Genomic DNA, 111,457 nt, shown 5'->3' with positions numbered 1-111,457 from the left:
TCCCTCTACAATAACTGTCTTGTTCAACCTAAGCTGAGAATACGTATTTTGGGGGATGGGGAGTTAATTTCCAGCATTGTTGTTGATTAGTTTCTTACAGGTTTGATGTTCCCGTGCTGTGCTTTGGAAGCAGCAGATGTTAGCAGCTGGAAGGCAGTTTGGTGTCTCCGATTTCTTCAGCCAATGGGCCAGAGGGAAGCTGGGGGGCACCGGGTGCCACACGCCTGCACCCACACTCCTTTTATATCCACATGTGCGATTTTTTTTTTTTGTTGTGTTGTGTTTTGTTTTCTCCCAGGATACGAGGTGCAAACCTGACAGCCCCACAGCCATGATTGCTGTCCCTCCCATCCCTCCCAGCCCGCCCCAACAGCGTGACTTTCCTCCCGCCATCCCCATCGCCGGTCCCTGCCCGCCCCAGCTCTACACAAAGCAGCATGCACAGTCAGTCTCTCCCTCTCGCGCGCTCCGTTGCCTTCTCCTCCTTTAGGCTTTCTTACACTTCCCCTTCTTCTCCCGCTGCTGGAACTTCCTGAGCCGCCGAGCCCACGTATCCCGCCACTGTATCACCAGGCTGGTTTTGTCTGCAATGATGCCACTCTGGTCAGGAGAGTCCTCGTTGTTGCCCAGCAGCAAATACTTCTTCATGGGCTTGATTTTGGGGCACTTGCACGCTATGTCCTTGGAGTGGATCCACAGGGTCTGGTCTCCTCGCCGTATCCGGTTGCTCCCTTGTTTGTAGACGGAGATGATGTTGACTGTGAACTTCCACCAGTCGGCATTTTTTTCCGCTTTCAGGATGTGGATCTGGACAGCTGGAAAAAAAAAAAAAAAAAAAAAGAGGAGGCAAGAGAGGAAAAGATGTTACGATTTGAGCTGGCAAGAAGAAAATGAATTTCAAGTCTTACCTAATAGCCTGAGTGAGGAAAAGGGATTTTGTCTCCTGAGCCCAGGCTGGGGGACTGCAACCAAGGGTGGTGGTTGCACAAAAACTACCTCTGTCCCCAGGCCATCTGCCACATGCAAGAGTAGCCAGTGCTGGCAGCAGAGGGTCTCAGCAAACGTACTAAAAGACCACCATAGGCTTAGGAGATGCTCTCCCGCTCTGCTACCACCAAGATGGCCCTCTGTGTCCCCAGTGATCATGGGCATGGTTACCTAAGGACCACAGGGGCTGCAGGACTCCCAGGAGGGGAGGGTGGGAGTAGCTGTACACGAGGAACCATGGCACTCCTTGTGCTAGGAGTCCTGGAAATAACACAGGGCTACCCAGAGTGGTGGTGGAGAACAGGTTGCCTCATTCTCCTACCTGTGTCCTGGGGAGGACCATCATCTCCCAGGACATGGTTGTGAATCAAGCACAGAGAAAATTGACAAACTCTGAGACAGCTTGTGCCTCCAGCCCCAGGTGGTGGCCTGAGCCCACGCACACAAGGCATGAGTTGCAGTGGGCTGGGCAGGGCAGGGAGGTGCCTGTCCCTCTCGGCAGTGCCAAAACCCCAGGCTGCACTGTAGGACCTGGGATGAGCTTTCTTCCTGACCCACGTGTCCAGAGAGCAGCACATGCTTCATCCAGAGGATGGGTTTCTGCATGGGCCAGCCCTCCAGCCCCTCTGCTGTCCCTTCCCTGCTGGATGGGCAACTTGGTGCATCTGCACCAGGACCCTAAGGCAACCCCAGCTTTTAAGAGAAGATGAGCACGAATCTGGAGCAAAACACTGGGACTGGCCCGTATCTCCAAGCACTTGGCATCTGGAGGTAGGAAAGACCTGGCAGGGTCTCCAGCACGTCTGCCTGGGGCCAGTGCAAGGAGACAGCTCTCTGTGAGCACCCAGCCTTGGAGCAGGACACTGAAGGGGTTCAAACCTATGAAAGGATTTGGAAATAGGGAGGTTTGCTGTTCACATGTTTCTAGGAGATGTTCCTGAGTCAAGATGGTTCATTGCTTGCTGTGGAAGAAAATGTTGCTGGTAAAAAGCACAGGTGAAGGACTGAGGGTAGGGCTCAGTGATCTTAAGGAGAGGTCAGTGGCAGCATCCAACCTGACTTCTGGGTGCGGTGGACTCACTTGAACATCTCTGTAAATACTGAATAGCAACATCAGGCTTCAAGGGGGATATCTGTCTTGGTAGGCAGCAGCCTGGCAGGCCAGGTGTCCTGGCAGATAACTGAAAGGTAACAAGCTCCTAACGCAAGACTGAGATGCTTATGTGATCCATAAGCAATATGATGATGTTTTACAAGCCCGTGGCTGATTTTGTGTAGCCCATCTGTAGCCATATGGACTGAGAAAACCTGGTGAGGACTCAGCTCTCCACCACTCCACCCCTTGCTCTTTCCTGAAACACGGTTCAGACATTACATTATCCCTGCATCCACCAGCATCCGTGCAGGAGCAGCAGACCACGGTCCCGTAGGGCCAGAGTGAAGAGGTAGCTTGGCATCATGAGCTGCATGGGAGAGAACCCTCTGCAAGGTTGTCCCCAAAGGTGCTGCAGAGCTGGGATGGTGATGGACACCAGCATGCTCAATGGGAAGGCTCTGCTCACAGCTGATTTCAGAAGCCCTTGGAGCCACCATGGTTTTGTCCTGTGGGGCAGTCCTGGACTGCAGCCCAGGTGGCCCTGAGCAGGCAATGGTGACCACTGCCAGTTGTCCTCCTCCTTCTCCTCCTCCATGCGGCTGCTTCCTTGGGCACCCTGTCCGTGCTGGACCACATCCATGTCTCCTGGCCATCCCTACAGCAGGCGCTGCTGTGCCCTTCCCAGGTGACATCTGTTGGCTTGGGTTCAGACCACAGGGAAGGATGGAGACCCATGTGGGAAAGGGAGTGTTTGGCCCCACAGCATGGAGAGGAAGATGACATACAAGCCTGGAGGCAGCTCCTGCCACACTGGTGAGCTTCTTCCTGACAGCAGTCCATCATGCTGCAGGGATGGCAGAGGAGGACGGGAGCAGCAGTCAGCAGAGATCCTCCAGGGAGCTTGAACACATTCCTCCTCGCTAAAAATCGGCTTCCAGGAAAATATCTCCACCAAGCAGTGACTACCCAGCCCTCCTGGGTTGGTTTGCTGACTGTGGGATGAGGAGTCCCCACCAGCAGAGACAGAGGAAAAAACCCGGGTGGTGAAGCCAGCCCTGTCCGGGAGAGCAGGCAAGGGCTGGTGGCTCCATGCAGGCTGGTCCAGTCCAACCACAAAGTGCTTTTCGACCAAATCTTTGAGCTTTTCCCTTCCCCGGTCCTTCCCCTCCATGCTCTGTGGGCTTTAACCCCCTGCCCGTCCACCTGCCAGTCTCAGCCATCTGGCCAGTCCTCAGCAGGTCCAATCTTGCTTGTATAAATTAACAGAGGGAGAAGAAACCTCAAAAAAAAACCCCAGGCAAAACTCTCCCATTTGCCTTGTAACAACCCGGTTCTAACCCCCAGATTAGTGGTGGAGGAGCATCACCCTCTCTTTAAAACCACAATGTGCAAACTGATTTCAAGCTATGGAAGGAAGCAGGGCTCTGCAGCCCAGTAAGGCTTTTTAACACGTTGCAAAATATATGGTGGTTTGTTTTTTTTTTTTTCTTTCAGAGCATGTCATGGACGCCAGATGCTTTCATTAAAAAAAAAAAAAAAAGAAAAAAAACAACCCTAAGCTCTGACCATGTATTTCCCAGTCTGGTGTGAAGGTAACAAAATGTGAAGATTAGCCAATTTTTATTTTTTGGAAACAAATCTTTCCAAAAAAGCTTAAACCTTTGACCTGCCTGGGTCCACACTGACAAAATGGAGAAAATGAATGAAAAGGAACCGGAGAGAGGTGGTTACAGGAAACTCCGCTCTAAAATACACAGTCTGTATTTTTTTGATGTCAAGGCCCCCGTCTCTTTTTTTTTTTTTTTCCCTTTTATTAATGAAGTGGAAGGAGTGAAAACTTCGGTGAAGGCTTGGCTGGCACAGCCGCAGCTGCCTTCACTGACAGCGAGTTTTCTGCCCATAACTTTGCATCCCGGACACGCGGTTTCCCCTGAGCCTGGTTTCAGAGCCCAAGTTTAGCGATGACTTGCCTGGGTCTGTTGGTGGTGGGGTGGGGTCTCCAGCACCTCCCAAGGGACACGAGACGTGTAGAGAGGTGTCAGGAGGAATTTTTGGAAGCACCTAAGCTGGCTTCCCCGGGTGAATCCCCAGGGATTTACGCACTCATTTCTTGTGGAAGAGAAGGTTTCGGTTCCTTCATGGTTTTGCGTGGGGGGGAGGCTCAGCTGTGCCCCACTACTCCAAAGCTGGTTTTGGTGCTTGATGTTGTCCTTTACCTGCTGTTTCTTAAGGCAAAGCTTGGCTTCGTCTGTGCTGTGGTGAACTACTCTCACTTTGCTGATGCACCCACTGAACCCCTGCACAGAGGCTGAGCTGTGCTCAGGACTGTCCATCACTGCATCCCCGGAAAAACAGCCCTAAAAGTGTCTATGGGGCAACCAGATGAAAGGATGTAATAGGGGATGATGGTTATTCCAGTGAGCAGCAGAGATGATGCTCCCCTGGCTGTGGTCCCCCAGGAGTGGATGGTGACCCGGAGGAGGAGGACAAAATCAAAAGAACTGCAGCTTTCACGGCGCTGCCACTCCAGCCAGGGCCGGTGACACCGGTTTCCAGTGAGGATGGGGCCCAGTCCAGGTGCCGATCCTGGTAGTGCCTTGGGGCTGCCTCTGGCTTGTGCCCACTCCTCCCCGTGCTTTGCAAACAGTGGGCAGCCGAGCCCTGCGGGTAATCTGGGGCTGGCTGCACCCCCCAGGGACCCCCATAGCACTGGGGATTTTTCTCCACGTTCGCTATTCTGTGTCCTGCTCTGCTCGCTGTCAGCCCCAAGGGAGCCCTCAGTCAACCAAATGGGCATGGAGAGCTGTGGGACGGGGGCTCAGGGGACAAGGGAAAGATGCTCAGTCCTGGTGAGTGCATGGGGCTGCCCCATTAACTGCATCCCACCTGACACTGAAGCTGCTGAACCACAAATCCCGCCTGGATAGTGCCTTACAAGTCACACCAGCCCAGGTGATGCATTCAAGTGTCTTGCCATGTAATGCTTCTTTCTAAGGAAAAGGTGGCTGAGTGGTCCCCAGGCTGCAGGAGGGGATGGGGGGGGTCCCTGGTCCCCTCCTGCATCCCCTGGCACAGGGTGCTGGGCAGTGCTACCTCCGGCACTCAGCGCTGGGGCCTGTGATGCTGCCTGGATCCTCGAGGCTTGGCTGGGAGCCTCCAGCCACAAGAAAGACCTGAAGGCTTGATGTTGCAGATGAAAGCAGAGGAGTGGATGATGTGATGTTAATAAAAACAAAAACCAACCCCAAACCCTCAAAACAACATGTTTGAGGGCAGTCGTGTAAAGGCTTAAATAAAAGCAGCGCCTCGCAGCATTCAGAGACCATGAGTCAGGGGCCCAGAAATCATGAGATTGCCATGAAAAGAGTGAGGCTGGAAAAAAAGAAGAAGAAATTTTTTTTATTTACTTTTGGGGTTTGTGATAAATCTCCTGATTTCAAGGTTTCCCCTGCCAAAGCTGACCTAGGAGTGGACTACATGGGCAAACCTATGCATCCTATGTGTTAACCTGACTGTGGGAGCTGGAGCTTTGTGGAGTTTCCAGCAATGGGGAGCATTGCTGCCCTGGCACTGGGGAAAGATCCCACGGGGCCATGGGGGAGGCAGAGGGAGCAGAGCAGTTTGCTGGGAGAGACAAGAGGGTCTTTAATATGGACAGATGGAAAACAAGTCCTTGGGACAGTGGTTGCAGATGCAGGCATCCCAGCCTGAGCCGGGGCTCTCCGAAGGCTTGGGTGTCTTCTTGCACACAAGCAGAGTGGAGCCCGTGTGGATTTTACTCCAGCCAGCAGCAAAAGGTGACCCTGACACCATTAGGGTTTGGGAATGGAAAGGGCTGGCTCCTCGCTGGAGCAAAGGGTTAAAATGGGATTTTCCCCCCGCCTTTTTTTTTTTGGTTTTTTTTTTTTTTAAATTTATTTGGCGGTGGCTTTGCCTGCCTCCGGTTGCCAATTTCCTACCAGTTTAATAGTGGAGATTTATGACCCCTAATCCTGGCCAGCCTAGGTGTGCCCTGTCCGGGCACAGTCTCTCCCCGCGGTGCCGGGGGACACCTCACTGCCCTGGCTGGCTCCCTCAGGACACAGTTACTGGGAGGGATTGCTCAGCACTTCTCCGCTCAGGGAACAGGATTTCTCCACCTTCCAGGGTGGTGGAAGGGGCTGCAAGCCGGGGACAAGCTGGGGATGGCGCTTCCCCTCTGCCTTGGGTTTTTATGTGGATTCAGGGTTTTTTCTAACCCCCCTCCCTCTCTTTTCAAGCTGCCTTTTGAAAACACATTTTGCTTTTTTCCACCAGCCCCTGCCAAAGCTCCTCTCGACAAAGGGGGTGACTAAGTGAAGTCTCAGAAAGGAAGGATTTTTTTTTTTTACTTTTTTTTTCCAAGAAAGGGCAAAGTGAGCAGATGATCTCACCTTTCAGGCGAGGATCCCGCTCCTTGCCCCCATCTCCTCCCCGATGCTGCACCGGGGACACAGGGAGGGCACTGGGGCAATGGCTGGGACCACAGTGCCGGTAGCCTGCAAAATGCTGCGGCATCATCTGTGCAGGATCAGGCCCCACTGCACTGCAGGGAGCTCAGGGTCGGGGGAAAACGAAGATTAAAAAGCTCCGGGTTTCCTTTACAGCAGCCACCCATCCCACTTGGATGAACCACACAGACAGTGGGAAAAGCCCCAAAGATCCGGCTAAAACCATAGCACCAGAGCAAGTGAGGGATGCTCCTGCATCACCTGGACCAGCACCACCTGCTCTAAGAAAATAATCTCCTCTCCTTTTGGGCCATGCAGGAATCTCCATCCTCAGTGGGGCTCAGCAGGGATCCCCCCCCTCTTCTTTCCCCAGGCTAATTTTAACTGCCTCAAACCCAGTGAATCCCCTCTTCTTACCCCTGGTTTTCTAGGAGCCAAGCAACCCCTGCACTCCACCAGGCAGCCAAAATAAACCCAGAAAAAGCTTTTCTGCTTCTGTTCTTGCCTGCCCCTGCCGCCCCCGCCCAAATCTCCCAGCCACCCCTCCCCGCGCCCTGTTTCACTCCAAATATTTGTACCAAAACCCATCTCGCGGGAAAGAGCCCAATTTAAAATAAAAAGAAAAAAACCCCACAAACCCAACAAAAACAAACAGATAAGAAAAATAAATAAGGGAAAATATCCCCTTTGAATCGCTGAATGAAACGGGGAGCTAAAAAGCCCCATTGAGAAGCGTGGGGCGGATGATAGCTTCCCGATTGAGCCCGCGGGAGAAGTAACTCTGTTCAAGCTAATTAGGGCCTTTTAGGACATTCAGCCCAGCGATGCCGGCGCAACGGTGAGGAAAAGAGCCTCCTAATTGGCTTCCTGCTGGGGTGTCAGTCCCAAAGTCTTTATTATCCCTCTCTGCACCTTTTCAACCCTTTCTTCCCTCCCTGGCCTTGTCGAAAGCCTTGGGCTGCCCCGGCACGGCCAGGCTGTGCTGCGGCATTGCTTACCCTGCTGCCTCGCCAGGCTGGTTTGCCCTTGAAAAAGCAGATTTGCCACAGCTGCAGGGCTGGTTGGGGACCCCCCTCCCAGGGCCAGGAGGGCTCGGGTGGGAGCACCCCAGTTCCTATGCTGGGACAGCCTGCACCCGCTCGCCCTGAACCAGCCCTGGTAAACGACTTTAGCTCATTTGTGCTTTTGCAGAAGTGATGCTGCATCATAAAAGTGAAAAGAAAAGCTCTTTCCAGCACCCCTATTTGTTGCTCCAGGGGTATCTCCTGCCCAAGACAGCTCTTGAGCTGCCCTCATCTCCCCAAGGTCTGTTGAAGCCTGCAAGCCCATGTTACAGCCTCAAACAAAACCAAGTGTGAGCTTTCACCCAAACCCCCAAGAAACGTTTCCCGGCGAGATCGGACAAGCCAAGGAGAGAAACCATGCTGGGGCTGCCCTTCGAGCAACGCCCAAGTACTGCCACCACCAAAACGTCACAACCCTTGCCCCAAGAGCTGCAGGGAAAGATAACTCTGCTCAGCTGGAAGTGTGCTTGAAGGGGATGCACGTGACTTTTTTTCCTCCCTACCATCCTCCAGACCCCCAGGGACAATTTGGATCACAACAGGTCCAAGTTTCCTGCAACCAAGTGGCTGCTTTATCCCCTCTTCAGAGGGCAAATGCTCCAGTGTGAGCTCAGCCCTTAGGAGATGCTGGAGAAGCCAGGTGGGAAAATGAAAGGATGCATGTGCTACGTACGGGAAATATGTTTGTACCTTATTAGCCAACAGAGAATCCACCCACAAGAAACCCCATGGCTTTAATAGACTGGTGCTCAGCCCCACACCCATCTTTAATAACCTCATGTTCTAGCAGCGACTTTCTCACATGCAATTAAACCCTTTTCTCTAAGGGAAAAGGCATTCTTTGGACTTTTCCAACATCTGATGAACCTCCAGCAGCTCCTCCAATCATGGCCAGACCTCAGCGCAGCCTTGCTGGATGGGGACCACAAGCGTGCCCTGGCCCTGGCAGCTCATCCTTGCCAAGGGATGCTCTCCACATCCGTTTTGCGACATGGGTAATGGAAGAATAAATGGGAATGCAAATAAAACATTTGCCTGCAAGCCCTCTTCTTTCCTCTGAGTTTGCGGGGAGGTGCCAGAGCCCAAAGCCAGCATGGAGCATCCCTCATCCGACCCTGCCAGGAAGCACCTTGTCCAGGGATGGGCTGTTAAACAGGAGTTCGTTCGGCTCTCGCCAACACTTCCCAGACATGCTGAGCTGCTGCGGTGAGCGTGTTCGAAGGAGGGAGGAGGTATCTCTACTCCTGGCTGCTTTGATGCAAATGGGATGGGAGTTTTTTTCCTTGGTAGTTTGGCAAAAAAATATATACACATATATGTAAACACACACAGAGATACATATATATACATGCATATGCACATATATGTATATATTTTATGTATTCCTCTACTGTGGAGGGGAAGGGCTGGCAGACACCGGGGCAACCGCAGTCCCAGCGGATGCTAAACCCTGTCCCACAGCACCTCATAATTCCCTGGCTGCTCACACGTTTGAAGGCTCAGCTCAAAGCCAGGCTCACCCACACACAGCCCGCTCCCCATCCCTGGGTCAAACCCAAAGGCTCATGTTCGGGCCCTCCTGCAGACACTTCGCATCCCCCCACTACAGTCTAGGGAAGTGAGATAATTTCCAGCCCCTATGTATGTTTAGCAGCATTTCTAAACATTCCCCAGCACAGAGCAAGTGTATTTAACCAGCTCTACGGGATTTTTCAAGGTGGGTCCCATTCCTGACACTCGGCTCATCCCAACAGCATTGGCATGGCTGGCGAAGGAGGGAGAGCCTCTGGGCAGGCAGGACCGAAGCGGAGCCACCCCTCCCCGCCTGCCTGTGCCCGAGCAGCTCAGTGCCAGCAGGCAATGGCCGAGCCAGGGTGGAGAGAGGCTGCTGAGCCCCAGGGAGGGCTTCCAGGGTTTCTTGGTGTGGCCTGAAGAAAAATCCCCTCCTGGGGTCACCCTGGACACCTCCTGCATGGATCCACCGGTGACCATGTTGGGAATGGAGCCACATTAAAGATAATCCCAGGAGCAGAGAGGTTGGATGGGAGCTCGGGATGTGTCTGCTCCAAGCCGGAGCTGCAGAAGGATGCTCCGGCCCTTGAGTACCAGCAAGGATGGGGACCCCACAGCCTCCCTGGCTTGTCCCAGAGCTGCACCACCCTCTGAACTTGCCTGGGAATTACAGGGGGGATGGATCCAGATGATGGGGAACCATCTACTGCTTGTCCTCACAGCAAAGCACAAGTTTTAAAAGCTGCTGCACGTAACAGCACAGTGAGAAGAGAGAGGACGCGGTGTCATTGTAACCCAGAAGACACTGTGGGACGAGGCCACTATGGACCCTGATTTGGGGGTTGTCTCAAGCGTCTGCAGCAGGACCCGTATTTTCCAAGTAACACATTGCATCGCTGCTCCACCAAGCATCGCTACGCAGGGCTTCCTCTCCAAACGTGGCAAAAACCATACCCCAAATTGCACACATCCCAGCACAGGCAGCTGTGCCACGACGAAGAGCCGGGCTGCCTGGTCCCGGCTGTGGTTGAGACCCAGCTGGCAACCTGTCCCTGGGCTGGGTGGGCCTGGGGACACCCCGGGAGGGAGACGCTCCTGCTCTGCATCCCTTTGCAACTGCTCGCTCGTCCCTGGGAAGCAGCGGCCGAGAGGGGCGACTCACCATAGTCTTTCTTACAGTACTTCTTCATGTTGATCTTCAGTTTCCCCTTGGAAGCTTTGCAGTATGAGTCACAATCTGCACAGGAGAGAGGGGGAGGGCAAGAAAACATTAACAAAACAAATTAGCCTTAAAATGAATAAAAGGCTGGGGGAAGGGGGGGACGGCTCAAAGCTGCAGCCTGCCATGAATAAGCAGCGTGCCTGTGATATCCATCTGCCAGGCCCCGATTGGGTCGTCTAAGGGGGCATTCAGAAAAACCTTCCTTTCTAAAGAAAGCTTTTCACAAAGGAAACCATCCTCCCGCCCGCCTCCCCCAGCCCAGCTTCCCTGGGCCGCCTCTGTCTTCCTGGGAGACCCCAGGGGCCTCCCTTATTGTGCCACCCAGAGCTTTTGAGAGCCACACAAATTCCCCCTGTTCTCCAGCTCCCAACTGGAGCCTGCCCGGAGCCCACAGAGGCCCCATTGTCACCCCTAACCCGGGCCGGTGTCAGCCTTTGGCATTCATTGCCGAGAGATTCGGGCTGGGGTCACCCTGCGACAATGCGGGTCAGAGAGGAAATTAGCAGCCCATGAAGCATTAGCAAAGCCTTTTGGTGTCCACTCTACTGAAGTGTGCAAATAAAATACCCCAGTAGGAACATTTCATTTCTAATGGGCCCCCACTGCTGGGACACGCTGGCTTCGCTCGGGCGGCGCAGCGGCCGGCGCGGCGGGCAGGCGGGAGCGCTGGCACCGCAGCCTGGCAGCGCCGGCACGGCAGCCTGGCAGCGCTGCCGGGGCTGGTGCCGGGCCACGGTCCCGGGCGGCTGCGGGGATGCCGAGCCCTGCTCCGGTAGCTGCTGCTCCCCGGGGATCCGCTCCCGTGCGGAATGCAGCTGGATGGCATCACGCGGTCGGATGGTACCGTGCGGTCTGGGAACCGCTGTTCCCGCTGCTGGGAACATGCCAATGGCACCATGGCCGGGCAACGCCACAGTGGCTGGAGATGTGCCACCCCTCACGCCAGCTCCCAGGATTGGGGCTGGCTCGTGGACATGCTGTCCATGCATATCCCATGTCTCCTCACCACCCATGGGCGCTAGAGAGAGGCCCACAGCACCACAGAAACCCCATATTTTAGGGAAAATGGGACACATCTGGCTGGAGCAGGAGGCCTTGGCACAGCGGAAGTCTTTGGACACGTCCCCCTCTCCCAACTGCCCACCCTTCCTCCGCAGTCACCGTTGGAGACCAGGTGTGAAAAACTGCTGAAATGCCACAGCGGGGCCCCAGGGCTCTGCGAGCAGGGTGGGATGCTGGGAAGGTGGGGGACGCTACTGGCACCCCATGGCCATCGGATACGGGGTGCCCATATCCTGCCTCAGGCCACATGGACAGTGCCAGACCAGAACCACACTTGCCCATGGAACACCCTGCTCTCCAGTGGGCCATAACCTGAAACCCTGGGGAGAAGCTGTGCAGCATCCCCCTCTAGTACAGCTGTGTCACACACCAGGGTGGCATGTGCCACAGCTTCGGCAGGGCTTGAGGTTCCATTTCTTATGTACTGAAAGAGCCCTTGCAAGAAGCAGTTCTTTCCTAGAGAAGCTGAGACTAAGCAGGCTGGGAGGGGAAACTGAGGCACAAAGTTGGGAGGTGACTGCACAGCTATAGCAGCTGCAGCATTTCCTAACGATAGCTCTGTTTGCAGCTCTGCTGCGTACACAGGGGCCGTGGTATGAAGTCAGCTTTGGGACAGGGCTGTGCTGGAGGAGGCGGTCTCCAGTGGTGGATGCTCAGAGCCTGGGCAAGGAGGGCACCGAAGTCTGCAGACAAAGTGCACTGGGTGCCCTGCATTCTCTCAGCTCACCAACCTCAGTACAGGAGGTATCCCTGGAATGGGAGGTGGGTTCAGAAACATGGCAAACTTCCTCAGGTGCAGAGGAGATGCTCCAGGAGGTCTCATGGACCCCAAATCCAACCCTCCCCATTGGCAGCAGAGCCAAACCCAGCCTAAGCCAAGCAGCAGCTTGTATTTCAGCTTCAGAAGAGGAACAAACAAGAGAAGGAAACCCAGAGAGCTGAACACCCACACATCCCAAGATCATCAGATACCACCTCAGTGCCAACACCTCTGTTCCATGTGTGCCCCAGCCCCTCTCAACATGGCCAGGCAGAGTCACCTCATCTCAGCACCATCCTCCTGCCCCATTGCTGCCTGCTGCTCCCATTCCTCCGGAGAGCACCCACAGTAATACATGGCTTCACACTCTTCAGTATGACCTAGCCAGAGCCAAAGGCAAAAACTATGATATGAAGTGGGGCACCTTCCCACTCCAAGAGTCCCAGCTGAGATCTCTGCCCAGCTACAACCCAGCCTTAGAAAAACCAGGACCTGAGGGGTTCCAGCAGCCAATGCCTCCCCTTTGCTTTTCTCATCTAACACAACCCTGAACATCAAGTAAAACTTGAAATGCACTGAGAAAAGAGTGGATATTGCATGAAAACTGTAGGTCAGGTGATGGAGATTCGCTAGCAAAGTCCAAGCCATGCCTATGTGACAGGATGCCACCATGCAGAGGGATGTGGCTGCCTGGTGTCACTGAGCCCAGAGAACAGAAATATTCCTGATCCATCTCACTGGTAAGGTGTTCCTGGCCATGAACATTGAAGGAAAAGTCTATAAGGGAAATAAATGTGCATGCAGAAACCTAACAGCCCAGGGATGCTTTCCCTCCCCTTCTCAGTGGAGCAGGGGACTGACAAGAGACAGGCCATTGCACTGCTTCGCCAGGCAGCTGGCATGATTCTGCTCAACTGCAGATTGCTGATGTTTTCTGGACACTAATGTGGTTATGATAAACTTGATGATGGTTCTCTGGCACAAAAATCCTGGAGCTCTATAGATGTTTTTCACTGCTGTTACATCTCAGCCCCTATGCAGTAGCTGATCTGCAGAAGAGACTGACCCAAGGGCAGGCAGGGAGCAAGCAACTGAGCAGGAACAACACTTGGGAGCTCTGGCTGCAGATCTCCCCTCTCCTGGCCAAATCTAAGTCAAGCAGATGCTGGCAAGCAGCTGGCTCCCAGCACTAGTGATGGGCAGGGGTGGACAGCAGCTCCCACCTGCATACCCCATGGCTCAGTCCCAGGATGTACAAGGGGGTCTCCACCAGCCAGGCTGGCAGAGCCCACTGAGAGCAGAAACTCTTCCAGCCCCACAGCACTGCTTCTGGGATCCAGCCCCAAGAAATAGCAATCAGATAGAAACCATCCCTCTGGACTTCAGTCCAGACCACTCACAAGAAAAACCCCAGGTCACTTCAGCAACCTCTCCCCACAGAAACATCCCTAATCACATCTGAGCTTCCCAATCCTTACACTACTGCCATAACATTTCCGCTCTGCCTGAGATTACAGACCTGCTAGAAACCCATCCCACCACTGTACCCCAGCCAGGGAGGCTGGTGGGTGATGAGGCACCACCCAGCTGCCCCCCAAGCCCTGCAGAACAGCACCCCACCCCCACAGTTTCTGCTTGCTCTGAGGGTGCAAACCTAGGACCAGGTTTGCAGCTTAGGATACCCAGCTACAGCCCAGGTCTGACACTACTTTTACTAACACAACCCTTGTTCTGCCTTTGCTTTCTTTTTCTTTTTCTCCCAACCCCACAGGCTGTGCCAGAGCCTCAGCTGGTTTAAATTGAATTTGATGTGGCCAGAGCCAGCTGGTGTAAATCAGTGTAAATCACTAGATGCCAGGGCCGATGTGTATATGGGTGGGGGATTTGCCCCAGTTCATTTCCTTTGTCTCCTATGTGGAGAGCTCTCCTGCCTCCTGGGTAACTTGGAGGTCCTCTGGGGCCTCTTTAGGAGGGCAAATGACATTTTTCGGAGCAAAGCATTGAGTTTGCATTTGCTGGTAAGTAGTGCTGCATATGTGGGGTGATGCTGCAAGATCACCCCTTGCTTAGGGAAAGTGTATGGAGGGGATACTATAGGATATTATTTCAATGCTGCCTTATGCCTGGGAAAGACCCTGCTCTTGTCCATGAAGTGATGTTTCAGCAGTTTAGGTTCTGGGGGAAGGTTTGCTGAGCTGCCAGTCCCCTGATGGAAGGTGATAGCAGAGCCAAGCTCAAAGGCTGGGGAAGGGACGGGAGGAAGGGGCAGCAGGCTGAAATGGAAGGAGGGGATTGATTTGGAGCCTGAGTGCTCTAAATGCTCTTTCAGTGAATCGTCCATACGTACAGGAGATGTTACAAATCTACAGAGTCCCAAGGCATGTGTTGCTTGTCCTGGCTGCATGAGAGGCTCCCTGTCCTGCAGGTCCCTCTTCCCCATCTCCCTGAGGTGACAGAGGATCAGCCTGGGGTAACCTGCCCTTGGAAGGTGATGCCAGAGTCCAACCAAAAGGCCAGGCTGAGAATAAAAGGAGGCTGCCTCTTTGGGATGAGGACCAACCTGGTACCTGAAGCATGGGCTGCTAAGTGTCCAGGTCCTGTCCGTCCAGGTCCTGTCCACCCAGGTCCTACAGGCATGATGGGGTACTTGGCTCTGCCCTACAGGACTGGGGATGGGGTCAGCCCCAGCTCTTTGCCCTGTCCTGTTGTACACAGATGTCCCCTGCACACGGGGGTGCAGAACAAGGGTTAGTCCTCACCTTGGTGCTGTCCTGCCCTGCTCCTCCCAGGCTTAGCCTGCCTGGTCCCGGGCAGGGCTTGCCTGCCCTCAACAGACCCTGAAACCTCTCTGTGTCCCTCCTAGCCTGCATTTGCCCTGGCCATCCCCCTTCTGAAGGACTCAAGCACCCCTGGCTACAGCACCATGGTGTGGGAGAAATCGAGTGGTGATATCCCAACACCCTCCTCCCCCTGCTCCCAGCACTTTCCTCTTCAAGTTTGCTCAGCTGCACAAATATTTCAGTGCAAATCCCCATTTCAGAGATTCAAACCCAAAGTACAACCAGACCCTAGTGCTTTTTTTTTTTTTAAATCACTGCATCCTAACATGCCACGACCCACAGCGGGGACGTCCTACACCTCCCTGCCGGGTCCCCCGGGCTAGGAGCGACCGGCTGCTTCCCTGCGGGAAAGCACAAACTTTCTGCGTTTCCCGGATAAACAGAGCAGGAGGGGATCTGGGAAGAGGCAGTTGGCGCTACTTGTTCGCAGAGGGCTGGGAGCAGGTGGTGGGCGGCTGTTTCGTGTCCATCGCAGCTTAGTAAAATGTGTCAGCATAGCATTCAGCAGCTTTGCAGCTCAGCCCATCCCCTTGATATAACTAATTCTCTGGCTGAGCAAAGAGTTTTCACAGCTAAACACCTTCTTTGTTTTGCTTAATTTTTTTTTTTTTTGCAAAAGTTGCGTTTTAATTTATTTTTTTTGAATTTCTTCATATTGGGGGGTTGTTTGAGCAGGGCTGGGGCTGCTGGCATGAGACTGAAAGCAGTGGGAAGCTGGGGCCCTGGTCACCCCACCCTTTGCTAAGGCACCCCACTGCTGCCAGAGTGCTGATGCTTTTGGGGCTGGGCAGGATGGAGGTGCCAGCAGCCAGAGCTCAGGGGTGCCGAGCAACGTTCCCGAGAAGACGCTACACGAGACAGCGTCTTGCTGCGCTTGCAGTTCCGAAATGAGCTTTAAGCCTCTGCAAAAGCCACATGTCGGTAACGGAAATTAAAGGCCCCTTGATTCTGACATGATAGAACGATTAAAGCCACATTTCTTGGCCTGGGTACCTAACTCGAAATGCAGATATAAGGCTTAGATCCCCAAGGGGATTCAGATTTCTAATCCCAATTTATGCAGCTAAATTCCTATTGATTTCCCCTAGGTAGGGCCCTAAATACCTTTGCGGGCTGAGATCCAACATGAGGTGTCGTGGCTTAGAAGGGGAGACCCAGCCTTGACAGTTTGGCCTCAGCATTTCAGGGGATTGAAGGGTGCTTGCCCGCTTTCTCTCTGTGCTCCTGGGGGTTGCGCTTCTTGCTGGGGCTCTGCAGGTGGGGGCCTGGGTGTCCCCATCTCCTGTTTGCACTGGGTAGGATGTGCAACCAGACTGAGCTGCAAAGTGAAGGTGCAGGTCCAAATGGCAAATCCTAAATCTGTAAGCCCATCACTGGAGAGACTGGGACTGAGAAAATGGGAGTGGGGGTCTGCTTGGGGTCTCAGATATCCCCAGAGCTGACCAGTTCAGATCAATAGGGCTGGTTTTGCTCTAATGCAAGGAGACCATGGTGATGAACAGCTTTCACCTCCCTTCCTTTTTCTCTTCTTCTCCAGCATTACTGGTCGGAAGTCCTCCATCGAGTGCTGCTGGTGGGCTGCAGCATCCCTTCATGGAGCTGGTGCACGAGCTGCCCCTTGCAATGGGGCTGTGGGACTGAGCAGGGGTGATTGTGGGGGAACACAGCAGCATCCAGGTCCCCACAGGCTCTGGGCAAATCTGTGCTTGGAAATGCCAGCTCCTGAGCAGAACAGCTAAACCTCTCCTCTGCAGGCATCTCCAAACCTGTCCTCCAGCATTTGCATTGCTGCTCCTTCTGGCTTTCTAACAGCTCCTGAAATTGCAGGGAGGCCTTTGCCCCCACTCAAGGGATGTGGCTTTTGGCTCGGCGCTGCAAAACCAACATGAGTACCCATGGGGAGGAAGGTGAATGTCTTGCTGCTGCATTTTTGTGAGCTCAGTATTGCAACGATGCTGAAGATGGACCCAAGCAAACCCTCTCTTCACCAGGAGTTGGAGAATCCAGCTCTTGGCTGCAGTCCATGCCCAGACCTCACGGCTGAGCCAACAGTGCTTTCAACCAAAGCCCTGATGTGGGTGCTGTCTACATCGAGATGTTCCCTGAGCCCATCCAACAACCACAGAACTATTCCGGGTGTTCCAAATCTGCTACAGCCTGTAGTCCTGTGGGTTGTACAGGACAATGTGTACAACAGCCTACAACTCCATGGGTCTGCAGAGCTTCATGCTGCCCCATCCCCACAGGACTGAGCACTCCTCCAAACTGTTCAGGCTGTGGAAATAAGTCTTCAACCCCTTTACAGGCAGCCACCCAGCATCTTCAGCTTGTGGCTGGGAGCATGGAGGAAAAGCACATGGAGCAGAAGGGGTGTGCATGGGGGGAGCCAGCCTTTGGGGAGGGCAGGGGCGGAAACAATGGGTGTCTGCTCTGTGGTTGAGCATGGACTCGGCTGGGTGCTTGATGTGCCCAAACTGGGCATTGAAAGAGTTCTGTAAGCCGTCTCAGAACATCCCAAAGGCAGTTGGAAGCCATGCTCCTAGGTGACATGGGATAATATGCAATTTGCCACTGCCCAGCACCAGGACAGGAGATGATGATCCCATGCCAGGGTTGGCCTGCAGCAGTTATGGCAGAGATACCTTTGTCTCTTGGACTTCCAGACATTTCTCCAGATGACCACGAAATCCTGTTTTGCTTCCAACAGCACTGAAGCTGCCCCTTGCTTCCATCCTGAAGAATTATTTTAACATCTCCTTCATTGGTCTCAGTGGATAACTGTTAGAGTCATTTTGGAGAGTGCCAGCTCTGCTGGCCAAACGTGCTTGCTCCAAGCTCCTAGCTCTTGGCCTTTGCTGACCATGTGTCCTGAGGAAGGGGATGCTCTGGAGTAGCCCTCTCCTTGCAGAGGGAGCATGGATGGGCTGTGGGATGAGCAGCAGGGGCTGCAAATGTATCTGGCTTGCAGAGTGCGCATTGACTATGAAGGATTGATGCTGTAATTTAATTTGGGCCGGACACCAGTGGGACTCTTGGTCTTGGAGCAGGCGTCTTCAGTATAAAAGCAAACTTAAGGCAGGCAGTCCCTCCCAGATCATTCACTTTAGCAGTGGGATTGCTTCTCCTGTGCTCTGCTGCACCCTCAGCAAGCCCCCCTTCCCTGGCCTGGCCACTGAACAGAGCAGGGGAGTCTGTTACAGCTAAATTGGCTCTTCTTCCCCACGCCTGGCAATGACCCAGCTATCATGCACGATGCCCTTTGCAAATATAATGTGCAAATTAGTGCTCTTCATTTTGGAGCCAGCTGCAGGACAGCTGGTGCCTCTGGCTGGGTGGCCTTGGCCATCTCTTGAGCGCGGCCGGGAGCTGGTATGAGGAGGCACATAATTTGCAAGCCTTGGACCTGGGGTGAGCTGGGACTGGGCTGCTCAAGTCATGCACATTATGTGATCTGCAAAATGGTCCCCAGGCTTGAAACAGTCCCTTCCTTAGCCTCAGGATGGGGATCCTGAGGGCCTGAGTCTGTTCTCCGAGCATCTGTGCAAAGTCCTGGTACAAAGCAAGCCTCTGGCATGGGGTTGCATTTAACCATGTGGCTGTGTGACTTTGTTGTCTGTCCTTGGTCACCTCCTAAGCTGTTGGCCTCAGAGCAACAGTCCCCACAGCATGCCCCAGAAAAAGGACCTGGTGGGGATTTCTTCCATCAGCGACTGGGGCAGTCTCAGAGAGGGTCTGTGGCCAGTCTGTGCTACGTGTAAAGGCAGAGGCACCTGCTCAGGCACTGGAGCCTCTTCTGGTCTCCAAAGCGGGCTCAGGAGCACTTTGCACCAGCACACGTGTGTGTGGGGTGCTGAGGCCAGCCCTGCCTGCAAGGAGCACAACCCCTGCGACAGCCAGCTGCACCAGCCCCGTCTGGGCAGGGAAAGTGTGGTGGTGTTTCCACTTTTTTTGATGATTTGTAGACCCTAACATTTCCCTGGGACCTTATTGAAACCCCTGGCACTAGAAACACAAAGTCTTTCCTGCAGGAGGGCGCCGGGGCTCCCTGGGACCACCTGGCAGGAGTCTCCTGACCCCCGCCTGCAGCCCTGCCTGCCCCCCGTGTTGCACGTCACGGCCTGGGCCACCGGCAGCTCTCCGGCTGCAGAGGATCCTCACGAGACAGCGTGTTTCAAAGACATCCTCAGGCAGCGACCAGGCTGCTCTGTGCCTGAACTGGGGACTTGTTGCGTGGTGCTGAGGGAAAAGATGGCTAAAGCTGGGCTGTGCACCGGGCCAGGCAGTCCCCTGCGAAGGGAGAGCCGGGTCTGCGGACCCGCAGGCATCTCCAGGGAGGATAACTGCCGTTAACCTCTCCCTTGGAACAAGAAGGTGCAAATGAGTCCACAGTAGCCTCCTTTCTTCTGGCTGAACAAGATTGATTGAAAAACAAATTGGCGCAAATAAAGCATGTAATTAGATTAAAGCCCCTTGCCTGGAGCGGGTGGAAAGCGGTGGCCAGCGCTTTGCAGGAGCCTGCAGCCCCCTTCCCACCTCCGCAGCATCCAGCATGGCTGGGGGGGGGTGGTTTGGCTGGCACCGACCCCTCCGGTGGGACCACCAGCACCCTGCAGGATGCAGCCGGGGCTGCCCACCACCTCTGGGGAGCAGCCCTTGCCAGGGCCGGTCATGGTCGGCCACCTCGTTTCAAGCTGTGGCCTGATGCAGCACACCGGCGGCTGGGTCTGGGCACGGTTCGGATGCTGCCAGGGCACACGTGTAGCCCTGCCTGTTTGGTCTGGCCCTGGGACCCCGGCTGCTGCTTTCAGAGGGGGAAACCACCCCCAGACGCCATCTGAGCCCTGCTGTGGGTCAGAGTGAGTTTGCTCCCTGCTTCTTTAGCTGTCTGCTGCCAGTTTCGGGATGGGACGGAATGATCCTGAGCAATTTTTGGTATTTTGGGCCATGGGTGCCCATAGCAGCTGTGGCCTCATCAGCATCCCAATTTTTCCCAGGTATAAAGGGAGCGAGTAGACACACCGGTGACATCCCAGCTGTGCCAGACGCACTGGAAAACACCACACAAACACAGGAGCATCGTGGCTCATCCAGCCCTGCCTCTGCACCCACCTTGCCCCTCTCCTGGGAGCAGCCAGCAGCATGTTTCCTACCACCTCCCTGCAGGAGCAAACCCAGCGCTGAACCCCAGGATACATGGGGGACGTGGGGTGCCGGCCCTGACAGTGCTTCATCCCCACCCGGCACTTCTCCGCTGCAAACGTGTCCCCAGCCGCTGACCGCTGATGAACTCCAGGGCTGCCGCTCCCAGTGCCCCTGGGGACACAGCCCTGCCGAGAGCCGCAGTCGACATGATTAAATACATTAATAGGAAACCATCTGTCTTCGGGAGTGTTGGCCACCCTATAAATTCCCGGCCTGACAGCAGCTCCCTGGCTGAGTGGGTGCTGTGCGGGATGCGAGGGCAGGATGTAACCAGAACCAGGGCAAATCAGACTTTCCGCTCTGGGGAAAACACGGCAACAGAGAGCTGGTGCTGGGGACAAGTGCTTTGTTTCACCAAGGGGAATCAGCATCTGGAAATGTCCCAGAATGGGGAGAGAATCAGTTCATTTCACTTCAGAATTTTTTTTTTTTTTTTTTTTTTTTTTTTTTTTTTTAGATGGAAGCCCAGTGATGCTGGGCTTGCAAGTTCTTGTGCTGAAGCTCGAGGCTTGGCGATGGTGCCCAGGACTTGTGGGCACCCAGGTCCCCTCAATGTCAGAAGGATGGTCCCTCAGGTGGCAGTGTCCCAGAGCTGGGGATGTGGGGATGGAGGGATGCAGGGATGGAGGAACAGAGGGATGGAGGAACAGAGGGATGTGGGGATGGAGGGATGCAGGGTTGCAAAGATGTGGGGATGGAGGAATGGAGGGATTTGTGGATGGAGGGATGCAGGGATGAAGAAATGTGGGGACACAGAAAGCCCCGCAATGGGATTATAAGAGCACGATGGAGCTGTGCATGAAGCTTTTCTGCATTTCAGCAGATGTTTTGTGGTGGTTTGTTTTGTGGGGGTTTTTTCCACAGTCTTTCTGAAATATTTTGAAGTGACCAGAAGTTTCCTCACTGGAAGCCCCTCACCCCTATTGTGCTCACAGCCATTCACTGCAGATCACCATGAGAAACCTCTTTTCAGGAGGGAGCTGGATGCTGTGGCCGATCAATCAGTCAATCAATCACGCAGTCAATCCATCACCTTGCTTACAGCCTGAGACAAGTGAGAGAATACCCATGCAGGGCTGAATTAATTACTCGTTTGGATGGGTACAAAGCTGGAGACCCCCACACTGAGCCCAGTGATTTACACCAGGGTGACTGAAATGAGGATTTCGCCTCCTGATTGTACTGCAGGCAGCTGTGCAGACCTTTATTCCTAGCCTATGGGATGCTCCCGGCTCTCTGCAGAACTCCTGCTCACTGTTAGTGCTTTCTTGGAGCGAAGAGCTGTGATTTTTTTCTCTACCAGTGCAAAGTCCTACCCTGGCCATACCCCATCCCCAGATCTGGGAGCATCCTCACCCAGACTCAGCAGGTATGGGCTGTGCCTGCAGCCTGGCAGCTCCTCCCCAGCCTGGCCGGCAGCTGGGAACCCTTTGGGCAGGAGGCAGTGGTGCTGAGCCCTGCACCCAGCTCTGGCTGGTCCCTTGTGCTGCTGATCCCCTCCAGATGTACAAGCATTAACATGAGTGCACACATTCATAAAACCCCTCCTTTTCGTTGGATATCAGTGCCCAGTGATAACGAAGACATGTCGTTACTTCAAATCCGAAGAAAACTAAGGCTAGCCAGTACACTGCTTGCAATTCTGCAGAGTTAAGACTTTGTGATTTCCTTTGTTGGTCTGCAGACAAAACCTCCTCAGGCTTTTCCTTCTCAATACATGTCAACACCATGTCTTTTGATAGTCCCTTTCGCGTTAAATTTACAAAGTGCTACGTAAGTTGTTTTTTTATGGTCTGTTTTTTTCAATTTGCATCTGATAAAGATATCCCCAGGGATCAGCCTCCCACAGGAGCCTGTGCTCCCTCTGCTCGGTGGAGAGCATCCCTCCTTCCACCGGCCAGGGTGCCTATGGCAGTGCAACTCCCTGGGGAGCACAGCACCCGGACGGACCAGCAACCCCAGGGGTTGGCAGGAGGCTGGAGGAGGTTGGGTGGCTGTGCTGTGCCCAGCAGCTGAGGCTCGTAGCCAGCCAGCCCAGCCTGAGCAGAGACCTGGACCTGCTGAGGTGACTGTGCTTGGGGCTGCCCATGTGAGATTTGGGAGGGTTGCAATGTTCAACACAGGTTGGCAGTGTTCATTTGAGGCCACCTCTGAGGCAAAACCATGGCACAGGGAGAGACTCCAACCCAACTATCACCCCATGGGGGGCCAAGACCATGGGAGAGGCAGGGAGAGATGGAGTTCAAGGGACATCTCCCCAGCCCCTCTGACACAGCTTTTGAGCCTATGTCGGTGAGATGCCATGGGCAAGTGCCACTATCCAAACACAATGACTGTGGTGCAACCCTGCCCCAAGGACGGAAGACGTGAACTTCAGCGTGGTGTGGGACTTGCTTCCTCCAGCTCTCCAAGAGCCCACCCAAGAGCTGTGTTCACATGCCAGTGCCCAAGCACAGAGTGATGAGCCAGGTCCTCTCTTGCTGAGCCACCAGCACCCATTGCATTTGCCCCTGTGGGTACAACACCAGGGAGAGATTTGCCACTGACTTCACCCTGGGATGGAACTGGTCCAGCGGTTTAGATAAGGATTTGGGAAGGAGTTGGGGAGCAGCAGTTTGGCCTCATGTCCCATCCCAACCGGAGATGCTGCGCAATGCCAGTGGCCCGTCCCCACGCTGTCATTTTCCAAGCAAGCCTCGCACCCCACACAGATGTTGTGGAGGCAGCTGGCGGCTCACATGGCGTTGACTCCTTGTTTCCAGCTGCTGCAGCTCATTAAAACAAGCTACGGCACATTTAATCCTTTCCTAATGTCACTTTTCCCTTGAAGCTGTTGCTGCAGTGATGATCACAGTGTTTATGTGACCGTGAGCAGGGGGAACAGTGGTCCACAGCCTCTGCTTGGGAATGGAGCTGTTGAGCCAAAAAGACCACGTTCCCATGGGGATGCATGGCTACAAGCTGGCCGAGAAGAAATAGGGAGGTGGCTGCCCAAGCCATGAAAATCAAGCACAGACACCATAGTAGCAGTGGGAGCAAGTGATTTAACTCATCTTCTAACAGTGCCTGGTGAGGTTTTGCTGGGGTGATGCAAGTGGCAGTGGCAGCAGACCTGAGGGACCCCATTTCCTCTACGTCCATCTATGAAGATGGCTGTGAACCTGTGGCCACCCTCTGAAATCTCCATTTTGCCCTTCTACTGTGGGACGGATGAGCCCTGCTCCTGCTGCTCACCGCCATGATTGGCCCAGGGGAGATGGCATGTGGGAGCAGGGGACTCTCCGAGGGTGGCCTTGCAACACCTCAATTCGTGAGGGACATGGGCAGGCAAAAATTAAAGTGTTTGACCTTCAGACAAAGAAAAACAACCCTTGTTTAGGGCACGACTACTTGGACTACCAGCAAATGATGCTGAAACAGGAGTACCAACTCATCAGAGAGGCAAATTTCCCCCATTCCTGGCTCTTGGTGGAGGATTCTGGCTAAAATTTGGAAATTTCATCCCAAAACCTAAGCCTGTAAGTAGTGAAAAGCCAGCTGCAGCCTAAGAAGGATGCGGGGCCTCCAGCTCTGCCACGGGATGGGATGGGAAGGCATCAGGGGGTCCCAAATCTGGGACGTAGGTACAGGGTGGTGAGGGGTCCAGAGAGCCCCATGGAGGTTGCAGGGGGAGGTTAGCGTGGGGTATGAGTATGCAGGTACACACATGGTACAAAAGGAAGGAGTGGGTGGCATGGGGGCAGTGGCTTGTCCCAAACACTCCTGACGATGCGTGGCACGCCAGTGGGGGCTCGGCACTGTGACGGCACGGGGGACTGCCCAGCTGTGCAAGATGGAGAGTTCTTCCCCAGGGAGCAATTGCTTTCAAGTGAATGTTTTCTACTATTTCCTACAAAGTTTCTATTTTCCCGGACTGAAGCCATAACCTTTGCGTGTGTTTTTTCTAAGTGAGACACACAGGAACAGTCTTGAAAGGCTCAGAGAGCTTGTGGGATTTGGTTTTTTTGGGGTGGGGGTGGGGTGGTTTTTTTTTGTTTTTCTTTAGTACTATTCCAGATTGTTCCAGATCAGGGACCTGACTGCCCATCTCCCTTCTCCGAGCTGCTTCCGGAAGGTATTAATCATCCTCTCATACCACAGCATTCATCCACCTCTGTGCTGGGTTGCCTCTGCACTCTGGGAAAGCTGCAACCTGCAGCCAAGCTGCTTCTGGTCTGTGCACATCTGAGGGAACTCCAGGGATCACTGTGAGTGGGATTTTTTCCCTTTTCTGCACTTAAATCCAGCCTCTTCCTCACCAGCCAGGAACAAAAGGGCCCAGGCAACACCTTGAGCCCAAATGACTTTTGGAAAGTCCAGATCTGGTTTTGAAACTGCAGAGGCTGAATTCCAGGGGAAAACCATGCGAAGTTGCACCAATCCAATCACCTGGTTTTATTTAAGCTCACTAGCTGAAATCATCTACCTAAGATAATCATTTCCAAGCCAATCTGGATTCGATTCAGATAAGACAATGACTGACTGGGAGGTTTGTAAACCTTTTTCCCCCCACCAGTTTGTTGGGTTTTTTTTTGGCCTTTCACTTTGGCCCCTTCTGCATCTCTGAATAGGACCAGAAAGGGACGGGGTGGTAGCAAGAGCTTTCCTCACCTGGCCACAAAAATGTGAAGCATCCTGTCCTCATGCTCCAATCTCCTGGCATGGGAGAGCATGAATGCATTTCATCTAAACAATTCACTTTTTTCCCCAAATTGATTCGGAACTCTGAGAGCTAAGCAGAGCCAGGCAGGACCCCTCCACATGCCAAAGTCGACATTGTTCCACCTCTTGTACCAAGGCCAGCTTTGGCCTGTGCTTTTTTGCCATTTACCCCTCACTGACACAGAGTGGTGGTGATGCTAACTCAGCTTTTGGGGAGGAAGGCATTTTCTGTCCTGCATAGCTACAAGCAAAGGAAATAAAGCAGCATCTCTCCCAGAACCAGCTGCACCCAAAGTCTCCCACTAGTTTCTTTCTCCATCTCTATAACCCCTTTGATCCCATACCATGGGAGCTCTGGCTCACAGACACACCAATTTAAGCATTTGTCAAGAAAACACCATGAATTTTGGCAGGATGCATCGGGACGGTGGTGGGGGCTGAGCAATGCTGAGACCCAGGGCTGCCTGCTGCTCCCTGCAGAGGGTAAGGGATGAAATATGGAGGGTTCAAGCTCCCTGGACAAAACGGTGCTTAAAAAGTCCAATAAAAATCACAGCGAGAAGAATTATGATCGGACACTGAGCCCATCAGATTGCTCAGCTTGGCTCAGCCTCTGCTGGGCTTTCACGAGGAGGCAGCGCGAGCAGCTTCTGGCAAGATAGATTGGTCCCCAGTCACCCCTCGGGCAGAGAGCGGGGAGATCCAGCCCTCCAGCAACACGGGGATCCAAGAGACGCTGTCGAGTCATTTCTCATGGCTCGCAGGTTGTCAGGATGCCCAACTCGCTCCCAGCCCGTAGATAATCCTCTCCTAGCCTCCGGTGAGGAGTTCCTTTGCTGAAGGGAGGTCTCTAACCCTGCTGAGATGTTCTCAATTACTGGCTTTATGCAAACTCAGTTGGGCTTGGGCAGATCCCTAAATAACCCTTCTCTCCATGATGAGGATGCAGAGTTATGGGACTCACTCCTTCCCCAACAGGGCTGTTTGCTCCCAGGATCGGCAGGGGCTTGGGACTGGAGGCTGTAACTTTGCCAGCAGCAGCAGGGTGAGATGGTCCCTTCGTAGCAAGGCTGGAAAATGTTGCAGACACCTACCCAAAGCCTCGGTCAGAGGTGAGGGGCACGTCCTGACCGACACACCTCCGGTCCCTACAGCCATCCCTATCGGCACTCACCCAGGGAGATGTATGGGTGGCAGAAAGCACCTATCTCTCCCCACTGGCTGCACAGGGACCTGCTCTTCACCAAAGTGTCCACATTTGGTGCCTAAAATAGGCTGTGCACCCCCTTGTCCTGCTCAAGGGTCCTGTTGCTGCAGGGTCTATGCTTTTTCCTTGCTCACCCTGGCTCTGCTCGCTATCTAGCCAAGGGGCCAAGGGGCAACTGGCCCCAGCCCCAGCCCCAGCCCCAACCCCAGCCCACCCGGCACAGTGCCCAGTGCCGAGCTGGTGGCTGTGACTCGCAGCAGCCCGGGGCTGCTGTGAGTCACACTGCCACAGCACATCAGCTCAGGGCAGGCGCTGATGAGGGCTGTGGCCAATTGAGGTGGCACGTGGAATTTAGGATGGCCGAATGCAGCTGCCCCAGTTGGCATTTGCCCAGGACAGTGCAGGGAGTTCACGGAAAGGACCTGTTTCCCCAGCTGTGTTGCTATCTGCACGGAGCACACAGGTGGGAGATGTGTCACCCCCAAACCAGTCCTCACCCGTGGGGGCAGCAGGACTGGGGCTTTGGCAACTCTTTCCTTTCAAGCCAGGATGTTGGCTGATGGATGTGGATAAACGCTGCTTCCTCCAAGCCCTCGCCTGCATTCAGCCCCTTTTGTGGTCACGCTCTGGAAGGATGTGAGAGGACATGGGGGCTGGCAGGGAAAGACTGTGAAAAATAGAGAATGTCCTCAGAAAGGCCCCTTTGGACTCATGAATAGGAATGTGCCCAGATAAATGAGCTCCTAACAGCAGCAAAAAGACATTGAGAGACCCCTGTGGCCAGTTCAAATTCAGGGACACTGCTCAAGTGTCACTTCTTGACACCGGCTCCAGGACTGATAGAAGGCTTAGCAGGGCAAGCTGCGTGCAAAACTGACCTGAGGGATGCTTCACACCATGGTGATGGGCAAAGCAGTTGTTTACTCGCTCAGAAATGAACCCATACCCTGCAACCTGATCTTGAGCAGGGGAGGGGATGGCATGAGCCAGGTCTTGCCTTAAGAAAGGGCTGGGGCAGCTGCACTGCGTGGAACGTGCCCTGGCCCCTGGAATTAAGGAGCCCAAGGAAAGGAGACTCCACCAAGCATCCAAGGTTCTGGCTGGAAGGTTCCTGGTATGAGTGCTGGGGCTGCTTCTGCTCCCTGGGTCAGCGATGGAGCGAGGAGATCCCAGCATGGAGATGCTATAGCTCCACACACAAGGACTTCATCTCGGAAGCCAAGCTCCTTGCAGAAAGGGCTGTGAGAAGACATCTCTGCATCTCCTCAGCTGCCAAACAGACCCTGTGATAAGCCCCGTGGCATCGTGGTGCAAGAGGTCTGCTCTGCCATCCCTGCAGCAGGGTGGGAACAGAGCAGGTTTGAGAGGCTGTGGGGTGAGAAACCGACAGATCCTGGTGTGGAGCACAAAATCTCAGTGTTCCCAGGCCATGAGACAGAACATTTAGTCTGCAAGTCCCTGCTAAATAGCAGGAGCCTGTGAGAAATCTGGTATTTCATCTGTTGAGCTTTTTGTATTTAAACATTGCTTGGGTTTATTATTACCTGATGGAGGGTGAAAGCACCACCCTGCAGGGCTGCAAGGGCTGAGTAGTGCTCAACTCCCCACTCAACACACTCAGTTTGGAAATTGTGATGTCAGTTGGTCCCACTGGATCCTTAAACCGCTAGCTAATATTCTCTATCTGCCTATAAATCTTCCATATATCAGCAGCACAGTCCCTGTGAATGGGAAAAACCTACCCTCAAGCATCTAAAAGTCTCAGCTAGACCGTGGTCTTCTTTTATAGCAAGGGGTGAAACAGGGAGTTGCAGACATAAATTTCGCTCTCACAGAATGAGATGGAGAGAAGGAAGCCTGCTCTGCTCCATGCGTCCAGCACCTTTAGCTGGCATTGCTGGGATGCACCTACACCATTGCACCGAAGTGCCGTGTTGGGATAAATGAAAGAGTTGCAGAGGCTGCAGGAGCTGCCAGGTCTCACAAAGCTCATGGGAAGACGGGGTGTGCCTGCCAGTCCCAGGGGCTTGGCCAAGGGGGGGACATCCCCACACTGAGTCCTCTTGCAGCCAGGACAAGGTGGAAGGTTTAATGGGAGCTTTGAAGAGGAGCTCTCTGTGGCTGAAAGAAGATGGCGGGATGCACTATGGCATGTTATTAAGCTCCTGAGGAGTTGGGGAAGAATATTTCTCCTGATGGAAGCGGGTAACAGAGGCTGGTATTGTCAGCAAACAGTGCTGTAAGAAAAAGAAGACTTGCTCCTGCTTGGCTTCAGGTTAGGTGGGATGGTCTGTGTTCCCAATAGCCCTATACTTCATTGTGATGGACTCACCAAACCGCACATCTCACGTCCGCACCCAGTTTATAAGGCAAAGAAGCAAAAGGGCTGATCACCAGCACCTGAGCTGGAAGCATGCTGGCTGGGCCAGGTTTTTGGTGCGTCTTCATGCTCCTTTCAGCCCTTCAGGTCAATGGAGACGCTTTAAGCAGCACATGTGAAGCAATAGGCACAAACTCAAGGCTCCAAGATATTTCTTGCTGATACCAGCCTAAGAGAAGACACTGAAACACGGAGTTGCTGCTACTGTGTTTACAGGTGGTAGAACTTGTCCTTTAAATCAGTCCTACAGAAAACCCTGAGCTTTACCTTCCTTTGATGCTGGGGACTGAAGACCTTGTTGTCCCTTTGCTCCCTGGGTTTCCCATCCCTGGAAGAACTCCTGAACATACAGCAACACGCACAGCCTGCATGAAAAGCCCTGCCACGGGACGAGCCTTGGCTCAAAGTTCAATTCAAGGTGACGTCCTTCACTTTTAGTACAAAATCCTTAATTTATGAATCCTCCTACACTGGTGAGACAAAAGTAAACAGCCTTTACACCTTGTGTCCTTCACAGCCGCGGCGCTGTTCAAATACCCCAGGAACCTGCAGGCAGCAGGGTGGGATAAGTCACGCTTTCCCAGGGCTCTCTGGCTCCTGCTGTCATCCCCTGCTCAGACCCGTCTGACGCGAGGGAGCTGGGGACAGGAAAGTCCCCCAGTGCCATGGTGGGGGCAGGTGTCAGCCCCTCTAGGGATGTAAATCAGGAGGGGAGGTTGGTGGGGTGTTGGTGCAGGTGTGGTGGTGGAGATGGGGCATACAAAGAGACGTGTTGAGCCCCGGGTCAGCATTGCATGGGTTGTATTTGGCACAAGGACAAGGGGAGGGGAAACAGGAGGATACACACACTGTGATATGCCAAAGCTTTCTCAGGATGATCCTCTGTATTGCAGCTTGCATAAATATGGTGATCCAAGTCCATTGCTCCAAGCTAAGATGCTTCCCCTGCTCTTACAGTCACCGGCCTTGAGACACCTCTGAGCACAACTGGCCCCAGCAATGCCACTAACCACAGCTGTGTCCCACCCTGAGGACCCACAAAACCGGACAGGAGACACATTGCTATAACATACACAGGTCACATCAGCACCTAAGATCGCTTAGCACAAGAAACACACAGATCTAGGCAAATAAAGGAAATGGTCATATGCAGCAGTAAACAACACTTAGATTTTTGTTCTCTTTTGGTGGATTTTTGGTTCCCTAATCCTTCTCCACCAGAAAAATGTGACAGAACTGTTCTCTGAGCCTCTTGAGAAGGTAACCACTAATCTTTAATAATCAACCAGTGGTGGTCTTGAGTCCTTACCTCTTTTTCATCAAGCATTGCTTCCACATTGGGTAACCTCTGTGTGCTTATAGATTTAGCACCTCTGGGAAAATCTTTCTGCATCTTCCCTACACTCCCACACGCTCCTAGAAACACCCATCTCTCGGGATGCAGCACACTTGTTTCAAACACTCGGACATTTGGGGCATAAAAGGAAACCACTTGTCCCAGTACAAAAAACAGAATTTATGTATTAATTGAATGCAATTTCATCTCAGGCAGACGATTGCTCAAAAGCCATTTACCACCAATATGCTTTAAAAGAAGAGACAACGTACCTGCTGGCTCCTCCGTGCTGCTGGCGGCGGTGGTGGGGGGAGCGGCGGGGATCTCTGTGCAGGACAGCGAGAAGCAGACACGAAAGGTGAGGAGATAAAAGAAGGAGGTATTACTCCAAATCCCAAAGAGCCTGGTCCCTGCACACACTGCATTTTCTGTTCCCACCATGTCTACCAGCAAGGGGTGTTTCCCAACTATGTCCTCCAGCAAGGAGTCTCGCAAGAGCCCCAGAAACCAGCACACCAGGACCATACCCACTGGGAAACTGGACCTCCCAAGAGGGTGTGGGAAAGGATTTTTTAAACAAAAAATTTTGGCTTGTGGCTAAAAATAAAAGATACAGCCAGCCAGATAATTGATAGGGTGCCACTGCCAGCAATTGCTATGCTGCCCAGACACAACCTGCTGCAATTGCTAGGTCCCAGTTTGGATCCCAGGGTGAAGGGTGCTCTTGCAGGGGCTCGAAGAGTGCATAAGCCAGGCAGGGCGGTGTGGCTGCCTGCTGCGTGGTGCCCAGTCCCAGCAGGCAATGGGAGCATTGCTGCTTCTCCCTGTCCCTGGGTTGTTCCTTCCAGCTGCTGGTTCCCTCCATGTCTGAGACAGTGCTACCACTCCTCCTATGTGAGATAAGATACAGGTAAAGCATTCCATCTATCTGCTGGAATTCAAGTGTTATCTCACACATTTAGAGGAAACACAAACATAGCTGGTGCCAATGCAACGGTCCCTGGTTTTGATTTGGGGCTGGCTTTGCACAGCTGAAACCACATAATGTTCTGGATCTTCATGGCCCAAATCTGACTGTGTTTGTTGATGTTAAAAAGGATGGACTGCAGATGGAGCGCATTATATGGTCCCAACTTTGGCAAGATGATCTCTTTTCCCAGTGCACATATGCAGACCTCATTACTGACATCTTTTGTGCATTTAGGGCACAGTGCTGCAATTTCTGTGCATCCCTGGGAATCCCGGTGGGGGAACACCCTACCAGTCCATTTTGAAAGTGGAATTTAGGCATGAGCTAGGGGTCAGCATCTGCCTCATTCTACTTTTGCTCTCGGGAACCTGCCTGGCCACAGAGGGAGGTTTGCTGGGGTCTGTCTGCATTGCAGTGACGGCAGCTCATAGGGGTGCAGCCCAATTAGATGACTTTTTGAATCGTTCACCCTCATGCAATTAAACACAGGCACAAGCCCATGTGAAACACCTGGTGCATAGTCAGGCAGTACATGAACAGCCAGCACAGCCATCCCAAAGCTGGCAGCTGGATGGGTGCTTGTGCCTGCCGGCATGGGCTATGGTGCAGACACACCCCACTGGTGTCTTGTTCATTCCCCACAAGGTGAATTTTGCATGAGTATAAGTCTTTGGGACAAGGAAAATATAAGCAGTGGTAAATCAGAGAGTAACTGTGCTCTTGCAGACAAGGTGGACAGCCCCTTGCTAGCTGCAGTGTTCCTGTGCCCTCCCTGTGCCAGATGGGAGAGCAGTGCGGGTAGGGATGGAGAGCAAGTGCCCTCTGCTACACGTGTATAAAGTATCTGTGAACTACTTACACATACACACACACACTGACATTTTTCAAGGATTAAAATGTGCTGGTTTAAGAGAATTGTGAGTTGCTCATATCCTCACTTTAATTACTTTAGCATCGTATGTGCAGATCAAACTCCCCCAAACTGCACAGCGGCTTGATAGCCAGGCCAGAGTGTTGCTTGTAACACATGTGAACAAAAGTTTTGGCCCCTTGGAAAGGATGTTTTGCAGTGACACAGAAGTAAGGGGCTCTCACGGGTGCCAGGATGGTGGCTGGGTTGCAGGGCCAGGGCAAGGCAGCCCTGCCAGGCTCACGCCAGCAGGCAGCCTTGAGCACACCAGTTCGGCAGCTGGCATGAGCACAGCCCGGCTCCCAACGCCTGGCTGGATCGTGTTGAAATTCTGTGTCTGTCTTTATTTAGTGCAATGAATCCCAAGGGAAGTGATGCAAGGAACAATTTACTCTCTGATTTACCATGGCCCTGGGGAATGATTAATGATAAACCTTTGCGCATACTTGCTGCAAAGCATACTGGAGCCATGACTGTAACGTCTTGGGGAAACAAGCATCTGGTCTGAGCTCTTGCTGTCCCATTGCGACACGGGGAAGAATGAATCTCAAGTGACCAAAAACCACCCTGGAATGTATGTTTTCTTCAGCAGAAGAAGGTGGAGAAAGGGTATCTGCCCCATAATTTGGCAATGGCCGTCCTGAAAGGCAGATGCTGCGAGGGGACAGTGTGGGAGCAGACTGTGGGTTCCCAACAAAGACTTGATTCTTTCAACCCTCACTTTTCTTTTCTCATTGTGCGTTTTTTCCCCTTTTAGCAGCAGGGAGTCAACCTCAAGGGGAGCAGCCCCAGCTTCCCAGCCCATCCCAGGCACCGTAATTTTGATGCTTCATTTCATTAGGGCAGGTGGAGATGCCTCGCGCAAGGTGCATGAGCTACTGAATGATCCAACAACAGCAAAACCAACAGGCAGCAGAGAGGAGCACTGGACTAAAGCACACCTTGTCCGGGCAGCGAGCGCTCGACAGGGACCGAGTGGGGATGTGGATGTTTGCAGAGCAAATGCTGCAACGGAGAGACTTTGGGAGCTGTACCTGGTGCTTGCTGCTGTTGTTTTTGAAGCAGAGGATGAGAGCAGCCTTGGGAAGGCACACTAAAAAACAAACGGTAAAACAGCCCATGTTTCTGGGTGGGTTGTGTGAGTGTAAGAGCCCCTTTAGCAATCCAGGTGCTGTCGGCTTTGTTATGGTGATGGCAACTCCATCAAACCAGCAGCTCCTCTGATTTGAGCTCTGTGCCAGTGCAGCACAGCCGGATTTTGGAGAGAAAAACCAGTTTGTAGCCATCTGCCTTAGCGTCCAGACCTGATGTGGTACCCCAAAACAAATGTGCTCTCAGGGCACCTTTGCCCTGTGAAGCAGTATCAAATTACCAGCAAATTAGGCTGTAGATGCACTCACAAAACCCACCCAACAAGACAGACAAGCTAGTTGGAAGTTAGGGGTGAATTTTGGACTGTATGCTCTACTGTGGGCAGTGTGGCTGGCAGGGGTACCCGAGCACTGCCCTTTGGAATATATGCGGTGGGGTTAGTAGCCACCCAGCCTGGGCAGTGGCTCCTGTGCGTTTATAAAGGTTAATATCTCTAATCTACAGACATCGAAAGAGCGATCCACCTACTTATGCAGGGGGCAATGGGAGACCGGCTTTGCTGGTAGCCTTTGGCGCATCGATTGCACGTGATGCCGGTGACACCGTCTTTACAGGGACATTGGCCCGTGGTTTGGTTACAGGTTTGGCCGGCGGCGCCCACGGGATGGCAATCGCACTCTGTGGGGGGAACACACAACAAGAGGGTCAGGGGGAGAGGGGAGCGGGTCCAGGTGGTGTTGCGGCGTTGGCGGGGAGCAGGGCGAGCGCCGCGGCTCTGCCGGCAGCTCTCGTGGCACGGCTCCACCGTCTCCGCAGCTGGCGCTGGACCTCCGGCCAACGACCCGTCCAGCCAGCCACCACACTGACCTGAAACAGAGGTGGCATTTGGCAGAGAGGGTGCACGTGGCCGTCGCTTGGGGGCAGAGGGCATAGCACCAGAGAAGGGATAGCACCAGAGGCAGCGTGGGGTGTCCCCGCTCAAGGATCCCCACCCGTGGACACTGCAACTGCCTCATCCCATGGGTGCTGAGATCAAGAGTTTTGCAGGACTTGAAGAGGAGGGGAGCAGGCAAGGCAGCACTGCTGGAGGGCTCCAGGGGCCACAGCACCTGCTGCCCCCACCCCAGCCAGCTTCAAACTCCCTTGGGCTCCCCGGAGCAGCAGCAGGGCTTTAAGGAAGAGGTGCAAAATCAAGGAGCATTTTATCACCCCTTCAGCACACCAGATCTCAGGCAGGAAGCAATTGCTTTCAGAGATGTTGGGAATTCATTTCACGTGCGCTACAAAAAAAAAAAAAAAGAAAAAACCCAAACCAAACCACCCGCCTTTCAGTGCTTTTGCTTGAGCCCTTCCCCGCTGAGCAGCATCCCTGGCAGCTGGCACTGCGGGCGCAGGAAGGAAATGCCCTTGTGGGATGCAGGCAGGCTGGAGGACCTGCTGTTCCTGGCCAGATGGATAGAGGCTTGACTGCAGAGCTGGGCAGATGTGAAGGGTTTGGCAGGGGATGTAAATACTGCACTTGAAATCATTCACCATCTCATTTCCCACAGTGGGACTTACCGGCGCAGCTGTTTGTTAAAAAAAAAAAAAAAAAAGGCCAAAAAAAAAAAAAAAGCATCAGGGCTTGTTATCATCACTGCCTCAAAAGGATTATGGCCTCGCACATTTGTTAACAGCCCTGATTTCTAAGAGCTGCAAGCGCTGTGCCAGACTGTGGTCTGCCCCTGCTGAGTGGTGGCAGGGAAAGGCAGGAAAGCTTTCCTTTTCTTGTGCAGCATCCTCGGGAAGGAGCCAGCCAAAACCCTCCCTGGGGAGCACTGATCCTGCTCTCCTTCAGCCCCTCAGGGGAGCTGCCTGCCAAAAAGAGGGTTTGGGGGAAAACCTGCCCTGCTGCCCAAAACCTGGAGGGATCTGCTCTGTGGGTCAGGACCAGTGCAAGTGTCTCCACGGGCTCCAGCAGCTGGGCTTGGCTTTCAAACACCCCCAAATCCCTCAAACTGAGCATATCACTCCCATGAGGGTTTGTGCTGGACCCTACAATGCTTCTTGGTTTGTCTTACACCTCCCTGGCTCTGGGACACACTAAATCTGCCTCGTTTGGGGATGGCAGATCACATCCCGCATCCATTTGTGTTGGGTGTCCAAGTTTTGGTGCTCGGCTGGAGCTTCCCTCCAACCCGCCCCAGCACCATCCTGCTCCTGCTCCCTGCACCAGCAGCCCCCAGTTTGACCTTTACGGGACAGCAGCTCCCAGGCTAGTCCCCTCCCAGCAGGGTTTGCGTGGTGCCTGGAGCCCCCCTGCCCTGGGATGTCCCCTGGTCCCTGCACGGGGCATCCCATCCCCATGCAGCCCACCCCAGAGCACGAGCAAACTGCCACCGTCCCTCGGCTCCACCAGTGTGGACAGGAAGAGACTGAGCCTTGCCAAAACCTGATGATTTTTCACATGGGAGGGAAAAAAACCCAAACAACAAAGCTTTTGCTTCTTTTCTCCTCCTTCCCTAACACTTCCGATTTGGGGTTTTTGATTAAATGCCCTACTCTCCCCCCTTCCCTTGAGCTGCCTCTGGGAACCAGCTGCGTGCCCATAATGGAAAACTTGCTTTTCTATGAAACCCAGTTTTGATTGGAAAAGTTTTAGCATTAAATCAGTGTGGCTGGTGATGAGCGCAGAAAGCAGGGTGACGTTTAGGTGGGAAAACCTGCATGCTGCAGCCCCAAGGGATGGCTTCAATATTGCTGGGGGAGAGGAAATAAAAATACATTAAGCAAGAGCCTAAAGAAGGAACAGGAGAGAAAAGAGTTAAAGAAGAGCAGAGAGGCAGGAGTTAATACAAAAATAAGCAAATCAGGGAAGGGTTACACAAGAAGAGGCAAAGGGCAGGAGGATGGGGAGGAACATGCCTCATGTTTCAGGCGTCCCCTCTGGGGCTGCGAGTGCTGGTTTCAGGCATTGCCTGCAAACCCCCATCCTGTGAGTAATCCTCCCCCATGTGAACGGATTGCACTGATTTCAATGGGACCGCTTGGAAGAGAGAGGGGAAAACAAAAAGACGAAAAAAAAAGGAAAAAAACCCTTCGTGATGAGTAAGATTTACAGAATCAGGCTCTTGGAAGAAGGGCTGCAGAGCACAGAGCGCTCTTTTGGACACCACATAAATAAATAGCGATGCCGCTGCTTCTTTCCCTCATGAGGTAATGCCTCAGCACAACTTGTCCGAAGCTGCCGTGGTTATTTTTACAGCCATATCTGTCTGAGGTTGTCTAGTCTCTCCCCAAGCCGGGCTCCTGTGAGGGCTCTGCCCCACGGGTGTTAGCTGTGTCCCCAGGGACACACAGGATATGCCCAAGGTTACAGAGTAGACAAGTGGCGGAGGTGCTGGGAATCACCAGCCCTCGGTCCAGGACCTCACCAGGAGAAATCCCTGGCTGATAGCTCCCTCTGACACGCTGTGGGGTAAATCCCCTCTGGGTGTAGGGATGTGCTTTCTGCCACTGGTCCCCACCTCTTTGTTGCAGCACAGGACCTCGCGTGTCTGGGACGACTGCCTTGGGCAGCAGGACTCCTGCTCCTTGAATGCCTGACCCCATTTTGACTTTTCTATCTTCCAGAAAACTCTCCGAATCAGCAGCAAGTCAACCCTCCTGGCGCTGGGAGGCAGGAGGTGGTCTAAGCAGTGTCTGCAGATGTACATTTGCAGTCCCTGTCCCAGAGGAACTGAACCAGTGCCAGCAATTAGGAGCAATTAAAGGCAATTTGCAGTTCCCTGGCCAGTGCAAACACTTGCAGCCAGCAATTACAGGCTCTTCTCCTTCCCCAGCCATGAAGTAGCTGGGCTGCTGGTGGTTAATGCTGATTTTTCCAGTACAGTTCAAATTCCTTTGGGTTGTAACCCCAAATTGAGGAAAGATTGCACTGGAGTCGCAAAGGGGGTGCGATTGGTGCAAACACCCCTTTGGCATCCTCACTGCCTTTCTGATTCACAAAACACATTTTCATGCCTGGAGTTCCCTGGGTGCAAGCGTTTGCCCATCCCCTACCGTGATGCAGAATATCAGCAGTCCCCTGCACTGAGCAGAGCAGAGACCATGAGGCACCAGAGCTGAGAAAACCTCACTGATCAGGAAAGGAGGGGGCCTGGGACATCCTTTGAGATAATAAGGGGTATAACAGCTGATTTATCCTCTGTATCCTCATGCCTTGCTTAAAAGGATCACCCCATAAAGGAGGATGCAATGGTGCAGTGAGTGTGATGTAAGAGGAGTAAACAGGAATGATGTTGGTGCAAGAAAACAGTATGTCTTTAGTCTGTTAGTTCACACAGCATCAGGGGGAAGGGAAATAACTGTCATGATTTAGTTCTTTCAGAAAGTCTTTAAGAAAAATCTTTGATAAGTCTCTGTGGCAGAGATAACCTGGAATTACTAATGAAAAATGAAGTTATTTCTTGCTTAAAAACCTGGCTGTGGAGGAGAAAACAAGGAGCAGGAATACATGGTGAGGTTTTAATGGGGAATGAGGGTAGCAATGGGGCTGCCTCTGCCCACAAAAGCTGATTTTTCTTATATAATAACCATCACCTGGAAAGCAGGGAGCTAACAGCATTTCTAGGTGACCCCCTTCAGCTTGGCTAGTCCAGACGTGAGGAGACCACGTAGGTCTTCTGCAAGACCGACCCAAACTGGCCGAATGGGTGAGGGGATAGCAGACAAAAACCAGCATGCAGAAGGAGGCATAATTGGAAGGAGAGAACAGGATGGCTCATACATGCTGAAGGGTCCCAATTAACTGCAACCACTCCAGGAAAAGATCTAGGAGTCAATGAAACATCTGGCTGATTGCAACGGAGCTCAGAAGAGCAACAAGATAGTAGGTTGTATTATGAAAGGGGTAGAGAGTAATGCTGAATATAATATCATGACACTATAGAAATCAATAGTATGTCCTCAGCTGGGAAACTGGAGTGAAAGGCACGGAGAGGCACCCATCTGAGGGTGATGGAAAAGATTAGAAATGCCTTGCCAAGAGACGATGGAGGGATGCCAAGTAATGCACAGCGCCGAGAAGGTCAGACAGGTGCTCCTCTTCACTGGTCCTTAAAATACAGGAACAAAGGGACATTCAATGCATTTAAAAGGCAACCTTTTTCAATGATAAAAGGAAATGCTTCTTTGCACTGCACGTAATTAACTCGTAGAACTCATGCTACGAGACACCATGGCAAAGGCCCAACAGGATTAGATAGGCCTATGAATGAGAACATCTGTAGTTACATTAGCTGGGATTAATATATATACGGATATAAGCACTCCAAGCCAGCTACTAACTGCCTGCAGTTAGGAAGAGATTTCCCCCGGGGGCATGCTATTGCAAAACTGTCTGTCATAGAGTTTTATATCTCTGTCTGAAGCTTCCAAGACAAGCCACTATTATATGCACGAATCTGCTGAGGCAGACCATCGTCCGCTTGAGCATAGGCAACGATGCATTTCTGTGCTTCAGCTGAGATTTGGTTGGTCTGGGACTAAAAAATACCTGAAAGCAAATCTTAGGACCATGCATGAAAGGATGCAAAGTGCCCTGGAAAAGTGGCTGAACTTGCTGGGATGTGTCTGGCCCACCAACGGTTGACAAATAGCATGACAAAAATGCAAATATTTTTCCACCCCTGAATTTTGGTCGGAGGTATTCCCAGCTGTTAATCTACCCACACACTTGTGTTCAAAGGTAAACAGAGGGATAAATCTCCAGGCTTAGCTCTCTTCAAGTGTGACCTTTTTTGAGAAGGTACCTGAAAGGACCTGCATTTTTGGAGAATTATCATCTTGCTGTTTTCAGGGAAGCTGTTTCCTTGGGAGGTTTTCAGAATGATGAAAAATCCATTTGACTGAACAACAGAAAAAGCCTTGATTTCACGGGGTGTCCAGATTTCCTCTTGTCACACTGTATCTGCAATGATAACATACGTCGTAGGCCTTCCAGATTTGAAAGCCCAAAGCGTGACTGCTTTACGTTACACCACGCGCTAAGCAGTAAAACAGCAATTCATTAAACTGGAAAAAGCACCTTAATTTGCAATAGTCATTGATGAAGGTTCCAGTATTGAGAAAGAACCTTCTTCAGGAAATCACACTCAGTTTTAAGTAAGAATTTAAGTCCCACATAGCCAATATGCCTTAGGTACACATTTATATTTAACCATGCTTTTAAATGCTTTTCCAGAATCATGGCCAAAATTGCCTCCCTTTGGTTGCTTGCTTTCATTCCTCCAAAGACTCCAACTGGAGTAAAAAATGTGGCTACAGAAGCTTTCTGCTAGAAGAAAATGCACCAAAATCAAGCTTCTTGTGTGAATGCTTTGATTCTGACAATATTTTAAACAGCAAAATGTCAAAACAACTCAACTTAAATTTGCCTGTTGCTTCAATAAAGCAGCCCGCGTCATCCTGATGCAGTAAACATATTTCACTTAGGCTTATGTTTTAGTATTTAGAGGTATGGTTCAGATATTATTATTACAGTTATTTTTTTCCTGTTCCACTGTCTTTAGTAACTCAGGTGCTTTAAATCCTGGTTCCAATGAACACATCTGCCCTGGAGAATGCAAGGTGTGAGAAACTCCTCGGGTGGGTTCAGTTGTCCCCCGGTAGCTGTAATCCATCTCAAAGGTGACCCCAGCTTTGAAGCTGTCCTAAAGACCTGACCTGAGCAGGCTTTTTTCAGCAGATTTGCTTTGGCTCGTGTCTTTGGGGAAACAAATCAAAACAAGCAGCACTCCTTCCTTTGGAGACCTACCCTGGTTATTTGTCTGTGGGTGAGGAGAGTTAGAATCTGAAATCTGTGCACCTGAGTGATGCGGAAAGGTTTATGCTGGCTCTGGGGACAGGATCCTGTGGTGATGGGTGAGACCATATTTAATGGCAGAGCATCTCCACCATGGGTGGCATGTTCTGCAAATCCCACAGATTTATGTCACGAGGAAAAGAAACTGTGGTATTTAGTGTGCACCCACCCAGTCTGGCCCCAGCTAGTTTGCTAACCAGAAGCAGAGGTTGAAATGTCTCTGTGTTAACTCTGAATACTAATAATGGCTTTAAATATTAACTGTTAACTGCTTTGCAATGAGATCGTCAGCTTGTCTGCGATATTGTGAACTGGATTTAGTTCTCCAAAGGATCATGTTCATGCACAATGTCCCTCAGCACATTCTCTTGGAGATTTAAAGGTTTCTTGCCAGCAGAAAATGAATTCCCCCTTTTATCAGGCAAAGCCAAATAATCTCTTGGCGTTTCACAGTGTCCCTCCTCCTGCGCCGCTTCTCAGGGCTCTCCCATTTCTTCCTCCTGAACTGGCACTCGGGGAAGCCAAGGGCTTTGGCGCCCTGCGGTTTGGGCCAAATTTCACAGATTAGACCTTGTCTTTGTCTTCTCCATAACAAGTAACAGACGGGGCCCACAATGCCTCCACTGAGCAAGAGTCGCCGCTAATCCGGAGGGGGCTTTGAACCACGGTAATAAATCCACTTTTTGGGCAGGCGCACTATGGGCAGGCATTAGTGATACAGACAATAAGACAATTATGGCAGCACTTTCCAAAATGCTCGAAAATCCTCTTGTTGGAAAATTGTTAAAAATTCCCCTGTCGTCTTGGAGCTCCACCTTTTGGGTGATTGCAGCGGAGACGGAGAAGCTGCCAGAGAGAGTGGTGGGGATGCTGAGATGCCCCAGGATGAAGCATGGGGCTTCCTTCTCCCTGCTTTGCTGGCAGGACTTGGGTTTTGTCATGGAGGATGTCATCCCTTTTATTTTTCCATTGAAAAGTGTCAAGTCTTGTCAAAGACCCCTGGGGGCTGCATTGGCCATGCAGAGAGCAGCTTAGTTGGGCACAGTCCCTGGGCATGGTGTCCTCACGGCTCTAAAGCAAAGTAAGGCTCAATCTACTCTCATGGGAGATATTGCATGAGAAAATGTGGGTTGGAAAATACTTATATTGAGGAAAAGAAAAAAAAAAAAGGCAAACATTTTCTCTTCCTGATGTGTTTTTAGCCTGGTTCCTGAGGAAATGAGGTTCCTACAAGTGTATTCTCCCACTAATAATATTTCAATCAAATCTGGCAGCGGAGCAAAAGTCTCAGAGATAATGAGGTTGCCACAAACCTCATTAAATGAGGCAGTTGGGTAGATGAGAGAGAAACTCAAGAAACTCTAGAAAACAGGGGGATCCCTTCAGTGTGCACAGCCCTTATCAGACACTAAAGCATCCACAGTGCCCACTAACACCCCAAGTGCCTGTGAAAAATTGCAATGAGAGCTCCTGGGCCACAAATCCAGGCCACTGATTTGTGATGCTCTGAGAAGTGTATGTTTAACTGAAAAATATCTCTTTTTCTATCAGAAAAAAGCCTTTTCATTTTAATATGCTTAAAATCAGAACAGGGCATGTGGATGAGCAGGACTGACCTTTGTTTTAATGTTCAGGACCCGAGAGCCTGGAGGACTTTTCACTCTTGAGAACTGATCTGAAGCAGGAAATTATCTCAACAGTTTGAAAATATTTATGGGGAAGGCAAATTATTCCTTTTCTTTCCTCTGTCTTGGAGATATGCAAAGGTCTAACTATGCAAATGAATTTAGTAACTTTTGTTCTTAGTCTGAGACTTGTGATGGAGAACTGGGGTTTAGTCTGTTGTTTTTTTTTTAATAGGCTGCAAATTCCCCTCTATTGTGTTGCAGCCTGCCAATTCTGAAAAACCACAGTCCAAACCTGCCCTTCAGGATTGCTTATGGATGTGCTTCTGCTAAAAAACCAAACCCAAAACACAGTTTTGAAGGTGGTCAGTCCCAAATTTAACCATTGCAAGGACGTGATTTTTCAGAAATGCAGAGCTCCTGTCAGGGAAGCAACGCTGTCTAAATTTTCCTAATACACTGGATCATCCATGGATTTGGGACTCAGCTGTGAGCTAGATCTCCCCTCTGAAGGCACTGGTGGGGGCAGGTTTCCACACTGCAATGTAGAGCTCAATGTTCTTCAGAGGGTTTTTGGCTGACCCTCCTCCATCCCATGTCTTTGGCTCCCTGGAGTCAACAGAGCATCTCACCCTGACCTCTGCGAGCCCCACACAGTGCTGGCAGTTTCTGTCATGGCTTTTACCCTTTCTGCATGCTTTTTCAGCTCATCCATTCATGGGGCTGTTCCTCCCTCCTGTGCTAAAAGTGATGAAGATGTCCTGTTGCTGTGGAGACACATCTCTAAACCGGCTCACCTGGTGTTGTCCTTCTGGGAGGTGATGCTTTGGGTCCTGGTTCTACTCATTTGGGTGGAAGAAGCAACTGGTGGGTGCTTTTGTGGGAGAGTGTCTGTGGGAGCGTGACACTTGGGGCACCCCCAGGGCCCTGGGTGCATCTCCCGCCGGAGCAGGTGCTCCTGGCTGGCCTGAGGATGCCAAGCGGACACATCAGAGCCATGATCCGGGGTTTGTACTGCAGGTCAGGCCTCTGCCCGACGAGGTGCTGTCTTATTTATGTCCAGATATCTTCCCAGCCCATCTGAAGATGTGTCAAAAGCCCCTTCCTCACCTCCCCTTCCCTAAACTGGGTCTGCTTCGAATTTGCCTTTAAACGCAAGTTAGTCTCTACCGATTCAGCAAAGTCCAAAAGTTGGTCCTAGAAGAGAGGGGAGCTTTGCCGAAAAGGGCTCTGGGAGTGCTGACGTGTTTTTTTGGAGGAGAGCGGGGGGCGCAGGCTAAGAAGCAGCCCCCCTCCCTCAGCACTGCCGCGGGGCTGGGGTGCACAGCATCTGCCCAGCCCAGTGGCCCCAAGAGTCTGGGTGTGCAGGGGCAGCAAAACGCACCTGGGTGGGAGCAATATGTAAAATTATTGACTTCCCCAGAGCTTGAAGACAGCTGCAGCTTAAGGAAATTTTTGGCATGGAGGTGATTTTGCTGTGATCTTATCACCAGGCACAGACAAACCTCTCTGTCCTTCTTCTTTTTTTCTTTTTTTTTTTTTTGGGGGGGGGGGGGGGGTTGGTGTGGTTAATGATCTTCGAAGCTAACTTCTGGAGACTGTAGCAGACCAGAGACCCCCAGCAAGTGCACTTCATCTGGGATGTGGATGGCAGAACCTCCTTGCCCATGGTGATGCCCCTTCATGCTCCGCCAGCCCCCGGGGCGGGGTGCCCTACCAGTGCTCTGTGCTCTCTCTGAGCATCCAGGTTTCAATTCCAGACTGCCTAAAATATATACCACTGAAAGCAAATATCTGTTTAAATGCTGCTGTATTGTGCGAGGTGGCCCTGATCATAAGCTAGAGAGAGGAGAAAGTCTGCGATGAGTTTCTGGGAAGACCATAAAGCAGGATTTTACACTCGTTCCAGGTAATTTGCACCAAAATGGAGAACCAACCCCAATACTGGAGCACTTCCAGGGGCAGATACATAGAGGAGCAAAAAGTATGACTGCTTCAGATCACCAGTGGCTACAAACATGAAACTGGAACGTGATATCTGTGGTCCCAAAATGTGTGCCCCAGTGCGTGGCATCATCCCCATGCACTGTGTGGAGGTGCTGGAGCTGCCCTGGGCTGGGGGAAAGGGCTGTGCATGGCTCCGACATTTGGGTTTTTCCTTGTTGATGGCTCACATAGATCAGACTTAATTAGAAAGTCCTTGGAACTGGAACGCACGCGTGAAAGGCAGAGCAGGATGAAGGTTGGCACATGGAGCCCCATCTGGCTTGAAACAATTAGAAAGTGTCTCAGTTGCTGGGTTTGCCACAGGAATATTCCACTGCTGCGACGCAGCAAACTTTTCCCGCTCTGGCTCGCACAGAAGCGGCTGCTTAATTTGACGTAGCTGCTCGTATGTCATTAAAATTGTGGATGTTTAAAAGCCGGCATGGCCAGGTAGATGTCTTGTGTTGAGCTCAAGTCTTCATTAAAAAAAAAATCACTTCTTTTCCATGCTTTCACGCTACAAACTCAAAACAGTTTAAGAGTTTCTGTAATAATCATGTCCCTTCTTTGCTTTGGAACCCTTCCAGCTCAAGTGGGTGAATAGTGCAGCTCTACCCTGGGTCCTGGAGGTGCCATGGAGGTGGTGGCACGTGGTGGCAGTGGCTCTCAAGCCTCCTGTGCCGCCCCAGGACACTTCCACGCAGCGACCCCTGTGCATGGAATGGCGTAAAGCTGCATTTCTATAAACTTCCTCTGACTGGTTTGTGTGTGCCTGGGGGTTGCTGATGACAAGTTTTAGATGTAGAAACCGTAAATCAGTGCTCAGCACTTGGAATAATATCGATATAAAGAATTATGGGGCTTTGGGGAAAGGGGTGACTAAGGCATAGCCACTAACAAATGCAGTATAGAAATACAGCTAGAAAATTGTTCCCACAGCAGTGGAAGAGCATGCCCTATGGAGAAAATAAAGTCTGAGCTTGGCAGATCAATGCCTTGGAAGTTTGGACTTTCTCCAGTGATGTGATTTCTCAGAGGTGACCAAGCCTTGATACAAGAACTTGATCCAAGCCCTGCCAGCACTACGAGTTGGATCATCTTTCATCTAAACGGTAGCTCCAGCTGGTCTTCAAAGAGGAAGAAAAGGAGAAAAGGAAGGGAAGGAAGTTTGATAATTAAGGACAACTCCCTTGGGGGAATTCATAGAAAGTATTGCCTTGGACTTTGCCTTGTGAAATCACAAATGAGCTGGACTAGAGATGAGCATCAAAATGAGATTGCTGTGGGGAGAGGAGCATGTCTCTTAGGATGCACTTCACCTCCTCCTAGGGTGGACACCAAGGGTAGTTCTCCTGCACTGATGCTCTGCAGTGACAGGAGGGAGCCTGTGGGAGCTGGTACTCGCTGCAGACAAGGAAAGGCTGGGGACAGGATCTCTGCCAGGAGCCACCACTGGTGGCCCTGCTGCCCTAGAGAGCCCTGGTTGAGGGGTTTCAGCCAGGCCACCCCCATGTCTTTGGGATGTGTTAGCTGTGAGCTTGCCTAGTCCCCACCTAGCTGTGGACTGGGGACTGTGGTGGCAGGGGACATCTCCAAGGCTGAAAGGATGCTGACCACAACTGAAACCTGCAGAGGTGCACCATGGACAGGCTGATCTTCCTGTCCTATACTGGGACATGGCCCGTGGGACACCAGGACACTGGTGGCAGCGAGCCCGTCCTCAGACTCTGCCATCTAAGGTGGGTTTTACCCCAACCGCCTCCTGCACCCCAACTTCTCAGTGGGGCTCCATGCAGCAAGAAGGCGTTACATCTCCCCTGGCTTCAGCCTTGTGGAAATGAGCTCTCTGCTCTAAGCTGGTCACGCAGCTCCCTCTATAGTCAGTGGAGAGAGACAGGGGGAGGGGGGGGACTCGTCCCACTGTCCCTGTCACCAGGGGCTCTGCCTTCCTCTCCAGGCAGCACAAGGAGCCAAAAGAGATCCGCTGCATTAGAGTCCCCCCTCCTAAATGCCTGCAGGTGGGTGGGAAGAAAACCTGCATCAGCATCCGTGAAATCAAGGACCAGAGGCTGAGCCCATGGGGATGGCAAGCACCCTCTCTCTGCTTGAACCGAAACTGTCTCCAAAAAGCAAACATCAAAGTCTTGAGCCTTTGCAGGTACAAACCAGGATGGGCAGGTAGGCTGGGAGTGGTTTTTTTTTGTTGGGTTTTTTTCTTTTTTTCACAAGCCATTAAATAATCCTCCAACGCCGATGGAAAAGTCTGCCAGGCTCAGCACGGGTGTGGGGCTGCAACAGTGCGGGGGAGGCAGGCAATCCCATTTTTTACCAAAACATTGAGTCCTAACGAATGTGACCTCTCCAGGTGCCAAATCCTGCCCTTCCACAAGGGGTTTACACTGGCAGCCTCAGCACAAGTGCATTCATAATGCGTATCATTTGTCATCTTTTCATCAAAAAGTGTGTAAATCCTTTCCCTGAAGTGCAGAGCTGTTTTACAGCCAGGCTATAAAATCCTGCAGAGTCTCTGTTCCAATAGAATTACATTAGTGCCAATAATCTGGCAAATATCAGGAGTGAATTTAATCAAAAGAACTAACACCAGGGCCCTGATTTACAGCGGCCCATGACAGAGTGGAGCAGACGGAGGTTTGCAGGACCCAGATGTGGAATTTCACTTGCAACATCATTTGCAGCAGAGGGAAAGCAGAAGGAATGGGAAACAGGGCTTCAGCATTTTGGGAGCTCTTCATGCTCTCACAAATATTGGTGAGAAAAGAGGAACAATTCGCCTTTGTTCTGAGTTTTAAAAGATGATCATGTGAAATTTCTTATATCTGGGGCTTCGTTGTTTCTCAGGACAGCCCCCACACCTAACGGGTGTGTGCAGGACCAGGGTTTTGATGTATCTGCCAGAGCAAAGGGCATCCTACTCCGGCACCCGCTGGGATGAGCCCATCCATCCCCCATGGCAGAGGACCGGCACTACCACTGGACTGCTCCAGCCTGAGAGTCCCCGTCCGGGGCCACGCAGAGATCAGTTGTGCGGTCTGACCTCAAAACGCCAGGGGAGCCTGAGCCCTTGCTTGAGTAACTGGTGTCCCTGGCTTTGCCTGACCACCCACCCGCAGCAGTCCCAGTCCTCCTTCAGCTCCCAGCTCCAGCCTGGCAGGCTCTGGCACGCGCCCAATGTTGCCACTTCATGCAATATCCCTGCTCCATCTGTCATCAATTCCTTTGCATGTGGTTTGCAGACTTCATGCCATGCTCTGCCTGTTGCGTGGCTCTGTGACAGGGCATCTCTGATCACTGACAATTTTTTTCTTTCTATCATTTTTTGCAAGAAAACAACTGGAAGCAAATGCATAGGCGAGGAACATGGCATGGCTGCATCACTTTTAACCATCAGGGTAAAAGTAATCCTTAAAGCCCAACTCCTTATGCCTTCACCTGTGCTGCTAAGACAAATTCAAATCATTAAAAAACTCTTTTAATTAAAACTTATTATAGGTTTGGCTATTAGAAAACCAACCAGCCCTCCTCCTGGGCAGGAGGGCACTGCCTAGCTCCACTTTCTGCTCACCTTTTGCTGCCTGAGGCTCACACCATGCCCTGCAACATGTGCAAAAGTCTGTGGCATTTTCTTTTTCTCCAAGTTAAAAAAAAGTAGACATTGTTCAAACATTTCTGCAATGTGATATTTTTTGCATAAATACCAAACCCAACCATTTCAAATAATGTAACTCATGCCTCTATAAATTTCTGGAGTTAGATGGTTATGAATTGAGGCACATAACCTAATGCATAGGATGGAGTGAGAGATGAGAAACGCAAGTGAGAGGAAAGGCAGTTTAGCTGGATGTGTCTGTTAGGCTGAATTAATGAAGTTGAATTAATAAAAAAATCTCTTCAGCAGCTCTTTCATGGAACATTTGCTGTGAGTTTGCCCGAGCTCACGCACTCTTGCCAAGGGGGAAAGTGTGCTGCATGCGTCCTTGGCAGGTCTTGATCTGCTCACAAGGCACTGGTGCTCTATTATATGCATTTGTTTAAATGTGTTACATGTAGGACATGAACGGAGCAATGCAATGGTTGAAAGAATCAAGTCTTATAGAGAAAACACAATATACTGGGTGGGATGAGACGTCAGGCAGTTGTGAGTGAGATGGCAGATGCTACAGGATGGTTAATTCCTTAATTCTAAACACATTCGGTCAAGATGAGACTCTGGGAGAGCTTTGCCTCTCGGCAGATGGCTTGGTAAGATGATAAATTAATATTGTTATCAATGGGAAAATGGCTGAAGTTGTTAGATGGTAGGGTCTGTTTTTTAAAAATGCCTGTTTTCAAAAATTATTTCAGAAAAGTCCCTGAATCAGGGAAGAAAAAACAGAGGGGACATAAAATATCCCCTGTGTCATAAACAGAGCTCAGGAAAATGAGTTTTCAAAGGAATGCCTTTGCTGTAGGAAACTTCATTTCGCCTGCTTTTGTATAGGACGATGGATTACGCCAACAATAAACCATTCCAACCACTGTGAAATTGTGCTAATAGCCTGCGAGTCAGGGAGCTGTTCATGCACCAGCATATTTATTACATACCTTTGTATCTGTTAGCTCCAATAGCCACATTTTTGTTACAAACTGTGGGGGGTTGGAGAAGTATTTAAATTTGGAGATCTCAAATTTCAAGAGCAGGAGCGGTTTGACAAGGCAGGGGGATGAGAAAAGGACAATTGCAAAGAGCATTTAATAGAACGAATGACCCAGTGACTGGGAAATTCAGCCTTAAAACATTGTGGAGTGCCTCACGAAGGCCAGTACACATCTTCCCGGGTGCTTACTTGGGGAAACTGAGGCACAGCATGGCTCTGAGGTTTCCCACCTGCAGGTACCAACCACCACCCAGCTGTGCTTTTTGGGTAAAAGACCACTGTGCTATCTGCCACGGAGAGGTTAGCAAGAGTGAGGGGCCAGGGGACAGCAAGGGTAAATGGGCAAGAGAGGGGGAGCAGGCTGCCTGGCCAGGGAGGAGAGCCGGGAAAAGCAGGAGCGAGGAAAGTCCTGGGAAATGCCAGAGTCAATGAGACAAGAGAGGCTTAAGCATGGACATTGCTGCCAACACAGGGCAGGGACTGCCTTTTCCCAGGATGGAAAAGCTGGGGATGGACGGACAGGGGACGGCATCCACCCTACCCTCCAGCCGAGCATCCCCTCCCTGCTCCGTGCTCCCTGTGCTGATGCCAGAGGACTGGAATCCCTATGGATGCACAGTGACCCCGTGTCTGGGAAAGAGCTCTCCTCTCCCACAAATCCCAACATGTCCCCAGGAGTCCCCATGCTGGGGAGGCAGCCGGGATAAACCAGAGCTCTGGGAAGGAGATAACTGTGCTTGGGGAGGGGTGAGAAATCACCCCACCACCCCGGCACCCCAAAACCCTTTCTGAGGAGCAGGAAGGTAAATGAGAATCAGGCTCTGGACATCAGCAAACCCCTCTGCGAGCACGCTGCTGCCTGGGGGTGGTGGATGCCCGCCTGCATCGCTGCCTGGCCCCGCTCGAGGAGAGCCTACGCCTTCACAATTTCCCTTTGTTTGCCTCAACCTAATGCGCTGTTACTTCAGCTGCGACCCGGCCGTGAAAGCAGAAATATGAACTTTATTACGACACATATCCGCTCGGGACCGGGGGGCAAGGCGCGGCCGTGTGCGGCAGGCAGCTCGCTGCTGGAGCAGGGGTCCAGTTGGGGTGCTGGGTGTTGAGGCTGGTGTGGAAGTGACTCAGTCCCCCTGCACCCCTGCCTTCTGGCTCCTCGGACCCCAAAACGGCAGCTCCTCTCCCCCCCCAGAGCCACGGGTTGGGTTCACATCCCACCAGCCCGTGCATTGGCTGAAGCTGTAGCTTGTTAGCAGCCTCAGCGCAGGGCGGGTCGAAAATGTCTCGTTGAAATAGTTTTTACAAGGTGAAAAAAGGGGGAGTAGGGCTGTCTAAAGAAGCAATTTCTTTTTTTTTGCTTTGGCAAAGAGTGTCTGTTTTCAGTGGAAAAAAAAAACCCCAAAAACACATGAAGAAGCGTTTTCATTACAAAAATTGAAAATGCTGAAGACCCAAAGCTTTCCAGCCAAAAATACCCAGCTTGGGCCAAAAAGCTTTCCGTTTCTTGTTGAAATGAGTCTTTAGAGAGAAAAGAGCTGAAACTTTCTGCGGGAAACCCCAGCATCTTCTAATCTGGCTTTTGAATGTTTGCTTGATTCCTTTAGCTGTGTCTCAGGTTCAGGATTTATATCTCTTCCAGCAGAGAGCTGAGAGTTAAAAAAGTTCATTTGCAGGATTTGCTCTTATTGCTGCTCCCACCCCAGCTGAAGCCCCGCTTGCCTTCACGTCCACGGTGGAAGAGGAAACCTCAAAAAACTCTGCTTGCTGAGCTCAAAATAAAATTGTTTCCCATTTTACTGTTCTCACCTCGTCCCGAGGAGTGAAATGTTCTGTGCGTGGGTTAAATATTGCCTGTGCCCCTGGCAGCACTGAGGGTGGGAGCAGGAGACAGGCGTTTGGGGGAGGCTGATTTACAGACGCTACATCCAACCCCATTTTGTGCAACTCTGCCCTTACATGTGTGACGACCAAATTAGCTGTGGCTATTGGAGCAGGTGAAGCATGATTTATAAGTGATAAAACCTGAAATAAAGTCATCCTCAGCAGTGAGGACTTTTTCTACTTCGGTGGCCTCGTCCTCACCAGGAGGCTGGGGAGACCAGGGAGAGGTGATGGCAGGGAATGTGGGGGCAAGAAAAGTTATTTCAAGGGCTTGGTTTGGGAGAAGGAGGAGCAGGAGAGGTATGGTGAGATCAGGAACTGTGGAAGCAGGAGCAGCAGGAAGGCGTCGGAGGAGAAGGAGCCGTGCGGTCCCGGCCACCCCACCCCTGACCCGGTACCTTTGCAGGCCTTGCGGTGGGAGATGGGCTTGCTGAGGTCCCGGTAGAAGCCCTCCTTGCAGTAGTGGCAGTGCCGCCCAGCAGTGTTGTGCCGGCAGTTCAGGCAGACGCCGCCGCTCTTGCGCCCCGACAGCTTGTAGAGCTCCATGTTGAAGCGGCACCGCCGGGCGTGGAGGTTGCAGTTGCAGGCTGCGAGAGGGAAAGAGCGGAGACCGTCAGCATCTGTGCCCGCTCGCGGAGGTGCCAACCTGGAGGGAACCTGTGTGCATGGGGGTGGGCACCCTCGAGGTGCTGCCCAGGGAGCCCTGCCGCAGCGGGGGTGTCACAGGCTGGGATGCTCTGGTGGCACCTCTGGCTATGGGAAACCAACTGCTAACCCACGTTCCTCCTTGACCAGTGCTACGTGGTGAGTCCAGCTTTTTGGAGGGGAAGTTGAGGTCACTAAGACCTCGTTTCACCGTTGTGACTTGCAACAAGTCACAACGCCTTTTGCGTCTCCCCACTCTTAATGTGAATTAAAAGCTGGGTGCAGGCAGGTCTGTGAGGGCAGGCAGCTCACCCGTGGTTAGGAAACGGCAGCGCACAACCCCCCAGCTGCTCCCCCAGCTTTGTCGCAACTGCTTTGCCCCATGCAAGTCTCCTTTCCCATCTGCTCTCGCACTGTGGTGCTTCATATTGTGCCACTGCTCGGTACAAAACCCCCCCAAACTGCTGTGAAACCTCCTGCTTCCCAACACCCTGGGAGCCTTCTCTGTCTGCCCCTGGGAGAAAGGGGGTTTCCAGCATCACCTGCCCGAGCTTCCCAGTATTCCCACTCTCACCAGTCCCAAGATGTGTGTGTTTGAGCTCCAAATATCAAGACCTTCCTAGCTACCTTCTTCCCCGGCTTTCCTTCCCGTGCTTGGAACCCGTAGCACAAGTCTCTGTTCCGCATCTGCAGCCCTGAACGTGCTGGTAAAACCTCACCTCTGCCTCTGCATCTCTCATCCCACTGCTGGGACAGGGCCAGCCTGGCGCCCAGTTAGTCAAATACCAAAAAGTCCCCCTCTGCTTTGATTGCATGTGCTGTGACTGAACCTGCCGGGAGATGTCCAATTTCTCCACCATATGCAGCCTAATGTCAACACAGGGACTATTTTAACAGGGGGCCTTTGCAAAGGACAACTTAAGGACTTCAAAGCTCGACCCCTCGCCTGCCTCTCCCCAGAGCTGTCATGGGAACATCAAGAGGCAGTTGCTGGGGCTCTGTGCTTTGCTGAGAATTTTATAGCTTGTTTTCTTTTCCCTTTGCTTTTATTTGCTCTTCACCCCTGAACAATGCATCTGTGCAATGCCAACCCACAGCTGGGCCTCTCGGCTCGGCACGAAGGTGTCACGGCTCTGGGCTTGTCACCTTCCTTTAGAGCAGAGACATCTTAATCCCTCATTCCTTCCTGTTTACCTTATGGTGCTTGCCCAAGACAAAGACATGCTATATTTGCTTAATTATCAAATTTCAGCCCAGAAAATTACAGTGCAGTTCCGGATTATTTATCAGGAACAATCCCCAGCTAACTCACAACATGAAAGCAAAGTGGAGAGCAAAATCCTCTGGACACGTCCGACCAGCGGGATGGAGACTGCTCTCTCCATGCTTTGCAATCTGAATTCCTCTGGCTGGTGTGGTGAGGCCCAACCTCACGTCCCCACCAAACGCTGGCAGAGCAGGAGAAGCAGCCACCAACGTGCTAGTGGTGAGAAAAGTAGCCCAAGAGCGGTTTGCCAGCCGTGAGAAAGTGAGATTTCTGACACCAAGTGGGGCCACGACTTTGAACTGCGGTTTGCCTCTCCTTAGATGAGCCCACCAGCCTGTGGGTGCATTTGTCATCTCCCAAAACAGGAGACGACCATCAAGGAGACTGGAGAGGCAGCTCCTGCATGCAGAGGGAATTGCTGGTTTTTTAGACCCGGCCAGTCCCACAGACACATTTGCTGATGCTGTAAGCACACTTAAACAGCCTGTTTGCATCTAAAAGAAGCACGGGAGCTCGCACCAGGCACTTTCTGCATCCCCACTTGTAGGTTTTTCCCCTTCTGTCTTAATCTCAGGAGGAGCACTTTGTACTTTGCTAGGAGCACCCCAGCAGCCGCTCAGCTATGGTATTCTCCTTTTCTCATGGCGTGCCGAGCAGCCCCTGCCACCCCGATGGCTCCGCCGCAGTCAGCGCTTGTACAAATAGGGGATTAGAGGTGATTCTTGCCCTGCAGAATGCATGAGCTAAGCTTTCGGGAAGGAGGTGGCATTTTTAAAGTCCCAATCCTTGTTTTACAGAGAGGTGACCGAGGTGGTGAGATTAAACCCTTTTGCCGGGCACGCAGGAGGCACAGGGCTGAGGGCTGGTTCCTCCGCGCAGGGCAGAGCCTTGCCCCAGGCATGGACCGGCTGCAAGGCACACCAGGGTTGCAAGCTGAAGGATGACCTCTTGGCTATAGCTAACCACCAAAGCAACACCTGTATCAATGTCATGGCCTCAGGACTCAGCTCAAGCAGAGAAAAAAAAAGATTTAAGTCCCTCAGTCTGAGAGTCTGTCATCCCTGCTGTAGCCTGTGATGTTGCAGGCACATCTCCATTGTTCAAAGCCTTGAGATGCACTAGCAGCTCTGCCTTTGGTGCTACAAACCACAGGATTTAGTCCCTGTTGACCAACATGAGGAGACATTTCTCCAGGGGGTGGCATGGCCTCACAGAATACCTAGTTCTTCCTTGAATCTGGCAGAAATGTGTGTTTTCCGAAGAGCATGAAAGCTCATCTCCTCCTAAAACTTGTATTTTAGCAGAGCTGGACTTGGTACTTGAGTATTTTGCAAGATTGCATTGGCAAATCCCTTTTTAAAATTCAAAGCTGAGCCCACCCGAAGAGTGAGTAAAAATTTTTGCATTTATTTGGGTTGCTTGATAAGCAGAAATGTTTTTGCAAAGCCAGAAAAGCAGAACTCCTGGGATTTTTCTCAAGATCTTTGCAAATATTTCAGCTGGTCCCACCAGAGCAGAGCTGCACGGGAATGTGGAGGAATAAGTGGAGTCTGCAGAGCTGCTCGCAGCCCTGCTCCTGGGATCAATTTTACATTGATCTTCCAGGAATGGGAAAATCCAGTGTGTGGAGAAGAGAAGAAGCTGAACCTCACAAGAAGCTGCAAGGAGCTCCCAAAAACAGCCATCCCTGTCCTCATACAGAGCAAAGGACTTAAAGACTGTGTATGCCCCAGGGTATAAACCCTCCCAGAAGGGAGTGAATGAGCTGGGAGAAGGTGTGGGCCAGTCAAGCCCCTCTCCATGCCCAGGGTCCCTGCACTTGGCCTCCCTGCGAGCTCCCCGTAAGCACCCTAACAGCCAGGGAGCACCGGCCACCCCTCCACCATGACTTCTCACCTTTTTTTGGCTCCATCGGCTCAGCCTTGGCTCTGTCCCCTCCTTCCACCTGCACTCCCAGGGCACCAAGGACACCCGCTGGGCACTGATTGCCTCCTAACCCCATGCACATAGGTGCTTTTCCATCATCCACCCCCTCCTGATCCACCTGCTTGTGCAGACAGAAGGGACCAAACTGACCCAAGGAGAGTGGTTTTAATTGAAATTACTGTCTTCTGTGCTCACCCTGAGTGCATGGGTCCTGAACGGCCAGTGCTATGCACTGCTGGGCTGGCTGGCAGCTCTGTCTGCAGCCTGATGTGTTTGCAGGTGCCCAATGGGAGAGGCTTGGTCTGACTGAAGGAACAGAGCCATCCTGTTTTTTCCTGACAATAGTGCATAGGGACGAAAGAATTAATGCAATAAATGACCCATCTAGGCATCAGAAAGTCCTTGCTGGGCATGAAGCTGGGACACGTTGTGATGGGATCCATCACGCTGGTGCTACAGCTTCGGAGAAGACTGGTGGTGGGGACCTGGGGATGCTGAGCGAGGGCAATGCCTGGGCACACCGCTCTCACTGGGAGCCGGCCGTTAGGACCGACAGGGACCCAGCAGCAGGTCAGGATGCTTTTGGATCCCAGCTCCGAATCTGTGTGCGGTCCCCGGGTGCCGCAGGCAGGGCGTGCGGCTCGCCTGGCCACATTTTCCCTGGACAGAGGCGTTCAGGAAACACGGCTCCCGCCCACCCTCTCCCTTGGCCCAATGGTTAATCCCCTGCTGTGCTAAAGCATTTTGCCTTGTTCCTAACATGAGTTGGGCTGGCTTTAATTTCCAGCTAGTGCTTCTTGGTTTGAATTTCCCTGCCACAGTAAGTGGCTCTTTAGCAACCCATCTTTTCTTTCTATGAACGCCATCGCCGGTTGTAATAAAAATCACCTCCCAATATTGGCATCACCTACGGCCCCCATGCTTTGCTTTTCACCCAGTGGAGAAGACACCCCTGCACAGGCTGCAGACCCAGCACAGACCCAGCTATGAGCAAAACATGTGCCATGTGCTGAGACCTCTCCAATGAAAGATTTTGGCTCCAGTGGCTGGACTAAGCTCAGTGCTGCTGTCTCCTGCTTTCTTCTTTCTCTTATCTTGCCAAGGACCTCACAAGCCTTTAGTTAGCTGACTTTATTGTGCACAGATGTACAGAGCTTCATCAAATACTTTCTACCTGGGCCACCAGGCTCTGATATGAATAACCAGCTATCACTTAAATGCAGATGTTCAGAAACCTGGAGAAGGTCAGAACAGAAAAGAGGAAAGCTGTGGTTTGGAGCCGGGTACAGAAACTACAGCAGAAGCATCTCTGCATTAAAATCAGTGACTTGGTCAAATGAATCTGTCGAAGAAGGTCAAGGTGGGCAAGATTTTTCATTTGGGAGAATGAAAGGAGATACGTGAATGGGAGGCACAGGCTGGAGCTGTGCGGTGGGAGCTGTGGTTGTGGTCTTTTGTGCTGCCGCCATGTCCCCCAGGCTCCGCGTCCCAGCGCCCTGCGTCTCCCAGGACGCATTCCTCTCCGTGGTTTTCATTCAGCAATGACAATGCTGCCCTTTCAAAAGACCCCACCCTTCCAAAACTTATATTTTGGCAATTTTCAAAATGCAAATTGCTTTTTAAACAAACAAAAACCCCAAAACATTTTGTTTTAATTTTTGCAAACAATAATTCGGGGGAGGGGGGAAGGGAAAGGGGAGGATAGAAGAAGCCAGGGGCTGAAAGTAATCTCTAAATTTGACTTGAACTTATGAATAGTCTCATTCTCCTTAAAATTGTCCTTTTCCCAGATAAGTTTTTTTGCCAGAAAGTTGCTAGCTCAGCCTGAGCCATTATTTCTCTTTTGCAGGAGCAAGCCTCGCGTGCATCGTCCCAGCTGCTGAGAGAGGCACCCTGCCCGTGCCCATCTGGGGAGGGCCTTCGCTCCCAGGGGACCCCTGGAGATATCTTCAGGGATATTATCTTGGTCAAGGAAACAGCCACCCTTAAATCACAGAGAGGGGACAACAGAGTCGGAGCAGCAGCCAGAGTCAGCCGAGACCTGTCTGCTTGCTAGACTGGGAGGTAAAGAGAAAGGCCCTGTGGAGACAGTAGGAGGGTGTCCCTGGTCCCCTACAACACTGCGTCCCTTCAAGCCTGCTGCTGGCTGGTTTGAGGTTTTGGGGCAGCTGGGCACGTACCTGGAGCTGCTGGACAAGTTCCTGCACTGCTGCATGCTGCCAGACCCCTCTGGTCCAGCACAGGCTGCAGTGCATTGGGCTGCCGGGGCTGTGCCTGGTGAGTGATCCCGGGTGGCATGGTCCTGCAGGCTGTCCCCTGAGGGGCACGGACACTGCCCGAGCCGGCGAGGGGCTTTCTGTCCATGCTTGCTGCAGCAAAATGGCAAAGCATGGATGAACACCGGCCGTGGCGGCAAGTGAAGTCCTGCACGGTACAGCCACCGCGCGTGGCCCCGGGAGCTTGGAGCTGTCGGGACTGAGCAGCTGGATCCAGCTCTGCTTGCAGGGCAGGCGGCCCCGCGCCCTCCCGTGTGGCTTGGTGCCACCCACCACAGACCCAGTTGGCCGACACTAAACAAAAATGTTTGCTCGGGAAAATTCATTTGCGTGCTCTGTTAAGTCTGAGTAAGGAGAAGGATCGGAAATTGGTTTGGTTTGCTTGAGCTAATCCACCAGAGGGGAAATCCATTGGGGTGTTGTGGCTGCAAGAGGGAGACGCGGGGTCTGCGCCAGAGCTCAGGTTTTCCTGACAGTCAGAGCAAAAAGACGGAGGAAAGTGTGCGGACTCACCACAAAATATGCAACTGTGGCTGGCATTGCCCACGAAACCGGAGCCACAAACCTGGCTTGCAGAAAAAGCAAGTGTGCACTGGTGGTGGGGGAAGGAAAGCTCCATCCTTGCTGATGCATTCCAGAGACCCCCCCCCACTTGTGGAGCTGAAGCCTTTCTGGGCAGCCCCTTGCACTCCAACCTGCTTGCCATGAGGCCAAATGCCTCTCGCCACTTTCCACCCACGAGAAACACCCCTGAAAGCAAGGAAAGGCCAAACTGCAAATGTAGGTGAAGCAAGAGAGAGGGTTCTGGGGAGAAGCACGCTGAGAAAATCTTCCCGGTGGCACAGAAAGGGGTTGAGGAACAGAAGACTTTTCCATGCACGAAAAACCTGAGGAATGGCAATTCTGCAGAAAAGCTCTAGACAAGATGGCATCAGAGTGACCCAGGACCTCCGTGGGGATGCTGGACACCTCAAGTGCTCTTCAATTCCCACTTTGCCCAGTTCCCAAACCCCTATGTGCCCCAGGGACTGGGAAGCCCTGGAGATGTCCCCCTGTCAATGTTGGTTCTGCTAAGTATAACAACGCTCTACAATACTGAAGTCCAAGCTGGTAACAACGATGTTTATGCCTGCCTGAGATGTCCAATGATAAGACCCTCATTTTCTTTTACATAAAGAAATGCCAAACTCACTGATCGGGCAGAAATGTTTGAGACCGGGTGTCTGACTCAGGCTGAATATTTCTGGAAAAGTTCCTGCTAAAATGATTCAGCTGTTAATGAGAAACAAGGCTAGTGAAAAATACAGTGTTGTGCCAATGCTAACAAATTTGGGGATTTCTTTCCTTAAAGAAAAATCTATTGCCCTTATATTTGAAGCCAAGACTTAAAAAGAAAAACATTGCTCCCTGGTAGGGATGTGTCTTTTGCTGTCTCTAAGGAGAACTGCTCAAGCTTGGCTGAGTTTCTAAGTCACTGAAAAATGAGGGACGTGTTTGGTCGAAGTTGATGGAGTTTTGCAGCTGACGTCCCTGAAGATCTTATTTTCACTGGCCAAACCAAGCTGAAAACCAAGCTTGTAGAGACAGGACAGTAGATGGTTGGTAGACTCTCGGGTGCTGAGCATGGCAGTGCCAACCCACAGTGCTCCCTCCTACCATCAGTACGAGATTTACCTCCGTACATCAGACCTCCCCAACAGCGATGGTCATCAGCAGGCCCATCAGCAGGAAGGGTGAACCTTCAGCAGATGCTAGGGCGTGGGTAGGAGAAGCAAATGCCAAACAGCAGAGCTTACCGGATTTAACCCATGAATGTGTTTTGGGGATTGCCCTCTTCCCAGCAGACAGTAGGGGTAAACTGGCACATCCATGGTACACCAGTTGTTCATCAGCACCTGTAGCCAGATCAAATACTGGCTGTAAAAACTTGTCAGCAGACAGCTTGGTAAAGCCAACAACCAGTATGTGGTCTCTGGCATGTGGTTTTTGGAACAGATACAAGGAGAAAGTCCAGAGGTGCTCATAGATCAAACCCAAAAGAGGAAAGAACACGTCCCATCAGATCAGCTACTGAGGGTTACTTTGTCGATGCTCACAATTACCAACTTTTTGCCAGTGCTGTGAGACCAAAGCTCTTCCCAATAGCACAAGATCCCTTTGGAGAGCATCTGGCAGCTGCTGCAAACAAGGCATGGTAGCTGTCTGTCCACCCCTCCATCTCCCCATGCCATGGGAGCTGGTTCCAACAGCGACAGACACTACTTGCGACTTAACCTGTGACGTGAACCTGTCTGACTGTGGTCTGATACATGTTTTTATTAATTTCAGGGAGGGAGATATTTTCATAACTGCTTCCACATTTATTAGTTCCAGACTAGACTGGAGCACCAAAATCTTACCAGGTATTTCCTGGCTGTCCACATGGTATTTCTGGCCCCACAGGAAGCATCAGGGGAGCAAGAGCAAGACTTATTCCTGGGAGATTTACAGCTCTGAGATGTTCAGGTTATGAGCCAGATTTTAACAATCTCTGAGCAGTGGAGATCTCCTATTACTAGCTGGCACACGTGGCAAACAGCTGCTCACAGCCAGCGAGGTCCCACTGATTTGTGTATTCCTGCCTTGAGCTCTCAGGGACATCTACAGCGACCTGCAGTTGCTCCTTCAAAGCCACCAGGCAGCTGACAGTCTATCAACAGGCAATGAGGATGGATGAGAAACCTGTGGGCCTGTTGTGTTGCACTGAAATGTTGAGATTTGTGGTAGCCTCTCACCCAAGGCATTTTGTCCAAAGACAAAAGCAGTCTTACTCAATACAGGATGCAAATCACAAAGCAAGCCTATCCCTGGTGAAGCACACACGGTTGTACTCAAAGAGCCTGGAAATGGGCTGCAAATTCCCCTTGCTTCCTCCAGTGAGCGTGCTGGGAGGGAACATCTGCTGCTCTTCAACAGAGACTTGACTGGAGTCTTCTTCCATCCGGCACCTCTGAAAGCCGCCTGGAGATTAGGGCTCCAGCCTTGTAGTCTGCATCTTGAGCCTGCCTCAACGAGGACTGGCGGAATCATCTTTGAGGGGTGGGATGAGAGCTCTAGGTGGACCTCACCTGGGAGCTGATCAGTGTCTGGGAAGGACACGGGCAGAGCGTGTGCCAGGCTCTCCTGTCCTGCACTGAGATGTTGCACCCACACTCAGGTCCCAGCACAGCCGGTGAAGTGATGGCACTTGCAGGCACATTCTAGGTGATCTAGCAAGAGCTCCCGTTTCTTCAGTAGCTGTGGGGTTTGAGTAGGAAATTTTCTCTGCAAACGAGGTATTGAGCAGGAAGTTTGCAGATAAGCTTCAGCCTGGAAAGAGCTTAGTTTATTTTTTTGAGAAAGGAAAAATCAAGAAATGAACTCTTTATTTCAATCTGGGAGATGATACCAGGCTGTCATCAGCTTGCTTTATTTAATTGCACCATCCAAACCCAGCCTCCTGAGGTTGTAAATACTTCAAAATGAATTGTTTGCGTCCTGCAATTCATCCAGATGCCATCCAAAGGCAGGAGCTAATGGGAGAGCTCACCCGACAACCTACGGGTTATCAGAGAAAGCACACAGCCAGCAGCCCCCTCTCTGCCCACCGCAGCAGAGCTCCAAGGTGCTCGTTAAGTGTCGATGTTTATTTAGAGTCCAAGGGGAATCCACTTGGGAACAATTTATCCACTTAGGCTCTGGCCTTGTGGTTTTGCTCTTATCTGGTACAGACCTCAGCAGCAGCTTTTCTCCAACTGCTGCGGGGGTTGTGGTGCTTTGGAAGAAGACCTTTCCTCTCTCTCTACGCCATGCCGTGGTGCTTACCTCCTGCCTGTCCAGTCTGCTGACCTCAATGGGCAGTTATGAACTGCTGCAGGTTGAGTGGATGTTTTTCAAGGTGCCAGAATTGACATCCCAGTCCCCAAGTGCTTGGTCTCATCAATACTTTTGTGTTTCTGTAAAATCAGAGCCCTGCAGCTCAAAAGGAGGGCACGTGGTGACGGGGATCTAAGCACTGCAAACCTCAAAGTGATGCTCCAGCCCAGACCAAGGGACAGGAGCCAGCACACCCAGTGCATGGGCCATCACTGCCCCAGCCCCAGACATTTCCCTGTAAGTTTTCCTACATTTCTGTTGCAGGAGTATATCAACCACTTGAAGGTTAACTTCACAGCAGAAACAGATATTGAAAGAATTTGCACATTCGGAGCAAAGGTTGCTCAAAATGCAAAAGGCCTGATAATGCAACCAACCCAGCCAAGAGTCAGAAGATTTTAAAATCTGTATTAAAACTGCTCAGCCTAAAAGGACCAGGGATACAAACAGCCTTAGCTCTGCTTCCATCACCGCCCCAAGGAGCCAGGAAACTTGGCCGTGGTTCCTGGACAGCCAAGGGGTGAAAGCAATACAAAGCAGTTTTAAACTAGCTTGGGCTTTGATTCCTCCAGGGGAGACCCAGCTTAAAATGATGCCACTCATGTGCCCAGTCACTGCCTCTCCAGTTGTGCTAATTCAACCGCCTGTGAGGTTGGGCCGTGCTGGGCTGTAGTTTAAAAACAAACAAAGCGTGTTCAGGAACATGTTGTGTTTTTTTAACCCTAGATCATTTCCCAATCTTGTCTGGAGCAAGGCCAGGGGAATTGTTAAACCAGCCCCAGCCAGAGCCGCTACTGAAGGGACCCTGCGGCTGGGAGCTACGGGCTGCCGACAGCCTGTGACGAAGCCGTGCATAATCTGTGCCTGGTCATCTCCCCTCAAACCCAGCGCCATCCCCTCTGAGGTGACATGGAGTCCGGGTCCCTGTGCCGCTGTACCAGAAACACCTCTCTGAAGACTGGCTTTTGCAGGATTTCCCTCTGGAAGCTGAGTTGGAACCACTTTCTCCTTTGAATGACCCTTTTGTCCTTCCCCAGCCATAAGTTTGATCCTGCCTTCCCTCCTCTCTGCCAGGATCACATTGCCTCGTCACCCCAGGCAGTGCCAGTGGCTGCATCTGTGTGTTTACACCCCTAGAGACCCCCGTACTCCTGTGCCAGCAAGGAAAAGGGGACCCCTGCCCAGAAGACAGCATCCTTCTTGGAGCCTGGAAAGGATGCTACCCTGCAGGCAGCTCCCATGGGTGACTCGTGGAGCTGCTGTCTTACAGCATGGACAAAAGCCCCAGGAGAGGGATTTTCCAAAGGGATGGTCCCCTCTGTTTTGTCCCACATTGTGGGCCTGTTAGGGAGATGGTCCTGCCTGTGCCTGCAGATGCTGCTCCAGCCCTTGTCTTGCGCTGGAAGATGAAGCACGAGGTGGCTTCAGGAGCACTCGCCGTGGCCTCCTCCCCTTCCCCATGAACTACAGACCTCAGCTTGGCCACTTGACGTGCCAGACAGTAACACAAGCTTGACAGATGACGGCTCTTGGGAAGGGTTTTGGTTTCTCTCTGAGGCCGAGCTGGCGCAGGGGAACAGTTGGCAGCTCAGCACATTCGTTTCCATGCAGCAGAGCAAGGCTGAGCATCTGTGCTGCTGCGGAAAGCCTGGCTATGCGAGCTGTCCCTGCTCTGTGCAACACAGCCTGGACTCCGCCACTTTTGCTCGACAGCACTGTCCCTGGCGAGGAGATGGTCCCCAGCACAGTGGTCCTTCCCAACACAGAGGTCAGACCAGGAGGGGCAGAAAAACTCATCTCTGCCTGTGCCATCCACAACCGCAAAGCCCTGACTATGTTAAAAAGGACACACAGGTCCAGACAAGAGACCAAAGCCTTGAGCCACTCTAAGCTGCTGGAGCTGAGATTGAGAGACACCCATTTTTTGAAAATATTTTCCAACCCTGTTATATTTATTAATGCATTTCAAAAGAGATGAGTGCTTTGTAGGACTGGTTTCTTGCATCAGCTGTTGTGCAGTGAAGAACCACTATCTTCAAAAGCAGAGATCAAGCACCACTGGTCGAAAATAACTCTTGATCTTCCCTGCATGGTAGGTGTCTCTCTGTTTTTCTGACAATGAAGTTCCCTTATCACTTTGGGCTGGTTCAGTTCACCAGCAAACAACCCTGAAAAGGGCCTGAACCCCTGGAAATCTGCAAAGTCCTCTGCTGAGGCAGGTGTGTGCATCAGAAACATCATTCCAGGAGCCTAGGGCTAGGCACCAACACAACGCCTCCCTGTTATGCTAATAAAATGCAGTAGATTGCTGCAAATTAATCCCCGTTCAATCAGTCCTACAGTGACTATGAAAACAGGGGCCATCCATCCCCTCATGTGTGGCTGGAGGAAAGTGATCACTGGCACATGTGTTTGTTCCCTCTGCTCTGTCCTTGCTCCTGCTCTACAAACACCCCCAAATTTGGCAGCTGTCTATGCCAAGGGAACCAGCAGAATCACCTCTCCCCTCTTCCAGGCCCACTCCTGCCCACCACTGCCTCTCCCAAGGCACATTCTGATGGTGCATGGGCACACACTTCCCTGGGCCATCACAGCTGGTGACAAACACAGCTGCACCATCCCCTTCCCTGTGCTCTGGCACACGAACAAACTCCACCAGCTGCAGAGAAGGTCCTGCCGTGGCTCTGCCACTGAGCCCAGTGTAATCCCGGCCAAGCCGCCTAACACCGCTGTGCCTCAGTTTCCCTTTCTGGAAGCGGGCACGCACCTCAGAGGAACCCTGGGAGGGTTTTGTTGTGGGAAGGGGTGAGAGCTCTGGGTAACAGGAGCCAGAATTGTCTGTGGATCTGTAGGAAGGTGCTAGATGAGTTACAAAAATTCAGCTCTAGCTGGGAAACCTCAACAGAATTGGATTTTTACTTGGCTTCCAAGTCTTCCAAAACCTCAGCTAATGCTGCAACCACACAGTCCTGAACGTGAATCCCAGCAGTTGATGAGACAAGCATCCACCACCCATCTCACATTAACCTGGACCCTGTAGGGGCTCTGGGCTGGCTTTCAAAACACCATGCAGGTGTGAAGAGCTGGGGATGCCTGTGTTTGCTCAGCGATATTCGCACCTTTGGGGCTGTGGACAAAGCTCTCCTTTGTAGACGTGGCTGAGCCTGGGTAAACAGAGCTATCTTATCACTGGGACGTTATCGGGGGATCTGAGAAAGAAGGAAAACTCCGGCTTATGTGCCTGACCTCCCAATCAGCGTTATCATAGGCAAAGACATGAAAGTATTTCGCAGAGGTGTTGGGACAAGCTTGTCTGCCCTGCTACCCCCACCGCTGTGGGATGGCAGCTTTCTGCTTGGTGCTCCCCAGCCAGGCTGGGCAGTCCTGGGACTCCCCTGCAAGGCACTGGTGTATTTTGTTTTCCTGGAGACAGCGGGTTTATCAAAAGCTGACAGGCTTATCCCACCTTATCAGGGAAGCAGTGCTACTGTTAATGGTTTTCTGTAACAGGCTCTGGGCAAAAATGTTGATTGCTGCCTGGGCTTGAGTAGGTCAGGGAGGATGGGCAGCCAACACAGATGAGTGCAGCATCCTCTGCCCGCTGCAGAGGCCTCTGCAGAAGGCAGCACCGAGGTCCCATGCATGAACAGGACTGTCCTGCACTGCCCTGCAATGTTTAACATCAAGACCCCAGCACCTGTGAACATTAAAAGGTCATATCCCACCCTCTGCAAGGGAACAGCTGTCAGCTCGGGTGTCCCACACACAGGTCCATCTGGAACATGGTATTTCACCTTCTCACTTTCCCTCTGATTGCCATGGGATACGTTATTTTTCCTTTCGCCTGCTTCGCAGCTGACTAGTGACAGGCTGTGCTGGCTGAAAGCTCACCCCAGGGACAGGTCTGGGCTGCTGTAAGTGATGGGCTATTACCTGGTCATTCAGCAGCCCTGGTGCTCCTTAGATGCCTATCATCTCGAAGAGCCTCATGGTCTGCGTGTGCTCATCCTCACAAGCAATTATTATCTACTTTTATAAATAGTGAAACCAAGGCATGGAAAGGTTATAGTGTGGGATCATAGAGGTGTTACGGTCCTTGTAGGAGGGGTCATGGGACCTACTGGGCAAAGTAGGGCAGGGACTTCAAGCCAAGACTCCTCTACCTTAAGCCAGTGCTTAAGCATAGACCTGAGGGCATAGATGGCAAAAATGCTTGGCAGTGCAGGACAAGGGGAATGGGTGCATATGGACACACTCCACTCTGACAGCATCAGAGGACGCCCCGTGAAGGATGCTCAGCTCCCAGCTCTGCCCAGCTCAGCCCAGCCCTGAGGTGGTGTGGGGCTGCGAGTGATCCTACTGACCCAGCATCAACAAGGATGAAGCAGGCAGACATCTACTCAGTCCTGAAGCAAAGCCACAAAATCTGGCCCTACAGTCCACCTCGGGCAAGGATGATGCACCTGGAAGTGCAGGAGCACTTCACTGCCCAGCCCAGAGCCTGCGGCTACCTGCATGCTTTTAAGGGTCACTTAGGGCAAACTTTGATGGTGTAAAGTCAAAACACACGGTCCCAGCCTTGCTGGGGCTGTTCCTCTGTTTCTGTCTGAGGGATTTAATCCAGATCAAAGCTAGGCAAACACAGGGATTTCCCAGCTTTTCTGGTGGGGTGAACCTCCCATGCGTGCCATGGCCCTGGGACACTGCCTTGGTGAACCTGGCCCTCACTGCTCCTTTCACCCAGGCAGCGGGGCCAGGACAGACCAGAACTGTTTGAATAGGATGGTTAATCCCCAGATGTGACAGCATTCATGGCAACTGGGCAGGTCTTTGGAGGAAGAGCTCGACATGAACACCAGGACACATAAAGCTGCACGTGTTTGGGGGCAGAAAAGGCCGTTTTCAGCTGTGGAAACTCTTTGCTTTTCATTTTAGCCAAGACTTGAGGAATGGACATGCCCAGGGGTAGGTTCCCTGGCAGTAGGAGGAGGATGCTGGGATCCCCCTTTCCTAACATCACATCACCTGCATTTTCCAAGCTCCCTGTTCTCCACTGGGCTGTCACTATGAAGCCCCTGCCAGCATCCAGTGCTCACATCTATAACCCCAGGGTCACTGCCAAAAACCACTCCAGGGCAGGGAAGGGACTGAGCAATGACAACGAGACAGCCCAGACCCAAGCAAAGGTGTTGACAACCTCTTGAGGGCAGGGGAGGAGGAGGGGAGTCAGCGCAGGGGGTATAATGGAGCCCTGGGTGTCCCAGCAGCCGCCTTCTCGCCTGGCCTGGTGGAGACTGGGGTCACCACATGCTCCTGCAACTGCCAGGAAGATTTTATCTGAACCCTTTAATTAGCTTATCATGGGCAATTACCTCCACAGCTCAGACTGCCCCTGGCACAGTCTGCAGATCTGGATCGTTTCAAATGAGAGCTGCAGATGTGTAGACATCCCTGGGAAACCATGGGGTGGAGCGGTGACCCTGGCAATGGCAAAGAGGATGCTCTGAGACAGGCTTGTACCACTTGAGCCAAGGGATGGGCCATTTTGGCCATAAAATTGCCCATCCCACCACCTCAAGAAAAGGATTCATTCTGTGCTGGATTCTGCCCTGCGGTCACGGACAGCAAGGAAGGAGCGTGATCAGGTGCTTATGTGGACATGGGGCAGCCTGGCCACAGACAGGAATTGAGTTATGTCCCCATAAATCCTGAAGCCAGCCATTAACATATTCCCATCCAAAAATACCCTGAAATTATGCCTACAGCTTAAACCTAACCTGTCAGAGACGCTTCTCAGCTCATGTCCACACTGCCCTCACTCCTGCCTCCTCTCTATCACAAGTGCCCTGTGGGAAGGGTCTCTGTATGTATGACCCCACATTGTCTCTGGAAACTCGGGGAAAGCTGGTCCAGAACCCTGTGCCAGGGACCGCATCATGCTAATGGTGTGGAAAGCCAGGCTTAGATCTCATGGCAAGAGGGTGGCCACAGTGTGATGGTGCCATGTGATGTGGCTGCTTCTTGGTTCACACCTGGGGTCACATCGTAATCCTGTGGGACAGGGTTGGAAAAGCTGCTTGCTCTGGACTGGAAGATTAACGATGTGGAGGGCAGGGTGACAGACCTAATTCCTTCATCTTGGGGTTTTTTTCCTTCATTTTTTGAAGCGATCCCCACTTTCCTGCAGTCCCAGCTGCTGTGCTAGACTTAGAGCGAGTCTGTCTCAGTGGGAGACCTGCTCCAGGCTTCAGCTGAGGTTCATGAATTTTGCCCAAGTGTTGCAGAGAGGAGACTGCATTTCTTTTAAGGAAACTGCATTTCCTCCAGTTACAGCAACCGGCTGGGAGCAAGGAGTCCTGTATTTTAATCTGGCCTCTGCTTTTGAGTCTTGAGTGTTGCTCTGAGCCAAACCTCTGATCCTGCTGTGGTTCATTTTCAGGCGCGTGTGCCCCAGAAACTTTTTTTTAAATTAATTTTTCATACAGAATTCTTTTGCTTGATGGATGCAGTGAGAAACTATTTCCCAAACAGGAAAGAGGACCTCCCTCCCCCCTCCTCTCTCTCGTGGATGTTTTTATAACAACATCAATTGTCTGCAAAAGACTTATTCCTTTCTGACCTCAAAACAACTCCTGGTTAGTGCATTCCAGCATGGCCACAAAACGAGTCAGAATGACTTCACTGGGCCTGGCAAGAGGCTTTCCATAACAATACATAGTTAGTGAAGGGCCTGATCCTGGCAGATGGGATCTGCCTTGGCTTCCCTAGGGGCTGAGGATGCTGAGTGCCTCAGGAGCAGACCCCAAGCGCTGGGGCCACGGTGCTGCTGTGCCAGTGATTTATCTGGTGTTTCTACTTCAGCTGCTCCTTTTTTCCCCAAAGTCTCCATCCCTGAGGACATCCCTGCTTGTCCTTTGTCCCGAAGCCCCTGTGAGCAGTTTGGGCTGTGGAGCATTTCTGGTGTGGGCGATGGGCTCCTTGTGGCCTCAGCCATCTGTACATGGCATGAGCGGGAGGAGAGACCTCCCAGATGTCTTGCTGATGAACCATGCAGGTCAAGTAGGGTTTACGGTGAGGTGACAAAGGGAAGGGGAGCCTGAAGCCCTCCAGTGCCACCCCCAAGAGTGGATGTGTCCCCCACCACGCAGCAAGCTATGCCACCTGCAGCCCAAGGCTACACGGTAACAGAGGTTTATAAGTACTAGTGCAGATGCAGACCAGCACCTAAACCCAGGCCTGACCCGGGAAGTGGGCATTTTGGGGTTGTCTTCCATTTCCATCCCTGACTTCAACAGAAAGCACCATGTAATGATGATGGGGCCATCACAGCATCAGCTGACTGGGGATGGGTGAGATGATGCATCTCACAGCCACCTCCCGTGGTGGCACATCTGGTCCTGCCCTTGGCTAGGTAAAAAATCTGCCATGCCCCTGGAGTAGCCAGACTTGCTCAGCCCCATCAGCCTCACAAGTGCTCCTGGTTAACAGGCTCCTCAACGGGCATTGGACATTCACAGCTGTTACAGCCCAATTTTCAAATTTGCAGTCCTGCGCAGCTGGACCACAGTGATTGTCACAGGACCCAGACCCACAGGCCCAAGACTGCGGGATCCCAACCCGGCCAGAGGGCGTTTTCCAGCCAAACAAATTATCGATTGATTAAAGCAGCTTGGGACCAGCTGGAGCTGCTCACAAAGTCATGGTGATTGAGCTGTAAAGAAATGCTGATTTTCCTGTTAGGTCATTGGAAATACCCATCTGGGCATTTTTGAAATGCGGCATTTTGGTTTTCCGCTGTGAAAGTGCACTGCAAAGCCAAGGTCACCTCAAGGCAACCCGAGGAGGGAAATCAAGCCACAGACAATCAAACCAAAGGGAGTTTTGGGGTGGGGGGATCAGATAAAACATTTCTATGGCCTGAAATCCTGGAGGGAAGGGGGGGAAGGGAAGTGTGCAGGACAGCAGATGCTTTGGCAAGAAAAAGGAAACAAGCTTGAGCTCAAGCCCACCTCCGGACAGAAAAGCTTTTGCCGTTCCCAGCTTGGCCCGAGCCACAGGCACTCGCCCACTCTCGGCTCCCCTCCCCAGGCGTGCGGGGCTGCACATCTATGCCCTGGGATGGGAGATCCCTCCAGACCGGAGATGACCACCCAAAACCCACCCTTCCCACTCCAGGCAGATGAGCCAGAGCTGCCTGAAGCAAACCACTGCCTCTGCCTTTACTCACCCCAAAGCAAACCTGGAGGTTATGGGGAGAACCAGGCACATATTAGCTCCAAAAAGCCTGACTGCAGCAAGGGCTGATGTGCAAAATCCCTCCTGCAGAGTTTTTTTGGCTGGGTTTCTGGGCCAGCTGCTATATGGACCACCAGCCACCTCCATGGGGAAGACCAGCCACGTCCCCAAGGGTGATGGGTGCCACTGTCCCACTGGCCACAGCCTCAGAGCCAAGCCGGACAACCATCCCCACCCCACATCCAGCCCCAGAGCAGCTCAGGGTGCTCCTGTGCACATCGGTTTCTCTCGCCTTCCTTCGGGTGATTGGTTTCCCAAGCCAAACCTCTGAAGTGTCTGTGGTTTGCCCATTGCTGAACACGAGGCTTTTAAGTGTTTGTTTGCCACGGTTTGTATCTCTGGCACAAAGCTCACCACAGCCCTGGAAATAACCCTGAGCTGAAGCCTGATCCCCACGGCAGGAAATAAACATAATTTTATAAGCGTTAACAGACAGCAGAGTACCGGCAGGAATACGCGGCATTTCCTAGGAACCCAGATGTTTGTAAACCGACGGGCTGTGCCGCGCTCGTGCTGATGTCAGGGAACGCTCAGGGCCTAAAGGGATGTTCCTACATTAGGAAACAATGCCTTCAAAACCCACAAAAACAGGGACTCCGGGGCTGAGACAAGGAAAATGAACCTATGACACCCACCAAAGTATCACCTTGCTGTCAGATTCAGAGGAGCAGGAGCAACCAGGAGCAAATGGCAGCCTAGCAAAGGGGGTACGGCAAGGAGAGGCTGAGATGCAAAGGAGACGTGGCTTTCAGCCCTGCATTAGGGGCTGAAGCTCCTTTAAGTTCTTACGGGCTTGAATTTGGCCCTTAGCATTTTCTGGCTGCCATAAGGGGTGTTGGACTGAAGTCCTGGCAGTTAACAGTGGGATGGTTGCTGACTCCACTTGGAAAACAGATGTGTTTTCACCTGAAAGACCTGGGAACCTCCAATCACAAGCAGAGAAACAAACTTATCTTCACCAGGACAAACATTGCTTCTTTTAAAAATCAGGCTTGCACAGTCAGCCTGATGCTCTCTCTGATGTAACTCCCCAGGAGCTCGAGTCTTCTTCACCTATGGCCAAGCACATTCCCCCCAAGGGAGAAAACCCATCTTCTCCCTTTGAAATCAGCAAAGCAGATTCATTCCAGCTGCACCGTTTCGGGAAGTGCAAGTGCGAGGGATTTATTTATTGCTTTTGTGGACAAGCTAAACTAAACTGACACTTGTAATCTGAAATCGGAGTATCTACTGCAGCCTTGCACTGAGGTGTCTGTGGGTGAGAGCTGAACTGATGCCATCGGCTGGGCTCCGGGTCCAGCTCAGCCTCACTGCATGTCCAGCCCTTCCCGGGATGCTTCTCTGCCTCCCTCCGACTGGCACACAGGGCAAGAAGCACTGGAGCTGGCAGCATGCGTGAGGTCCTTTGAGCTGTGTTTGCCAGCAAAGGGGAGACATAAAAACTGAGTTTTTTTCAAATTATGTTCCAAAGGCAACTTCAGAGCCCTTCCTCAAGAATGGGATGGGGATGTTTCTGCCCAGGGACCAGCAGCGGGTGGCTTGGAGTGCTGCAGCACAGCTACTCACTGCTGACTGCTGCTTGGGCAGGCTCCCAAACTGCTGGTCTCTGGGGCACAATTTTCCCTGGATTAAAACTGATGGCATGCAGCAGACCTCTCCAGCCTCACAGCTCCTCCCAGGAGATGCTCCTGCAGACAGACCAGACATCTGTGGGTGCAGCACGGTGCTAGCACTATAGGCAGAGGGGCTGGAGTACCCTGAGTGTCCTGGGGATAGAGCACCCTCACGGCACACTGGAGACCGGGCAGAAGTCCTGGCCATGCCCCTGACGCCTGGGTGATGGGGAGGGATCTGAGTCCCCTGGTGCTGGAGGCTGTCACTGAAAAGTATTTCGTCAGCAGCAGCATGGACACAGGCAGGTCCTTTCCCCTCTGTTTGGACAGCTGCATGGACAGCACCCCAGCTGAGAAACAAGATTTTAGTTTCTTTTGGGGGGGTCATTTATCACTGGTTTCAGTTCTGGCTCTATTGACTGTGTGGCTGTGGCCGGCAGCACATGGGCAGGAGAAATGGCACCGGGACTGTGGAACCACAGCCTGTGCAGCCCTGGCTAAGGAGGGGAGCACGAGCCTCCTTCTGCTGCAGGCAGATGGCTGCCCTTCATCATCACTCACACAATGCCAGACTTGAGCAAGAGATGTTGCCCCAAACAGGCCATTTTCTTTGGGAGCCCTGTGGAAGGATTGAGGACTAAGGAGCAACAGCCCCAGGGGAGAGGTGGTGTTGCTTGCCCTGCTTCCCATCTCATTTGCCCTCAGCAGCAGAGCTGCAAGGACATTACAAGCGTATCACTCTAAGGAGATAAGATACAGACTTCTAGTGAGGCTTCATCAACAATAAACCCTTGAAAACAATCTTTGAATTTGCTGCCACTCAGCTCATATTTTTAATAAACTAGAAAGCCTACTCTTTCAGGCAAAACAGCCCCAAATAAACATTATTGAAACTGAAGCTCCACCTGGATGGAAAAAACGTTACTTTCAGCATGGCTGGAGGTGAGAAGGATGGCCATGTGTCTGGGATGCTCAGCTGGTCTATGAGAGAGGGGGCTTCAAGCTTCCAGCCTGTGACGGCCCTTCGGGATGCTCTCCATCAGCTTCAGCAACACAGAGAATGGAGGAGCACTGCCTGCCCCCCTCACCCCGAGGTTCTCGGTGTGACTCCATCCTGCCTTGTAGGACACAAAGACACTGCAGCTGGGGACACATCAGCACAGAGAAGAGACACAATCTGTAACACCTGGGCCTACACTGATGCCCTCCAACATTTATCCCTTCAGCCATAATAACACCCACATCAGGAAACGGGTGGAGGGTTTTATTCCCCTGTCCATACAGGTCTTTAACTCGGCTCCATCAACCTTACTTTTTATGCAATTCTCTTTTCCTTAAAAAATTCAAGAGCTGGTTTCCTTTAGAGGGGTCTTAGGCTTGGTTTCATGCCTGCATCCCACTCAGGGCCTCGCTGCAGTGAGTTGCCCCCTTGACTGTCTGCAGCCGACAACTCCAAACCCCTTGCTAACAAACCCGGGCAGTGCTGGCCGGTGTCCCCGCGCGCCCAACACGTCCCCCTGCTCTGGGCGATTGTTCAACCCAGATCCTGCCCGGATCATTTTTAACCTTCTGCAACTTTGGCTCTGGCATAACTAAGGCTGCTCGGTGGGTAGCCTATTCGAACCAGCGCTCCCTTGTATTTGCCTCTCCAGGTGGTAACAGGCTGAAAAGCGTCTGTAATCCCTCTGAATGAACTGCACGGCACAGAAACAAAGTTGAACTCTATTGTATTATGTTCATCTCCTTTTAACACAGGCTGGTTCAGCCACCCAAGATAAAGCAGGCAAGGATCTCACAGCTCGCTGTGCCGGGACCCCAAAGGAAGAGGTAGGAAAGGTCCACCAGACTCCCCCCATGGTCCTGGGGGGTTTGTCTGCAAAGCTGCTGGTGCTCTTGCCACCCTTTTTCAACTACATCAAGAAAAAAGTCTCCTGTCCCATCCCCTCTCACAACTGGTGCCTTTCACCACTTTTTTTGGCAAAGTTCAGTCTGATTTTTTTCTCCAGCCTTAGTTACACTCCCCATTTAACTATAAAAGCTCCCTTTAGGACAGTAGCGCATCTCCGTGGCTATAAATGGGAGCCACCTTGTAGGCTTCCTCTGAAAGATGTTGGTCCGTGGCTCTGAGCTCGACTGACCTGCCGAGACAGCATGTCTCTGCAATTTCAAGGTAAAGGGAGAGCCTTTTGAAATAGTTCGCTCGGCAGTGAATGCAATATATTCTCTATGCCAAGCATCACATTTATGGCTTGTTTCTTCAGTTCAGGTTTCCTACAAAGATTTTAGACAGCAAACTCTCAATAATCCTTCACTGGTCCTTCTGGTTTGTGGATCCGCTGCTTCGCACCTTCCCAAGACCCCTGACATGACCAAAGGCCTCTCAGCAGACAAGACTGCTGCCCTGAGGCTGAGAGGCTGCACTGCTCCCAGTGTGAGCAGAGGATGCAGAGGCAGAACAGGCAGAGGTAAGCCCCAGCCCTGAGAGCTGCACGCCGGCTGCCTTGAAGAAAGGAGATGCTGAGTATAGAAGTGGCCACACACCCACCAAATCCAACTCCTACTGCATTCAGCTGCCCTGCTTGTATAGAAACTGCTCAGCGTGGCAGCCAAAAAAGAGCTATATGTATCTTTCTAGCATGTCTCTGTGTTAGGGGTGATCCTTCTCGCTGTGTTAGGGGTGATCCTTCTTGCTGCCCATGACCCTGGGCAGTGTGGCCCCCTGCCTGTGGCAGCAGCCCTCATGCCTGCTCACCCAGCCATGCTTAGGAGGACTCACCGTGCTGAGCAGCCAAGCCAGGGATGCTCCAACACCTCCATGTCCAGCTCCTGCTCATTTCTAACCCCTTCAACTGGTGAAAGCCTTGATGTAGTAAAACTGGCTTCAGAGCATCCTCTCTGTGCTGGGGCCTGAATTTGGCTCAAACTCATACCAGGGCAGTGCTGGGAATGCTCCAGCTTGGCTTGCCTGCAAGATATCCTTTGAGCTACCAAGCTGGGACTGACTAGGATTGGGAGGGAGAAGATCAGGGCAGCCACTGGACTCAGTGTTGGCTGGGACTGCCCTGCATTGGCCCCGGCTGGACCCTGCATTGGCAGCTTGGGAGCCGGCAAGGGGCCATGCATGCCTACTCACACCAGATGAGTTCCCGACTTCAGCAACATGGACTGCTCTGTCCTGCCCTTTGCATCTCTCCCCTTCCCCTTCTTCCCCCATGGATGGACTGCAGCTTTGACTCCCTGACCCAGAGCTGCTTGGGCCAAAATGAACAAGACCTCACCGAAGAAGAAGCCATGAGCTATGTTCTGTGCATAGCTCTGTTTAAGTGAAAACAACTGCCCTGTGCCAGTTTAAATACAACTCCCCTTTTCTTACTTATATAACATGGTAACCTTCTCTCAACAAATTCACTTTATTCCTGGCCCAACAAAGCATTACAGAGCCCTTATGTTTCTTGGCCACAATGGCCAAGACCCTCTCAGAAAAGCAAAGCTGTTCAGAGTTAGTGCCGGGTACATCTTGCTGGTACATGTCAAGGCTTATGTGAAACACGCAGCACATTAAGGACTGGATGTTTGCTAAGGGCAGGGGAAGCTGGCAGGATGTGAGGGCTTTCTTCTGACAGCTTTCTGCCTTGTGTCACTGTGTAGCTGGGTCCAAGCAGAGAAATGTCAGCACAGCTCAGGCTGTTCGGCATCTCCTGAGCGGGGTCTGCCCTCCATCCAGCACACCTGGGGTGGTCCCAGGCACATCCCCGACCCAGCCCGGGAACATCCCTGGTTCTTGCTTTCTCGAGCTGGACAGGGATCTTGGTTTCCAACAGGAAGGAGAGAATAGGATTTCAGCTTTGCGTCCCCACAACATTAAAACTGAACCTGCAACCCAGGACCTTCACAAGAAGTCAGGTTCAGCTGGTAAGGAAAGCAGTGGAGAAGGGGTTGGGGTAAAGGTAGACCTCTCCATCGCCAAACCCAGGCAAATGACGTGAGATCCAAGAAGATCCACCTCGCTCCCGCTTTCTGGGGTTTGGTGCCTGCTAAGCCAATGGCCAGCTGGTTCGTTAAGTCAGCTGTTGTTTTGGAAAGGCATCTCATTAGCCCGTCATTTTCCAAGAACATCAGAGCTTTGGCAGGGGCCAAGCAGCAGTCTGAGGTTAACAAAACAACCTGGTGTAGACAGGCACTCCAGAGTCTTGGAGAAGTCCTCAGTCAGCAGCTCGGTACGTGCCGTGGGGATCTGTGCAGACGCCAAGGATGTCCATTCCTCATCTTCCCGAGCCCTTCCGGAGGCTGGGAACAGCCTATGTCCGCAGGAGGACAGTCTGCGAGATGCATCTGGAGAACAAAGTCTCCTAGGCCTGCCGGAGAGACAGCAATTGCCTGGCTCCCGCAGGCATTTCTCCACTACAAATGAAGTCTGCAGCCAAGAGCAACCTTTCCGACGTCCAACACACTGTCTCCTTCAGCAGTACTCGGCCTGCAATAGCAGCAGGCGTCTCAGGGGACAAGCCCGGCTGGAAATGTCATTAGCATGTGTCACCTCTGCCTGCTTGGAAGGATTAATCAGAACGAGGAGCTCACTTTTTAATGAGCCTTTTCATGGTGCGTTACTGGGGGAGAAAAAAATACATGCACACCCCGCCCCCCCCAAAGCGAAACAGATTTTCCAATAAAATTTATAGAGCGTGAAAAGGGCTTCTGGTGCTGGGGTTCAGAGGTGGCTGGCCCTGTGTGTGTGGAGGCACCACCCTCCTCCTCCTCGGAGGATGAAAACAAAACAAACAAGCAGAAAAATCCTAGGAGCAGATAAGTAAAGTCATGTCCTTTGCTGGAACTAGTGAGTTGCCGTTGTTGGCAAATGACCCTCAGATGGATAAACTGAGCCCTGTGAGGCATCTCTGCTTTGTGGGGTGGGCACGGGCCCACCACCATAGCCACAGGGGCTCAGCTCCTCCAGGAGCCCCCTGGAATATCCCTACACCAGGAACAGGCCCACAGGCTTTCGTTGCATTGAAGTAGCACTTAGAAACCTCAGCCAAAGCTGGGCCACACTGGGCTAAGCACTGTGCGTATATTGAGAAGGTGGTGCTCATCACGGAGAGCTTACAGACAAAGTGCACTAAGTGGATAAGCAAACTGGGGATGCGCTGAAAGCCCATATGCCTTACAGGCTGTGTTTTGGTAGCTGTGTGGGTTATGTCTGAGCTAGGGACTCTGAATTCCCTTTCAGAGTCACAGGGGAGAAGCAGGCACCTCTGGGGGGGTGCACCTCACGCTTGGGCAGGTCTAAGAGGGTGCAGTGAGCTGCTGTCTGCAGTAGCCGTGTTCCACCATTCAGGGTGAGATGCTTGGACTCGATATCCCACTTTCAGCCCTGGGCAAAGGTACGAGTGTCCCCTGGGTAACGTTTGCTGTGGCCAGCAGCACAAGGGGAAGGGGAATCACCCTGTGTCAGGCATTTCCCGACCCCCTGGCACAGGGAACAGAGCCAGCTCTGGCCAGCCTCGGGGCAACGCTGCAGTGTGCAGGATCTTGGGACCCAGCATCCCCTTGTGGGTGAGGGACAGGAGGCAGGGGGATGAAGGCTAGGGAAGGGGGACCGGGATTTCCACGCCCAATCAAGAGAACAAATTATTCTTGCATAGTCCACCCTTCCCTCCAGTAGCGAGTAATCCTTGCAACCATGACAGCCACTTCTCTTTGCCCCAGAGAACTGTATAAATCAGAGCAGAACAAAAGTCCTTTGCTGGGAGCTGGGCATGTGCACTGCGTTTCAAAGGGTAGGCACATTTCTCTATAGATCTTGCGTTCTCTGGGGACTGCAACTCTGACAGCAGAGAGATTAAGCAAAACAACCCACTCAACCTACCCTTCTCCAAGATCTCTCCATGGGTGGAACAAACCCATCACAGTCAAACCACAGGGCAGAGCCATAATTCACACTTGTTACTTTGCTTCTTAGTTGTTTAATGGCCTATTTTTCCTACTTAATGTTTTCAAAGTTTTGAGTAATAATTACATAGAATACAGGCTCCTTTGGCGTTAGAGCTGGAAAACTTAGAAATAATGAGGAAAAGCAAACCAAATGTACCAATTATTAGCGTCCTCGGGGAACCTGCAGAGCTCTAGTGAGCTGTATCCAAACCTTCAGAGAAGCCATTCAAACTACATTCCTCACTGGACTGGTAAACACGCACACACGAACCCTCGCCCACACACCCCGAGTGAAAAGCTTTAAATCAGCCCGACTATACCAGGCAAACTTTTAAAGTTAAAGCAACCACAGCTTCTTTTGTTATTAGCAACACCGCACATTGCAGATCTCCTGCAGGATAGTGCTGCTGACGGTGTCCATCATTCACAGAAGCAAGAGCCAGATAACAGGAGAGAGCAAGCATTGATTTCCTCCTATGCTTTTATAGACCAAGATGTGTTTTCTTGCAACTTTTCTAAGCAATCAGGGCAGCAAACTCATTTCTTTTCCAGTTGTATTTGCACCAGTGGAGACCTGGGCTTACGCCAGCTGAATGAGGTACTGAAAATGAGAGTCATGGGGAGTTTAAGCCCTTCTCCTCCTCAGGGTTTTCTTGGGAACGGGCTATTTTTCTGTGAGCTCCTAATTATACACCTATTTGCATGGACAAATTTTGGCTTCTGTGTTGTGCCCTGTGTGCCCACTTCAAGGCCTGGATATGGGTGAGGTGTGGGACCGTGACGTCCGCCAGCTGCCATGTCTCTCCGCCTGCCCCAATGCTGGCAGAAGAAGCTCTTGGTGCAGTCTGTGCCTGGTACTCCATCCCTAACCTCCCCCACATCTGCAGAAGCCTGTCCTGGAGCTGGGGACCAGTCCCCACCTTGCTGACATTGCTGGCGAGGAGATGAATATCTCTTAGGTGGCTTCTCTGCGAGGGGACATGGCATTGTGGGTGAGGGACCCTCAAAAGGTCCCTTGAGCCACCCTGGAGCCACCCAGCACTTCTATTACCCTCCAGGCACAGCAGAATCAGGGGCAATAACTGCTCTGCAGACAGACTCTTCCTCCATCCCAGACAAACGTAATTGAAAACCTGGCCTGGAAATGTCTTTGAAGGAAAAGGAAGTTTTAAAGAGTAAAGAATGAACAACAACCACATGTGAACATCATTATTCATACAAAGAAGTGCCATCCCCCAAATCTGTGCCAAGAAATTTACTGCCATGAAGTTCCTCTGCATAGGAAATAACAAGAAATTGTGCAACTGCAGTTGTTGTCAGAGCATACAACCAGAGCTGGGAAGTTGAGTTATAGTTTTTGCCAACCTGCCTGGGTGTCAAACCTAGAACTGATTACACAGTATATGTGCTTCTGACAGAAATCACAGGGGTGATCCTTTTGTTGTAGACTCTTGGAGGATGCATTTTTGTTTTTCCAATGAAAAACATCTAAATGTAGTAGAAACATTTTTGGGGTTATTTCAGATTGAAATGGTTTCATTTGGGGTTTTGAAAGCCAAGCCAAGCCAAAAGTTTGGATTTAAAACAAAAAAGGGAAAAATTTCTGTTTTGAATTGCCTTCCATCAGATAATCAAAAGCTTCGTGGAAAAGGAAGAGTTTCCTCCAAAGATTCACATCCAATTTGAAACAGTAAATTAAAAGAAGTTTAATGTTTTTAAACAGCTCCCTTATTAGCAGCAATGTAACTTCCTTCCCACCAGCACCAGGACACAACCTCCTCTGCTTTGCCTGCTGTAATTCCGCTACTGGGTGGGTTAGTTTTAGGGTGCCCGATTTGAAGCTGGATTGTCTCCAGCAGGTTTCCAGGGGCGCTGAGCACCCCCTTTCCCTGCCCACCCTGCCAGTGGCCTCAGTATTGCTGGGTCAGGGGCACCCAAGCTGGTATTCACCTGGCAGTGCTTTGCTTTCCTTCTCACAGCTGCATCTGATGACCGCTGCCACAGGCACAGGAGCCTGCCTCAGGGTCTGAATCCCCCCTGCCCCCCCCCCCCCCCCCAAATCTGGGTACATATACAGAGAGTAAAATAGACCCTATTCCAAAGTGCCTCCAGTCTGCAAAATAGGGCTAAATACTATTTATTCTCTGCAAGCTCTGCATGAAAAATGATAAAATAAGGCTAAATCTCTGCTTTCTCTTTTTCCCCTCTTTTTAATGTAGGGAAGGTAAGACTCCTGAGCCCTGGGGATTGCCTTTATTTTCTCTTTTATGATATTTACTAAAGACTTAAAGATGGGAAGAGGCAGAAGCCTATGGAGTGTATGGGCTGAGATGAAAAGGTCCTGGATCCCCAGCGGGATAGGAAGGCTTCCAACAGGAGGCACAAGCTGCTCGGCTTTGTTTCTCAATTCAAACATGGTACCATGCACAAAAGGAGGCGAATAATATCGCTCTCCCAGGCGGCAAGCCCACGCCTCGCTGCTGGCCATAATAATAATAATTCAAAACAAAAAAAGGATGCCAGCAAGAAAGATGATTTGGGATTAAGGGTTCCCGTGTCCCACCTGCTGTTTCAGGGTATTCTTCTGCTGAATAGACTTTCAGCTCCCCCAGACCTCGGGCACCCTAGGGCAGGGTCCATCCCTTTCCGGGCCACCGTTGACATGCTGTGGTATCAAAATGCCTATGGAAAGATTCCTGGGGAGCTGATCGTGTGAATAAAAGGGCAACTTGTCAATGACTCCATGCCGGCACAAATGCCGAGGTTATGGGGAAGGGGCAGCTCAGGTTTTCCTGAGGCAGAGGCTGGGGGAAATGGGCAGCACAATGCATGCTAATGCCTGAGCTGACCAAGGCTGGGCAGCTCAATGCCACCCCAGGAACTCCCTGTAATCTGCCATTATATCCCCCCTTTGACATGGCTTTCCTCTGCTTAAAGGTCCTCTTTGGGCTTTGCTCCTGAGGAACAAGGCTGAGCTGGCCAGCCACTTCCCCAATCCCAAGGTATGCGGACAATGCTCAATTTTCTCCTAACAGCACAAATACAATGAGGGAGTCAAGCTAGCCTTAGACGTCAATAGAGCATCTAAACCCACACTTTTCCCCACAGTCTCGTCTTGAGGATACAACACTCCCCCCATCATCCACTGCATCCAACAGTGAGGAACTCTGTAGCTTGTCCACAGTGCTGGAGGAATGATCTCCTTCTGTTTGACTTGGATCAAGATCCTACTGGCTTTATTCATGCCCTCCTGCGTGAAGTCCCACACATTACCACAGAGCATCCTGCCCCATCAGCATCTACCCATCCCTGTGTCCCACTCCAAGTGAAATGAACTTCCCAGCCACACAGACTCTCACTCCCCCATTTGCTGCACGGGTCAGGCTTTGCCAAGTGGGTTCAGGGGCTGTGAAACCCCTGTGAACCACAGCCAGGTTCAAATCCTGCTGCAGGGGCAGGACAAGCAGCTGCTCCTGAGCCTCCACCATAGCTGCCAGAGGAGCATCACCACCTGTGTCGGCCAGGCTGGAGGAGCATCATCACCTGCCTTGGCTGGCTGGAGGAGTATCACCACCTGCGTTGGCTTGGGCTGGAGAAGCGTCACTACCCACATTGGCCGCGCTGGAGGAGCATCACAACCCACTTTGGTCAGGCTGGAAGACTATTGCCACCCTCCTCCGCTTGGCTGGAGGAGCATCACTGTCCTTCCTGGCTGGGCAGGAGGAGCACCACCACCCACCCTGGCTGGGCTGGAGAAGCATCACCGCCCTCCTTGGCTGGCCCCAGAGCACCTTGGCAGGCTCTGAATGAAGGTCCTTGCCGGCCTTGCCAAGCCAGAAGGTTAGCGGTGCTGACAAGGTGCCATGGCGGTACAGAGAGTAAAAGCTAAAACTGAAGCTGGAGGGAACTGAGCTCTGACTGAGGCTTCCTCAGAAAATAAAACCACTCTGTCAAGTCTCTCAGCTGTCTTGGAAACCTCCGTGGGCCACCTGGAGATCCGTGCCCTTTGCAGTTTGTACAGCAGGCACTGCTTGGACACGTCACTCTCTTTATCCTTGGCATGGTGGGAGCAGCGCAGGTAACCCAGTGCTGGCATTTTCCCTTCAGGGCTCTGCCCTGCTCTCACTGTGATCAATGGGGATGATTCAATTAACTCCAGAGAACTCCAGCTCTCCCATCAGCTTTATCCAGCACGGAACAAGCCCTTAGAAGCCCATAAATAAATAACGGCATTTTCATATTGTTTTGTGTCAAAGCTGGTAGGATTTTTAACTCATTAACAACCGATGTGCTGTGCCCTTCATTTGCCCAGCATATTGCATGGGTATCGAGCGCTTAATGGCAAACAACTAAACTGATCCTCCCACAACTTTACACGCTGAGATGCCACTTCTGCATGTGGGAAGGTGTGGGTGACCCCCATAATGAGACCACACAGAGGGGAACCCATCTTTGTCCTTTCAGAGATGAGCCACTGTTTGCAGGGAAGCTTCAGTTCTGTCCAGGGCACAGGCTTATGTGGCACCTATAGAAAAATTCACTCTGAGGCAACTTCAATGCCCAGCTTGGCCCCTCGTGCATGCTGAGGTGTTCAGGATGCAGAGACCCAGGCACCTCTTGGATCCAAGGCTGGCCAGGTGACGAACGGCTATAGGGAGACGTTAGGAATGCCAACATATAGGGTAAGCCTCTATCTGTAAGAATATATATATATATAGCTATAGGGAGCTGTGGGCTCCTGCTGGGGCAAGACCCCACAAAGAGATATAGAGCAGTAAAGAAAAGGGCTGAGGAAACACCCTGTGAAAGGAGCAGTGCTGGGAACAGGAGAGCCTCAAAACAAAGGGAGGGAGGGAGGGAGCTAATGAACAAGAGTCGCTCCTGGCCTCTGCCCAGCGTCTGTGGCACGGACGGAGCTGACAGATGCACTGACAGACACGCTGACAGGTGCTTTCAGCTGCGCTGGAGTTTGCTTCCCTTGGAGGGATGTAGCTATGGGGCTCACCTGTCCAGGCAGGGGTGGGAAACACCACAGCCATATCACCCTTTTATGGACTGACACACAACGATGCTGATGAGATTGCCTCCTCCTGCCCTTGCCACCAGTGCTTTCCTCCAACTCCAGTAGAAACAGTCACCATTTCTCACAGACCAATTATGCCAACCAAACCAACCTCACCAAATACAAATCAAGAACAAACACAGCTAGCAGACCAGAAAAACAGATACCCAAGTGCGGGCAGGAGGAAACAAAGACCCCCAAAAGCCACTGGGAGCTGACAAATACCTTTGGCAGCTTCTTGACCACACCATGCTGGGGTCCTTGAGTGAGTGTCCTTGCTATGACTGCTGATAATTTAGGGGATGCTTTCAGCTTTCTGTGGAAACTCCACGTAACCTGTGCTTTGCACAGGTATTCAGCATACAGAATTATTCCTGTTTCCATTTCTAAACCAAGATATTTGATTCTTCTCTAGCTATTTTAGAGTGAATAATTGAGAATGTTGTATCTGGTGGCAGCACCAAGATACTGCTCTTCTGGCAGCAGCACCAAGATACTGCTCTTCTGGCAGAAACTTCTGAACCAGCTACTAAAACATAGAGTTGGAGCAAGTGCCACACTGGCCTAACCCTGCTAAGTCTTGTCCTTTCTATCTACTGGGGCTTTTTGCAGAGATTCACAGACTGCTAAACACCGAAGTGGACTCTAGGACTAAATCAAAAGGCAGAGTCCCCCACCTCAATTTCTACATCAACCCCACAAGGTCTAATGGAGCCACCACAAAAGTACCAGTCAAAAAACATCACCTGCCTCAGTTTAAAGACTTTGGATGAAGAAGCAGCAGCCTCAACACTAGAGGCACTCTCTACATATTTGCAAAGACTTTCCTGGCCACCACTTCATATGGGAAAGGGCAGGATTTGCCACACTTCTTTGAAGAGGTACATCAAAAGGCATTGCCAAAGAAGACAATTTGGGGGCATTACAGTCACAATGCACCATTGCATCATTCATCAATTATTTGTCAAAGCCCAGCTGAAACACAGCTTTCAGTATGAGACCGTGATGAAGTGACAATCTCACCCACATCTATGAAAAAGGTCTGCACCACATTTATCTCAGTGAGAACTGGGAGCCTCTGGTAATTTTGCTTAATCTTTTATATGAGGTTCTGAATTTACAAGAGATTCAGTCTGGGTATCTGGCCAGAAAGGGAAACTCTGGCATCGTCTGGGTCCTTATGTTCTGCAGTGCTGTGACAATCTCTACAGCATCTCCTTGGACTGGTAATTTCAATGCCCAACAGGGTGTTGAACTTGGAGTTGTCTAGGAGGTTTCAGTTCTCTGTCTAGCATTACTCCCTCCTGCAGGGTTGGGAATTGCTGTGAATTTTATTTTGTTTTGAAAGAGGACTCGTTTTGACTGCCGTTTGCTTCAGCCTCCAGCTGCTTTGCTCATGGCTTATGGCGCATGACTTCTACGGAATTGTGGCACCAAACCCTGGACCTGCTGAGGCCTGATCATGCTTGGTCATTGCAATCCCCAACCTGCCCAAATCCAGCCTTGAAAGGAGAGATCCAGACCAGAGCAGGGTGAGGGGCAGGATGGCCTCTTGCAGTGCACTCCCTGTTCCTGCTCTCCCAGTGTTTCTCCTCTAATAGAGTGCCTGCACTTGAGGTTCTGCACTTCATCTTGTTCATAAAACTGATGCTAGGCAGAATATTTGGCTCAGCTCAAGCGTGACCCACGGCTATAAATCTGCACTGCTCCCCCTACTTACGCCCCCACGGAGCTGCTGTCACTGCCCATTTTGAGTTGAAAAACCAAACATGACATTTCCCAGGTGCAGATGTGTTTGTCTCCCTTCCCTTCCAGACTTCCTTGGCTTCTCTCTCTTTTTGAAGAGAAAGAGATTTAGCAGGCTCTCCTCATGGATGGAAATGTTGAAGCAACAGCCGGGATGGGCCAGAGGGACTGCTCTGAAACCCAGGGTAGATGGCTCTCTGTCGCACTCCAGCCACCCCATCAACTGGCCAGGCCAAAGAGCAGGACTGGAGATCTTGACTTGCCCCAGGAGGGCTCCAGAGAAAATGAGTTTTCCCTATCCCGGCACTGAAGCAGTAGGGAGGATGGGAAAGGTTTCCTGGTGCTCACTGGCTCCAAGAAGAGCTTCATGCAGCAGAGAAACAGGTTGTGAGAGGAAGATAGTGGGGAGAAGATCAGACAAGGTGGAAAGCTGATATTGTGGCAAGACACTAAACTGAGTGCCAGTGCTTCTACCCTTCCTGCATGCACCCTATACAACCACTAATCCAGTCTCTGCTGCACAGCCCTTAAGGGAGATAACTCGTTCTTAAGGGAGATAACATGCTGGGCCCATAGCCTAAATGGAGTGTAGGGGACCTTATAGCCTTCTGACCTTTATGAAAGGGTAGACAAAATGCAGCACAACTGAGGATTAATTTTTTGGAATCTAAATGGTCCCAACCACTCATAAGCACCTATCCAACACCAGTTAATTCATATAAAGAACTTGAAAATGTCCCAGATGTGTGATCTGTAGAAGCAAAAGCCATAGAACTGCTATCACTATTAATATGCTACTAAAACTAATTACAGGAATGCCATCCTTGGTTCAGAAACCCCTAAATTACAGAGAATACACCAGCCAGCTATTGCCACATGGTTGCCCCATACTCGAACACCTTCCAGAGAGTCTGGTGCTGCTCAGGTTGGAAACAGCATCCTACATCAACAGGTCCTTTCTTCTCACCAGTATGGCCAGTCTAAGAGCCAGTTACAGACCCTGAGGCTGGGATTCAACCCCACTTATTGCTGGCATTTTAAATGATGCCCCTTTTAGCCACCTGACTGCTCTGGCCTTCATTAGTAGCCATGAAGGGAGGGAGGATTTCCAAGAAGGAAATTCAGAGTGCAAGGGGAAGTATCTCCCACTTCAACCAACATGTCCATGATTCTGCAACAGCATCACCATAAGCACAGGTCAAGGATGGCAGCAGTCAAGTGAGTGTTACCTGGAGATAGTAAGCCTTGACAATACACCACTACGAGCTTTCTAGAAGAGCATAAGCTAAGTGCTCCCAACTACAACCTGAGGACTACAGGTTCCTGGGTGAAGACAGCAGTACTAAGCAGCCACGTCCTGGAGTAGTGTCCATACAATTGCTCTGGCTGGCCATGTGCCCTCCTAGTCAACTCATGGGGATGGAAATGTTCCCAAACTCTGCTCCTGTGTGACTTTTATAGCTTATTGTCTGCTTGAGCACCAGATTTTCTTCTGCCTCAGTGCTATGTGGAGGTGGGCCTTATTTCTGCAGCTGGTGCCAGAAGACTCCTCTTCAGATTGCACAGTGATAAGAGGTGACTGGGGCTCCTTATGACATTGCTTAATGAGCTGATGACATTTTTATGAATGAACAAAGTCCCAAGATGATTAGACTTGTTGATTCTTCAGAGATGCCAAGACTCTCCCCTGATTAATAAACCCTGTATGCATTCCTCTCAGTAGATGAAATCTTTGAAGGACATTTTCTCTTCCTGCCCTCCACCAAAATTGTCCTCTCCTGACCAGCCTGAAGTCAGATGCAGGAATACTCTTGTTTTCCCTTTGGTGGGAAACTTTGGCTTCTCTCACATAGGATGGGACGCTCCCAGGCTGGGATGGGAGAGCGAGTCTGGATATTGATTGATCTTTTATTAAGGTCAGGAGAGGGATGCAGGATGAGGTGTGCACAAAGGCACTACTGTGTATGGCTTTGCAAGAGCCAATCCAGCCTCCTTAATGGATAAGACAGCTTTGAAAGAGCGAGTTAAGTGTGCCAGGGTATATGAAGATTTTGTGAGGGGCTTTTCTAAAATCCCACACAAGAGGCTGTTAAGGAAACCTGGTAACCAGAGGATAAGAGGCAAATTCCCATCTTAAAACCAGCCTCGGGTAGCAGAGACAAAGAGTTTGAACCCTGCAAGGCTTGGCATGTGGGGAGGTGAACAGTGCCTGGGGCACAGTCATAATTAAAAATAATAACACTGAGCACTTTCAAAGCACTCAGTAAACATGATTAACTAATTAGTCAACTCTTTACTAATTAACCAGTCACAGGACTGGTGTTGCTCAATATGTTTAATGATCCGGAGAGCGGTTGAATAGCTGGGGGCAACGTCTGCAGAGGACGCGGTAGCTGCATAGCGGATTGACGGGGAGCTCACAGCGGGAACTGGGCTTGGACAGGAGGGGACACTCACCCTGGTCATGGGCAGGGGTTGGACCCTTCGATCATGCTGAAGACCAAGCTGTCCTCTACTACTCTTCCCCTGGCAATCCTTTCGCCACCTTTTGCCCTCCTCTCGGGATAAGGGACTTGCTATGCATCTCCCATAGATGCCTGTGGTTAACGTTTATAGCTGCTTAGGCACAGCAGGAGGCAGATGGAATTTTTCAGATACACCTGAAATCAGTCCGGTCTGAGATTAGGCTGAGCTAAATATAAACCCCCAAAATGCCGTGTACCTCAAACTTCACATTAATGCTCCCCGGCACAGTGAGGATGAGTCTCCTCTCTCTTGCCTTCCAGTAAATCAAGAATTGGAGTAACACCAGCACAGGATCGGGGAAAGAAAGAGAGAATTAGGACCAGGGAGCAACCAGCTGATCTGGTTGCCACTGCATTTCTAATTGTCAGTTCACCCACCCGTGCCTCAGTTTCCCCGGGGCAGGTACCCTATGTGCAGTGCAATGTCACACCAGATATCATGCTACCCAGATACCCTAGCATGAATTTGTTTTTTCAATCAGGGCTGCAGTTGGAAGCTTCCTCACAAATTGAGTGACAAACCTCTCCCCAAAAGACACATGGGGCTAGTTTTAACCCTAGTGCTCATGATTGCCCCACACCTTTCTGCCTCTGCATGAGCCCCTGCCTTCTGCCTGTACGCACTAATCCCAGCAGGTTGTTCTCAAAGATGTTTCTGGTGGCACCAGGCTGTCTTTATTGCCTGTGACAGGTATCACACCTGAGGGAAAGCTGCTCCTGCCAGGCAGCTCCAGCACATCCCAGAGCCCTGCAGGGCACCTTCACGCCCCTGCCATGATCCTGCCAGTGAATGCCACCTTTTGGGCCTGAGTTTAAGTATTTCCTAGCTGTAATTTGGGCATTTGCTGTCCAGGAGTCTCCGAATCCAAGTCACCGTGTAGTTAAACATTGCATTTCACAGCATCACAGATGCATCTAGAACAGGTCTGTAAGGCTGTGCCCATAGCTGTTCTTAAAACATCACACAGACCCTTCTTCCCCAGCACCAGGAGGAGTTTATTTCCTACAGGAGGGATCTACTAGGAGTGAAGGAGCACCGTGCAGTCCTAGAGAGTGCTGAGCAGGGCTGAGCCATCAGTCTCCCAGTGCTCTTTTTCCTGGAGTAGCTGGGAAGTGCCGAGTTTTCCATGGGTCCTGCAAACCTGCGGCACCCACACACTTCACCCAGCGCTGACGGGATCACACAACCAGACAGCATTTCAGCCACTGCTACAGCCTTTTACAGGACTCCTGCAAGAAAAAACAAGCTATGGAGAAGGTCTGACCTCAGGGCTGTTCGCTTGGAGGTCCATTGGCTGGATGGGCTTTTTCCATCAGACACCCCCAGCGAGTTGAGGAAGGGCACCCAGTGCTTTGCAGGGAAGACAGAGGACTGCCTGCCCCAGCAGGACCTGGCAGCTCTGCATGACATGATGGTACCTGGTGCTCTGCTCATGGTGATGGAGCATCCCACCTTGCTGGAGTCATCACAGAAGTGCCCGAAAAAAAGCATCCTCTCCATTTTCTCCTCACTGGCCCCTGGACCTTGAGAATGAAGGCCCACCACTGGGCAAGCGGGTCCCAGCTGAATTACCAGCTTGCTGTTGTGGTAGCAAAAGTTTCCAACTGCAAAGATTTGATTCTGCAGTTACCAAGAGAGGAAGAAAGAAAATTCTCCCATGCAGAACAGTGTTTCGAGGTCAATAGAGAAAACCCTGTGGCCTGAATACCCAATCTGGGGAGACTCAGGAGCCTGGCAGGGAGGCTCGGGGTCTGGGTGTCTGTGCTGTCACACTTGTAGCCAGGTTACCATGGCTCATCCGCAGTGCATCCACACCCCGGGGGTCTGCTTCTTCCCTGCATTCAATGGGCTCCGCTCTTCCAGCATTGAGAAGGACAGTTGATTTGCAGAAGAAAAGCAAGTCCTTAGTGGTCCTGTCATGTCATCGCCCCGAGCTTCACAAAGGAGTGTGGGTGCAGCCCAGAAAGGGGCGGCCTGTGCTGTCCCGCAGCTCCCAGCCTGGCCCGGGGACTGGCTGCCTATAGGCACGGTGCCCGGTCCCCTCCCTGGGAAGGGGTGCTGCACCCAGGGGTGGCTGGGCACCCACCTCGCCCTGCTGAGCCAAGCTCGGACACAGCTCAGTCCCCTGGGTGGCCTCTCTGCACGTCCCACAAAGGGCACCTGAAGCATGGCGGCAAGTGGTAAGGACACAGAAATGGTCATTTTGCTTTAAATTCATGGGTTCGGTTAGCATCACCGTGCACACGGGAGCGTTTCGGTGCCTGGTACCTGGGCAATGGGAGCGCTGGGACCTTGGTGCCTTCAGAAACGTGGGTCAAAAGCCACTGAAGCAGCCGGGAGGCACATGGGGATCCTGGTTTTGGGAGGTTTCTTCCCAAACACTCGAGCTGAGACCCAGAGCAGGGTTATCCAGTGAGGATGCTTGGGCTGTCGGTGCTGCTCAGTGTCCACAGGACACCCCGGCCGTCCCGGCTGTCTATCCCGCGGACAGAGACCCTTGGTCAGCTCTCTTTCGGGGCTCCCCTCGACCAAGCCCTGCCGGCATTTGCAATTGCGGGGCTGCTGCTGGGGGAGGGGAGTTGGGTGCTTTGGCCATGTCTGCCCACTCCCCGCCCCTCCTCCTGGGGGATGAGAACTGAAATAAAAGGTCCATTTCTTTAGAAAGCCAGGCCTGACTATGGGAAGGGTCCCTGTATCCATGCAGCTTGCCCGGCCTCCCGCTCTCCTGTTTAGTAATCTCACTTCTGGGCCTGAATTCATTCAGACGTTGTGAAGGATTAGCTGACCTTTCTTTCAGCAGTTGGTAAGCTGGGGATGTTAAAGCTTCCCAAAAATTAAACTCTCAGGAGGCTGTCTCAGAGGCTGGGAGCCTGGAGAGATGCTCAGCGGCTGCGGCTGCTTCCCCAGTGTCTGCCCTGGGGCAGGGACAGACCTCGGACTGTCCCTTCGTTGCCCCCAAAAGCACTCAGATCTATGCACAGCCTTAGCACCCAGCTGCACGGTCCTGGTGTGGGGCGAAACCAGCTGGTTTTCTCTCCTACAAGGTGGTTTGGGTATTTTTTCTCTTTGCTGTATGTGGGTTTCAGCGACTACTTTTCCCAGCTTCTCTCTGCTGCTGTGAGAGGAAGGAGTAAGGGAAAATGTGAGCCCGTGAACTTGGGAGCTGAGGCCTGGGGAGGGGAGGTGAAAGCTGTCTAAGAACAGACGATGTTGTCACAGCTAATGGGTGGCACAAGCTAGTAGGGACAAGCTGCTCTCACCTTTGTGAGGGAGCGTTCACTCTGAAACCTAACAATGACTTGTGGCTCGGGTAGCATTTTGCTGCCTTAGGTCTCAAGCTGGGACAGAGCGTGAGGATTTATTTTAAGTTCCCAAGCACAGATGTGATGGAGTGACATACAAAGGACTTCCCACAGAGGTGGAACTGGGCATACGATGAGGCTGTGCTTCCCTGCCTGAGCAAATCTGATTCTCTGAGCTGCTCTTTGCTGGATCCATGGGAGGTGCGCTCTTTTTTCACGTTTTTCTACTAATTTTCCCCTGACAGTGAATCTCAGAGCTGGGGGACTATACCGGGGCACGAGCAGAAAGGGCACCACTGTCTTTGTCTCCCTGCAGCCTGGGACACAGAGCTGGCCCCAGGCATTGGCAAGGGAGGTAAAATTGCTGCTTGTCCCATTCAAGGACCCTGAGAAAGCAGCTGGAGCCGCAGGGGAGCTGGTGACTTCGTGTCCCATGCCCCACCGCCCTGCAAAATGCTGTGGGCTGCCTTTTGGGGAGCCGTCCTGCTGCAAGGTGGGGTTGCAAGGACAACCCCATGCCCCAGCAGTGAGGGCAGCCAAACTCCTGGAGGCAGCATCTTCCCTGTTTGGTTTCAGACTCTCCCGTTCGGAGGTTATGTTGTTGCATCTGTCAGAACAGGAGCGAATTCATCAATGCGAGCAAAGCCCACATGCAGCCAAGCCCGACCTTCTGCCCAAACGCAGGCGGGGAGAACAAATTGCACAGAGGGAGAGCAGGGCTTCATCCAAAGCCCACGGAAACCAGTGGTGAAACTAAAAATGATTTCTCCTCCTCCCACTCGCTTTCTCTCTCCATCTCATTGGAACTGAAGCTGTTTGCATGCAGAAAGCAGCAAACAAATCCAAATACTGCAGCAGCAGTATCCGAGCCATGCGGAAGCCTGACTCAAGCAAACCCATTGCTGTTCTCCTTTCCATCTAGTTAAACTCAGTTTTTTTTACAGAAGCTGCGGTGGGGGGCAAGGGGATGCCTTTGTTATCCATTTAAATTGCTTGTTTAAATGGGCAGCCAACTTCTAACGGGACTAATTTTATAGGCACCATAACCCGATGCGAGAAGTTTCTTTTACGACTCTCCACTCCCCCTGTCTCAAGCAGGAGCAAGGGCTGCGGCCGAAGCCCCTGGGGAGTTTGCACAGATCTGCCAGTTCTCTGGCAGGAAAAGGCATTGGTAATTCAGAAAAATAAAACTGTCTTATGAGATATAAATTAGATTATTCCTCTGGGGAGATGAGCTGCTCTGCTCACCCACAGGGCTGCCGCCGTCGGATAGCATCTGTTTCAATTACAGGTTCTTCCAGGCTGCTCGGCAGAAATGACCTCCCAAATATTTCAACAGCAGCTGGAGCTTGCACAAACACTCCATGTTCTTTCTATGACTGAACAGCAAGTGCGTGGTCTGTGCTAAATTGCTAGCTGGTGGCCCCATCTCCTCCAAGGACTCTGGGGGTGGTCCAGAGTCCCCTCGCTGAAGGTAACAGGGTCCAGATTGTCACCTTGCAGCAGGCGCTGGAGGCTGAGCTTTTCTTCCTTCATGGGTTTGTACAGTGCAAAGTGCACCCTTGGCACTAGATCAGCAATATTAATTGCCCATGAGAGGAAGCATATAATCAGCCTTCAATGCTGTATAATTACACAGAAATTACCAGAAGAAATTAATTCCAAAAGGTGAACATATGGGCTGCAATGCTGAAGCCGAAGCTGGATTTTGCCTCTGGTTACTGCCACTCATAACTGAGGGCAGAATCTAGGCCAAAAGTGTGTTTTCTAGTTCATGATTTATTGTACCAAAAAGGAGCTGGTAATGAAAACCGTGCTCCACTTAATACACAGTCGACTTCCAACAAAAATGCCAGCAGGAACTCTTTCTTCTCCTACTTGCGTTACAGCTGCCCGTCAGCAGAGGATCTACGAGCTTGGCTCTCCTGCCGTGGCCACGGGGGAGGCACCACCACGCCACGAAACCCTGACACTGACTGGCACCAGGCTCAGCAGATGGGCACCCCACCGTGCCCCTGCCAGCTCCCCGCCAGCCCTGGACCCTCCTCGGCCTCTCCCCCATCCTCTCACACCTTCCCCCACCTAAGCAGGGCTGAGCCTGACTTGCGGATTATTTCAGCAAACAAACAAAAATCAGGCTCTATGACTATGTATTTCGTCACACTCGTCTCCCAAATACCCCCCACGGGCTGACTCTGTCGTGCGGAACCTGCCCCAATTTGCTCCAGCATTAACTCATTCAACCCAAACCCAAACGTGGGTGCTGAGCACCCTCCACAGCACCTGAAGCCGATGGAGCCATACGGGGTAAGAGCTTTGCTCCTTCCTAGCCCAATCTGCTGCTTCCTAGCCTTAAAAATGCCATTTTTTTTCTGCACGCATGAAGCAGCAGGACACCTCCCCTCTCCTTGCTGAGAGCAGCAGGTGGAGAAAGCTCTGAGGAAGCCCAACAGCAGCGAAGGGACCCTACAGCCCTTCCAACCCCCCCTTGCAAACACGGGGCAACCTGTGGGAAACCGTTGGGAGATGGCTGAGTGCCACCGCTGAGCCCCTTTGCTGCAAACGGGAATTCATTTGCATGCCAAAGTTGTAGTCGGGCACTTTACAACACGGTGCAAGCATGTAAATGTATTTGAATCTTCAATATCGCTTGACCACCGCCCAGCAGCGTGCTCCCCTTGGATAAAATCCCTCCAGGGGTGTTGGCGGAAGAGCGTCCCAAATAAAAGATGCCCAAATGAAACCTCGGGTCCAAAGGGCACCAAAATGATGGAGAGCTCAAATGCACCAAATTCAGGCACACGGCGTATCTGCGGCAGAGTTTTCCCAGCCAAAACCATGCGTGCCAGCGACAACAGGAAACTCGCGGGCTGTGTGACAAGTGTTGTGGCCTCTCCTTAGCTCTCTTACTGCCTCAATGGGTCCCGGGTGACTCTGCAATCAAGGTCCCATTCAAGCCAGGAAGAGTCGAATCCCAGGGATATGTGTTAGGCCAGCACTTTCCACTCCTCTTTCAGTACATGGACACCTATAAATTTTCCAGAGACAGTGGTACAGTACATGCCTCCGCTGCAGCCACTTCCACAGACTCCTTAAAAGTAGTCCAGGACCCTGAGAAATTAATTATATTAAGCAATTAACAGTGATGCGTGCGAGCCCATGGACCTTCTTGCTGCCAAGGACCAGAGTACAAACTACCTCACCCCTAGTCAAGGCAAGCGAGCCAAATTATTGGCAATAAATACATTTATTCCAAATGTCAACCCACTTTACATTCCCTTATTTAACACAACTGCTCTAAAGGGTTGCTGGAATAAAGGGAAAATAAAGTCTGTGAGCCTTCATGCCTCCCTGGTTCTGTCAGCAGAGCTGGCTGAATTCTTGTTGCTATTATTAGTGTTGCGATTGTTGTTGTTATTATTATTGTTATGATTATATGCATTTAATGCTCTTTTGGGTAATGAATAATTTATGACTTCGTCTCGATCCCCTTTCAATGGATTCACTATCCAGGGAGACTTGCTGAATAATTTGGATCATTCGTTTTCAAGTGCATGGGCTGCCGACAAATTGTTCGCTTTTCATTACTGGGGACGTTCATTGGTCACCCAAATCAGGGGATTTCTTTGGTCGCCCCAAGCACGTGATGTGCCGTCTGGGGTTTTGTCGGGATTTTTTTTTTTTTTTTTTTGATTGGGTGAAACTTTGTGAAGTGGAAACTAACAAATAGCTCATTTGGGGGGCTGCATATCTGGAGAAATCAGTTTGCCAAATTTTTGTGAACATTTGGTGGTTTCGCAGAGGCTTGTGAAAAGTAAATGCTACAGAGCATATTAAACATTATTTAATGTTTTAAAGACATCACTACTTTTGCTGTTTGATTTGACCAAAACAATTATGCAGCTGATTATTAAGCTTTTGCTCACCCTGTGCTAACTAGAGAAAAATTGCGGTATTAGAACTGCTGCTTTGCCTAAAATCCTGGGGGCAAGTGAATTTTCAAGAGGCTTGTGTTTGGGGATCTTTTTGCCTTAAAATCATATGAATGCCTGTGTTAACCTGGCTGTGTCCATCAGGTCTGGTTTCAGGACCCTGCAATGCCCTGATCCTGCACAGATGGTCCGTCCCACGCAAGCAGCATCACCCCAGCCCTGGGCAGGCTCCGAGCTCAACAGAGACACGTCCCCGGGCACACACAGGGTACAGCAAGGATGAGCACTGCTCCTTGCTCCGCTACTGGACCACAGGATGGAGACGGTCAACACATCACCGCAAGTGCCTGCAGTTTGTCTGGGAGGTTCCCACTTGGGCAAATCTCAGCAGATTTGCTGCCAGCTCCATGAAAATCATTAGGACGTGCCACGCTTAGCTGCAGAATGAATGGCTAACAAAGCTGTGTCAGTCCACAGAACCCCTTGGTCCTCCCTCTGCTAAGCTAGACGGTGCACTGTGCCCAAAAATGCCACGGGCTAAATCCAGGTTCACCTGGGAATTAACAGGGCTGTGCATCACCGCCCCGCGTCAGACCTTCCCAGCACGGCGCGGTGTGATCGCGACCGCGTAGGCACAGAGCGTCCAAGTCCCTGCACCACAACGGCCGCAGAGGACAACCTCATGGTCCCCAGGGCCCCGAGCCGGAGGAGCTCATCCCCTCCCTGCCCCGCACTGCCTGCTGCCTGCGCTGCCTGCTTAGCCCCGATTTACGAGCAGCGTGTGAAGGACATACACTGGGCCACTGGGCTGAACAATGCGGGAATATTAGCCGAGTTACAAAAACAAACAAACCAAACCCCGCCGGGAGCCCGTTTCATTTATCTTCTTTTGTCCAGTTTTGCTTCAGCGTGAAAGTCGCCCTTTCAAGTCCAGCAGTTGTGTTCCAGCCCCGGCGGGTAGCTGATCCAAAGCGTTACACTGAGAGCTTCCCAATGGCATGTTTGCACAGTTCAATTCATTTCTAAATATTCAGTGGAGTTTCCCTCCCTCCTACCCTCCCAGGACTTTTTGCCCAAGAGCCGAGGGTGTAAAGTACAGGGCCGGGGATACTGGTGCACAGAGCCTTTGTGTGCAAACACAAGCTGCTGTTTGTATTTGCCTTCACACTGTCAGAGCTCAATTGTGTGCGATGCAATACTGGCTACCAGTCTGCTTTCAATATCCGCTCGGCCATCCCTGCTGCCAGAGAGACGCTCCCCCTCCCCGGCCGCTTTGAAGCAAAGTGATTTAATTTCATGAGACTTTCGGTAATCACGTTACAATCTTCAACATTAACCAGAACTGACTCCCTATTGCAAAAGGGCGGGCGGACGATCGAGTAAACAGCCTGTCTTGGGACAGCCTGCAATGCTGGAGGAAGGCAAAATGCACGACGGCTGCCTGCCTGGAGCTGCGCCGCTTATCAGATGAGGCTGGAAAACAACAGCCTCTTGCCAGCACCAGGAGGGAGCAGCCGGCTTTGGCCATCCCGAGGATGCTCTATGGGCTGCTCTGCTCATCTCGTGCACCACGATGGCTGATTTTAAAATCAGACCTTTTTGCCCCATCCATAGTTCTATCCATCATTTACCTTCCTCCTTCCTTGTTCCATTTACAGCGTCCTGATACTTCTAGCACATCCCCCAGGACAGGATTTGCTTCTGGGACAGGCTCCTTCTGGTTATGCAGTAATACATGCTGCAGTGGCCAGGGGTCCAGGAGGAGCTGGGGCCTCCCTGGATGGGGAGAGGGGTCTGGGGAAGGTCTAGTATGAAGAAGAGGCTGAGAACAGGGAGATTCAGGTCTCACCTGCCCACGCGGTCTTCCTCACCCCTTCCCACCTCCCTGCACATGTGGCTCAGCCCTTCCCTAGACCCTGAAGGAAAGTACTTCTGGGACTGTGAGAGCATATCAAGGTGCTGCACTGGGCTGCCGTGCACTGGGCACTCCCCAGGGGGTATAAAAACCCCCCTTTTTCCGATCAGATGTGCTGTCCTTGCTCTCTCCAGCCACTATGGTCTGACTGCCTAAGACTGGATCCTGAATACCCAGATGGCTGACATTAAGGGACATTAATTTGGCCCATGGAGCTGCCATGAAAATAGTCACACTCGGTTAAAATGAAGCACAGATCACAGTGATCCACGCGGTGCTGCAGAGTGCAGCCTGGTAGGGATCTGGGTGATGGATGGCTCTGAAATACCATGGAGAAGGTGGCATGGGCTCCTCATCCACCTTTTCATCCAAATCTGTGAACTTGAAGTACAGAGGCATGTATAAAGACTGTGATCAGGGACAGAACAGCTGGGCTTCGCCTCGCACAAGCTGGGAGCTCACAGACCCAGCACAGATACAGCACGCAGCCCAGAGAGTGGGCACGTGGAGCGGGGACTGCGGAGCCAGCAGCTGTCCTCCTGCGTTTCTTCTCTAATTCCTACCTGGGACAGCGTGGGGAAAAAAATCCCGCCACTTACTAGCACCCTGAGAAATTGGGGAGCACTCTTCCCGCTCCATCATACACCATTGTCAAATCTGTGTCTACTTCTCTGCCATCAGAAAGTGTTTCCCAACCCAGCAGCTCCCCGCAACAGGTCAAAAAGAATAAATTTGCTGTAAAACAAACCCACAGAGCCCAGCTGCTCACAGCCTGCGTCAGTGCCCCAGCTGCTCCTGCCCCTCACATCATTTTTGCCCTTTTCTAGGTGAATTTGGGGGTGCTAGGTGTAGTCTCCTGGTTTTCCACCCTCCTCTCCCTCAACAGGGGAGCTGCAGCAGCTTTGACCCTCAAGCCAGAAGTCCCAAGGCTGCTCGCGCCCACCCGCGCCGGCATTCCCACTCGCCTGCCCACACTATCTCTTTCTCGCCGCTCATTTTTGGCAGAAGATGGCAAAGGTCTCCTAGGCTCATCCTTTACCATTACCAGCTCTACCATCCCCAGGGGCACATCACAGGAGTGGGGCTGGGGGCTGCTGCTCCCCATGCAGCACCCCGGGGCACCCTGTCCCTGCGCCAGGCTCAGCACAAGAGGGGATCCCTCTCCTGGTGATCCCATAATCTGGGTGACAACAGCTGGTGGGGAAAGCCAGAGGTCCCTTCCAGCCCATAACCTTCCGTGAAATAATTTAGAAAGGCACTGCACTTCCAGGAGAGAGTGAAATAGAGGTTTTTTCCTTCCCCAGCCTCCAACCCTCTATCAAGGAGAGAGATGCAGATACGATTTTCAACCCTCCCATCATTCACAAGACACTTTGAAAAGGTTTGAAAGGAAAACTCCTGCCTGCACCCTCCCTGCTCTCACAGCTGTGTGTGGGACATGGAACTGGGCTTTTTCTCTATCTATTGTTTTCTTTGGTTGCTGCACTCCCCAGCATTGCGGCAGTCACTTTGCACAGGAGATACATGTTGTGAGCAGCAGCAATTTTGTGCCTGGTTGGTGCTGTCGATGCAGCAGTCCCTCCAGTACCAGCTGAGACCTCGGGGCACCCAGCACCATCCCTGCTGAGCCCCAGGACGAAGCAGTCTCTCTGGCCATACCACTCCAGCAGTTTTTAAACTCTGGTCTCCCCTAAAGCCAGTGCTGTTCAAAGTGAATCCATAAATCAAGCTCCCAGCTGAGCTGCGTGCCTCCTCCATCCCCGACCCACTGCCAACATGGGTGCCTGTGCTCTCCCGGGTCAGCACCTCTTTCTTTAGTATCTACCAAAAAAACCCAAGATTTTTTCCTCCCCACCACTTAATCCCCTGCCTTCTGCTGAGCCTAACGCAAACTCGCAGCCGGCATGTGGCTGAGCCCCTTCGTGCCACTGATCTCTGCTGCAAACACGGGCTGCTCCCACCTGGGACGGAGCAAAAGCAGCCGAGCCCCCCGCTCCGCACCCCGCAACAGCTTCCACGGCTGCACCGGATCAGAGCAGGAAAAGCCTCCCTGGCTCCTTATCAGTCCCCAGGGCATCCTAATCCGCCTATAAAATGAAAGCTATTATACAGATATCTTTTTAAAAGCCTGCCCATCACTTCAGCCAGGCAGCCCCATCCCAGCCGTCAGGGGATTTTTTGGAGCATGGCTAGCAGAGGTGAAACACTGCCACCAGACAGAGCCGGGTTTGCACTAGTTGAGGATCTGGCCCATTTTTTTACGAGCTGTTCCTTGGTTCCCGTTTAGGCACAGAGCCCTCTCCCCCGTAACGCCAGGCTACAGAGCCAGGCTGAGCCCCACGGCCGTGCCAGGCTCCCCGGCTCTGCCACGCTGCCTTGCGGGAAGCAGCGGGGATCTGGCAGGGATGCTCAGGGAGGGGAGCTCAGGTCATGCAAAGGAAATGTCCCCCGCTGATTGCAGCGGCAAGGGCCAAACGGCAGCCACGGCTCTGGAGACACCCTGGGGATGAAGCAGATGTGACTGCTGGGCTCTGCCACTGCTGAACCCTTTTCCCCGGGTCGAAGCTGTCTGTGCGAGCTGATCCTGGCAGCAAAACCTCTACCTCCCCTGCTGCTGCCTGAAAAATCAGGGGGACCTATTTGGTGCAACCGTGAACATACCACAAATAAATGATCCAGGTGGGGTCGAGTCTGGGAGCTGTGAATCCCCCCCACATGTTGAGAGCTTAGCCCTGGTGTGGCGAGGACCTGTGTGTCACTGCTTTCTAGGAAAGGTTGGATGTGGTGTTTGGTAGGTCCTGGGGCTGTTTTGGGATTATTTCTGCTGTTTGACAGCAACACAGGGCAAAATGATGTGCAACCTCTGCAACGCTATGAAGGACACCAGCTGGTTCCAATCATTCTGATGCAAGATTTCCTTCACCCTGCATGTCCCCCAAGGCAAAACTGGCTGGGGAAGAAACAGATCACAGCACCCCAAAATCCTCCGAAAGGTCCCCAGGAAAATTCTGCTTGCATAGCCCAAACCCAGCATGCAACAGCCCGTAAAAAGTGCAAGACCCTCCAAAAATACTCTACCAAAAAGCAGGGTATCCCAAAAGAGAGGCAGAAGAGACCTAGGGCCACAGAAAGCAGCAACCCTCCGTGGTCAGAAAGTCTGTCCCCCATCCCCAAGGATGATGGGGACATACATTAAGAATATAAAGATGGGCTCATGCATCCCAGCTGACCCACCTCACCAGCCAGGTATGAAAACCAGAGCCCTCGGAGTGTTTGTACAAGCAGGATCCTTGCAGGCAGTGGAGATTCAAGAACTCTCACGGGCTTCTCGCTCCATTCTGGGAGAGGCAGCACGTCCCCCCCGGCGGTCACGGGGAGTTTGCCGAAGTGAGGACAGCATAGGCTGAATAAGGATGACATGCTTTGGCCCAGAAAGAGGAGGGCAGAGATTAGCCGTGGACAAGCTCAAGGGAAGGCAAGTGTCCAACCCAGAGTGCCAAGCCTGGTTTTGTTTTAGCCTTAACTGCGCTTTTTTGTTTGTTTGTTTGTTGGTGTAAAAACCTTTCTGTTGGAAATCAGTTTAACTTTAAGCTTCCTGAGAATAAAAGCCTGTGAGAAAGCTCTGCCCATGCAAGGCCCACTTGGGAAGCTACAATGGGAGTCTCAGCAGCTTATGGGCCCATATTTCTATGGCTACAGCACCCATCTGCTCAGCAATACAGTGTTACCCACAGCTTGTGCAATTCCCCATGCAGAACAACCCGCTGGTAGCTAAACCAGGGCTGGGCTGCAAAGGACCTGCAGCTCCATGGATGGCGCAGGGTGCCGCGAGAGGTCCAGCCTGCACAGGGTCTGTTCCAGTTGCTGGCTGGTGCCATGCTGCTGGTGAAGCCGCCCCAGTTGCAGTGTTTCCCTAGACACAAGGGTGCTGTGATACTGCTTCACACCTTTCTTACGCCAAGTCCAAAGCATTTTGTACAGCCCCACTTTACTCTCTGTAAATGGGGAGACTGAGGCACAGGGGGTCAAGACAAGCCTGGATATCAGAAATGATGACTATTAATCCTAATATCTTCAGAAGGTAATCGGTAGTAATCGGCACACAGCAGCTCCAAAATCCACCTGTCAGCCTTGCCTGGCTGGCTTAAGCTGGGGATATAGTTGTGTTGTGCTGCCCAGCCCCAGGTGCAGCAGCATCTGTCTCAGATGGGCAGAAGGTGCTACACCCGGAGGATCCTGCATGGGCACCCTGGGGATCCCACATGGGCACCTTGGAAATCCTGCTCAGAGCCTCTTTGATCGGACAGAGATATCGCTGCTTTACAAGATGAGAAGGGATGCTTGCAACCTTCCCCATCCCTCTGGAAGAGGTAAGCAGGGTGAACGCCAGGGACACTCAGACCTCCCGTTCTCCTCACAGAGAGATTTACAAAGCCACTTAAGTCCTCTGTCTGACTCCCATCCCACCATGGTGCCAGGAACCGAAGGGGAAGAGGGTGCAATCAATGCATGTGCCCCTGCCTGACCAGGTCTCTGCCTCCCACTCCACTTCCCACTCTGCCACAGATAGACCCCTCTCTTCCTCTGTCCCCCTCTGAGACGGGCCATTTGCAAAGCCCTGAATCACCACAAGAGAGGAGAAGACAACAGAAAGGACATCTCCTACCAGCCCAGTCCTTTCTGGCTTGATGGGTGATCTCAGCCACCATGAACCACTGTCACCCATCACTGGCCCCAGGACTTGCCCTGTCTCCCTGCTCTGCTGCACAGTCCCGGGGTGCCTTGACCCTGCAGACAGGCATTGGGGGCTGCTCGACCAGCCAAGCAATGGCTGCAGGCATGCTCTGGTGGGCCCAAAGCCATCAGTAACCACCAGCTTGACTCCTTGTCCCATTCGGAGGCCAAGGGGAATGAGAAGGAAGCATCTCGTAGGGCTACCCAACACCCCGCTGTGCCAGCCCTGAGGAAAACACAGACGGGATGAGAACCATGGAGGGTTTTTTTAAGTGGAGATGATAAATGCAGGCTAAAGAAAAGGGATCACCTAAATTTAATAAGGGACACCAGGAACTCCCTGTGAGGAAATCCTACAGTCCTTACATCCCTCTGCAGGACCAGAGCAAGAAGAGCTCGCTGTTGTGGAGGAATGTGATTTCCCTGGTTGTGATGAGGATGGAGAGGAGCCCACCAGCTGTTTTAGTAAGCACTGCCCTGCAAAGACCTCCCTGGACTGCCACTGAGATGCTAAAGCCCCAGGTTTGTCTGGAAGGAAGTTTTTCATTGGGAGTGTTTGGCAGGCTGTTCTCTCTGGTAGTTCCTGGTCCCCTCTGTGTCTGAGATGAAGTTTCCTTTTAGCTGGAGGAGAGATTTGCTCGCAAATTGCTCTGACATGAGACACATCCCAGCCTGGGAACCCTACTGCAGTGCACACGGCGAAGCAGAGCCTGTCTAACACCAGGCTTCGCGTGCGGTTTGTGCCAAATCCTGTATCTGAAAACACAATATGTTTCCTTTCTCCCACTGCAATCGCCCTTGTTATTGTTAAACACTCTCTAGGCATCACATAGGGCCAAAAGCCGAGAGGCGCCCAGCACCTGCGAACACCATTGACGTCAGACGCACGTGCAGGTGCCGGGTGCATCTCCCGGCCCCGCGGGGGAGAGGGCTGCAAAGCACCAGAGCCGGCACTGGGAACGGAGTCTGGAGATTGTTCTCAAAGTGCCTGTCAGTGGGCTGCAGCCTGGGTTTGTCTAGTAGCGCTTTCTCCGGCCAAGGCAAATGCAAAGGTATTTTATGCAAACTAAAGGGAGTATTCAAAAGCAGTGCTTGTGCGTGTTCATTGCCAGCACTCAAAATAACGCCGCAGTTCATGAGAAATTGTGGAATGGTGTCGACTGCATTTTATTGATGTCACTAAATCGGGTCGAAGCCCCTGCCTGCATTTTCATGTGTCCACACAAGCTCACCAGCAGTTGAGCTCTGACAACATTTAGCTCAAGCCTTTTCCAGCTGCAGTCTCCTCTCACAGGGGAGCTGGAAGCTTCATCAGGACAAACTGGGTTGGAGACATGGGGCTTGGACTGGCCCAACACTGAGCAAATGGAGCCAGCCCAACGGTGCTGGAGAGAGGGAGGATGGAGAACAGACCTCCAAGCTTGTCTCCAAGCTGTGTCTTCCCTGGAGCATGTTAGCTCCCAGGCGCCTGGCCAAAGCCGGACTATAAGGCCAAGCTCTACGTGGATGAGTTATTTGCCAGGTAAAGTTGATGGGAACCTGAATCTGTGAAAAGCTCTGCTGGCCGGGATCCTTCTGCAGGAGCAGGTCCCTGGAGAACATCTCCTTGGGCCAGGCCCTGTCCTCTCCGTGTGCGGTGCCTGGGCTCTTGCAGGCAACAAGAAGTGATAAAGAAAAATTAGATCTGGCTGGCGAAAAATGTTCCCGTGGGAAATTTTGACTTTTTGTCAGAAACTCCAGCGCGTTTCTTTTTCAGCCCCAAATAAGCATGAATAGGAACAAAGATTCGGTTTTGGCAGGGGGAATGGGCTTACCAAAGAAAACACCCAAATTTTTAAGCAAAGCAGACACATTCTATCATTTTCCTCCCTGGTTGAAAAAAAACAATTTTCCAGGAAAAAAAAGAGCAAATTCAGTGAAAAAAATGTAATCAGTTCTTACACCACTGCCTGGGGCAAATTCAGTTAATTTGGCCAATTCACCTACCCGCTCACCACTGCTGCTCAGGAGGGTCTGGCCTCCTCTGGCTTCCCTCTCAAGCGGTTGAAGATCCCTCCAGCATGCAGCCGGCAACATCACCACCAACTCACCGCTCATCCCCTGCCTCTGCCCAGCAAAGGCTGGGTCCGTAGCCCTTGGGTGACCACAAAGCCTGACTTCCCCTCAGGATTTAGGAGAGAAACCAGGGTGGGCCGATGGTCAGGAGCAAGTGGGTGGGAGCTGAATAGGGTTATTGTGATCTTTATCTAGGGGGATTATTCCAGGCAGTGTGGGCTTGGCAGGGCAATGCAGTTGTTTGGCCATGGTTGGTTTTGCAGACTGATAGGTATGGCCCCAGGGAATGTGCAGCAGAAACGGGCTGGGGAAAATTATTTTACGGTAGCTTCATCCTTGCAAAACATTCACTTCCCAGCAAAGTTGGCGGAAAAGGAAAAAACTGACTGATTTTCGTTTGCAGAAGTCTGCCGCGGCTAGGACTGTGCATGGCCTGAAATGCAAAGCCTGGCACAAAAGTCACACATTTTACTGGAAACTGGGAACTTGTATCCTTTTTATTGGAAGCAAATTGGAAGGGAGAAGGATGGTAAGTGCACGGGGCCAGCATAGTAACTGAACGTTTTCAGGAGCACTTCAAGAACCTGCAGACTAGACCAAGGATCCAATGGCACCCCGAGATCGCACCACATTTTATGGCATCGCCGACGGCGGTAACTCTCTTTCTGCATGCGGGGAGCTGGTCCCTGTCTGTGGGACGGGATGGAGGCCTGGGGGGACCTGAGCCCCTCCTGCCCCCCCTGGACCTGCTGCTGAGGAAGAGGCAGCGCTGGGGCGGCGGTGGGAAATAATCAAGACGTGGAGTCCCATGCCCGAGCGCTGCCGGCACAGAAGCAAAGCAAACCCGGAGATAAAGCCCGGCTCGGTGCTGTTGGCACATCCGAGAGGCACCCGCCGCCTTCCCCTCCGGGAAACGGCATCTCCCCGCTGCTTCCCCCCGCGCTGCCGCCGCCCCGGGGCCGCCCCCGCTCCGCCCCGACCTGAGCCACAGCCCGGCGGGGAGCGGAGGCTCCGGACCGGGGCAGAGGCACCGCCGCCCGCTGCCGGGCCCCCCCGCGCCTTCCCCCGGCGCCGCCACCGCGTGTGTCCCGGTGTCACCGGGCTGCAGGATCGGGCCCCGCTCTCCCCTCCAGATAACCCAGGCTTGGCCGTGCCTCGGTGTTGAAGGCGGCGGGGAAGAAATTGCGCTCGCTGCAAGGGAGACATCTGATTGTGATTTGGGAAGAAAAAAAAAAAAAAAAAGGAAAAAAAAAAAAGGAGGAGAAGGGAGGAAAAAAAAAAAAAAAAAAAAGCCCAACCCCGGCCGCTCGGCGAGGTTTTTTTTCCTATCGTCGGAGCTGCAAATATTTTGGAAGACGGGGCCGTGTTTTCCGTGTAAACAAGGCGGCGGCGGCGGGCGGGCGGCGGGTGCCGGGGACGCGCTCCGGGGGCCGGGGGTCCCGGCGCGGAGAGCCGAGCCCAGCCCGGGGCGCACCCCAGACCCCGGGGCTGGGTGACCCCCAGCCACCGGCACACGGCTGATCCCGGGGGCTGGCACCGGGCCCCTAAACGGCGGCGAGGAGGGGAGCGGCAGCGCACGGGGATCCCGCCGGAGTGCAGGGGGTGGGAGATCGGGGGCAGCCGTCGGCGGGATGTGCGGGGACTCAAGGGGAAGAGCACCCTAAACCCTTCACCCTTGCTCACCCCCCGGGCAGAGGCGAGGGACGCCCCGTCTCCCCTCGGGGACAGCCCGGAGGCTGGGGCTCGCTTACAGCCAGGACGGCGCGGGTTTCTCACCCGAGACGGAGCGAACCGGCTGCTCCCAGGTTCTCATTCGGCCTTGGGGCTCGTTCCGAGTCCCTGCCGCCCCGCCATCGTCCCCCGGGGCCACCCGCACCCCCTGAGGACGCAGCGACGGGAGCCGCAGTCTCTGCCGAGCTGCCGTCCCCAGCGCCCGGCCGCCTTCTCTCTCCGGGGAGGACCGGCGCCCGTCCCCGTCCCGTCCGGGCGCGGAGCCTCTCGGACGAGCTGGAAGCTTTGCGGCGGGGCTCGGAGCCGGTGTCCCGGGGAAGGGAGCAGGGCTGCCGGCGAGCTCCGGGACGCCCGGACCGGACCCCGCTCCCTGGACTGCGGGACCCCCGGCCGGGAGCAGCCCGGGACGGGAGACGCTTCCCAGCCAGACAAGGCTCCTCAGCGCTTCTCCGAACGCGAACGGTGTTTTCCCGGTCTCCTGAGTGTCCCTTCTCCCCTCTCCTGAGCTCCTTAGTGGCCCCTGTCCCTCCCTTCCCAGTCTGCCGCTGTCCCCTGCCTTGCTCTCCCGGGTGCCTCCAGTGTCCCCCGCCCCACGCCTCCGGGGGTCTCTGTATCCCCTGCCCCAAATTCCTGTGCCTCGCCGTGCCCCGCCCAGTGATCCCCAGTTCCCCGTGCCCCCCGCTCTGCACCTCGGCGTCCCCCGATGTTGTCACCAGTGCGCTCCCGGGTGCCTCAGTGTCCCCCGCCTTGCGCTGCCGGGCGCCTCGGTGTCCCATCCCCTGCTCTTCCGATTGCCTTCCCCTGCTCCGCGCTTCTGGGTGCCTCGGTGTCCCCTCCTTTGCCGTACGCTCTCGGGTGCCTCAGTGTCCCCGCCGTGCCCCGCTCTCCATCTCCCTGCGTGCCCCTGTCCCGTTCCCCGTGTCCCTGGACGTCGCCGCGCCGCTCGCCGTGTCCCTGGATGTCCCCCTGACTTTCGGTCCCCGTTCCCTTGCAAGGTCCTGGATGTCCCCCTGCCTCTCGCTCGCCGTGTCCCTGGATGTGCCCCTGCCTCTCACTCCCCGTCCCTGCAGGTCCCTTGCCGGGTCCTGGATGTCCCCCTTGCTTTCCCTCCCCGTTCCCTGACGGATCCTGGATGTCCCCCTGCCTTTCTCTCCCCGTCCCTGCACGTCCCTTGCCGGGCCCTGGATGTCCCCCTGCCTCTCACTCCCCGTCCCTGCAGGTTCCTTGTCGGGTCCTGGATGTCCCCCTGCCTTTCCCTCCCCGTCCCTGAAGGTTCCTTGCCGGGTCCTGGATGCCCCCCTGCCTCTCACTCCCCGTCCCCTGCCGGCTCCTCCGCTCTCCCCTCTCTCTCCCTGCCCTTGCGGGGACCTCAGCGCCCTTTCCCCGTCCTTCCCCCCCCCCGCGTCTGCCGGACTGTCCGTGCCCGCGGCGTGGGACTCACCCACGCACTCGTTGGCCTCCCGGGCCGTCGCTCTCTGCCAGGGCCGGTCGTAGTGGAAGGGCTTGCAGCGGTCGCACTCGGGGCCGGCCGTGTTGTGCTTGCAGTCGCACACCAAGCTGTCGTCGCGGTCCCGGACGCAGCGCGACGCGTGGCCGTTGCACTTGCATCGCCCGCCGACCTGCAAGTCGGAGACGGCGTAGAAGTAGGAATCGCGGGCCAGCTCGGAGTCATCCTCGCTCTCGTCGCCGAAGGTGTGGAGGCGGCTGAAGGTCACCCTGATGTCGGTGGCCGTCACCCAGTCCTGCAGGACGGGCGAGTTGTCGAAGTCGTGGGCGGTGGGGCGGCCGTCCAGGGTGCTGAAGGCGATGAGGCCGCCGGAGAGGGGCCGCACGTCGGTGTGCGAGTCGGTGCAGACCGCCTCCTGCTCGTTCTGCTTGGTGATGGCGGCGCGGCTGGGCTTGTTGTACATCTTGCGGCACTGCGTGGAGTAGAACTGGAAGGGCACCCAGGTCTTGCCGTAGTCCATGGACTTGTGGATGGCCATGGACTCGGGGCGCGGCGAGCAGAACTGCAGGCTGACGTAGGTCACCTCGAATTTCTTGCCCAGGGAGAGGGTGAGGGTGACGTTGTGGGGGTACTGGACGTAGCTGTCGGACTGCCAGCAGGTCAGGTTGTGCGGGTTGTTGAGGTCGGTGAGGAAGGAGGGCGGGTGGGCGCGCTTGGGGTCGGAGGCGTTGCAGAGGTGGCAGGAGCGGACCTGCTCCTCGCCCTTCTCCGTCACCACGCAGTACCGCGACGGCGGCTTCCCGCAGGTGCTCGACACCTTCACCTCCTTCCCGAAGGCCGAGTTGACGAAGTCGGGGATGCAGCGGCGGGGCAGCCCGTGCTCGTCGTAGCAGGGGTCGGGCTGAGCCGTCTGCACGGCGAACATGCTCACGCCGTGGTAGCCGCCGCGCAGGGGCTGCGCCAGCCACGCCGCCGCCAGCAGCAGGGCCAGCGGCGCCTCCGCGCCCCTCCGCGGCATCCTGCGCAACCTCCGCGCGGCGCGGGGCGACGAGGGAGGGGAGCCGCCGCTCTAGCGCGCAGCTCCGCGGGGCGACTTGGCCGACGGACGCGGTGCAGCGGCTCAGGGAGCCCGGAGCATCGCCCGCCCCGCGGCCAGCCCCGCCGAGAAAGGGGAGACCGCGGCGGCGGCGGCACCACAAAAGTGCGGCTGGCGGCGGGGCTGGGTCCCGCCTGCCTCCCGCCCCGGCTCTCGCACGGAGAATGACTGGCGGTCCCAGCCCCCGCCGCGTTTGAGGTCATGCTAAAGGAGTGACATCGCGCTCAAGGAACAGAACAACGACATCCACTGGCGGCTCAGCCAGAGACACGCACAGGCCTCGGGGAGGCGGCGGGGGGGGGGATGGGAGAGGGACGGAGCCCGGCCCGACACCGCGGCGATGGGCGCCGGCGCCGCCGCGGGGCTCCCGAGCCTCCCCGAGGAGCCGGGGATGGGCCCTCCTTCTGTGTCCCTCCGTCCCCGTCCCTCTGTACCCCCGACGGGGCTGGGGAGGCCGGGGCTGCCGGCGCCCCAGCAGCTGGGGATGCTCCGTGGGCATGGGGCGGGGAGAGGGGGGGAGCGGCCGGGCGGAGCCCCCCCGCCTACCTGTGGGGACGCCGAGAGGGACAGGATCGGGCCCTCTCCCAGCTGGTGGCTGCTGGCCTCCCCTTCCCTCCCAGGCCAGACAGGGCCTGACCCCCGCAGCTGGACGGGGTGGGGGGGGGGCCGGGGCCAAGCCACCGTCCAGTGCAGGAGCCCGGGACCCGGAGCCCGCCTGGACACCGGCCCGCTCCGAGGGGGCTCCCGGCGGGTGTCGGCCCGGAGTCTTCGCCCCCGGGAAAGAAAACCCGATGCCGGGGAAGTTTAAACTGGGGGAAATCTCGAGTCCTTGGGCACGACACGGGAACTAAGGGGCCTGGCGTCCCCCGGGACGTTGTTTTAGGGGGCTCATGTCGGTGAAGGGGCGGTTTCCCCTGCACGGCCACGGGGACAGGGGCTGCGCGGCGTCTTTCACCGCTCTCCCTCGCTGTGCAGCTTGTCGGCTCTCCCCTTAGAGCGAGGAAGGGGTTAAAGGGCGGCACTTGTCTCCCACCGGGCCGTGCCCCCGCCCCGGCGGACCACCGGTGCCGGGCGGGCCGCCCCCGACGGCTGCCTCCGTCCAGAACCGCTCCGGCTGGGCTCTTCCCCCGGTGATTCCGGCCGGGGCAGCCCGCTGCCCCGACGTGCTGGCCACGGGGGACGGTACCGAGATTCCCGGAGAGAGTGTTCCGAGGTTTCCCTCCCGCGGCTCCCGGCCGCCCTGCCCGCCCCCCCCCCCCCCCCTTCCCTCCCTCCTTGATTAAAAGGGCACTTTTATTTTTCCAACGGAGGTGCCCTCTCTCGGAGCGCTGCCCACGCCGTGTCACTCAAGCGGCCGGGCCCTGGCACGGCGACACGGTCCCCTCCCCGGCCAACCCCGACGGGGCGGCCCGAGGGGACGGGGGCTACCCGGGCAGCGACGAGCCCCAGGCCGGCCTCCGCCCCCTCCCCTCCGCCCGCCCCTCTCCCCGCTTTGAATTCCTTGCCACCGAGCTGAATAAAAGTGGTTGTTGTAAATTGAATTAGTGCCTGATTAATCTGCTCCCGGGCCTGCTAGCCCAGCGGGGCGTCTTTGGCAATGCAACCGCCTTCCCTGCAGGGCAGCGGGGCTCCGCAGCCTCCCTGCCCCCATCGCTCCCCCCGGACCCCCTCCCTCCGCCCCCCCCCAGCCCCGCCGCTGCTGGGATTTGTTAACTCTTCCCCGGGAAACAGCCCCTCCGTCCTGCTCCCGAAGCCCTTGCTGCTTCTTCGCCGGAGGAAGAGGGGTGTGTGTGTGTACGGGGATTCGGTCGGCCCGGGATCGGAGGGGGGTCCCAGTCCTGCTGGTCCCACCCGAGCCGCCCAGGGACGCAGCCCGGCACACCCGGGACACACACACGCACAGTCCCGGCGTATCCCAGCCCCGGAGAGATTTCCACCCCCCCCGCCCCCCCCCCCACCCCCACCCCCAGGCCCCGCTCCGCTCTTGGATTGCAGCCCGATTTTCAGGATGGCGAGGTGGGGGGTGGTCCCGGTGCTACCGTCCAGCTGTGGAGGAGCTCTAAGGAGCGAGGGGGGAATTCAGACCAAACCGTCCCGGGCCGTGGGGGACAGGCCGGGGGAGCTGCTGCGGGACCCCCCCGGGAACACAGCCATCCCATACGGGCTCTCCCCGGCTATGCCCTCCCGAGCCTGCGCAGGTGACACCCGCCGGAGGTACCACCGTGGCCGGTGCAGCTGGCGGGCCCCCGGGGACCCGAGGTCCGCTTTGCCCAGCCAGGCGCCCCAAATCCGGACCCATGAACCGCCCCCCCCCGGGCGCCTGCTACCACCATCCCCGCTCGTCATGTGTGAGCCCCCGCTCTGCCCGCCCAGTGCTTTTCCTCCGGCCACGCGTGTCCGAGACCGGCCCTTCCCCGCGGGGGTTCCATCCACCCGTGTCCGGGCCGTCCAGCGCCGCCGTGTGCGGGGCTCCTGTGCCCGGGGGGGAGGGGCATGCGGGGGCCGGCTCGGAGAGCAGCAGGTGCCGCTGCGAGGACCGGCATTTCCCCCGGGGGAAGCTGCGGGTTTGGCTCCGGCCGCCTCCGACCCCGCGCGACCCTCTCGCCGGCCCCGGGCGCAGGGGCAGGGCTGAAATTTCGGCGTTTCGTTAAAATCCGGGAGGGTCTGTAAAGCCCCCCCCCCGCCCCGGCTCCTCCAGCCCACACTGGTCTTTACCTTCTCGCAGCAAATATGGGAGGGGGGGGGGGTGTCTAAGAAAACCTGACCCACGCTAAACTCCCCCGCAAACTTGAGGTGCTGCTTAATCCCATTAGCAGGGTGTTAATTTAACAACCATCCGGCGCTGCCGAGCACGGGGGGACGGGGCTGCCCGGCGGCCGGGACGCAGGCTGCGGCTCTCGCCCCCCTCCTGCCCTTCGCGCTGGGTTTATTCGGTGTTTCACAACCCCCGAATGTAATGGCTCTTGCGGTCATTAACGTGATTTACTGAGGCTTTCCTCTAATTACCTCGTCCTCGAGCTATTAAATGCATGTAAGCAGCTCCGCGGGGACCGAGGCGCAGCTCCGCGGGGACCGAGGCGCAGCTCCCCGAGGCCCGGTCCCGAGTCTGGCCGCCCCCTCCGGGCCAGGGGGGCTGGGGCCGTCCCGGGAGGACGGAGTAGGGGGGATGCTCGGGGCACCACGCCGTGCCCCCCACCTCGGTTGGGATTTGATTTTCCTATCATTAAGCACCAGCTAGCCCCGGCCCTGCCTTGGCTGGGGGGGGGGGGGACGGACCCTCGCCGGCTCCAGTCCCGGTGCGACACCGCTGCGACCCCGCTGCGCTTTCGCTCCCACCGATGCCGGAGCATCGCCGGTACCTGCACTGGGAGCGGACTATCATCGCCGGGACCTGCACCGGGACCGGAGCATCGCCGGTATCTCCGGTACCTGCACCGGGACCGGGGCAGTCCGAAAGCCCCGGCACACGGGTTGAGCGGCCGCGGGGCACGGCCGGTCCGGTCCAGGGCAAAGCGGAGGGCTCCTTTCCCCCCGAGTTCGGCTGGGAGAAGCCCCGACGAAGCAGGAGGGAGATGGGGGTTACTTCAGCCCCACCGGGGGCAGCCGGGAAAGGCGGCCCCGGAGCTCAGAGCCTGTTTTAAAAGTCAAATCGCTTCGGATGCCGGAGCTCGTCCACCTCCCCGGGAACAATGCGCTGGCCCTGGCCCACCTCCCCCTGCCATCGCCCGGCCTTGGGTTTTGGCGAAAGGAGGGGGAAAACCCAACCAGATCTTCCCCTCCTCAAATATCTGGGGGCCGTCCCCCCGGCGGGGACCGGGAGCGGCTGGAAAAGCAGAGAAGACCCGGGTTGAAATAATCAGGAGCGATTTATTCCCCTGGAGTGACAGTTCTTTTGAGCAGTTGCCGAATGGCAGTTTCTGTCTTTCTGAAAGCTTTTCTTCCAGATTCTGTTCAGATTAGGCTGGGGAGAAGAATGAGGCCATTATCCAGCCCAGTAGCTATTCTGAAATGCCAAATTAATTACCAAGGGCTAAATCAAGGCGATGGGGGCTGGAGGGGAGCCGGGGGGGGGGCGGCGGTCTGAGGTGTGAAAATATCTCCGCGATCTTTTAAACCCGGGCACCGGGGGCAGCCCGGGGTGCCCGTCCCCGTCCCCAGCCTCACTCCTCAGGTACGGGGGGCAGCGGCGGCTGGAACGGCCCCGGCCGGGCGGAACGGGCGAGGACACCCCGCGGGGTCTCGCTCCTGCTTCTCCCTCGCCGGCTGCCGCATCTCTTACTCTCCGGTCGGGCGAGGAGCGCCGGGACCGGCGGGCCACGGGGGGCTCCGGGCAGGGCGGAGCCGGAGCCGGAGCCGGAGCCCGAGCCGCTCGTCCCCGCTCGGACGCTCGGGGGTCCGGCCGGAGCCCTCCGGGCGCTCCCGGCGGGGCTCGCCGTTCCCCGCCCGCCGGCCCCCCGGGCGGAGGAGGGAGCAGCGCGGCTCACCCCTGCCGGGCTCTCCCCACGCCTGCTGCGGCCCTTTGCCATCAGCTGGGCCGCCGCGGAGGGAGCCCGGGGGATTTCACGATTCCCTGAGCTCCAAAGGGCCGCCTCGGGGATGCAGAAAGAGATCGACCGGCCGCTTCTTGCGGGCCGGTGGTGTTTGCGGTGAGAGGGGAAGGAGGAGGGCGAGGGAGCGGGTGTGTGCAGGGGTGCTGGTCCATGACTTCCCCGTGCAAAGGCATACCTGGCACGGCTCGCGTTGCCTGGCTTAGAGGGTGAAAAAAACACCGCGGAGAAAGGGGAGAAAGACTGGCCGGTCCCCCAAGATGTCCCAAGGGAATCAGGCAAGAAGGCACCGCTGGCTCTTCCCGGACTGAAGTCTCTCTGCCAGTGCAGATCACAACATTTGCACATGACATTTAATCCCCCACCCTAAAGCTCTTTGGCTGTCGGCAGGCAGTAACTGTTATTTTTGTTGCTCTAATATTTACACTTTGCTCCCACGCAAGTGTAATTTGCGCATAACCCCCGATCGCTTTGTAGATCCCTGGCCTGCAATCCAGTTTCCTCTTCAGTTCTCGGGAAAGCACACCTCTGGCTCATCTCGTTTATGCAAAAAATTGCACAAATTTTATGCAAAAATTGTTTAGGGAGTGGTGGGTAGAGCCTGCCTATCAATTTTTGGTTGGGGGAGATGTGGGCATGTGGCTGATGCTGAATCTTTTGCAGCAAATGCACATGGCCAGTGACATCCCGATTCAGCCTGCCGAAACCATGGGCAGAACTGCTGGCAGCAGTGAGAGCAGAGCTAGGCAAGACTTTTCCTTACACTAGACAGTCCTTGCAAACGAGGAATAAGCAACGAGGAGATTTCCCAGGGGGCTGAGAAGTGGGCTGTAGAAGGAATCAAGCCTTTAATGTAAATTGGCCGTGGCTGGCAGAGACCACTGAACACTGGGCTATTCAGCATCTCTGTGAACCTCTAATGATCAAGTCGGTTTTCAATTATACACCCAGAATTGCCACCAAGTGAGATAAGCCTCCGGAATACTATATTTTCTCTTGCAAAATGTTTTCTTTAGGGCAGGCAGACTAGAAAGCTCTGTGTGTAATATTTGATTTATTTTGAGGAGACCAGCCTGACAGGCAGGAGAGCTCCCAGCTGTACCAAACTGGTACCCAAATGGCTCACGCACTCCTGGGGACATGCAGGTGGATTCAACCACTGCAGAGCACTACAGTGGCATGGGTACCAAATATACCCAAGAAAACAGTGGCACTCCTTGATGGTAAAATTGTTAAACCCTGTGATTTATTTGTGTGCTTCTCTGCACAAACAATGGTTTAATTTGGATGGGTGCAGATGTAGCAGAACAAATAATGCAGCTAATGCAATATAATGCAGCTTAGCCTGGAAAATATTGCCTTATTCCATACATTGGACATACCACTGAGATACCATCAAGGTGAAAGAGTGGATGTTACATGGCATAGCCCATAAACATGCACAGACCCTCCAGACTTCAGTTCCAAAGAAGGCTACCCTACATTTTCAAGCTATTTCCAGGGTAAAATTACTTTCCTGAGCAATATATTACAGGGAGTGAGACAAGAGGAACACAGTGACCTTACAACAATGTTCTGAGCTAAATGGGGAAAAAATAGCAGGAGTGAATTGGGAGCTCGTTCCACTGGGAATGCTCCAGCACAGCTGAAGAAACCTCTCTGCAGCCAGGTGATGGAGGTTTGAGGGGACCACTTGTCCTGATGGAGCAGATAAAC

General features: G+C 53.1%; 1 protein-coding gene across 3 annotated transcripts; it reads right to left on the bottom strand.

Moving 5' to 3' along the window:
- Nucleotides 1–391: 391 nt before the first annotated feature.
- On the bottom strand, nt 392–105,422 carry NTN1 (netrin 1). 3 transcript variants are annotated; one of them, XM_049812322.1, is made up of 6 exons: nt 104,093–105,422; nt 50,200–50,388; nt 33,339–33,488; nt 30,111–30,164; nt 10,291–10,365; nt 392–815 (listed from the first exon to the last, which is right to left on the bottom strand). In XM_049812322.1, exons 1-6 carry the CDS (start codon nt 105,114–105,116, stop codon nt 487–489), a joined length of 1,821 nt encoding a protein of 606 aa, XP_049668279.1. In that variant the 5' UTR covers nt 105,117–105,422; the 3' UTR covers nt 392–486. The 3 variants fall into 3 exon arrangements, with proteins under 3 accessions (XP_049668279.1, XP_049668280.1, XP_049668282.1); XM_049812323.1 differs by lacking the exon at nt 30,111–30,164; XM_049812325.1 differs by lacking the exon at nt 33,339–33,488.
- Between the last annotated feature and the right edge of the window lie 6,035 nt (nt 105,423–111,457).

The sequence above is a fragment of the Accipiter gentilis genome, chromosome 10 (assembly GCF_929443795.1).
Source record: "Accipiter gentilis chromosome 10, bAccGen1.1, whole genome shotgun sequence".
Taxonomy (NCBI): Eukaryota; Metazoa; Chordata; class Aves; order Accipitriformes; family Accipitridae; genus Astur; species Astur gentilis.
This window is presented reverse-complemented; position numbering and strand designations above follow the sequence as displayed.

Excerpts from the sequence above, each read along its gene's own strand:
- NTN1 (XM_049812322.1), bottom strand. The coding sequence starts at position 105,116 with ATGCCGCGGAGGGGCGCGGAGGCGCCGCTGGCCCTGCTGCTGGCGGCG. Across the intron at positions 50,389-104,092 it reads GGAGGCCAACGAGTGCGTGG|CCTGCAACTGCAACCTCCAC; the intron begins GTGAGTCCCACG and ends TCCCTCTCGCAG. Across the intron at positions 10,366-30,110 it reads CAGCACGGAGGAGCCAGCAG|ATTGTGACTCATACTGCAAA; the intron begins GTACGTTGTCTC and ends TCTCCTGTGCAG.